This window comes from Caretta caretta, chromosome 2 (genome assembly GCF_965140235.1).
Source record: "Caretta caretta isolate rCarCar2 chromosome 2, rCarCar1.hap1, whole genome shotgun sequence".
In the NCBI taxonomy this organism is placed as follows: Eukaryota; Metazoa; Chordata; order Testudines; family Cheloniidae; genus Caretta; species Caretta caretta.
Window position 1 is genome coordinate 89,485,071 of NC_134207.1, and position 144,179 is coordinate 89,629,249.

Sequence of the window (144,179 nt, forward strand, 5' to 3'; positions counted from 1 at the left end):
CATGATGGTTTGAGCACCGATTGTATCAGTAATAATGAATCTGTTGTGTGTGTTGACTAGATTTAACATGGCCCATTGTTCTAATCTTATGAATATAAACATTTACACTGGTAACCTGTTTTGTAAATTCCTAATGCTAGCTCTAACTGAATACTGCAGAAGGGTGACACTTCTGGGCCACACCTAATTAACTGTTCTTCAAATCCAGCTTAAAACCTTGTGCCCACACCATGAAGTACTTTAGTTGACCGTACCAGCACATGCTTCTGTTGAATTACTCCATTTACAAGCCATTTCAAAATGAACTCTCAAAAGGCCAGCTAAACAGTCTCACACCCCAGTGAGTAAAACTCTTTATAACCAAATTAAATTAATTGTGGGGAGAAAACCAATGTAAAGCAGCAGGTTGTTATGTGCATCTGAAGTGGGAAGTTTTGAAGGCTGTTACCATCCTATTTATTGAAACTGTATCGAGCTATTTTAGACAACTATTTTTAATACAAATTAATCTTTTTCCAATAAAGTGTTTGTACCCTGAGAAGTAGCCGTTTGCAGTGAACTGTTGCCTACATGAAAGTTGCAGTTAGTGGTTTGTCAAATCTAGCAACAAGCAGCTGTTTTTATCAGTTCATGCCCCTGGCAGGACTCTGAAAAATGTCAGCCAGTGCTGACTTCAATCTTTTAGCAATCGCTCTGCAAGACCCAGATACCCCAAGGGCTAGATTACCTAAGAAACTTGTGTGGTGATGCTAAGCTTCACTATGCCTCACTTCTAGGTGCCTAGAAAATTGTTTATCCACAGTGGATAGTGCAAGATTAGGCCAGAGAGAGCACACAAGCATGAGAATAACTGGAGGGTGTGAATACACACAGCTGACTTTTCAAATTATTTATCCACTGTGAGATGGGGGAGGCCCATGTGAGAATAGCTCAGGAGATCGGGCACACTCCTGCAACATAGCAAATCCATTCCCCCACCTCCCCTCAGGTGGAATAGATACGTGAAGTGGGGAAGCTCCCAAATTCCTGTTGAGGTACCCTAAGCCCTGGGCTAAAAGTAAGGAGAATGGTTTCCCCACTGCAGCCATTTTGTGCACATTTGTCTATAGGGGCCTAATCTGGTAGGCGAGGTTGGAGCACACGGAGCAAGTCAGGCCCTGCAGGTGCCTTAAGTACAGGCACACCTAGCATCTCTGTGCATGGCTCTGGGCTTAGACACCAGGATGCCTGGTGTGTGCCAACGGGCCGTATCACAGGTGCAATTGGGAACTCACTGCAAAAGTTAAAGTGCTAAGTGATGTCCACTGCCTACAAGGTGTGGGTCACTGAATTGCAGTGGGGCTGATTCTGAGATTGAGGTGCCTATTGCCATTTTAAGTCCTTTTCTGAATCCAGCCCTGGGGGATGATTTTAAATCACTCCTATGCACAGCTGAAGCTGTTCCTTCATTAACATCACAAAAGTAGTGCATTGTTGGCCCCGTAGCTCAATTTCCATCTCCACTGGAATGACTCTGCAAGTAGAAAGCTGTCTAACTCTTACCCCTGCAACTTCTTCCTGGTCTTCTAACAGTCAAGCTGGCTTCTTTCCACCATCTAAGTCTAATGATGGTACAGGAGCCTCCAGCTATTTGTGCAGGTGCCAAGGGTGTAATTTGTCTTGTGGAATGCTGACTAGGGCTCTTAACTGCCTGCGAGGGAACACACCCAGACTGATCGCAATGGAGGTTGCAGAATCCACCCCAACCGAAGGCACAATCCCTGTATGGGGCAAGGTGGGAGCAGCTAGGATCCCTCTCTACCAATCTGGCTGAGTAAGTGGCCTAAAGAGCTGCCCCAGGGCCCGAAGCAGGGCTCCGGCAGGCCTTGTATAAGGCCAAGCAGCTGTTGTGGCAGAGGAGGAACATTCTCCCACCTGAGAAGCAGAAGTGGCTAAGACCCCACTCCCAAACCTCCCCAGGGATTTTCTTCTGCGGGGGCTGTGAACCAGGGCAACGGGCCCTTGGGCAGAGTTGGATCCCCACCACCACCCTCTGCATGCAGGGCTGGAGGAATGCCTTGAAGAGCCACATTAGAGAAGGAAGAAGCCTCCCCCCAGCTAGGGAAAGGGCAGTAGAACTGAGCTCTCCTTCTCAGCCCTGTGCCTGTTTCAGGATGTTAAAAAGACATTTCGCTTCAATAAATTACAGGCTGCAGTGAGGACACCAGCTCAGCCCATGGAGCATGCTTGGCTGATGACAAGACAGGGGGTCAGTGACTGGCCTTGGCTCTGCAGCCTGAGCCTGTGCGCTGATGTTGGAGGGACAGGCTGCTGTGGTCATGATTGCCTTAGCTCCTGGGGAGAATTTAATAAATAGGTGGGAAAAGGCATCCAGGGTCATAAGCAGCCACACATGGAGGGCAGGGCTTGATAGGATGACCCACCCCTGAGGAATGGCAGGAGGGGAGAAGAGCCTATGGGGCAATTGCTTATCTTGAGTTCTGGCAAAGGAGGGGGAGGCTGGTCTTAGTCTCTCCCTCTTCCCTTAGAAGGGGCAAGTTTGTGCTCCCATGGTGGAGAGGCAATCAGCAGGAGAACGGAGCTTTGCCTGGAAAAAGATAAGGCCCTTCCAGCAAATGATCCAGCTAAATGCTCCAGCACTGGGCAACAACAGCTGCTGCTGCATCCACTTCAGTTACCTGCCAAATGCATCCTCCTTTCTCCAGCCATGAAACAGCAGGGAAGCTCTAGGCCCAGGAAAGCTGCATACCCCCCTGACTAAGGCTGTGTGACTGTCACAGATTCAGTGAGTTTCTGTGACCTCCGCAGCAGTCCCAGGCCACCAGGCTGCCTCCACAGCAGCAGTTTGGGTGTGGAAGGGGGCTCAGGCCTGAGGCTTGGGGGTAGGGCAGCGCTTACCTCAGGAGAAACTCCCTGGAAGTCACCAGCAGCATGTCCCTGCAGCTCATAGGCAAAGGGGCCAAGGGGCTTTGGGTTCCCGGCCAATGGGAGCGGTGGAGCCAGCACGAGTGGCATGGGCAGCACACGGAGCCCCCCTGGCCGGCCCTGCCCTTAGGCGCTGCAGGGATGTACGGGCCACGTCAGGGGAGCTATGGGCAGAGCATGGTAGGGAGCCTGCCAGCCCCACCAACCCTCCGCCCCCAGCACCAGCAGAGGTCCTGGGCCACACACCACCACACTCTTCCCCCCCCTACCTCAGCACCCGCAGCCCTTTGGCCCACGCTTTAGTTAGGGGTACCTAGTAGAAGTCATGGACAGGGCACAGGCTGTGAATTTTTGTTTACTGTCCATGACTTTTACTAAAAATACACAACTCAAATATAGACTTACTCACAACCAGGTTAGAAGGGGAGAGGGAGTTGCACACTCCTGCTTGCTTTAACCCAGTGGTACAGGAACAGGGAGAGTCAGGGGGCCATGGCCCTCCCACTTTTCACCAGGGAAGACCCCCACCCCCCCAGGCCCATAGCTGGTAGAGCCCGAACAGTGGTGGGAGCTGCTTGTCCCTGCCCCACATGCTCTCTACCCAGGGGAGGTGGAGGGCTACATGGCAGCTCCCCCTGGGGGATGGAGAACTCCTGTAGAGAAGACTAACCCTGCCTTATGCAGTCAGCTGCAGATACACTCCTCCGCTGTACATGATGAGGTCTTTCATACAGAATCTGGCCTGAGACCAGCAAGGATATGGCTGAAGCCCAGAATTAAATAGCTCAGGCTAAGCTACCTTCTGTATTGCAGTACGAGAGGTCAGGATCTAAAACAATTGGCTCTTTAACAATCTACTGAAAGCTGAGTTGCGACACAAAGGAAGGGGAAGGAGAACACCATCCTTACTCACCTGGTTGGAAGAAAAGCAATCATTGCCAGATCACCAGTAGCAGAGAAAACTAGGGCAGGTGCTAATCTTTACTACACAAAATGATGAACTGTTGTACTAAGAGCCTTGATCAGCTTATAAATAATCATTGAGATGACAAAGGTTCAGAGAAAATAAACCAAACTTTCTATTATCTGTAGGCTGCAGTAACAAAGAGGACCAAAAAAAGAAGGGCTCAGTTTGCCTCCCGTGACTGTACCTATAATGGGCTGGAGAGGAAGTCCCAATGGGTTTTCTGGGACTTGTATAGCTCATCTTAGGGAATCCACATTTCTGCTTTGCAAATAGGTTATAGCAAAAGGAAATGAGATTTTAGTAGAAACCTCCACTTCTTCATTGAGCAGCCTCTGCCTATTCTCACTTGTGGGACCAAGGTAGCTGCACTGCGAGCCACTGATTCTTCTGATGTGCAGCATCTGTCACCCCGGCTTTAAAAAGGGAGAGTGGCTCCAACCACAGCTCACCTCCCTTCTGATAGCTGAAGCAGGATCGAGTCTGGATTGTATTCAGTATCCTACACCTCAGTCTCACAGGTTTCTCTTTCTTTTCGCCTTTTGGAGGCTATGGTTCTTTAGAGGTAGATTGCCAGACAAAAGGGGAGGAAGCTGCCTGTATGTCATGGGCATCCTCTAGATCAGCAGTTCTCAACTTGTGGCCAGCGAGCTGCATGTGGCCCAATTAGCACACAGCAGCAGCCCAGCTGTGTGCTAAAGGCCACCAGGCCACACGGTGGCGTCCGGGTTCCCAGATGGCCACGTGTGGCAGGGGCTGCTGGCCGGCCCTGTGGAGTCTGGGGGCTGCCACATGGGGTCGAGGTCCGGGGGCAGCTTCAGGGCTGCCGGCCAGCCCCACAGCATTGAGGTCTGGGCTGCTGCATGGCCAGGTTCAGGGTCAGGGCTGCTGGCCAGCCCCACCCAGCGTGGTCTGGGGTCCCTGCCACCCGGCCCCTCACCCAGGGCTCTACTCCTGTGGAGGAGTCTCTGGCCAGAAGGTGCTGGGCATCGAGGTCTGTAGGGAGAAAGGGGGGGGCGCTGTAGTTCTAAACCTGTGGCCCAGGTAACATATTGTAGGCCATATATACGGCTCACAATGATAAAGAGGCTGAGAACCACTGCTCTAGAGCTTCATCTCACTCACCTCTACCGACAGGGGAGTCTTTACAGGTTTGGTTGACTATTAGTCTGGCAATGCGCAAGCCCAGCATCAACTCTGGAGATCAGCCTGCAGGGAAAAACGGTTATGAGAAGGTAACTGTTGTTCTTCGAGATGTGGTGTTCACGCCCATTCCAAGCAGGTGTGTGCACGCTTCATGCACAACAGCTAGATGATTTCCCCCCACGCAGTATCCTTAGGGTCAGTCTGGGTGGCCCCTGGAGCCGCGCATTCATGGGGCTCAACACAGGACCCTGCCAACCCGCCACCCCTCAGTTCTTTCTTGCCTGCTACTCCGACCGAGGAGAAGGAGGGTGGGTATTGAAATGGACATGAGCAACACATCTCAAAGAACAGTTACGAGAAGGTGAGTAACTGTTTTTTCTTCGAGTGCTTTAGGGCAGGGCTACTCAAAGTGGTGGTCCACGGAACCATCGGCTGCCCGTTTGCGTGCACATTGGAAAAAAAATGCCAGTCCACCACATCAGATAGCTTGAGAAGCACTGCTTTAGGGTGTCAAAAATTGGGACGGGAGTGGAGTGTAATAGGTGCCTATATAAGAAAAAGACCCAAAAATCGGGAGTGTTCCTATAAAATTGGGACATCTGGTCACCCTAGAGTGCTTGTTCATGTCAATTCTAATCAGGTGACTCACAAGTCCAAGTTCATCCACTGATTGGAGCACTGCTCGTCCGAAAGTCGCATCGTCTTTGGCCTGCTGGGTGATCGCATAGTGCATGGGGAGAATGTGTATGGAGGACCATGTCGCTGCTCTGCAGATTTCCTTGGTAGGCACCTATGTCAGGAACGCCGTTGAAGAGGCCTGAGCCCTCGTGGAGTGCGCAGTGATCGAAGGAGCAGGCACCTTTGCCAAGTTGTAGCACTCCCGAATGCATGACGAGATACATTGAAAGGAGACAGGAAGACCTTTCATTCTGTCCGCCACGGCCATGAATAACTGGATGGACTTTCAGAATGGTTTCATTCTCTCGATGTAGAAGGCTAGCGCTCTGCGGACATGCAATGAGTGAAGTCTTTGCTCCCTGCCACTCAAGTACAGCTTAGGGTAGAACACAGGGAGGAAGATGTCCTGGTTGATGTGAAACTGGGCGACAACCTTTGGGAGAAAAGCCGGGTGAGTCCTGAGCTGAAGTTTGTCCTTATGGAACACACTGTAAGGGGGCTCTGATGTTTGGGTGTCTGAGCCCGAGGACTGGTGCGGTCTTTTTCTGCTGCTTCTATTCCTCCTCTGAGGAGCATCCTGCCAGTTCTGTGGTTGGTAGAACCGTGAGGAAGGCTGTGGCTCAAAGTGCCTGTGCTGAGTCGCAGGAGTGTGGAGGCCCAAGGACTTGAGGGGCACCCTCGAGTCCTTTAGACTGTGGAGTCCTTTATCCGTTTTGTTGGAAAAGAGGTCCGAACGCTCAAAGGGAAGGTCCTGAATGGTCTTTTGGACCTTGTGGGGAAGACCTGAGACCTGCAACCAGGAACTCCTCCTCATTGCCACCCCTGTGGCCATTGCGCAGGAGGCAGCATCTGCCTTGTCCAATACAGCCTGTAGGGAAGCTCGTGAAATTAGTTTCCCTTCCTCCACCAGTGCAGAGAACTCCACATGGGGAGTCCTGCGTCAGCTGCAAACTTGGCCATCACACCGCAGGTATTATACAAGTATCTGCTCACGATGGCCTGCTGGTTCAATATGCGGAGCTGCAGACCACCGGTGGAGTAGACCTTCCTCACAAACAGGTCTAGTTTTTTTACCATCCCTATTTTTAGCGGAGAGCCCCTGGTAGCCCTGCTGCACACACTGATTAGCTGCATCAATCACCGGGGAATCGGAGGGGTGGGTGGGTATATAAGTGTTCATATGCCCTTGAGGGGACAAAGTACCATCTTTCATTTCTCTTGGACATAGGGGGCAAAGAGGCCGGGGTCTACCAGACCGTCTTTGTGGTCTCAGCACAGTAGGGTCGGCCTCCTCTACCACCACCTCTGCCTGGATCCCCAGGTTCTGGGCCACCCGTCACAGCAGCTGTTGTAGGACCCTGTTGTCTTCCAAGGCCGGGGCTGTCCATGTCCCTGCCATGGTCTCATCTGGGGAGGAAAGTCCTGGCAATGAGCCCTGCTCACTCCCCTCGCATCCATGGGGTCACGAGGCACCCAGTATTGCTGTGCCGCCACATCAGCAGCCTGCGGTGCCAGGGCTGCCGGAACCGAGATCATGGGTGCCGAGGTAGTCAGTGCCGAGGTTGCTGATGCTGGCAGTGCCGAGGTCACCACTGCAGTCGCCGGCACTGCAGGCGAAGGGAGGGGCGTTGGTGGCGCCGCTGCTGGCAGTGCCTGCAGAGGAACGAAGGACGCCGACGATACCAATGCAGATCTGGGCCTCGACCCCTGGTTCTGTCCCTGGCTCCGATGATATGCCCAGGGTGTCCAGAAGGGCCACTAAGTTGGGGGTTGCCACTGCAGTGGCCACGGCGCCGGCAGTCCAGTCATATTCTAATACCCATGAATAGCCATTACATTGGTTGTACCTTGGAAAAAGGACAAAGTGTTGAAATGCAGCAGTGAACTCATAGAATAAGTACAATCTTGTGAGTATCAAGGAAGCTTGATCAGTGCCAATGGTTCCATCAAGGATGAGGTTAAAAGGAGACATGTTTTAACTACATATGCTGCACGGAAGTTAATAACATTATGGACTAAAAAGCATTATGTTTGGTACCAAAGTGAAAATTTAGCAAACGAGTGTACTAACAGTGTGTCTCTACAGTCTGGAAGTAGTTTCACTGAAACAGGTGGCTGGAGACAGTAGGGATGAGCTATTTGGAAGATGGCAGGTGTAAAGTAGAATGATTTTAAGACAAATGATGTTAAAACGAGTAGTGTGAGATATCAGGGTATAGAACTGGCTGCAATCAAAAAAGATTACAATGGTGGAGTACTGTAGAAAACAAAAACAGATGACAGGATGCCAAAGAAAATAATGCAAACGCAACCAAGGTCAGACAGACCTAGAGGCTGACCATCAACTAGATGGCAGGGCATCATATGCAGAGACATAACCAGACTGGGCTTAATGGAGGAACAAGCTGTGGACAGGAATGGATGGCAATACTGTACTGCTCCCCATGTCTGTCAAGATGCTTTGGGAGGAGAAGAAGAAGTGGAATTAAGTTTGCTCATGGCAGCTCGATGAGATATGTTTGTGTGTTTGGTTTTTTATGGGGAGGCTGCTGTTTTGTACTCCAAAACCTAAGATTTGATGTAAAGTCTCCAACCCTGCTTACTGAAGATTACAATCTAATCACAATTTGAAAATTATCTGATATGGATTTCTGCCAGAGTCTGCAGTCTAAAAAAGGTGAAAACTGTATCTATTCATCTCAATGTGATGTTAACCCTGTATCCAAATGCAGTGGTTGTCAACTTGTGGTCCACGGATCCCTGGGTGTCCACAGACCATGCCTAAGATTTTCAAAGGGGTCCATACCTCCATTTGAATTTTTTAGGGGTTCGCAAATGAAAAAAAGATTCAAAACCACTGTCCTAATGGTAATTTAAATGTCACTAAGCTGCGGACAGCAAGCAAGGATTATCATATGAAAATCTGCATAATCTACTTGGTTGCATCTCATTTTTCTCAAGTGGGAGATGTTGGTCTGCGAGCAGAGCTTGGGAGAGTACCTTTCCCCATCGTTCTCCACCAATTTAGTCTCTGTATGTCCCCAGATCACAGCTACAGCCCATCAATGAGGAGCTCATAGTATTTTCAGACAGCTTGGTATCATCCTGTGCAACATCACAAAGTGAATTAAGAGAGATCTGGAACTTGTACAAGACTTCTGCTAGTCTATTCATGAGACAAGATGAACAGAAAATCTGGCTAAAGTGCTAGTGTCTATTCCACAGAGACTCTGAAAATATAAGCAGACTTCTGCTTTAAAATTCCTCATGAATACTTATTCCATTTTCCTCCCAAGGTCATTTTCAGGAGAAACTAGCTTCAAGACAAATGAAAGACGACTTGGTACCTGAAGCTATGCCAGGGTCAATCTTAGGAGCAGACAGCAGGCCTCTTGGGTGTCATAAGCATGTCTACACGGTCGGGGAAGCAGAAGGATTCTAGAATCTGGGAGAGAGCCATGCAGCTAATACTATTTTACTTACAGAAGCCAGAACTGGAAAGATCTTTTCAACAAAAGAATCTCCCAAGATAGGGAGGGATGATGCACATGCTGCTCACAGTGCATTGGAACAATTTTTATAGTGGGGGTGCTGAAAGCCACTGAACAAAAGTGTAAACCCTGTATACGATGGAAACCACTTCAAGCTCCAGCACTCGTAGTTCCTGTACCCCTGCTTTGGGGTTAAATTTTCAAGATATTAGCCATATGATTTATAAGGTACCATAATTCCAGCATTCTGCAGAAACCTTTTAAGAAGCTGCAGTAACTACTTCTATTACATCAGAAGAACAAGCTTCACCCACCTCAGTCTCCACTATGGTGGGTGGGAAGAGAGGAGCTATAAGCAGAAGTCCCATAAAAGACACAAGGGAAGATTTCATCTCCTCAGACACTGAAGTTAGCTTTTTTATGAGGAGAATGAGTAGATATCCAAAGGACAGAGTGGATTTCTTAGTAACCCTAGATACTGTATTCAGCTAGATGAAGGAATTTTGATCAATCTGGTCCCTGAAAATCTGGGTTGAGGTGATAGTCCAAGTTCCCTACAGCTAAGATGTCATTCTGCATTTGGGTGATAGGAGAGCCAATAAGCTCCCAAGAATGAGTAAAGAGATTCTTGATAAAGATTCACTTACGAACTCCTCACCCTATTATTTCACCAATTTTTTTAAAAAGTGTTTCTGTACTTTTGTAAGCTAACTTGACCACTGTATTTTTGTGTTGTGGTATATTTCTTTTCTAAATATAAATCTTAAGTTTTACATTAAAATCCCTCTGGAAAAAGTCATTCAAATATAAATGATATTTACAGAAATCCATGCAAGAACTAGAAAAGGAAGGACACGAAATCATTTCAAAATTGTTCTTTTAATATCTTTAAAAGGTCACAACGTATTCAATCTTATTAATAAATTTTATTTGGACAAGTAGAGAACAACTTGTATCACAACATTTTTAAACAACATGATTAAAGACTGCAGCACTCCCAAGAGTGGTCACAGATATGTACAGTATATGAAGAAAAAGTTGCACCTCAGAGCCGATCATGATCAAGTTAAAAATACCTGACTTAAAGTACATGTGCTAATAAATTTCCTTCAGGTCATGACCAGCATGAAAATAATTAGGACACAGGTACTCAGCAAAGTTTTCTGCTAATGGGTACAGCAATATGCTGCATTTAAAGATTAAAATCAGATTCTAGTTTAGTGTTACCACTGAGCCCTTAAGAGAAATCCAAATTTCTACTGTTCCCCATTTACACACATCAAAACTATTCAGACTTAAGGATGTGCCCAGCTGCACACAATCAGGTTCTTTGCATGGATAAAAACTTTTATAGCTAATACTGGAGGTCTTACATCTGGATATAAATCTGCCTCTCTGGCTATAAGAATTTGAACTATCAGTTGCTAAGGAAAAAACTTGCTAAGTTAACTCCTCAGGAGAAACAACGCAAGTCTCTGGAAATCACATCTCTTCTACAATGAAAATGCTCTGCCAATTCAAGTTTCATTTGTTCAGGAAGACAGACGATTTAAGGCTTCAGTGGCAAATATAATCCTCTGAGCAATGTTTTTCTAAAGTCAAGATGAGATAGGTAACGTTTACTTTTTCTTGACTCTTAACATCCCTGGTATCAGGTTTAGATAACATCCACCCGTAGTTAAGTCCGGCAAGAGATCTCTCCTCCTTTGGAAGAGGTTGTCCTAAATCATCCATTTTAGGAGCATTTGAGGATAGTTTGCGTTTTGTTTGTTTTTTATTAAAATTATAGTACTATTCAGAAACTTCTTTTAATAAGTCGATGAAGCAGTGCTCATGGCATCATCTGCAATTTTGGTACTGGCAGGGTGTATGCTTGCAAAATATTTGACATCATTGTCATCATCCATTTGAAGGGCCATAATTGTCTGTTCCACAACTTCTTGATGAGAATTGGCAGAATTCAGAAAATATTCTGTAAATAATGGAGAATACACGAGATATATAAGAAAAATAAGAGTAACAATATTATATTTTGGTGCAAAACCCAGCTACTATGCTACAGTGTTATATTCAAAAACATGAGCACGCTTCTACATCAAGGGCAAACAGAGGCTTCTGTTTTAATACGGAAAGGCTATCAGTGAGACTGAAATTCTGTATTAACAAATCAAAGTTTTTGGATATTTTAGTTTAATCCTTATGCTGTAGGCAGATACTGATTCATGACATTAAATATTAGGGCAATATCTACTCTAACTACAGTCACACCCAATCCTTGTAAGCAAGCAAATAATGTATTAATTTAAATGTATTCACAAACTAACAAAATACTGGGTGATTAATACATGTGCTGGAGGACTCAAGTATAATATAGTTGTCCTCATGGTATAGGAGTACAAGACCCCTAAAATTCCTTCAGTGTAATAAGTGGCAGACAACATGTGCAAAGGGAAAAACTCCTGCTAAGAACAGGAGTCCCAAAATCAATGTGTTTATATTTCTAAAGGAAGGTAATACAAATAAACTGCCATGCTATTCCATTCTAATGACAGATGCTACCACACAATAAAAATGGTAATATGAATAAACAGCATGCAAGAAACCCCAATATGTGACAGTTTTTTTTAAAATTATATGATACAATTGTATTAAAAAATCTTCCCTTTCCACAGCAGTTTGTGGTTGATTTATTCCCAGAAGTATACCAATTAATATACCTTTTAATTTTATTTTTTAAATCTAAATTGAATAATCTATCCACTGTCTCTCGTTTTATACTTAGATTGTAAGATCTGTGAGATAGGGACTGTTATACATTTGTACAGTGCCTACACAACAGGGCTGGGTCCTCTAGATGCAACCATAATACAAATAAACTATAAATCAGCTATGAATATTATCCACGTAAATGTCTTTTCTGACTAAAGCAAGGCTCTCTGTTACAAGAATTCATGAGTTCCACAGCTTAATTAAGTGTTGCATAAAATTTTCTACTTCTTTTATCATTTTTAAATGTAATGCCCTTCAGTTTATTTGGCTGTCTCCTTGTTCTTGTATTGATAAACGGTAAATAGGAATGCTGAAACGGTCTCCTCTGTATTGTTCATTATTTTACATAATTATCATGTCCTATTTGTCTCCTCTAAACTATTTCTGTTATGTCTTTTTGAAATGAGGGTGACCAGAGCTGAACACAGTATTCCAGATGAGAGAATAACACTGATTTATATAATGGCATAATATTTCCAGTATTATTTTCCACCCCACTCTTAACATCCTAACATTGCTAGCTTTTTCTGGGCACCGCTGTGCACTGGGGATGCTTTCCCTAAGGGAAGTCTACAGTTTGACAATAGCAGTTCCCTTGTTGAAATGTTGGAAAGGTTCTCCCTTCACTCTCAAAAGGAAAACAGAACAGCACTAGCCACCTCTCCTCTCCCAGAGGGACAAGAGACAGGGTTAGCAGTGAAGTCTGTTTTTCTGATCCCCAGCCTTTATTGCATACAGCATCAATTTTTAGACCAAACACAACACATTTGTTCTACGTCACATCAGTGAATCACCAGTATGCAGGCTGAGCAATATCCTTAATTTCCCAAAACTAGCCCATTTAGGGAAAACTGGTCAAGGAAAATGGGCTAAGAGGGGGAAAATGAATCCATCCATTTCTCCAACATTACAGAATAGCTCTAGAAGTTGTGATGTTGTCAACAGGCTTGCAGGTACGATCAGGGCCTCAAAGGTCAGTCCAGGCTAAGCCTTGCCACCCCTGGGGGTAAGGTTCAGGAGAGTACAATGTCATAAGTGGCTTCTCACACTGGTGCTATTTTCTCCACTTGTCTACAGCAAACTAACTAAAAAAGGAGACATGTTAAACATTCAATAGTTATCTTTGACATTCATCATCTATTAAACAAGACATTCTGAACTCCAGTAGCACCAACCTTTCTCTAGAAGGGTTTGCCTTAAAGTTTTTGCAAGTAGTACTCTAACATTTGGAACCCGATCGGATGCCAAGTGTAGTAAATGAGGCAGTAGTTGCACAGCAAATTGGTCCATTGGGAGGCAGTCATCTTCAATGACAGTCTGTCAAACAGAACGAAGCAACTGCATTAGATTTCTCCCCATAAAGAGAGAGCTAAAAACAAATACAGACCACAATGAGCATTCACGGATCCTACCAACTGAATAATAATCAACATATAAGAATATTTAGTATTCATAGAGCACTTTCTATCTACAGATCTCAAGATGCTTTACAGATACAGGGCACTGTACTTCCCAGTAGGAGGCGAGGCCTTATAAAGCAGAATAAATGTTTGAGAAAAACTTAGATAATTTAGAAATTCTTACTGATTTAGACTGCTGTAATTAGATGCAGTGGTAAGTATAGGGTTATGTTATGCTGCAGTTTTCCTTCTAAGTACTGCCCATTTCAAGCACCATAACCCATATTTTAAAGAGCTGTCATAACACACAGCATTATATCTCTGTGTGTATATAATGTCCTCTGCAGTTTCCACGGTATGCATCCGATGAAGTGAGCTGTAGCTCACGGAAGCTCATGCTCAAATAAATTGGTTAGTCTCTAAGGTGCCACAAGTACTCCTTTTCTTTTTTAGACTTATCCATATATGTAATCCTCCCCCTACCAAACAACAAAGCACAAAATTTAGCTGAGTAAACAAAACAGGAGTGAACTAAGAACCAGGTGGGTAGTCTTTGCTGGCAGAATTCACTGGGGAACCAGAGATGGCCCATGAAATTCCATGAGACTTGCCTCACAGAGATCCTGACAAAGTCTCTCCTCAGCTCCGGGGAGGGGAAGGACGGAGCTGAGGAAACAAGGGCACACTACCAATAGCCCTCAGATCCAAATCTCCAGAAGTTTCTTTAAATAAGATCAAACCTCAGGGAGTGGATATCCCTTCTGGGCCATACTCTGGGAACCCTTTCCCACATGGCAGAGCGATTGCTCCTTTGCCATCACTGGCCACCCCAGATGTACCTGGGGTCTACTCCTCCTCCACAGCTCAGACCAGCTTGTTTTCCTTGATGGTATTTCTGTCAGTTTCTGAACAACCTATGCTAGCTGGGTGTGTGGGAAATGACACCTACTTGCCCTTGCTGCCTGAATAGATCATTCAGTAAATGGTAAGCAGCTGCCAGCACTGTATCACTCACCACTAGAGGGTGCTCACTTCATACCGGTCCATGGAACAAGCGGCTGAAGGTTATTCCCAAACTCAGGTATCCTAGGTGTTATTCAGACTAGTTTTTTACTGTCACTTTTTTTGTTGTTGTTGTTTTACATCAACACCATACTTTGATCCTCTGAACATACTGAGGAGAAGACATGAAGTTTGCATACTGAACTTCAGTGGTATGCAACATGGGAATTTAGACGGCAAGAGTGACTGTGGAACTAAGTAATATATCAAACTCTCCTGCGGAGGGAAGAAAGTGCCCCATTTCTACAGCATCTCCTGATGTCTTCTATGGAGCGGTGCTGAGCAAAGAAAGCCATGAATTGTGCCCCCCATCTTCTCCCAACAGAGGAAAGATTCTCTGGCAATGATTTCTACAAACTGTTCAGGAAAATACAGACGAATCCATAAGGAAATTAGCTGCCCACCCTCTCCCAAACAAATACATAAATAAAAGCTCTTACCTGGCAGATAAAGACAAATGTTTGCCGACCGGACCACTTTGGGCATCTGCAGAATTTTTCAACAAGTTCGTTCATGAGGTCTACCATGAAAGTTGATGTTGAAGCCATATGCAGCTTCTTTAACATTTCACTAACCTATAAGAAATGTTAAGTTAGCAGTACATAAATACAAAAACAACAACTTCCAACCATGACTTAGAAGTTTGAGATATTGGATTCACTTAAATTATTTTACATTAAAATTTGTTTCTTAGCTCATACCAGCTTGTAGGAAATCCATCGAACAGAGGAAACCTTATCTGCACAGAGGCTAAGGGCAATAGGGCGCAAATAGTCATAAACATCTCTGGCACTGTATAGGTCTATAAGCAAGATCAGCTGCCTAAAAGAAAGAACAAAGCATAACACAGCAGAACAAATCAAAAATGAAAAAGGTATCCTGAACCTTGAAAATTACAGTTGACACAACATTGCCTACCATTTAACATAACAGAAACCAAACCATCCATATACACTAAGAAAATTTTCCATTCTAAATGTTAATTGTTTTCTCTCATAATATTGAGTAATTCCAGCCCTGTCATCTGCCACTTATTCAGTAAATATGACCCTAATTCTACGTGAGATCAATAAAAGAGTGCAAAAATAATCTGGGATAAGAAAATTAATAGATAAAAAAGTTTGCACTCATTAGATTGTATAACTAATAACAATGTTACAAGGTACATGCAAGCTACAGTGTGACCAAGCTGGTTGCACAGATAACAAGATCAACAGCTTTTCAGATTAAAGTGAGTAGAACAGATTTGATCAAAATAAGTATAAGGCATTCCCCACCCCCACAAGCATAATAAAATAATTACTGGTTGGACAATCTGAGTGGAAGTGCTCAATTAATTTTTTCATTCTACATTAAAGAGGATTTAAAAAATAGTTTATAAGGAGTAAAATTATTAGTAGATATTACTAGTGTGTCACAGACATAAGTAGTATATGTTGTAGAAGTCGTGAGCTCATGTAGATGAGCACATGAAGATGTGTCAAAATGCCACTATAAAATAGTTCGTGAATTTGATTAATTGATCGATGAACTGAAAACATTAAAATCCACATAGCAGAAAAAATATCCAAATCCAAACCAAAACCTCATGAACATACTCTGCCAGCTCATATCGAAAACGCCAATTCCTGCTGTTATCGGTCACTAAGAATTCCTGGAGCTGATAAAGATATTCTCGTCTTTTGTCAAGATGAAGAAGCTGAAACAATAAATATAAATTTAATCAGAGCCGTGCAGATTGAAAGCACTTAATGTGAATGGATGGAATATGAACAAAATGTCTATCATAAAACACCTACTTGGATTAAAAAAGCATCCTTTGATACATACAGTATAATGCTTGTAAAACATTGTGGGTAAAATTTTGCTGTGACTTGCAAGAAAATCAGCAAAGTTAATGGGGTATTCTTAACAACATTTTATGCTGTATATACTTTAATTAATAATAACAAAGAGTAAGTGGTAAATAACTGCTACGTCTTCAACTGGCTCAGAGAAGGAAAAGTATTAGCTTCATACAGCTTTTGCAACACCTTCTCTGGTACCATATAAGCATTTGGCTGGACTACTGTAAGGGATTATACTAGTGAAATCTATGGACACAGGGAAAACAAGTGGATGATAGGCATAATATATTATGGTTCAAAGTGAAATAAACATGAAATGTACCTTTAGAAAATCATGCAAGTGTTTAAGGACACCTATCCTGACTTCATCTAGATCCTTTAAAAATCCATTGAAGACTGGAACCAAGTCTCCAGCTGTGAGTTGATCTCCCAGGATAACTGCAAGCTCATGTATAGAGAATGCTAATGTCCTTCGAACTTTCCACTGCAAAAAAAATACAAATGCATTTATTAATAAATTATCCCCAAACAACAGTTTTAACATTAGGATTAGTTTTCTTATATTGTTCAACATTAATATTGCAATCCTCAGTACAACCACTTAATTCACTCATTTCTTTCAGTAAAACAGAACTCATTTTTTTCAAAAGCGAAAAACAAGACATGAATGGGATTGTTCAAGGATCATTTGTTCCATCTGCATATCCAGGAACTTAACAAGTAACAAAATTATTGTGTTCTTAATTAGCAGAAGCAAAACAAAAATTATGTTGGATATCAACACTTTTGCAGTTCTCTTCTTGCTTCAATTTTTTCTTATGCATATTGAATGTTATAGTTCTTGTTCCTCTCTGGCTTCTGTAATCTGTACTTTACAAAGCAGAAGAAGAAAGAAGGTACTCTGATATACTTTGATTGGAAACTGTAAATCTAAGAGAGTCACATGAGACTTTCCCTCTCAGGGAAGCCAGCATCTGACATCCACACACAGTATCAAATATTTTGTTCCAAGAAACGTCTTGGCACAAGCACTGGTCCAATTAAGAGGTGTTAGGTCCTTTTAGTTTCTATGTGGTCTTTTTTTTTTTTTTTGGGGGGGGGGGGGGGAGGGGGAGAGAAGAGAAGAGGGAGGGAACATGACACATTGTTCAAATGGATAATGTATTTTCAATTATATAAAAAATAAGTATTGTTATTTAACCTTACTTTCCCCCTCTGACCAGCACTTTCCAACTACCAAATGAGATCTTTGCAGACTTAATCCTATTTTAGTGATGCAGTTTTCTCCCACATTATTCTTGTGGCAGACTGTCAAAGTAATTTTAAACAAACTGCAAACTTAGCAATATTTATTTATTTTTTTTTAGTTTCTTTACTGATTACGTGTGCGCTAATTTTTTTTACCTTACTGTAAAGCACTTTGGGAAATGTGACTGATACTATATACAATATTCTCCAGTTTATTAAAAATCCTGTTATCAAAGCTCTGCATTACCTGAATCCCTTCCTTGTCCCCCATTATGAGATACATGAACTATATGCTCTCTGCAGCATGTATCTCATGTTGGGGACAAGGAAGGGATTCAGGTAATGCGATGGTTCGGAAAATAGAGCCCTCTTGATTATCTGAACAATCGGAAAATTGGGAATGTATCGTATAAACAAACAATATAGGTCAGTGAGTTTTTGCTCTGATACATCAGTGAATTAGTTTATCAGGGTGAAGTGGATCAAGAATCACTACTTAAAAAAGGAAGCATGTCTTTGAAAAAGACAGGAAAGAGTGGAAAATTAAAAATAAAACAAAACAAGAACAAAACAAAAACATTAAAACAAAATAAAATGATCCATACACTGAAAACTGCTTCCTTAGCAGCAAACAGGAACAGAGAAGAAAGCAACAGCCATTTCCAATATTTTAACATTTGTTTTTAATACACCAATGATACTGCAATACTGTTAATCATTTATGACTAACTTTCAGGAACTGGCCAGTGCATCAAAGTGGATACCCCTATTCTCATTAAAAGTGCCACAAGAACTGTAGCAACCTGAAGTGATCAAGACGTCTGGTTTCTCATCTACCCACAAGGTGACAGGCTCAGCAACATTTATGCATCTATTCTAGGTATTTATATAGTCCCCATTACCGTAGTATCTGAGCACCTCACATGGTGCCCAAGCATTGTTCTGGGACACTGGTCAAACTATTACTCAGAGGAAGAGCATCACCTACTAAATTACCAACACCAGTGATAGGATATGAAAACCATAAATTCAAAAATGCCCATTATACAGAAACAGTTATAAAAGTGTATATACAATTTGTTTTCAAAGCTGATTGAGTTTAAATGCTTTAACATACCTGCATATCAGATGCTAGTGTCTCATAGGTGTCTTTCAGACAGTGCCAGTTCTGTCTACCTAACGTAAGTGCCACACCTGGCAGGCTATACGCACAATGTTTAGCAATCTCAGTATCAACCGTTTGTGCACGAGAAGGATCAGTCATGGATAAATATTGATCCAACAAGGCTTGAGGTACAACATCCTAGAGAGAGAGCAAGCCTTAGTTTGCCACATTTTCAGGTATTTTCCATACAACCTACTATATGAAACTAGGTTACATATTGAGAGAGAGAATTTTTCTCACCTCATAATAAAGGACAAAAAATGCTTAAAGATTAAGAATGTAAATATAATAATTCATAAAAGTACCATATACAAAAATCAGACTAACTTTAGTTGTTTAAAGTTGATATTTTAAGCAAATGTTAAGGTTACTTAAGCAATATTAATACAGAAACAAAATAACTGAGAAGGTATGATTAGTCCTTGTAAATACCCAGACTGAAGTAACAAGGATGAACAGATGGATCACTTTCACACTACCAAAACACAGTAGGAGCATTGTTTGAAACTTAAGAAACAACCATTTAACTTAGACTTCTATAGCATTGCTCAACACTCTTACAAACATTACAAACTCAATATCCTGTGAGACTGGCAAACTTTATGCCTGTTTAACGAATACATAAAATACATAAAAATAAGTGACTAATGCTTGTCAGTACATGTTTTTCCCCACCTTGCAGAAAATTTTTACCATATGGCAAAAAATGAAGACTAAATTTAAATGTTTCATTTTGGGTCAGTTCAATATTAAACTGTGCCTGCCTGAGCTGCTGAAGTGCCTCATAGGAATGGCATTTGGGTGCCTCATGCCCTGATTCTCCCTATGGGCTGGGCTCCTTGCCTGGAACTACTTCTCCCATGATGCAGCACATTCTCCCCCCTTGCTGAACTGCTGCAGTGCTTCATGGGAGAGACAGAACCCAGCCCATAGAGAAGTATGAACGGATGAGATTCCCACACTACAACTCCCATCAGTGGTTCAGGAAGATATAGTTTAACACCAAATTAAGCCAAAATAATTCATTTGGTATCAAATCTAAATTTGTTTTTTTTCTGCTAAAGTCAAAGTTTTCAATGGACAACACACTTTTTGTGAAAAATTCTGTTCAATTAAAAAAACAGCTTTTCCCTGAAAAACAGTCTTAATGGAAAATTTTCAACTGGCTCTGTGAATAAGTCACTGAAGCTGTACAGCAAGTCAGTGACAGAGGAAAAAATAAAATAAATAGCTTGGGAGTCTTGACTAACAGCTCTTCCGTCAAAGCTACACTACTTCCTTTAAAAAAGACTGGAATGGTCCATTACAGCAGAATAAACTGCCAATATAACCACTGTCACTGCAGCAACTCAAGGCTGGATTATACAGTGACCTACTAATGAGGCTTTCACATCCTCTGAAAATAACTACAGCAAAGTGGGCCATGGACTACATAACTAAAGGTGAACCTTCCATCATCTCCTGTCTATAAAGTTTCAATTTAATCAGAATTACAAGGGGAAAAAAATTCTCATTTACCTGTACTTTGGACTTTCTCTCCTCTTCAGGGCTGAAACTACTATCGGTGCTCAAGTCTGAATCATTATGAATATAGCGGAGAGTGGAATCTATGTTCTGCATATGGGGGGGGGAAAAAGGTCTCTTACAAAATGGGACATTCAAGGATTACACGCACACACTGAATTTAAATACCATGAAAGGTTGCTTCACATTGTGGGTATTTCTTCAAGATTCCAGAGATGTATTTTTATTTTCAGCATATCCTTGCTGTAGCCCAAATTAACAGAAAAATCTTATTGGACAACTTTTATTTATTTAGATTCAAAATAATAAAGATGCTTGAGGGGCTATAATTAAATCATATTCTATTCTACACAGATTCTTACACCTTGCCCACCACCGTATTATCTGGAGTGCCTTCCATTAATGCAATAAGCAATGACTCCTGTCACGTGGTGTTCTCTCAAGAAAGGGGAAGGAACTAAAATAGGGAAAGAAGAGGATAAAGAATATTTACACAAATTAGATGTATTCAAGTAAGCAGGGTCTGATGAAATTCATCCTAGAGTACTTAAGCAACTCAGAACCATTAATAGTTATCTTTGAGAACTCATGAAGGACGGGTACGGTCCCAGAGGACTGTAGAAGGGCAAACACAGTAACTATCTTTAAAAAGGGGAACAAAGAGGACCTGGGGAAGTATAGACCCGTCATCCTAACTTCAATACCTGGAAAGACACTGGAAAAAACTATTAAACAATTTGTAAGCACCTAGACAATAATACAGTTATAAGAAATAGCCAGCATGGATCTGTCAAGAACAAATCATGCCAAACTAACCTAACTTCCTCCTTTGACAAGGTTACTGACCGAGTGGTTGACTTTAGGAAGGCTTTTGACACAGTCCGACATGACATTTTCATAAACAAAAGTATGGAAATATGGTATTTGATGAAATTACTATAAGGTGGGTGAGACACAGAGACCCCTTGGCAAAGAGACTCTTGCTCTTTGCAAACATTGCTCACCTCAGACCTGACAAACTCACTACACCAAACATGTCCTACAGGATATTTATCCATAAAGAATAACATTTAAGGATCTACATAAAGCTTGTAACTTGCAAGATTCATAATCATTGAGAGATGTATATATTTATATTGAAAGTATGGTTTATGGTCTTGGAGTAGACATTAGTCACCAGGAGATTACGCATCTTAGTGATGGTCCATTCAGACAAGGGGTGGTGTCAACCCCAGTCTGTCTGGCCACTGATGCAATGCAAGGCTCACTGGGGTTAGGACAGAGGAACTCCCCTCCTGTCCTAGCTCCACCCATCACTCCCCCTGGGAAGAAGCAGGCAAACCTTCTGAACTTGCCTGCTGGCTCCTGATTGGTTAGTGTCCCCTTCTGCCCAGTTTACACCATTGGAGGATTAAGTTTTCTTGGTACATAGTCCTGAGTGGGTTTTCCCTAGGCAGGGTGTATCAGGGCACCAATACCTCAGGCCAGGGGCAAAGAACACCTGATAGATCCCCCCTTATTTTGACAGAGGTGCCATTTTTACCTAGGTACTTTTCAAAAAGTAACTTCACTTTAAAAAGATACGAACTTCATAATAAAAGAGAGCTTGCAGGGTACATCAATATCTAGGTCATGGTTGTATCGCTAAGATTTTGGAAGGAGGGCAATCTGTGCATCTTCCATCAGACAATCCAAATTTAAAGAGTCAGATTTTACACATATACAAATGTATGTAAGGAGCTTCTTATCAACACAGTGAGCAATGCTGTCAACTGTAGCAGGTTAATGGCAGCAGAGTATAATCTGAAAACTATTTGCAGTGCCAACTGGCAAGCAACAATCCATGAGGGTTGCATCAAGATTTTATTATTCTTCTATAGCACTGGAGTTTCAAAGACCATCACACTTGTGCCTCCAAGTGGAGTGGAGAAGTCACAACATTTTTGCCACAACACATAATGAAGAACAGAAAACCAGTACTAAATGCTTTTGTTTGATTGGATGGGGAAAAAACGGAAAGAAGAGCCACAAGTAAAAACTCAAAATGATATTGAGTGGTAGTACCCACCTTCATTCTCCAGAGACCAGATATTGCCAGAGGCCCATACAACATGGCCTCAAGTCCTGATTGTCTCCTGGTCAGAAAAGTGTGTTGCCTGCTGCAGTAAAATGTTTCCACCATAAACAAAATGTATCTCTCTCTCCAAACAGAAAAAGGAACAGTTAACTTATTTTAAGAAGGGCATTGTTTCCAGTAAGACTATTTTACTGCAGCAAACTATAGTAACACAGTCTGTTGAAAGTGACCATTACTCAGAACTGAAGGTTTAACTTCAAGTCCTCAAATGATTCAGATGTACAAATACAGAACGTTGTGAGGATAAACTTTACTTTATGCAATAGGCAGAGCTGCAAAATTAGCAAACAAAACTTGGCATCATTTCAGCCTAAAGTGGGAACAGTTTAGCTATGATTGCTGCAAGAGTGCAAAATACAGGCCTCTCTCTGACTGTAGCCCTTTATTTCTGAATCAAACTGTTTGTATGCCAAATACAGCCATGTCTCTTACCTCAACAGTGTCGCTAATTAAAGACACAGTATCATCGTGAATTAGTTTATAATTCAGTTGGTCTTTGATGCTCAGTTCATTTTGAGAGTCCATTCCCTTGCCAATGCCTGCTGTTGTCTCTTCCTGAGGGTCCAAACTGGAGGCTCGGAGTGCAGCAGACAACACCTCCACTTGTGCTGTATGCAAAGTGAAACACGTTAATGGAAGTGGAAAGAACGGTTACACAGCAACAACATTGCTGATGGCAACTACCTTTGAAAAATAACTTTTAATTTATGGACTAGCCAAAGAGGGAAGCTGAAAGTTTCCTACTCAGATTATCAATGGTTAGTAAGTCCCGCAATAGAGGAAACCAGCGAGGATGGTAAGTGAGGGAGTCTCATGTTGGCTTCCATTGCCTCAGAAGGCCAAAACAGCACTGGAGCTAAGGGAGTATCTGTGTAGGAGGCAGGAAACCCAAGAACGAGAGGCTGCGGAGGCAACAGTATCTTTATAGAAGTATCTTTTACAAAAATGTGACAAACTACTTATGTTGAGGTTAGGTAAATAAACAGATGTGTGCACATTCTGTAACAGGCAGAACACACACAACAGTTTATTGGCAATTATAGTTAAAAGAATACGAAAAGTAAAGGGTGGGAATAGGTTTGACTTTAGTTTTTAAACTATTATTGACTGATTTAAAAAGTTGTACTTTTAAATTTTATGAGATCAGCGGAACATATTTTTGGGGACTAAATGAATGAGTTGCAAAAGTGCAGTTAGCTGCATCCCTGTAAATCTAAGTGGAGAGCAGGACTGCTAAATCTTCCAACTGAGAATATAACGGTAGGTCTGGGGTCCTGGAAAATACACATTCAGATGCTCCCACGCTGCAAATTGCTAGAAGGTTGACTGGTCCCATTATGCTGAACTAATTCTGAACAAAGCAACTCTTCTGGAAATGCAGACGCAGCATGAGAGAGAGTAGGTTATTCAGTGACAATTGTAAGTCTCAGTCAGGACTTAGAAATTTTTGATCAAGCTCTGAAAACAGATAAAAATGAAATATGAAATTTCACTCCACCTGGCCCTTCTTGCCACTAGTCTCCCCACCACAAATTAATTAATTCTGTCTGTCTGTCTCTCTCTCTCTCTCTCTCATACCTCCCCAATCTTATTGATGAATTCCAGGCTCTACTTCTACTCCAAATGAAGGGAATTACAACTTCTACTCCAAAGAAACTACTGGGCCCTCTATTTCTTTGCACAGACACTCTAGGACTGCAGGACACACAGAAGATGCTTGGCCTCCCAGCAACTCTTCTCCGTATAGTCCACTTGGCTCCTCATTCCCCTTCTCTTGACGTGAAGCCAGTACTATCTGGTGTTTCCCTGCTTCTCTCCTTTCCTTCCTCAAAGAGCAGCAGCACCTGCCTTTCTGCTCTCTGCCTATCACCTTCCCTTCCTGGAAAGGAACAAGCGGCTCAGGGATTGCTCTACTTTGCCTTCCACACCCACTTCTCTGCTCCTGTCAAAGCAGCAGTGATTGGGCTGCTCTCTTCCTCTCCTCTTCCCTCCCTTCCAGGGAAGGAGCAAGTGGCTCTCCAGTCCAAATCAGCACACTTGCTTGAGCTAAAACTCTACTACCCTTTTTTCAAGGCCTCTCCAATACTGTGTACACATTCTGAAATTAAACAATTGCATCTGTTTTTATCATCCGCCTCACTCTACCTCCCATCTTGGAATTTTGTCTCATTTATCCTTGCACATAAATTTACTCACATAAGGCCACCAGAATTTATCAAAAGCCAGATTAATTTGTATGGCACACCTAACCTTTTTTTACAATTATGACGGACTGTTACATAAAGCAGAATTACAACTCAGAACAATATTAAACACTAAATACACAGCTAGACAACTGAGACACACACAATGGTGTGGGACAGGTAAGTAACATCACATGTGAAGGTCAAACATGAACTGTGGTCTTATATCTCTGGGATGGTCTCTAGATGGGGGTAAGAACAGCAGGAGCAAATGAGTAAGGATTTGGTCATTATGTAGCCTAGCCAGTTCTGTAACTGACAAGCATGTAATAAAATACTTGAAAGAAAACAGTTACAGTAGGATTGTAGTAATCCATACTGACAAGGAAGCCCACTACAAATTACTAAGTAAACAAAAAAGTACTAATACTGTACATGAAATGCATCAGGTTCATTAGAAAGTATAATTTAGTTTTAATTAATACCATATTTCATATAACACTATTAAGTTATCTACAGTAAACTTTGTAAAATTAATGAGAATTTGATAATTAGAGACCTCACAGTAGTATTCAGTTGTTTCTTCTTTACTGAGAAGTGAGGGAAAGACCCCCGTTTTTTTTAAATGCACAAACAACAGATATATGGATAAACAAAATGAATGAGTTTCTACTATAAATTAAAAAGGGAAAGCGATTACTAGCTCTTATCAGACTATTTAGGCATGAAATGTTATTCCAGATTTTCAGGAGAGTTAATTCTTGTGAGGCAAAAAAACTGAAGAAATAATTCAACTGAACTTTATCCCAATGCACATTTAAAAGAACTTATCTTTCCTCTCCTCCCCCACAACCAGAACCAACATCAAAATATAGGCCTTTCGTTTTCAGTTAAAATTAAAGGAAGATTAAGGGTCTTTTTCTAAATAGATAATGTATATAGATGCACGACACTTCAAATTTGTGTGTTTACAGAAAAATACATAAATAACTCAGAAGAAAAAAATTCGTCTACATGGCAGCACATCTTCCCTCTTTATTTTCTGCAGTTTCTCTTTTCTGCTTCTCTTGTTTTCACTCTTTTGCTTTCTGTTTCTTTCCTTAGTGTTCACCCATTATTAGCAGACAAAAAAATGCTCCTGTGATTATTTTAAGTGCTATAATGGTGCAGGTACTGTATTAAAAAAAAAGAAAAAAATCTATCCCGAAACACCTATTAGGAATTTCAAATTCTTTTGAGGCTGCTCTAATGATAACACACAAACAAGAGTTTTTTCCCAACTTTAACTGATATTTATTATAGGTGGATCTAGTAGAGACACACATACTTAAGGTTGACAGATATTTTCCATTATAAGCCCCTATGTTCTGTTGCCTGGGGTTTTGCCAAACTATTCATTGGGGGCTGAAATTTTCCATGTCAGGTATCTGCTTCAAACTGAAGTTTTGGGTAAGTTTCAGCTGAAATGATTCCGACATTTCTGAGAATGAGATTATGAGAAAATGTTCTTTTACCCATATTTTAAAAAAATTCTTATAACTATTGTGTTGAGAAACTCTAATTCCTCCATGCTTTGGAGCAGGGACTTGTAATTTGGCAGGGTGACTGGTTTGTTGACAGGTATATGCCTTTTGCTGTCCCCATGAAAATTTGCCCAAATTTAGCCAAGTTATAAGCCTCTGAAAAATTGCAGTTCGCACATGCTCAAAAGAGGCTTGTTTGGCAGCTAAGTTCTCTGAAGATTCTGTTTGCACTGAGCATGCTCATGGCTGCAGGGGTTGAGCAGGACTTCCCTTACAATTGCTCCTCCGGGCTGCTGCGGCACCAAGCACAGGAATTGAGAGCAGGAGATTCTCTCTCCTGTACTACTGATGCTGGCACCCAAGTGTATGGAGAAGGAGGAAGCAATCATACTGGAATGCAAAGGGGCGAAGAAGGGGCGGGAGTGTTTGCAGGACCCAGAGGGGAGGGAGACAAGAGTCAATTGAGAGGGAGTTAGGAGGTACACAGATGCAGAGGGGGACAGTGACAAGCTGGGGGCACAGGAACAGAATGGTCTGTAACCTCTAGACAACATTCCCCTATAGAAACTGGAATTGAAATCAGGTGTCCTGCATTTCTACATTCCTCTGCTATTAGTGAATAGCTGTGAAACCTACTGGCAAAGTGAGTTTCTCATCCCCCTCTCTTGGCTGGTCCAATAGAGGGTAACAGTCTACTACTGCCAGCTACTCTGTGAGGTAGAGTGCTCTAGGACCATGCTGTAGTCCAAAGGTCTGAACCCTGCTGATACTTAAGTTGTGCGTCAATATGGTTCCATGTCTTAGAATTTCTTTTCACTTTTTTCCCCCCCCAATTAGGAAATTTCCTATAAAACTACATTAAAAAACATTAAAGCTGGGTTGCCTGTGAAATCTTAATTTGGCCCCCATGTGTGTATGTGTATGACCAATGGGTCATGTAAAGGTTCTAGATGGGTGACCCCAGGGGTATGGAGGTGGAAGGAGAGCTTAGCCTCCACTTACCCCACACTCACCTCGCAGCAGTGGCTCCCGTCCTGCAGTGCTGGACCTGGCTCCCCACTCCAGAAGTTGGGACCTGGCACCACTCAGGTTTAGTCCAGCCACTGCGAGGTGAGCGCTCTCTCTCCAACTGACCACCCCTCTGGGCCTCTCCTCCACACCAAGCCAGGATAGGGTTGCAGTGCTAGGGTGGAGGGGCTGCTGCAGGTGGTCAGTGTCCCTTCAGAAGGGCAAGGTGGAGGCGACAGCAGCAGAAGAGAAGGATGCTGGCCTATGATTTTGGGGCCCTCCCCATGTTTTGGAGCCTGGGTGGGTCACAAAAAAAAAAAAAAAAAAAAAGGCAAAATGCACTTAGTGGGTCACCTTAATAAGAAGTTTGGGAATCACTGTGTTATTATATAGTCTTTAATTTCCTGAAACATACTGGTTTTCCACATAACCCTTGCCCCTCTCCATGCACAGGAAGACAGTGCTCTGGAACGAATAAGGGCTGGGTAGTTAATAAGGCTGTTGTCTATAAAATCCCTGGCTCATTTGTTGCAGAAGTTGGAAGGTGTCTGATATAGCAGGGGACTGCAGGTCACAATTAAAGAAACTGAATTCCACCTTGGAGTACTGAATTCTATCCCTGTCTCTGGTACAGAGTTCCTGTGTGACGCTGGGCAAGTCACTTAAACCTCACTTTTCATAGGTGGCCACTAAAATAGCATCTTCCTAGTTTTCTGGGTGCCCAAAGTGAAAAACCTCCTTTGCAGATGTGCTGAGCATTGACTCAAATTGGCTGGCGCTGTGCTGTGAACATAGAGAATGCAAAATATTCCGGAAAATCAGGTGTCTCAAATTGGGCATCTGAAATTAGTGGACACTTTTGATAATTTTGGCCTTAATCTCTCTCTGTCTCAATTCCGCATCTGTAAAATGGGGAAAGTAATATTACCCACTCTTACACGCGTGTTGTGAAGATAAATTCATTTGTTTTATTTGTAAAACACTCTTTTAAGATAGTGAAAGTGACTATAAAATTAATGACAGGTTTCAGAGGAACAGCCGTGTTAGTCTGTATTCGCAAAAAGAAAAGGAGTTCTTGTGGCACCTTAGAGACTAACCAATTTATTTGAGCATGAGCTTTCTGATGAAGTGAGCTGTAGCTCACGAAAGCTCATGCTCAAATAAATTGGTTAGTCTCTAAGGTGCCACAAGAACTCCTTTTCTTTTTATAAAATTAATAATTTTGTATTCAGTGCAGGATTTAGATGGCGTGCATTCAATAAGCTCTAAGGCCATACATTTAATGAGGGGAATAAAAAGAAATATTGAGTAACTACCCATCGCCTGATTGAGGCAGGGGAACTGTATGAAAAAAATAGTATGTGATCACATAACTAACGACTGTATCAGAATGCATATGAACAAGGGGGTCAAACTGTTACTGCACAGGCACCCTAGTTCAGGCATTTCCTAACTTCTGAGTATTTGGATTTTGCATCTTTAGATTTCCTTTCATGTAGTTTTCTTGGATCAGACAGACAGACACACACACAGAACTGCACCTGTGAGCTTCTTTACACTGAAACCATCCTAAAGTGCAGCAAGACAATTGCTCTGGAATGAGACCAGCCAACTTCAAAGCACAGATTCAGAAACAATCTTGTAATACCGAGCACCTCTGAGTATACAAATGCATTAGCTAGGTAGATCCTCATGAAACAGTTTAATATACATTTTGTAGCTGTGTAGAACAAGTCTCTAGAGTCAAACCTAAACAGCACTGGCTAATGTGCTTATTAAGAGAGAAGTTTAAATAATGTGCTTCTCACCAGTAACTGAACTAGTACATTTTTCTAGACCCCATCCTTCTCATCCACCCCTTACAGAGCAATGGGCTAGAGTTTTCTCAAAGCAGAACATTTTCATCTGCTGATTTTACAGTAGATTAAACAGGAACAGGCCAAGTCTAATTAAAGTTAGGCTATCAGTGTGTATCCTGTGTAATTAGTGATAGGAGAAAAACCAAAGTTTCAGGAAAGCATCCAAGCATGGCTGCTTATTCTGACAGGCGTTTCCCACCCCTCTTTTCTTCCCTCCTTTAAGAGTGTGCTCTTCTAGCCTACAGGATTCTTTTGATCAAGAATACTCCAATCTCCATGGCCACTTTCCAAGCCACAGTGCCAGATTTGCTGCTGCCCTTTTTGAATTTGGCATGCTTTAAGACTTCTGCATTGCAGCAATCCCAACAAATCTGTGAAGCCACATAAAGGGCAGCAGATTATTAAAAAGAAGGTAGGGGACAGCACATTCATTACACTTCAATCTCACAAGATGTGTGTGCATTTAAGAGTTGGACAGGATTTGGGTCACTTCTAACCTTGCCCTGACCATAATCCTGGCGCAGATCAGCAGGCAATGAAAGTTGCTATAGAAGAGGTTCTGGAAACATGGATACCGTAAGGCTATTTCCTTAAAAAATAAACTTGATTGTTCAGAAGGTGAAAACATTGTTACATTCAGGCCTTGATTTTTCAAAAGGGCCTCAATCTGGCTTCCTATTTTGCACATAACAACTGCATATGCAACACTGAGCACAATGATTCGCAGCACTCAGGTGACAGCCTGATTATATTGACAAATCAAGTAGTTAGATATCCAAGTACTAAGAATTACAGGTGCAATTATTGTACCTGCAGTTATGCACTCGCAATAAACAATGGGAGCAGAACTGCATCTGTACAATCAGAGGCTGCTTTTCAAAAATAAGAATGTTTTGGTTTGTCATCCTTTTTCACAGTTAAATTAAAACAGCTAGAACCAATTTTGTTAAACTCCAAAAGCATTAATTCTTCTGAATTTTTTTAAAAAGCTTCATTCAAAAGGTTAAAAATGAAAACCTCCACAGCAAAACATTAATTATTACACAAAAACATTTCCAGACACTAACTATACACAAATATCTTCACTATACCTTTAACATCTGGATCATCAACATGAGGCTCCAGATTTTCTATCATTTCTTCCAGCTCCTTCCTCGTGGCCATAGTAATGTTTGAAAACACTGGTACCGTCACGTCTTTTGTTCCTTCCCGAATTTCTGGGTTGGACATTATCTGATCAGTTTGCTGAAGCTCTAAATCAATATCTATTTCAGGAAGCGGAGTCCTCCAGAAATGGAAAGAGTTGTACAATTCCTGTTCTGAGAGGGAGGTTTCCTGGGACCTCAACCCAGATTCCTGCAGTGTTGCTATACTACAGAAGTTAGAACTTTGATCATTCTCATCAGCTATTTCCCCACAAGATTCTGAAGACAAAGTGCAACATAAGAATGTCTCAGTCTGGTAATCAGTTTCACTCTGAGAATTACTTGGCACAGGGTTATGGTCTTCCATGGTGTTTTCAAGTTTTATTGTAAAATCACTAAAATCAGCATCTGAAGGCGGCTTCTCTGTCCTGCTATGTACATCCTCTGTTGTGACATCTTCTGTATCCCTGATCTTTTCACTGTTGGGTGTCAAAGAAAATAGGCATAAGTTTTAAAAAAACCCAACATACTGGTTATAAATTTAGACACTTATGAAAGTTTATAGTCACGTTCTTATTTTAGTATTTATAGAATTAGTTTTACTTACTGGATAGCTGACCTAAGTGAAGTACCCTAAATAACTGAACAACAACTTAGCTAAAGAGGGTTCCATTGGCCAATTTTTGGCAAAAGTTCTGGTGTCTTCACTAACAATGTGGGTATCAAATTAAAAGAAAAATTAAAGTCTCCTAAGCAGCAATATCTATATGCAAATGAAAACTACAAAACCAAGAAAATTCATACCTATCTTCCTCTGCAGATCTATGATCCTCTGTGTTCTTACTTTCTTCTTCTTTAAAAAAATGACCACTGCTGGATGGGTTAGCAAAAGTTGATATGAAAGGCCCCAGGGACTGAAAGGCAGCTTGGCGGACCTAGAGTAATGGGTTCCAGAGAAAATAATTTAAATACAGCTGTTGTATAAATACACCACCAGCTGTTAGGAATGGGAAGAGTTGTAAGGGCACTGGGGAAAGTGACAGGAGAGACTTGCATCTGGGAACAGTGCCAACAAGCTGGATATGGGAAAGTGCCAGGCAAAAAGCCTTGAGCAGGGGAAGATTGGGGTGAGACATGAAATAGAGGAGGCAGACAAAGTGGTCAATTCACAGACCATTATATACATCTTCACATTGACTGTGGTTGACAGCATGCTTCACCCTCCCACACTATTTCAATGTTTAAAGTGAGTAAGTCTGAACGCCAACCAAGTGGAGGATCCAAGCGACTGTAAAGCTGGTTTAGTGGAAACACCATATTTTACACTGTCAGGAATTTAAGTTGATTCAATAAGAACCACAGGCTTGAATTCCATTTACTTCTGGTGAGCCTCTCTCACCTCCATTTCTATTACTTCTTTCATTGTACCTGATTATGGCTCACATGCCTTCTCAGAGCCAAAGAGCTGGTGCTCCGGGGCACTAAGGCTTCCTTTTGGCTCTGAGAAGGAGCCCCCTGTTGACAACCCTAACACAGATTTGAAGGATGGATTTTCAAGGGGGGAGAGGAGAGAATGTGAAGTACGGAGAAAAAAATCTCAATATATTCAATTTAATTACATCTGCAATTTTCTGATATTCCTCGTGATAAGCAGACTTTTGGCAACACTGAATAGCAGGGAAGCCTGCAACTCCACATACCTTTTCTCAATGGAAGGGTCCAGTACATTTTACCAGAATAATGTAGAACAGCATTCCTCCAGTCAGCAAAACCACCATTATACATAATTACTTGACAAAATCATGCACATGAAGAAGATATTTATCTCTAAAAAATTAACATGGGGTATCAAAGAAAAAGCGAACAGAAAAATAGTTATTTGATAAATAAAACAAAACTCTTACCCATCGTGACGGGTCACTGATCAGATTGATAAAAAGCGTTGACAGTTTTGTCCGCCGGACCTCCTGGGATGTTGCACATGAAACTGCCATGAAGCATTCTGCACAAGCCTTCCGAACTCCCCAAACATTATCAGAACAGAGCTGGAAAAACCTTGGTAGCTATATAAAACACAGTAAATAAACATTTATGCAAGCTTTAATAGGGGTTACTTGTTCCAATTTATGCTCCTTTACTTCACTACTTCCCTTGTTAAGATTCTTTGTCCTGCTGCTCACAACAGGATCTGTTTATATAGGTTTTGCAAAGCAAAAGGGCATGCCATTTCTACTATCCTCTTAATTAGATCTCCTCAAATTACATCTGAAGGATGGACATCAAAGTTCGCACCTGGATACAAAACACTCTTTTTGACGGCTAAGTATTTCCTTTAATTCTCTCTTACCACTGTCTTTCTCCTATATACAAATAACTCTGTCCATAAACTAAAAAAGCATTTCAAAAGACAAACTCTTCATTATGCAATTCCTTTTGAAAAAGGTAATATTAAAGGGACACAATCACACTTGTGTCTGACAACTTTACCTACTATTGTCAGAAAACATTTAAGATTACTATAGCCATTGGAAAGAGAAGATTCCCAATTAAAAGCAAATGATGAGCTTCTTCAGAAAATGGAGAATCTCTCCTTTATAATGATATAAAACTCCCATTGCTAGCTCTTATAGGTTGTGAACATCAGACTTTAAACCTGTCACTGCCTATCAACAGAACACTGCCCATTCTGGTTCTTCGGTGAAAAATTCCACATTTGGTGCAAGGAAAGGAGAGGTTACTCACCTCATGCAGTAACTGGAGATCTTGGAGATGCGTTCCCCTATGGGTGCTCCACTTCAGCGGCACCTGTGCCTTTGATCAGAGATTTTCAGTAATACTGCCCGTTTGGCCTGCAAATACACTCCAGACACCCTCATGCCCTATACTAAGGATATATGGAGCTGCATGAGCAAACCACTCTCAGTTCCTTCTCTACCACAAGGTCCCCGCGAGACAAAGCTCTGAAGTAGAGGGGAAGGAGGGTGGGTAGTGGAGCACAACTAGAGAGACACCTCTCAAAGAACTCTGATTATTGCACAATGTGAGTAATGACTACTTCTTCGAGTAGTGTCCTTATCGGTAGTATCACTTCAGGCATCCAAGAGTATCCCTTGGAGGAGGAGAGAGCTTTGGAGCTGGATCCAACAATAAAGAAAGGACTATTGTGCCAATAGCAGCTTCTGATCTAGAGGCATATATCAGGATATTGTGTTTGGAAAAAGTGTTCACTGATACCCAGGTTGCCATTTGGCAAATTTCAGCAATTGATACATTTTTAATAGTACTATGGAGCTAGTTTGGGATCTCGTAGAATGGGCTTTTATTCTCAAAGGGGGCTGAACATTAGCAGCCTGGTAACAAACAGGAGCACAACTGGAAACCCACTTTGAAAATCTTTGGGTGGAGATTGTGAATCCTTTAGTTCTGTCTGCAACTGAAAGAGTCTTGTAGACTTTCTAAATGGTCTGATCTGTCCAAATAGAAGGCTACTCCCTTCTAACATCCAAGGTATGCAAGGCAACTTCTTCACTAGTCTAATGTGGCTTTGGGACAAAACACAGAAAGATCAAGAATTTAGTTAATGTGGAAATTGGGGGATATTTTAGAATGTGGGCGTAATGGTACCTTATCCTTGAAAAAAAAAATAAGATGGGATGGAGAGGGATCAGCCATCATTACGCCTAATTTTCTGACTCTGCAAGCAAAAGTGATGGCCACTAATATGCCATTCTCATAGATAAGTTCAGCAGAGAACACAGCTAGTGGCTGAAAAGGAAGTTTCAGAAGACAATTAAGGATCAAGTTCAAATCCCATACGGACACAGGCTCTCTGATATGGGGAAAAAGTTTAAGCAATCACCTCATGAATCTTGCTGTTGTGGGATGAGCAAAGACTGAAAACCCCTGGGGACTAAAAGGCAACAAAAGCTGACAAATGAACTCTGATAGAACTCATCAGAAAGACCTGACTTCTTTAAATCCAATCAGTAATCAAGAACAGTGGAAAGAGAAGAATGAAGAGATCAAGAGTTGCTGGATACACCAATGGTAAAATTTCTTCCATTGTTGAAAGTAATTATCTCTAGTAGAGATCTTTCTGCTGTTCAATAGGACCTGTCAAACAGGAAATCTCTCTCTCTCTGAGAATCAAGCGTTGAGTCAGAGGATGGCCAGGTTGGAATGGAGAGTCCAACCAGCGTTCTGAGACAGCAGATGGGAAGTGGTTGGAAGTTTCAATGCTGGACAGGAGGCAAAGTAAATCAGGTAAGTGTGCCAGACCTGCCTCAGCCAAGTTGGTGAAATTAGAATGACTCCATCTTTGTCTTGTTTAACACCCTCAGAATCAACGATGTTAGAAGAGATAGAGAATACCTCTCCTGCAAGGAATGAGAAAGGTGTTCCCAAGGATTGATAACCCAGTCCTCTCAAGCACAATTTTCTTGCACTTTCTGTTGGCAGGCGTTGCAAAGAGGTCTACTTTCAGAAACCTGGAAAAAAACTGAGAATCCAAGAGTCCAGTTCCCACTCGTAATCTTGGAAGAAACATCTGCTCAGATCATCAGCCATGGTGTTTTGCAATGCCTGGAAGATAAGAGGCTGAAATGAGGGTGTGATTGGCTATAAACCAGTTCCACAGCTTTATTGCTTCAGCACAATCATCCCTCACTGACAATTTATATAGAATGTACAGATTATATTATCTGTCATGACTTTGATGGACTGGCCCCTGATTAAGGAAAGGAAGTGGATACAGATGTTCCAGACTGCTTGTAATTCTAGGAGGTTGATCTGTAGGAGACACTCTTGAGGCAACTATCTGCCTTGGACAGTGTCCCCCCCAGGTGTTTGTCCCTTTGCACAAGTGATGCATCTAAAAGTTATGGTGATAGTAGAAGAGGGTGGGTGAAAGGAACTCCAGTACAGACTCTGAATGGGTTCTTCCACCTACTGAGCAAGTCTAGCGCCTGATGGACAGGCACCAGCTTGATTGGGATACAGACTGTTCTGAGCCACCCCTGGAACCAGTGAAGTTGTTGTGGCATGTTGTGTTACAAAATTACAAGCTGCCATATCACCAACAAGTTGAAGGCAATTTCTTGCCATTGACTGGGGGCTTATTTGTATCTTGACAACAAGGCTTGTCAGTGTAATAAATTTGTGTGCAAGAAGGTAAGCTCTGGACGCTAGGGCATCCAGAGAAGCTCCTATGAAGTTTACCTATTGAACTGGAGTCAAATGGATTTTTTGATGTTGAGTTGAAATCCTTAATTGTAGAATAGGCTCACGGCTGTCTGTACTGCAGAGAAGACTTCAATATATGGTTGGCCCTTGAAGAGCCAATCGTCAAGGTAGGGGAAGACTATTATTCTCCACAGATGAAAGCGAGCAGCTACTACCGCCAGGACTTTGGAGAAAAATCTTGGAGCAGATGACAGTACAAAGGGGAGCACTTGATATTGGATGTGATCCTGGCCAACTCTGAAATGAAAAAACCTCTTGCAAGGGAGTGAATGGAGACATGAAAGTATGCATCCTGAAGGTAGAGGGCCACAAACCAATTCCCAGAACCTGATGATGGAATTACAGCAAAGAGAGTTGCCATCCTGAATTTCTGTGTTTCATGAAGGTATTCAGAACTCTGAAATATAATTTTGGTCTCCGTTCTTTTTTGAACCAACCACTACATTACTTGGAATAAAATCCCTTCCATTTGTGCTGAACTAGAACTGGGTCTATGGCCCCACTAGATAGAATGGAGATGATTTCCTATCTCAGCAAATGTTTGTGAGAAGAGTCCCTGAGTGGATGGGGTGAGGGGTAGGATGCGGATGAAATGGATGGAGTAACCAAATGTTATAACCTCCAAAACTTATTTATCAAATGCAATTTTCTCCCATGCACTTCAAAAATGGGAAAGAGTGTCTCCCAAGGGAAGAGGGTGAGTAGTGTAGTACAGCTGAAGATCCCTGAGGTGGAGGCATTCTGGACCCTCAACCAAACCCTCAAAATTGACATTTCAATGAGGTGGCGGCCTGTGTGGTGGCAGTGGTCGTGGTGGAAGGTCTCCTTCAAGTGGTTTGGCAGGTCTATGAAAGCCAGAGAATTGGACTGGATGGGACCGCTCTGCCATTTCATACCTACTAAATTTTCTTTTACTTGCAGGTTTACATATATCAAGAGACCCGAGTGTGGCCCTGGAATCTTTCAAGGTGTGCAAGGATTCACCAGTGGATACACTGAAAAGTTTCAATCCACGAAAAGAAAGGTCTTCTCTGGTACTTTGGACCTCCCTAGGAAATCCCAACAGTTGCAGCCAAGATTCTTGATGGATGACGATAGCAGCAGAGATGCAACAAACTGCCATGTGTGCTCCATCTAGGGAGGCTTACAATGATATCCTTGCTAAGAACTAACCCTCTGCTCTAATAGTCTGGAACTGTTCCCGATGTTCAGAGAGAAAAAATGGTTACCTACTTCTTCGTAACAGTTGCTCTTCAAGATCTGAACCATGCTCATGTCCATTCCATTCTAGGGGTGCACGCGCCCACGTGCGCGGTCGTCGGAGATTTTTGCCTTAGCAGTATCCGTAGGGTTGGATGTGGTGCCCCCTTGAGTGCTGCGCTCATGCGTCGGTGTATCAGGCACCGCCAGCCCTACGCCCTCTCAGTTCCTTCTTACCGGCAACTCCGACAGAAGGGCAGGAAGGCGGGTAATGGGAATGGACATGAGCAACACATCTCAAAGAACAACAGTTATGAAAAGGTAGGTAACTGTTTTTTCTTCTTTGAGTGCTTGCTCATGTCAATTCCATTCTAGATGACTCACAAGCAGTGTCCATGGTGGTGGACTTGGAGTTCACGGTCATGCCGATTGCAGACTGCTCTGCCAAAGCCAGCATCGTCTCGAGTTTGCTGGGTAAGTGCATAATGAGATGTAAACGTGTGGACAGAAGACCAGGCAGCGGCCCTACAGATCTCCTGGATTGGCACCTGCGCCAGGAAGGCCAATGACAACGCTTGCACCCTTGTCGAGTGTGCTGTCAGGATTCCTGGTGGAGGCACTTCTGCCAGCTCATAGCAGTAGCGGATGCAGGCCGTGATCCAGGACGAAATCCTTTGTGCAGTGTAATAGAGCCGGACTCACCCAACAGCGCCTCCTGCTGGTTGTCCTTGGGAATTAGCTCGTCAGCCTCTGGAGCGCCCTCTGCCGTCTTGATGATCTGCCTTACCGCCGGCCCCAGTCCCTCCCAGGACCTGGTGCTGCCCCTGGGCAGTAAACCCCAACAATCCCTGAGGGTCTCCCCCCCCTTGGGAACTCCCACCCACTACCTCCACCTCGCCTCAGTCTTGGCTACTACCAGTTATCGCTTAGCCCTGCTCCACAGGGCAGACTGCAGTGTATCAGCTACTCATCACAGGCGAGGGGATTTGGACCTGCTGCCTCTGTCTACCCATAGGTTGCCCCTTGCAACCCCAGTACCTAAGAGGCCCAAATCTAGGCCTCGCAGCCTGGGGGTTTCCAGGTCGGAGCTCCCCTGCTCCCCTGGCCTTTCCCACTCAGCCCTGCTCCACTCTAGGTACTCCCTCCGGTCCCTGCAGCCAGGCCCTTCCCTCTCTGAACGCAGAGAGAGACTCTAAGCTTCAGCCTAGCAGCCCCTTTATAGGCCCAGCTGCAGCCTGATTGGGCCATGGCCCAGCTGTGGCCATTTCCCCAATCAGCCTAGCTTCTCTTGCCCTCAGCCCTGGCTCTCCGCCAGGGCTGGCTTTTAAACCCCACCGGGCAGGAGCGAGTAACCACCCCACTACACACAGACATTGGGCGACCTTTCATTCTGTCTGCCATCACAACGAACAACTGCGTTGACTTACGGAACAACCTTGTTCTATCTACGTAGAAGGCCAGCGCCCTTCTGACATCCAGCAAGTGCAGCCTGCGTTCCTCCTCTGATGTATGAGGCTTTGGAAAGAAGACAGGTAAGTGTATGTCCTGGCCAGTATGAAACTAGGAAACAACCTTGGGCAGAAACACTGGGTGCAGCTGCAGCTGCACCTTATCCTTGTAGGAGACCTTGTAGGGCGGTTCTGAAGTAAGCCTCCTGATCTCGAACACCATACAGGCTGATGTTATTGCAACCAGGAACAAAACCATCCGAGAAAGAAGCAGGAGAGAGCAGGAAGCCAGGAGACCCCAGGAACCTTGACAACACGAGATGTCCCAGGGAGGGACAGGATCCCAGACATGCAGGTAGAGACGCTCCAGACCTTTCAAAAACTGGCCCGTCATGTCGTGAGCAAAGATCAACCTGCTTTGGAATGGAGCGTGGAGAGCCAAGATAGCGGCCAGTAGGACCTTGATCAATGACAGAGACAAACCTTGGAGTTTGAGGTGCAGCAAATAATCCAGGGTCTCCTGCAGTGAGGCCTTCTCAGCCCAGGCATGTCATTCCAAGGCCCAGCACGTGAACCTTTTCCACTTGGCCAAGTCAGTCGCTCTGATGGACGGTTTTCTGCTACCCAACCCAGGCCGAGCATTCCCATTCGTCCACATTCAGCTGTCAAGTGCAATGCCGCCAGGTTTGGGTGCAGAAGACTGCCATGGCTCTGGGACAGCAGATCTGGCTAGAGGGGTAGCTGCAGTGGGGCAGCTACCGAAAGATCCAATAGCATGCCGAACCAGTACTGGCGAGGCTATTAGGATAAACTTTGCCCTATCCTGTTTGATCTTCACTAGGACTCTGTGAATCAACGGCACTGGTGGGAAGGTGTACATCAGAGCCCCCGACCACAGGAGGAGAAATGCATCTGACAGGGAACCCCCGTCCATCCCCCAGATTGAACAAAATACGTGGCATTTCCTGTTCTGCCTGGATGCGAACAGATCCACCTAGGGAATCCCCCACTTCCAGAAGATTACACTGACCGCCTCTGGGTGGAGCGACCACTCATGGCAAGATGAGATGGTACTGCTGATGCGATCTGTTAATATGTTCCTGGTCCTGGGTAGGTGAGCGGCTACCAGATGAATGGCATGCCGCACACAAAAGTCCCAAAGGCGGAGAGCTTCTTGGCAAAGGGCCAATGAACCGGCTCCGCTGTGTCAGTTGATGTAATACACTGTAGCCGTATTGTCTGCCAGGACCTGTACCACCTTGCCCTTCAGGTGGGGCAAAAAAGCCTGATAAGCCAAGCAAACCACATTGAACTCCCTAACATTGATATGGAGGACCAGACTGTCCCACAACCAGCAGCCCTGGGTACTGAGCTCGCCCAGGTGGGTTCCCCATCCCAGGTCTGAAGCATCAGAGACCAGGGTCAGTGATGGAGCCATAGCCATGAAGGCACCTTCCTCCAACACCAACCCAGGGTTCAACTACCTACCCAGGGTTCTTGCCGCAGCCGGAGATGGAGCCTGGCATGACTGACCACTTATGTGCATGCAGCCATGTAGCCCAACAACTGCACGCAGGTGAGAGCCGTGGTGAGCGGGTGGTTCTTCATATGGGAGATCAGGTCTGACATGGCCTGAAAACATGCTGCTGGAAGGAAGGCTCTGGCTTGCGTGGAGTTGAGCCATGCCCCTATTATTAACAGACCCACTTCGCAGCAGGTGGAAAGCATCAGATCGAGGCTCCTCTGCACAAGTTCCCGAGACCGGCCCTTGATAAGCCAGTTGTCAAAATACAGGAAGACCTGGACCCCTTGACATCTCAGCTAAGCAACCACTGGCACCATACATTTTGTGAACACCTGTGGGGCCAATGAGAGGCCAAAGGGCAGCGCCGTGAATTGAAAGTGACGTCTGCCCACTATGAAACGGAGGGAATGTCTGACCTTGGAATATGGAAATAAGCATCCTTTAAATTGAGGGTGGTGTACCAGTCTCCCAGTTCCAGGGAGGGGATGATGGAGGCCAGAGAGATCATTCAAAACTGAGAGACGTGTTGAGGCAATGCAGGTCCAGAATGGGTCTGAGACCCCCTTTTGCTTTCGGAATTAGGAAGTACTGGGAATAGAACCCCTTTCCTTTCATGTCTCAAGGGACCTCCTCCACCGCCCCCAGGCGCAGGAGATTCTCGATCTCTTAAACGAGGAGTTGCTGGTGGAAAGGGTCCCAGAAGAGGGATGGGAAAGAGAGGGGATGGGAGGGAACGGCAGGGTCTAGCCCCTGAGATACTATGTCCAGCACCCAGCAGTCCTAGGTGACCCGCGACCAGGCTGAATGATAGGGATGAAGTTGGTCGAGGAAGGAACAAGGTGGATCCAGGGAATTGACTTGGGCATCGCTCTTGCATGCACCTTCAAAATGAGCACTTCTGCCCTACAGGATGCTTTGCTGAACTGGGCTGCACAGAAGAAGGAATGGCAGCAATGATTTAAACTTGTGTCTCTTTCCAGACCCCTGATGAGGCTGCCAAGGCCTTGGGGCAGGGGCGGCTGGAACTGCTTCTTTGGGACGCTACGGCAGATGACTCTGGTACCAAGGTATGCTTGCTACAGAAGGTCTTTAAGGAGCTTGAGGTCTTCAATGAACTCCAGATACTGTGGAAGACTGGCGCCTCAGCATGGGACATGAAGTCTCCAAAATGGTCAATCTTGACAGTGACAGAGGCTTTTTTTTTAAATGTAGGCTCTCTGTGAGGAGAGCCAGAACTCCTCTTCTTAGGAGCTTTACTGGTATCCTCTGTGTTCTTATCTTGCAAAGACCTAGACAAGCAGGGCATGGAGGTTGAAGGGGCACTGTGCTCACTTGGAGGCTGATGTATGTGGGGTATCTGAACCCGGATCTGAGGCAGGTTTTCGGGAGAATTCCATCATGAGGAGCCAAAGTTTAATCTTGTGGTTTTTTCGAGATCTGCTTTTAAAAGCTGAGCAGATCTTGCACTTGTCTGGAAGGCATGCGTCTCCTAGACAGCATTTACACCAGGAATGTCCTTTGCTAACTGGGATAGATTCCTGGCAGGCACAGGAACACCTGAATCCTGGCATACCGGGTCACTGATGACCCCGCAAGGCAAATCCCTCAAAAGGAAAAGGGAGAAAAAGGCGGTATTAAACAGAAAAACCCCAAACTAACTAAAAAGGTATGATTACAAAATAAATAAGGGAACTAACTAAACTAAACCTAGAACTAAGAACTCAAGACTAAGCTACAGCAAAGCTGAAACAGGCACAAAAAAACATGCCAAATCAAGCCCTTGTGTGGTTGGGAAGGCACTGTGGGCAGTTCACTTGAACAGCTCTACATACCCTCAGTATGGGGTACGAGGTTGTCCGGAACGTGTACACGGGCCAAATGGGCACTGCTCCTGAAAAATCTCTGATCAACCGGAAGTGGAGCACCCAGAGGGACACTACTCAAAGACAAAATAGTTTTATGGAAACTGGTTTTATAAAAATTGATGACTGAACTTTCTTAGATCTTTGGAATTTTTGAAGTAATCCCAGCAGAAATGGATTAGTGGGCAAGGTGCAGATGAGGCAATCACAGCATAAAGTTCATCACATGATTATCACTGTCTGTGGTATTGCAGCAAGACCAGCAGTGACTTCTATCAAGATAGCACTACAGTTTTCATCACAACCCTATTTTCAGTTGCTCAAGCAGTCTCCTTTTGTGTTGAAATTTTCCAGACTTTCTGACTAAAAAGTGGTTTGTAAAAAAATAAAATTTCAACAGAAGTCATTCAACTGTTTTTGAAGTACCAGAAGAGTGGAAAACAAACACTCCTTCCATCATGAAAAGAGATTCCTGACTTTTCTTTTTTAAAGCTCAGCAGCTGAAATAGTTGGGAACAAAATCTGAATTGTACCATGAAAAACGTAAGCAGATAGCACAAATTACCAAGGGGCTAAATAGAGCTCCTTCACAATTCGTAAAAGTGCTCAAGATGGAGCCCCACTCTACATTCCTATCAGCCTCTTAGAGGAGACAAGGTAACCCGATGGTGTCTACCCTACTAGTTTCAGATTGTGAGATGCACACATGCTATTTAAATATGTTATGGACTGTTATAAAGAGAACGTGATCAACTGTTCTCCACATCTACTGAAGGTAGGACAAGTAGTAATGGGCTTAATCTGTAGCAACGGAGATTTAGGTTAGATATTAGGAAAAAATTTCTAACTATAAGCATGGTTAAGCTCTGGAATAAGCTTCCAAGGGGTGGTTGTGGAATCCCCATCAATGGAGGTTTTTAAGAACTGGTTGGACCAACACCTGTCAGGAATGGTTTCAATTTACTTGGTTCTGACTCGGTGCAGGGGGTTGGACTTGATGACTTCTCGAGGTCCCTTCCAACCCTACATTTCTATGACTCTATTGCCAATTTTTTAAAAGCTAGAAGAGCTCTCAGTCCTGCAGCGTAAGTTCCTTTCTTGTCCCACCACCTTCTCTCTCCATTTTTATTTATTTTTTTTTAAAAAACCTTACTAAAAACTATATTAAATGTACATGCAAGCTGTGCTAGCACTCAAAATTCAGGAAAAGCCCAAGCTGAGGATATGCAGGCAACCTCAACTCTACACCCATATGCACAGGCCTAACAGCATTTGATCATTTCATGATCACATATTATTTTTCAAACAACTCCATATCTTACACATGTATCCGAGGTTGCAGGGGTGAAAAAAAAAAATTCTGTAGGACCATGTACTTCAGACGGAACTGATGAAAGTCATTTAAATACAAAATGTTCAGAAAATGAGTGATGAAAGAGGCAACGGTTCTGCATAAATAATGTTATGTAATGGTGTAAATGTATTGCAATACACTCTTTAAAAGGACAGAGTTCAGGTGCACGGGCAAACTTAACTTAGTCATTTCCCCACTTTTGAGTTCTCTTAGGTAGTTTATTTGTAAGCCAGGTGTTGAGAGGGTGAGGAGAATATATGTACACCTACAGCCATACCTCAACAACCTGACTTCTGTACAAAAGACTTACAAGCATTTCTTCAGTGGCTTGCTGCCCAACCACACTGCAGATATCTCCAAAATTGGCTGCACATACCTGCAGACAAAAATTAGAGATAAGTAAATTACATTCATTAAAAATAACTGATTTATGATCATTGCAATGTTTCATCATCTGCAAAGGTATTGTAACAGCCAGCACAACCACAATTTTAATATACTCCCCATGATAAAGTCAACCTGAAATCAAGTCAGTTTCAAAAAACGATTACTAGTAGTTTCAGGTACTACACCTTACACCTGCCAATTTGTGTGATTTTAAAAATCACAATTTATTATTTTTTAAAAAAATGTTTTATCTCCCCTTCTTCCATATGAAAGAACCCTACAAAGAATGTGGGACACTAACTAGATACAAAGGAGAAAGTGAAACTTATACACAAAATGTTATCAAATACACACAGTAAAACTAAAAAAAAAAAAAAAAAAAAATTAGAGAAAAATATCTTCTTCTGTAGTATCAGGTACTCTTTGGTACAAAATGGAACCAAATTACATAGCTGCAATGTCTGAATTCCATGGAAGCATTAATTTATTTTAATACCCTGATATTAAGCCAGTGATAGCCCAACAGGGGCCCTAAGCAGCAATATTTCCCGTGCGCGCGCACACACACACACACCCCTAAAACAAGCAAGTTCTTATAATAAAAAAGTGACTAGGGGGCCCTTTGAGCTGCTCAGGGCCCTAAGCAATTGCTTGGTCTGCTTATGCCCAGTGCCAGCTCTGCCTTGATACACCCTTCCTTCCTTCCCAGAGAGCTGTGGATCAGGCAAGCGAAACTGCATCAGTTTACACTTGATTCATGTTTTCAAGGTTATCTCCACACCCATAAGGGCTAGAAGCAAAGTTTCATTTTTAAATAAAAGCCAAGATTCTAGAATACAGTTCTGCAGCAATTTCCACAGCTGCTCAATCACAGAATATGTGGGGTCCTGTATCTTTCATTTATAGTTATCTTCGGTATTTCAGGTAACAACAGAAGATAAAAATAATTTCAGACAAATGTGGTTTTTAGGTTGACTATGTGCCTTTAAATCTAAAGTAAACAGCAGAACCAAACCAGACAGGGAAAAATTCATACCTTACGAACATGAAACATTCTGCAATCACAGCACATCTCACAAAACCTAGGAAGAATGAGTCTCTCTGTGATGTCTTTCCCCACCATGGAGGCCATTTTGCACATTATCTAATGAGAAGGAAAAACACAGATTAGGAATGCCTATACAACAGATAAACTAGTTTCACAAGCATTAAATAATGACCTTTTTGTATTATTAAAGTTGTAACTACAGTCAAGCTAAATCCTGATGCACATGATCCTGAATTTTTCTGATACTTGTAAATCTCATTTTGAAAAGTGTGTGCATTATGTAGGCAGCTCAGTTGATTATTTTCTTTCCCTGTGTCAAACTGCAATAGGGTATGCGAGAAACTGTTCTTCCCAATATAAAGCAACAAAATCAGAAGTTAAGTTATGGAAACAAGTGACTACAAGGCATTCTGGAAAGTTGGTAGGAATGAACTCTTAATATTAATGCGGCTATCTCACAATACTGTGTATTGAACAGTACAGAAATAGCAAATGGATTAGTCTTAAAACAGTCAAATGAGGGACTTCATTTCTCACCTCCACTTATTAAAGCACTTCAACACTTAAAAGCAATTTTCTGACATTTTAAACCAAACGTGCTTGATTTCTTGTTCTTTAATATAAAGTTTAGTATAATAAAATGATTCCCACAACCCTCAAAATATTCCATATTTACAGAGATTTCTAAAATTCTCTTTATTGCTCATTTGTGATGCCCTATGTGTAAGTTACTGAAAAAACTGGGTCATGGAGCAATTAGGCCAAAAAAAGTGACAATTTCTCCTTCTAATTGTTTTTCATTCTAATTTTTACCAAGGTTTTGTTAAGAAAAAAATGGAGGTAACTGAACATAACACTGTGATAAGCCGTGAGATCACTTTTGATGAAATAAACTATCCTTCAAAATCAACTTCCGATAATTTTCAAGTATACTTTGTTAATCTAAAGAAACTCATCTCAAGCATCATCAAAGCTTCCATACCTTCATAACAATGAAAATGGACAGTGTGAAGCAACTCAGTTGTAAATTTTATTCCACCTCACGTATGTTTACTTTTAGACTCTTTGAGGAAGGTACTGTCATTTATTGTATATTTGTATGGTGCCTAATACATTAGGATCCAACGTGGTTGTTGTCTTTTGGCACAAGCCACAATTTTAAATAAAATAAATAATAATATTTAATAAATATTAAGTGTTTTTGTTTCAAAGTGATTTACATAGTCCCAGGCAGACTATGAAGAGCTACAAGAGGATCTCTCAAAACTGGGTGACTGGGCCACAAAATGGCAGATGAAATTCAGTGTTGATAAATGCAAAGTAATGCACATTGGAAAACAATCCCAACTACACAAATAAAATAATGGGGTCTAAATCAGCTGTTACCACTCAAGAAAGAGATCTTGGAGTCATTGTAGATAGTTCTCTGAAAACATCCACCCAATGTGCAGCGGCAGTCAAAAAAAGTGAACAGAATGTTGGGCATCACTAAGAAAGGAATAGATAATAAGACAGAAAATATCATATTGCCCCTATATAAATCCATGGTATGCCCACATCTTGAATACTGCATGCAGATGTGGTTGCCACATCTCAAAAAAATATGTTGGACTTGGAAAAGATTCAGAAAAGGACAAAAAAAAATAAGAGGTATGGAACAGCTGCCATATGAGGAGAGATTAATAAGACAGGGACTTTTCAGTTTGGAAAAGAGACGACTGGGGGGGATATGACTGAAGTCTATAAAATCATGACTGGTGTGGAGAAAGTAAATAAGTGTTATTTACTCCTTCTCATAAGAAGTAGGGGGTCACCAAATTAAATTAATAGACAGCAGGTTTAAAACAAATAAAAGGAAGTATTTTTTCACACAACGCACAGTCAGTCTGTGGAACTCTTTACCAGAGGATTTTGTGAAGGCCAAGACTATAACAGGGCTCAAAAAAAGAACTGGATAAGTTCATGGAGGATAACTCCATTAATGGCTAATAGCCAGGATGGGCAGGGATGGTGTCCCTAGCCTCTGTTTGCCAGAAGCTGGGAATGGGCGACAGGGGATGGATCACTTGATGATTACCTGTTCTGTTCATATCCTCTGGGGCACTTGGGCCACTGTCGGAAGATGGGATACTGGGCTAGGTGGACCTTTGGTCTGACCCAGTATGGCCGATTTATGGTCTTATAGTGTAAAATGAAAATCTAGAACGAATAGAGTGGTTTACAATGCATTTGGCAGAAGGTGAGGATTTTCACGACATTTGTCATTATACTATTATAAATTAACTCATTAAATGGTTTAGTTAAATGATTAATTTTTATTCTTCAAAAACATGTATAATCTATGAGGACTGTTTAATAAATTTGTACCAGTTTAAACCACTGAGTTGCTGAACTTAGTCCATTCATTATTCTAAATTCCATCTGATAAAATTAATTCAAGCCTGTCTGAATGAGCATTATATTCAGAGATGCTGGTGGTGATAAAAGGGAGAACAAGCCCACAAAGTAAAGGTCAACACAATTCATGTACCAAGAATTCTCTACTAAAGAAAGGAACACAGTACAGAAACAATCAACTGCCAATGGCCATAAAAGGAGGCTCCCAAAACAGAAAACACTTTATCAGGTAATACAATTAATCTCCTGAGTTTCTTGTCCAGTTGGGTCTCTCTTCTTTTATGGAATGTACAAGTAATTTATTTCAAACATGACCCTGATTAGGTGCAATACAGTGCAAAGAATGCTAAGAATTAATTTACTGACAGCCATTTCTCTCTGAGGCACCACAATGGTAAGTGCCTTAGAAATACCCAAGTACCTTTATTAAAGCTAATGTTAAAAATTATATAATACACAGGTTAAGGAAAAAGAGTATCTGTACATCTTGGTATAGTGCTTAGATTATCCAAAAGTACAAAATTTGGTTTAAAAGTAATAAAATACATATAGTACATAATCTGAAATAACCCAAATTTAAGTGAATAAATTTAACGATACAGTTTAGATATGAGAATCTAAATACTCAGGTACATCACTCATGAAAAGTTATACATAGAGTTAGTTGTAGAAAGCAAATATATAGGAATGAGTGTATGTTACAACACCAAATGTTCACTCAAACCTTAGACCTTAAAGCTCAGTTTCACTGATTTACTCACAGCCACAGCCTCTGTCTTCACATCATCATTACTGTCTGGCGCAGTCAGTTCTATAAGAACAGGGCATACTTTGGTCTCTACATCATATCTCTCAATAAGTTCTTGTTCCAACAGAACTAGTAATGCTGCCTGACTTGTTTTTCTCACCTATCGTAGGAAAAACAAAGTGGAAACAAGAGTTTACAGGAGACAGTTTTTAGATATACACTGGGAGATATATAGACACGCCCTCATAGCCCCTGTCAAGGTTGAGGGCACATGTTCTTAAATCCTTCTACAAACTATAACATTAAAAAATAAAAAGTCATGTCCAGGAACACTTATATACTGTAATATTGTAATACTACAGATACTGCAAGAGAGTTTCCTGAAAGTCAAAATGGCGATGCGAAATAGGCACAATCATGGGAAAGCTAGTATGGGACACTATCAGTAAACAATTAAAGAAGGAGAGCATCATTAATGCCAATCCAACATAGTTTTATGGAAAGTATTTGTCAAACAAATTCCATTTTTTGAAAGGATTACAAGTTTGGTTGATAAAAATAACTATATTGACATAATGTACTTAGACATCTGTAAGGCATTTGACTTAGTCCTTTATGGCCTTCTGATAAGAAAAATGTAGCACTATTCAAAAATCAAGAAGTACATATTAATAGTGTAAAATGGTTAACTGACAGATTTTAAAAAAATAAATGTAAACAGGGGAGCTTGGTGGGCCGCAGGAAATAACTCCGCGGGCCACGTGTTTGAGACCCCTGGGGTAGTGTGACGTGAAGGTGTGGATAGAATACCATGTTGCCGCCTTGCATATGTCTTGAACAGGGACATGTGCGAGGAAAGCTGCGGATGAAGCCTGAGTTCTTCTGGAGTGCACCATCAACGGTGGGGGCGGAACTTTGGCCAGGTCGTAGCACATTCTAATGCAGGATGTGATCCACAACGAAATGCGCTGGGATGAGATGGGAAGCCCTCTCATCCTTTCGGCGATTGCAATAAAGAGCTGTGGTGACTTATGAAATGGCTTGTGCATTCAATGTAGAAGGCATGGGCACGCCTGACCTCCAGGGAATGGAGTATCTGCTCTCTGCCAGTGGCATGAGGCTTAAGGAAGAATACTGGTAAAAATATGTCCTGATTCACATGAAACCGGGAGACCACCTTGGGTAGAAACACAGGATGAGGACACAGCTGGACCTTGTCTTTGTAAAAGACGGTATGGGGGGCTCAGAGGTAAGCGCTTTGAGCTCAGAGACCCTTCTGGCCAATGTTATAGCCACCCGAAAGGCAACCTTCCAAGAGAGGTAGGAGAGAGGGCAGGTAGCCATGGGCTCAAATGGAAGGCCCATGAGCCTGGACAAGACTAGCTGAGATCCCACTGGGGAACGGGCTGCCGCACATGAGGATAAACCCTGTCCAAGCCCTTGAGGAATTGGCCCACCATGGGGTTTCCGAAGACTGATGTACCTGCTGCCCCTGGGTGGAAGTCCGAGATGGCAGCCAGGTGCACTTTTGTAGATGATATTGCCAGCCCTTGTTGCTTCAGGTCTAGTAAGTAGTCCAAAACAAGGGGAATTGGCGCTTGCTGCAGTGGGATACCCTTCTGCAGGGACCAAATAGAAAACCGCTTCCACTTTGCCAGATATGTGGCTTGGGTGGAAGGTTTGCTAGTTCCCAGGAGAACTTGTCTCACTGAGTCCAAACACTGAAGATCCATCAGGTTCAACCAGGGAGTTTTCACGCCATGAGGTGGAGGGACTTCAGGTTGGGGTGCTGGAGCTTGCCGTGGCCCTGAGTGATGAGGTCTGGGCATAAGGGAAGGGCTACTGGTCTGTCAACCAATGGGCTTAACAGCATGGTGAACCAGTGCTGGTGGAGCCACACCAATGCTATGAGGATCAACGAAGCCCTGTCCTGGCAGACCTTGAGGAGGACTCTGTGTATGAGAGGCAAGGGTGGGAACACATAGAACATGTGACTCGTCCACATGAGGAGAAAAGCGTCCACGATGGAGCCCGGGCTGTGGTTCAGAAAGGAGCAGAATTGCTGGCAATTCCTGTTAGACCTGTTTGTGACATGGAGCATGTGGGGAAAGCCCAACTTCTGAAAAACTAAAAGGGTGACGTTCAGCCTGAGGGACCATTCACGACTGAGGAACGAGTGGCTGGGTGAGTCAGCTAGCTCGTTCTGCGCCCCTGGGAGGTAAGATGCTTGTATATGTATCAAGTTGGCAATGCAAAATTCCCAGAACTCTAGGGCTTCCTGGCACAGGGGAGAGGAGCGAGCACCACCCTGTTTGTTTATATAAAAAAACATCGCCGTGGTGTTGTCTGTGAGCACTGACACACATCTGCTTCAAAGGTGGTTCTGGACGGCTTGGCATGCCAGACAGACCGACCTCAACTCCCACACACTGATGTGCGGTGATAGTTCTGCCTACGACCATAGGCCTTGAGTTCTGATACTGCCTATGTGCACCCCCCCACCCCAGAGCAGAGGTGTCCGTGACCAGCAACATGGTAGGTTGCGGTTTGGCCCAGGGAACTCCCGCACAGACCACTTGTGGCCATAACCACCCAGCGTACAGATTCGAGAATGGGAGGGGGAAAGATAACTATGCTGTCCAGTGAGTCTCGGCTGGGCCTGTACTCTTGGATCAACCATACCTGGAGGGATCTGAAATGTGGTCCGGCATGCCGGACCACATATGTGCACACTGCCATAGGCCCCAGCAGCTTCATACAGTTTCTAGCCATTGTTGTGGGGAACTGGTGGAGGTTCTCAATGATGTCCCTGAGGGCTTGGAAGCGCGGCTCGGGAAGGGATGCCCTGGCTTGCGCAGAGTCCAAGAGAGCCCCTACGAACGCTATTCTCTGTGTAGGGACCAGCGTGGATTTGGGCATGTTTAGTATGAGGCCTACCCTGAGGAACATGGCGCAGGCCAGGGCCACATGCACCTCCGCTTGTGCTTGCAACTTGGCCTTGATGAGCCAGACATCCAGATACAGGAATACTTGCACCTGACGTTTGTGGAGGAAGGCTGCCATGACTGCCATGCACTTCATGAACACCCTGGAGCAGTCAAGAGCCCAAGCAGCGCTGGTAGTTCTGGCTGCTGGCCACAAAGCGAAGAAACCGTCTGTGGGTCGGGATAACGGAGATATGGAAGTAAGTGTCCTGCATGTCGAGGATGGCATACCAGTCCCCCAGATCCAGGGAAGGAATGATAGAGGCTAGGGAGACTATGTGAAACCTGGCTTTCTTGATGAATGCATTGAGGTCTCGCAGATCCAGAATAGGTCGCATTCCACCCTTGGTTTTGGGGATAACGGAATATCAGGAGTAAAATCCCTTGGCCTTGAACTCCTGAGGAACCTCCTGTATCACCGCCAGAGCGAAGAGCAATCACATTTCCTGGAGAAGGAGTTGCTCGTGAGATGGATCTCTGAAGGAGGACAGGGAAGGTGGGCAGGAAGGCGGGAGGGAACAGAACTGGATAGAATATCGCACCCCTACCGTGCTCAGAACCCAGCGATCTGTTGTGATCTGGGACCAAGCATGGTAGAAGTGGGATAGCTGGTTCACAAAGGGAGGGTAAGGATTCAGATTGAGTCTTGGTGCTCCATCCTCAGGCACACCTTCAAAAGTTAGGTTTTGGCCCCGGGGGCTGTTTGGATGAGCCCTGGCCTTGGTGCCTGTGACTGGCACCTCCTATTATTCCTGCCCCTTCTTCTGGCTGAGTCCTGCCTCAGGGGTCCAGAGTAGAAGGGGCAGGGGGGCTGGGGTGTGAAGGGCTTCCTCTGGGATGCGGGAGTGTGGATCCCCAGGGACTTGAATGTCGCACTCGAGTCTTTCAGATTGTGCAAGTGGGAGTCCGTGTTCTCAGCAAACAAGCCCACATGGTCAAAGGGCAGGTCCTGAATGGTGTTCTGGACCTCCGGGGTATACCCGAAACCTGTAACGAGGCACTCTGTCTCATGGTGCTGCTATGGCCACGGTCCGAGCCACAGAGTCAGCTGAATCTCAGGCAGCCTGCAGGGAGGTCCTTGACACCACCTTGCCCTCCTCAAGAAGGGCCACGAACTCTGTGCGTGAGTCTAACAGGAGCAATTGCTGGAACTTAGCTAGCACTCTCCAGGAATTGAAGGCGTAGTGGCTGAGCACCGCTTGCTGATTAGCAACGCAAAGCTGGAGACCCCCAGTCGAGTCGACTTTACGGCCGAAAAAGTCCAGCTTCTTAGCGTCCCGTGACTTTGGGGCAGGACCCGGTTGACCTTGCTGCTCTTTGTGGTTCGCCGCATCTACTACTAATGTTCCAGACTGAGAGTGGGTAAAAAGGTGTCCGTACCCCTTCTGCGGCACAAAATACCTCCTTTCCACCCCTTTGGCCATGGGAGGTATGGAGGCCAGGGTCTGGCATAGCACCTTGGTGGTGTTTTGTATGGTCTTTATAAGGGGCAAGGTTACCTTAGAAGGACCCTCTGGGGCAAGAATGTCCACCATTGGGTCTGAGTCTTCTAGAACCTCCTCAGCCTGGAGGTGAAGTTTTGGGCCACCCTCTTAAGAAGGTCCTGGTGCACCCTATTGTCCATCACAGGGAGCATGATGAGGATGATGAGGCCCGGGGGACCTGGTTTCCTGACCCTCAGGCATGTCTGCCCTATTTGGGGTAGACTGCGGCGCTGGTACCACATAGGGTGCTGGCCCGAGAGTTGCACCTGCTTGCGAAGACACAGGGTCCTCATCATGTGGGGGGGTCTTCAGGTGCTGTGGGAGTATGGCATGGTACCAACATGGCTGAAGGAGGAGCACAGGGCACGGACACCAGAGACGTGGCCCTGGAGCCCTGCCATTGAGCCTGATGGTAGGCCCAAGGAGTCCAAAAGGGCTATTGTACCAGCCCCTGCCATTGTGGAGGCCAGTACAGACTATGTCGGGAGATCGACAACTCATTATCGGAGTCTGACAAATAGCCTGAACCAGACGATGGAGAAGCGGAGCCCGACAGTGCCTGGGAGCGGCACCGCGGTGATGGGGAGCGCCGTAGGAGCATCTTTGGCTTGCCCTGTCAGTACCACAAACTGTGCCGTCACTGGCGCTCGTGCCTGCAGGGCCAGGGACTGTGTCATCATGGCAATAAGGTCCCGTGTGGTCTCAAAAGTATCCAGTGTGGTGGGGAGATCAATCTCGTCCTCCAATTCCTCCCGACCCTGAGAGTCCACAAACACGAGACTTGATGGAGCCTCTGGCAGGTGCCGGGATCTGAGGGCCAGGCCATAGGTGCCCTGACATAGGACACACCCTGCTGGGATTTCTGTGCTGTTTCCTGACAGGGGACCGACCCCGTCTGCCTTTTTCTTCTTATGCGGCACCGGGGACTGAGAGTGGTGCCACATGCTCGAACCTGCTTTGTGAGCCGGGGAGCCGTGTCGATGTTCCCTGGAGTAGTCTTTTTTCGGTGCCAAGGCATCCCGCACTGATGTTGCCAGTGCTGCTACCGGTGCCAGCTCAGAGCGAAGGGCCGCCTCCATTAAAAGGAGCTTGAGCCAATAGTCCCGCTCCCTCTTTGTCCTAGATCTAAAGCTCCTGCAAATGGAGCACTTATCTGTTTGATGGCCCTCACCCCAACATTTAAGGCACAATATGTGCGGTTCGCCCTTGGGCATAGGCTTTCCTCAGTGTTCGCTGGACTTAAACCCCTCAGACCGAGGCATACCCTGGTCAGGGAAGCTAGAGAGGTGGGGGGAAACCTCCCGAAAGAGGCTAACTACAACTTTCAAGAACTATTTACAACTAACTAGACTGTAACTACTAGGTAGGCACTTGCGAAGCAAGAGACTGAAGGAAGCTCCAACGACGGTCACTGGCGGTAAGAAGGAACTTAGGCGGCGTGTCGGCAGTATCCTATATACACCGCCATGAAGGTGCCATTCAAGGGGGCTCCACAGCCGATCTGACGGCTACCGCTAGGGGGAAAACCTTCAGACGGTTGTGCACGCAGCGCATGCACACACCTATTGGAATGGACATGACAAAACAATTGAAGATGAATATCAAGTAATAGGGATGTGATATTACCTCTGTATATGGCTATATGGCATTAGTTAGACTATAACCAGAATATTGTGTCTAGTTCTAGTATTTACACGTCAAAAAGTATGTTGAAAAATGGGAAAGGGCTCAAAAAAGATCTACAAGAATGATTTGAGGTCTGGATAACATGCCTTACAGTGACAGACTATAAGAAACTAGATTGAGCTTCTTGAAAGAAGGTGAAGAGCTGGTTTGATCACAGTGTTCAAGAGCCTACATAGAGAAGAGATTCAGCTCTTTAATCTAACAGAAAAGGGCATAATGAAGTTCAATGATGGGAAGATGACGCTAGATAAATTCAGACTGGAAAAAAGGCCCACATTTAACACTGAGGGTAATTAACCACTGGAAGAACTTATTTAAGAACACGGTGGATGCTTCATCCTTTGAAGTCTTTACATCTAGACCAGACACCTTTCTAAAACTTATGCTAAAACTCAAACAAAAGCTATGGGGTTAAGACAGAAATAACTGGGTGAGGTTCTACAGTCTGTTATGTGGGAAATAAAAGATGACCATAATGGTTCCTTCTGGTCTTAAATTCTATGAATTAAAACTAAAAATGTGTTCTCTTTCTTCCAAGGAATTTATAATATGTAAGCCTATATAAAAGGATAGCGTTTTGTTTTGGTAGTGGTGCTTTAGCACTACATAAGGGAAGCCGCAGATGCCTAAGACCAGCTCAGATCCTATTATAAAAATGTCAAACGCATTTTTTGCATAAGTTCAGACTTCAATTTACTTCTTGTTGCTCTAAACCTTATTTACTTAGTGTAAAATGTTTGCATTATCCTATTTGAGAAAGTGTGTTATCCATTCAATTTTAGAACATAACACTCTGTTTATAAATGACTTACCTGGTTATTCTGGTCTGCGAGGTATCTCACCACAATAGGCAGTAAGTATTTGGAAAAAGCATATGGTATTGAGGGCCTGTTTTCTTGACAAAACACAGCGATATGAGGGACCTGTTCCATCAGTTCTGCTCGCACAGTTGGCTCTGTAAGAATGTCAAAATAATATAAAACAAAAAAGGCATCGTATCTGCAATAATATTAAACTCTTTTTACAATGCTGTCCAGGTGAATCGCATCCTAATGTATTTATGCTAAAAAAACAGTTTGATGAGGTGACCACTACCCTTTTACAACCCAGGGTGCAGATTTTGGTTGCATCACTGAACCTGCTGACAGTCTGGGCCCAGATTTTTACTGCAAGGTGGCAAGAGAAAGAGAAGAAGGAAGCCCCCAAGTGCAAAAGAAGCTGTTTGCTATGGCACAGAAACAAACAGATCAGTTCCAGAACTCAAAATAGGAAGAACAGTTTGGGCACCAAACAAAATTTCAGCAGCTTCTACAGCCTTTGTGGGTGTGGTTAACCAAACAATAAAATCCAGACCAGAGGATTCCATGTGTGAGTGAGAGAAGCCAGTTGACAAGCTCCTAAGGGACCATACTGTGGATGAGTGGGAGAAGAGTGACAAGATACAGTATAACTGGGGCAAATACCTAATTGTTGAAAAAAACTGAAATTGCATTAGCATTTCCAAATAAATCCCACCTGCACACTCACCCCTTTAGAGCTTATATTTTCCTGTTTACTCCAAGAAAAAAATAGAACAGTGAGAAAAGTAGATTAGCAGCATTTCCATCATTCAGAGTATGCACACAGACCATAGAAGTAAATATGCAAAGAGACATTTAAAACTAGGAATGTAGAAATTTCACATTTTCACTCCAATGGATGCCTAATAAGAACTTCCTCAAGTCATCAAGTTATGATTCTCAGGTACACGGTGGCATCAAAATTGCATGCCAGCTAATAACAGCTCTGATCCCAACACGTACTGTTAGCAATATAAAATAGATGCCAAAGCACAGCAGAGTAAGCCATCAACATGCAAAGATGTGACAGGACCCTGATTTCTTGATACCTGGCTTCTCACTTCTTTGGTAATGTGACACTCTGATATACAGTAACTCCTCACTTAAAGTCATCCCGGTTAACATTGTTACGTTGCTGATCAATTAGGGAACATGATCATTTAAAGTTGCAGAGTGCTCCCTTATAATGCTGTTTGGCAGCCACCTGCTTTGTCCACTGCTTGCAGAAAGAGCAGCCCGTTGGAGCTAGCTGGTGGGGGCTTGGAACCAGGGTGGACTGGCAGCCCCCCTATCAGCTCCCCGCTCCCCTAAGTTCCCTGTACAACAGCAGCCCACCCAGCCCAGCAAGCTATCAGTTGCTGGGCCGTTGAGCTTTCCCTCCCTCCATTGCCGTGTGCTGCTTCTGACCTCTACCTTGGAGCTGTTCCCAGGAGCCTCCTGCTTGCTGTGCAAGGGCAGGGCAGGGAAGAGGGGTGCTAATGTCAGGGTGTCCCCCTCCCCCCTGCTCCTTTACCTCATCTCCACAGAGCATGGCGGGGGACACAACAGGGCTCAGGACAGAGGGAGCTTGCTGGCAGCAGTTGCTGTCTCAACTTGCTGATCTACTTACAAATGCAATGTACTTAGAGTGGGGTCAGTGTATTTAAAGGGGCAATGCACATCTCTCTTTCTCTCACACACACACACACACACACACACAGTGTGTGTCTCTGTCTCTCTCTGCCATGCTGTCTCCCCTACCTCCATTCGTGCTGCTTGTAGAGTGAAAGGCTAAATTAACAACGCGTTAACCCTTGAGGGCTCAGCCGAATGCTACTTCATCATTTAGCAGAAAGGCATTCCCTAGGAAATATCCCACCCTCTGACTTCAGCACCTCAACCAAGCTTCACAATCATCATTGCTGTGTACAGTATTAAAACGTTTGTTTTAAACTTATACTGTGCATAATGTGTGTGTATATTTATAAAATATAGTCTTTTGTCTGGCGAAAAAAGGTCCCTGGAACCTAACCCCCCTATTTACATTAATTCTTATGGGGAAATTGGATTCGCCTAACATCGTTTCACTTAAAGTAGCATTTTTCAGGAACATAACTACAATGATAAGCGAGGAGTTACTGTATTGTCTCTGTGCATGTGCGCTTTATAAGGACATTATAGTGGATGGTGGTTTTTCTGTTATGTCAAAAATCCAAAGATGGCAGCTATTCAAGTTCCACCTTTGAAGTTTTATGGAATTACCAGTCACTTCTTTCCTTTGAAGAAGGCACCTCTGCTCAAGCTACCAAGACAGCTAGGTTGTAGTGAAGTTTGATGGTGGGAGCTGAGGAATGGGAAGGGAAAATATATAGTCCTTCCTTCTCCATTAGTAAGAGGCTTTTTCAAATATAGTATGTGAGCTGAAATAGGATAGAGATATTTCACCTCCTCAAAGCAAGTGACAGAACACATCTTATGGAAAGGTGACTCCTCTCCACATCAAGGCAAAAACCAGAGCACTGTAAAAGATTCACATTTACACTGTCACTCTTGCTTCACACATTCATTTGATTAGTAATGTCAAAATATTGGTGCATGAACCCCTTCAATTCCATGATACTGGTGGGATAGGGAGGACTTGTCTTGGGGGAAAGAGGACAAAACTCATACGGCGACTCACCCGCCACCAAGATGACTCATTCAAGTTATTTGGTAGAGAAAAGAAAACCTGATTGGCTGTGAATTTAAGATATCTCAGATGAGACCCTGCTCAACAGAGCATCTAGTAGTGATCACACGATCACAGCAGCTCCTTTTGGAATTTTAATTTTTGCAATATTTAGAAATATTTTTTCTAAAATTCTGTTAGTGTTTAATAGTTATTCATTCTATTTTTCATTTATGTATATTTACATCATTTTTGTGGAGGAAGTGGGACACTTATTGAGTTGATCTGAATATCTTCATATACTGGATTCACATCTCTCTGAAGATATATGGATCAAATTCAAATTGGGTATTTTGTACATCCTCAGTTTTAATAGACAGTGGGACATTACTGAATCCCAATACTCCATCTGCCTAGAAAACAACCTATTTCAGACTTAACCACTGGCTAAATCTGCCTCTCCAGAGTTTTTCAATCCCTGTAGCTGCTGTTAGAGAACAGATTTGTTAAAACCATACATAATGAAAAGACAATACCTTCAAATTACAGTAATTTTGATGATTACAAATCTGTGTGTAATATTCTTTCATAGGTGTACAGTCGACATTTGTTCCTTCTTGGAAATTCACACATGAACTGTTCAGGTAAAGCCTATATGGCACTAACTTTTCTCATTTTGTTGAACACATTCACTGTAAATCTTATTATATAACATATAGCAATCATCAAAATAGAGTGGTCGTATAAAGCAGTCCTTATTCTAAGAGGGAGGATATTACTTATATTTAGTACTGACTAATTGCATGCTGCAATTAAACCTGAGTGAGCAAGACAAATTTTGCTATTTGCACTACTATATCCAGTGGTGGATAGAGCAAATCTAATGCTGCATAGTGTCTAGATTAGAAGCAAAGGTTCTGAGTGGTAAAATAATAAAATTTCTGCCTAGCAGTTCCATTTCTTCGTACTACACATTTAAAATGTATTTAGAAGTTAGAAAATACTTTTGTGCATTCTTCCTAAGAGATCATTTTTTGGACTTAAGAAAGTCCCAACATAATCAAGTTGGTTGGCTGTTCTGACTATTGGACTGTGAAGAATACAAGTGCAAATGAACAGTTTTGGGCTGCTTAGTTTCTCTTCATATGACATTACTAAGCCCTTGTATAAGAGAAACAAAATGTCTTTAAAAAGAAGATTCTCTGGACACACGTACAAATCAAAAAACTATACAATCAAACAAATGCCTAAAAATAAGACCCTAAAAATCCTTTCGATGTATTAAATCTGAACTTTCATCAGAACTGATTTAGTGAACATTAACAGATTAAAAAAAAAGCTCAGACTTCAGTTTACTGATTGAGTGCACATTTTTGGCAGTACAAACAATGTCAGTGAGCCAAGCAGCCATTAAGGAGGAAGAGAAACTGAGCAGCCAAAGAGACTATGCATTTCAATACATTATATAAGCACAACAAAATGTTTAAATAATTTAAAATTTATAATTAAAAAAATTCAGTATATGCAAATTGTAAAGTTTACAGAGTAGCATTATAGTCACAGCTGACAGCACCAGCTACTATTGATGTTGCCTGATACTTCTCAATAATGAGATCTTGTTTTTTTCAGTTGCTTATAAAACTTTGCCAAACTTGAACTCATTGGGATGAAATTATTCACTTTGATTGTCTGCCTCAGGGTGCATCTGAAGAAGTGCATTTTTTACCCACGAAAGCTTATGCCCAAATAAATCTGTTAGTCTTTAAAGTGCCACCAGACTCCCTGTTTCCTCAGGGTGAATATTTTTGGAAAATTTTAGTCAAAACTGTTCAGCTGTTTCCAAGAAAGAAGTTTGGGGAAAATATGTTGTTAGTACTCATGTTAAAAATTCTGGCCCCTCTTCTTTGAAAAGCTCTTGCTTCCCTATGCTTCGGGGGCAGGGACTTCACATTTGGCAGGGAAGGGGCCTTTGTACTAGTAGTGTGCCTTTTGCCATCCCTGTGAAAATCCATGCTAAATTATGAGCCTTTGAGAAATCTCAGTTTGCACATGCTCAGTACAGACATCTGAGATTTTTAGCTGCTAAAAATCAAAGATTACATGTTCACTAAGCATGCTTAGTGCCTCTCAGAGCTCCGAGCACTGACCAGACTGTGACTGAACATGTTCCAACCTACTGCTGATCAGATCGTGCTTGCACAATTCCCACAGAGCAACTGATCATGCTCCTGCCCAGGACTACAGGGGAGTAGTCACACTTTCCCTATAATAGCTACTCTGAGCCAGAATGGAGCCAGCCACCGGAACGGAGAGCAAGGAGCCTGCCCTTCCTGTGCTCTCACTGGTCACCCTACTGGCATCCATGCAGCATGGAAGACGCTGATTCAAATGCAGGACAAAAGCCAGAATAGTAGGAAGGGAAAGGGCTAAAACGGGACAAAGACTCTGCTGAAACTGGGATTCAGGAGGTGTGAGGGGGAAACTGTGCCTACGAGTTGGAAGGGTGGGACTGGCTGGTCAAGGAGGCTGGGAACTCGGTGGAGATGGGGAGGCTAGGACTGGAAGCTGGTGATGGAAATAAGAGATGACGAGTGGGAGATGGACACAGATTTGGATGAAAAGCGTACGTGGAGATAAGGAGGGATATTGGGACTGGCTAGACAAAGCGAATTGGAACAGGAACCAGTCGGGGGGATCATGGGGGCAGGAGAGACGATGGAGACGGAAATATTTTTTTTTCACAGGACCACAACCTCATTCAGTGCACAGGAAGGTACTGCTCTGGAGAAGAATCAGAGCTGTGTAGTAAAGAAGACTTGTCTGTCGGATCCATGCCTCATTTGTTGCAGAAGATGGAAAGCATGTAGTGAATACAGCAGATCGCAGGCAGAGAAAGTATGATCTCATGGTTAAGGCAGTTGAATGACATCTTGGAAAACTGGTTTCTTTCCTGCCTCTGCTACAGAATTTCTATGTGATGCTATGCAAGTCACTTAAACCAAAATATCCGCAGCTTGCCACTAACTGAGTGTTCTTCATTTTGTGGGTGCCCAGCTCAAGATCCTGGGTCCAGATCTGCAGAACTGCTGAACACTCACAGCAGCAACTGAAGTCAATGGGAGCTACGTTTTCAATATATAAAGTGCTATATAATGCTAATTATTCTGGAAAACATGGTCCTATTGGCCACCAAAAATGTTTGGATACTTAATCTCTTCAGGCCTCAGCACCCCATCTGTAAAATGGGACTTGATACTATGCCCTAACCTCCCAGGGTATTGTGAAAATAAATTTGTTAATATTTGTGAAGCACTCAGAGATTATAGTTATAAGAGTCATAGATAAACCCATGATAAAACTAAAAATTCTGTATTCAGAGCAGGGTTTCAATAGTCACACATGATAAAGCAAAATACTGAAAATCTTCTCATTAAGTTAGCACCACTTTATTCCGTGCTCTGAATGAGGCAAGGATCCTGTAGAAAATATAGTATGTGATCATGTAATTAAACACTGTATCAAAATGTCCATGCACGAGGGGGACAAAATAAGGTTGTTCAGGCAGCCTTAATTCTGGCATTTCCTAATTTTGGAGAGCTTGACTTTACAACCTTAATAATGCTCTTTTAATGTAGTTTTGCATGTAATTAAGTGTAATCATTTAACAGCATAGTTAATAATTAAATATACATCATATATGCAATACTATTTCTATGCGAGAACCTTAAACTTCTAAGTTCCCTGACACTCATGTTTAAGGTCTCAATTCTACAAAGCACTTAAGCACATGTTTAAGTGCCTTGCTGAAAATGGACCTAGATGCACAATCTCAATCTTACATTAGTACAGCTTTTTGCATTATAGTTCCTAAAACTGTACTAACAAAAACAATACCAAAGATGAAAAGACAAAAATATCCACCCCTCCCTCATTCTCTCCACTTTCACTTCTCCGCCTCCTCCTCCTACTTAACTTTGTCCTATGGCAGCCTAAAGATAGATTTCTTTATATCACAGTAAACTGCAATGGCTGTTATTACTATTTCTATAAAATACAAACTGTAACGAAACAGAAACAAATAGTTTAGTCATCATCACAAATTACAGATTATGGAGGCACTGGCTAAAGTTATTACTCAGTTAGACTGCAAGGTCTTCAGGACAAGAACCATATCTGTGTTTTATGTTTGCACAGGGCTTAGTTCAACGGGCCCAGTCTGCTAGGTGCTAACACAATACAAATAAATAATAAAGTTGGGCTGAGATTTTTATTTCAATCAGCATTAAAAATTTCTACTTCAAACTTTAATGATTGCATTTAGACTCCAAACAACACAATAAACCTGCAGAGGATGATTACACTTTCCATAACATTTGTTTAGAAAAATAATTCTCTACCTTTGTCAGGGGAAACATTTTAAAATGCTCCTTTTTTAAATTTTGTCACCTGAAAGTATATCTTTATGAAGTGGGTTTTTTACCCATGAAAGCTTATGCCCAAATAAATCTGTTAGTCTCTAAGGGGCCACTAGACTCCTTGTTATGCTTTATCCTAATATCTCATAGATTGGCTACTTTTCAAGCTTTACACTTAAGTCTTTTATATTTATTTTTCTCATTTATCAAAACTCAATTTAGCTCCACCAAGCTCTCATGTGTTCTGCAGCTGTTTAGTCATGGAACTGTACTCCAGAATTTAAATTTTTTAAGTTGTTTCTAATTTTCCTGGATGTGAACTTGACAAGATGATTCAAGTGTAAACTGATATAGTTTTGTCCTCCCCAGTTTGCAAACCGCCTTCTACAATTACAGTAGAACCTCAAAGTTACAAACAGACCAGTCAACCACACAACACACCTCATTTGGAACTGCAAGGGTGCAATCAGGTAGCAGAGGACCTCCCCCCCCCAAAAGCAAATAAAATACAGTACTGAGTTAAACATAAATATTAAAAAAATAAGGGAGAGCAGCATTTTTCTTCTGCATAGTAAAGTTTCAAAGCTGTATTAAGTCAATGTTCAGCTATAAACCTTTGAAAGAACAACCATGTTTTGTTCAGAGATACAAACATTTCAGAGTTACGAACAATCTCCATTCCAAAGGTGTTTGTAACTCTGAGGTTCTACTGTACTCTGCAAAGTGTGAATTGCCCCAATCATCTCAAATGAGTTGGGAATGTTGACACTGCAATATCCTGGGAACCACACTACACTGCATAGAACACTGTAATTCTCATTTTTAAATCTGAATTAACTATTTCACCATTGATCATTTTAAACAGAAACATTAATCTAAAGTGCTTATCCCAAAAGCCAGAAGTGACTTTCACATCTCCTTATGACAGGTTTCAGAGTAACAGCCGTGTTAGTCTGTATTCGCAAAAAGAAAAGGAGTACTTGTGGCACCTTAGAGACTAACCAATTTATTTGAGCATAAGCTTTCGTGAGCTACAGCTCACTTCATCGGATGTGCCTCAACTGGTCCCTCCTACTGAGCAGCCAAAAAGCTCCAGTGTTCCCTGACAACTTTTACAATGGAGTTGGGTATTAACATGTTAAATCAATGCACATGCCCAGTGACCCGATACTTGTTCACACAGACTTTAACATTACACATATGCCAACAGGAAACATATCTTAACCTAGCTGAGGGTTAGGTTCTGATTGCATTGTGGTTATGAGGCACTGAATGTGTGCACTATAGTTATTTATATGTTGCACTGAAATGGAGTTGTGGACCAGAGGAGTCTTACGGTTTGTCTACAAGGGGAAACTGACTGGCGTAGCTATTCTGGAATAACTCCCCATGTGGATGTTATTGTGAAAAAAACAGTAACTTCGTTCTGGAATAGCGTCCACATGAAGAGCTTTTTCACAATATCTATACCGGTCAATATCTCCCATATAGGTAGATGCGGCGTGAGTGTATTTGGTTATCACGAGGTTTGGGTGGTAATAATGTATGAGAACTGAAGTTATTGTAGGTGTTAATGCTGCCACAACTGGTGATTTCCTTCATCTCTGTTGAAGAAACTCATTTGAAAACTCTTAACTCCATGTAATTAAGTTTTTTGCACAGGATATACTTATTGATTTGCATAAAAGCTTCTGTTCTTAATTAGATACCATCTTCTGATGAAACACACTTATCAAACAATGCTGGTTTGTGTGTGTTATGTATTCGAAGGCTGGCTAGGCAGTGTGGGGAGAAAGACGACACCTCTTGAAAGTACCTCTCCCTGCACAACCACCACCGATGTACTGAGCTTCACATTAAGATGTATAAAATTTCCAGCACTGCGAATCACAATGGCCACTTGTCAAGAGCCTGAGGGCAGAATCTAATTTGCATATATATTTATATCGTTTACATGAACTGTGTCAGTTTGTATTGTGTCATGATACAGTTAGACTAGTTTAAACAGTAATAAATTTAATCAAATCTTAAAGCTTTATTCCCTACTCTCCTTCAATCTGGTATACACTCTCTTTCATATACCATTTTCCTCCTCTTTCTTTCCAATACTCTCTCTCCTCTTCCTTCCAACTCTCTCCCATTATACTTCTTAATCCCCACCCTGCCTCAATCTCTCACTCACTTCCCCCTCCCTTTCATCTGTCCCTCTATCCCACACAGACTTTGCTAGGGCTGTGTTCAACAAAAAAAAATGGACTAGGTGAAAGTCTATCGCAGCCTGAAGACAGAGCTTGCTCCTTTCTTTTCAGGTATGCCATCAACACAGACAAGACCTCAGTCTGCTCCTTCAGGCTGCCAGCTGTGATGCTTTGCTCTTTCCACATGCCTTGCTAACCAGCCAGGAGTGGACCAAACTAGGGACTACCAGTTCAAGGAGAGAATTTTTGCTAGTAACTACCAAGTGAGAGGGACTTTTGGCAGGGGAAGGAGATGCTGAAGCAATTAGGGAAGGAAGAGGACTTTCTGACAAGTTGAAGATGGAGTGTAAGGGTGTGGAACTGCTGGCAGCTGGGATGGGGACACATAAGCACTTCAGTTATTCCAAAATCTTAAGGACAATGTGAGCTGCAGACTAAAAGAAACATTACTAAGCTGTCAGCAGGCTATGAGTCAGTATCTCAACTGTTACTTAAAGTGGGCTTTTCAACATTACTTTTGACATCCATACATGTTTTCAGAAATATTTAGTGTCATCCCATAAATCTGCTTAAGAAAAAACTCTGACAGTCATTTCTGAGTATAGCAATTATATGCACAGTATGCACAAATCTGGAATGATGGCAGACAAGTTATTTATATTCGGCTTACTATATGTTACTTGATTAATTATGGTTAAAAGAATTCTAGGCTTGATTACAGCCTCAAAATTAGTCTCATGATAAGTTTTTGGAAAACGTTAAGTTTATCAAGTAAGTTGTATTTGAGACAGATGTATGTAGAAAACTAACTAGTTCATCATTCTGGTGACAGTGTTCTAACAATCTCTGTGTTTGGTGAAATATATAATATCTTTCCAGCAGGAGACTTTCATCTCCAACCTGCCATTTCCCCCCATAGCCCTTTAAAAAGGTTTATTACATTAGTAGTTTTTATAGTACCCTAAATATACATGGTACTTTCCAAAAATAGATGAAGATACAGTCCCTGTCTTATAGATGTTACAACTGAAAGGGGCCCAGTGCTACAGGCATTCTGCAACATTCACAACAACTTCAATGGGAATTGAAACGTTAACTTCAAAAGGGAGTTAATGGCACTCCAAGGACACTGGACCTGCAGCATCAGGCTCCATGTTTGATAAACGAAACATAAGATGTTACAAAAATAACAGAGGTAGGGACAGTATCATGATTATTGATGAGGTAGAGAAGTACAATTATCCCCATTTTACAAAATGGCAAAAGGAGGCACAAGTGACTTGTCCATGCCCACAACGGAGACGGTGGCAAAGCTGGGATGTTACCCCTGAATCCCAGTCCAGTGGCTTCACTGCAATACTAACTTTCACAAGGGTGAATACATTACACTTTACAAGAGTGTTGGGAGGATAAATCAATTAATGGTTGTAAGGCATTCAGATGCTATGGTGATGGGCTTCACATAAGTGCATATGTATACACAAGGCAGATTCATGTTTCCACATTAACTGCTATTCGCGCTTTTTATTTAAGAACTAGGGGAACAAAAGCTGAAAAGTAGCAAATTCGGAAGAGGAAATACGTTTACCACACAAAGTATAATTAGTCTGTGGAACTCTTTACCACAAGTTGTCAGCGAGGTCAAGAGCTTAGCAGGATACACAAAACAAATTAAATGTTTGTGTGTGTAACAATATCTTCTGCCCGACACACACACCCTCCCCACAATTATGGTAGTAAATATTAAAAAAAACAAAAAAGAACTTTGGAAGGAATAGAAACCCTCAAACTTTGGGACGGACACCAAACTCTAAACTACTGGGGGTTAGGAGGAAACCTTCCTTGGGGCAGATTAATACACATCTGCCTACTACCCGGTTTCCTCCTCTAAAGCAGATGTTACTAGCCGTTGGAGACAGGATATTGGACAAGACAGATCACTGGTCTGATCTCGTATGGCAATTTCTGTGTCCTTAGAGTAAGAATTTTTATAATAAAAATCACATTTTTACTCATTATTCTTGTACTCAAATGCAGGCACACAGCTGAACCATTTTGGTTCAAACTTTAAAAAAAGCTAGAGACCATGACTAGAAAATTTCAGCCCAATAGCGGACTTAACATTAGAAGTATCTAAAGATATGGGTTTGTAATGGAAGTTATTAGACAACCTTAGTATAGGTCAGTAGTTCTTTTGTACTGGTGACCCCTTTCACATAGGAAGCCTCTAAGTACGAGCCCCCTTATCAATTAAAAACAGCTTTTTATATATTTAACACCATTATAAATGCTGGAGGCAAAGTGGGGTTTGTGGTGAAGACTGACAGCTCGCGACCCCCCCCATGTAATACCCTCGCAACCCCCTGACGTGTCCCGACCCCCAGTTTGAGAACCCCTGGTATAGATGTTTCTAGCACTCCAGCTGTAATACCTATATATTGATTACCAATAGCTAAGGCTACGTTTTAGTCACGGGTATTTTTAGTAAAAGTCATGGACTGGTCATGGGCAGTAAACAAAAATTCACAGCCCGTGACTTGTCCAAGATTGTCCTATTTACCCCTAACTAAGCTTGGGCTGGGGGACCGCAAGTGCTCTCGGGAGGACGGTCTGGGGGTGCTGCAGGTGATGCAGAGGGGGAAGCGACTGGTGGGTTGGCCCAGAACCCCTGCTGGTGGGGAGGCAGGCGGCAGTGCGCGGCCAGGGATCCCCCACTGATCCTTGGGGGAGAAGAGGGTTGGCGGGGCTGGCAGATTCCCTACCTGACTTTGCTCATCTCCCCAAAAGTGGATGGGATGTCCCTGCAGCTCCTAAGAGGAGGGAAGGCTGGGGGCCTCAGCTCACTGCCTCCGCCCCAAAGGGGCGCAGTGGCCTAAGAATGCCCCAGCAGTGGCCGGTGTGGTTGGCCCAGGGGCTATCTGATCTGCTCGGGCAGCCCTGAAGCTAGCCACACTGGCCGCTACAGAGGTCACCGAAAGCCACGAAAATCCTCCGTGATAGAGACACAGCCTTACGAATAGCACTGGTGGGGGACTCTCACTCAACTATGCAACATTCAATGCAAGTCCCTGTTTCTGCCTTCAAACTTAATTATACAATATACACACAATAAAAAGAACTGCCTCAGTTTCTCATTTGAGCCAGCTGACAGATGGTAAAAATCAGAAGAAAACCAATCATCATGGTTCAAGTGTGACAGTGATGGAAATCAGCTGTCAAAAAATGAGAAGTTGTCTACATTAGTTTAGTCTAATCTCACAGCAGTTCACGTGCTAATGGGCTTTTCTTGATACTTAGGCTTGGTTCTGGTATAATTCTAACAATGAAGCCAGAGTACCACCAGATAAGAGATTTGAGTCAAACTAAGCAAGTCCAAAGCACAAATAAATTAAAATTTTCAATTGTTTATAAGTTTTACAAAGCAAGTTTAGAAAATAACTTAAGTCACAAAAATACCACTTCTACCATACAAAATTAGTAATTTTATTTAATGCTGCAGTGTAGATTGAAAAGATACAAGTATTTATACTCTCTTTTACCAGCTTCATCAAGACAGATCTATTTCCGTTTGTAACTAGTTTTGTTTTAAGATGCACAATGAATGTTCAAATTGACTGTCTTAAAGAAACAGGTTACAGCCTGATATTACAGCTGTACCATGCATGAAACTCACAATGAAGTTAATGGCAGTATTATTCACGGAGCAGCTGCAGAATCAGGCCTACAGTATGACAAAACTAGTAGCACTGGAAACTGAAATTTTACAGTGCACAAAAAGCTTGAAATGCTGCTTTTGCTAACTAGCCAAATACCAGTCCAGACCAAAAATACACTACTCTTGCTATAGGAAACAAAGCAGATTTGAGCTCAGGTCTCAGTACTCCATCTTTCTTCTACAAACGGATATGTCAAATTGACAGTTATGCATGAAAGCTTTAGGCTGAAAACTTGCTCATCACTATAGCAATAAAGACTGCTGATATTACTGCACAAAATGTACATAGCTCTTCATGAAGCTATTTTCCCCCAGACACATCTGTCCTATTTTCAGATATGCTGAGAACCCAAAATTAACCTGAGGGCTTAGGAGATGCTAGTGCTCAGCACAGTTGGAAAAACAAAAATAGGCAAACTGCTGCTACAGATACACAGATTTCAAAAGCAAAACCAAATCGGAAAGTGTCCAAGAAACAATGGTTTACCACTATTTTGTATATATTGAAATATATATATATTTTAAAATAGCACGATCATCTTATTTTTACTCCGAATGGCTACTTATCTGTCAATAACATTTGCTCATATAAACATCAAAAACATGCATTATAAATTAACATGGTAGCCCTTGGTAGAACTATTTGCCTTGAAAAGCATGTGTTCTGTGATTCTGGAAGAAAGAAAAGGAGTAAGGGAGATGAAGACCAAAAGCAATTTTCTCCTCATGTTAGATCTACACAGGTTTCTCAAACTCCCACAGCATTCCTGCTGTAAAGTATAAATAATGTTTGTGCCTCCTGTGATGTCAGGCCTCTCTTGCTGCTGAAATCATCCTCCTCTCTTGTTACTTCAACCGCAGCATCACCTCTCCAGATGTGAATATCTCCATAACTTTCTGTTTCTTACCACATCAATTTCAATATACACATCCTCACTTAGAAAGCCTTACATATATTTTACTGCACCTACTTCCCTGCTCTCATTTTCCCTTATTCAACCCCATCCCCTACTCTCTTCCCACTCCTTTTGCCTCACTATTCCATTTTCTTCCTTCTATGCTTGACTTCACATCTCAAACATCCAAAAGTATCAATATGCTCCATCAGCAAAGCCCTCTCCCCACCTTCAAATTCCTCCTAAAGCCCCTACTACTACAAGAAAAAAAAATCCTTCCTTCCACATCAATTCTCATGTCCTCCTTTACCTCAGCAGTTTGTGGTATAATGTGATTGATTTGACCAACATAGGGCCTGAACCTGCAAGACCTCTGCCTGTGAAACTCCTATTGAAGCCTATGGGAGTTTTGCACAGAAGGTTTACAGGATTAGGCTCCCTTCAATTGTCAGCTCTTCAGGGCAGAGAATGTATCTTCATCTACAAATTGCAAAGTACCATGTAAATTTGGGATACCTGATTACATAATATAAACTTTTGTTGAGATCTACTAATGAAAAGCACTATAGATGAGTTACGAATTATTAGCTGTTTTTGTAAAGTGCTACTGAAACAAGCAGCAGGGGAGGGGAAGAAAGACTCCTGAGGAAAAAAAAAATAAAAAAAAAAATCACAAAATACATTATGGAATTCTGAAGGCCTATTTTAAATATGGAAGGGGAAGAAAAACACACTGATCTAATGTTAAAAGCTTTGATCTTCCTCCATTAGCCCATTAGGATCTTTCATACTACATACCTGAATCATCAGCTAATCTGCTGATTCTCTCCAGCACAGCAATACAATCTCTCTCATCATCGCTGACTTCCTTCAAAGTGTCCAGCAAACTTCGAGCCACCATTTGCCTAGTTCATAAGAGAATAAATATCATACAATTTTTGGAAGCAGTAACTTAACATTTTTGATTACTCAATATTTCTTAGGGGTGAACAAGTTTTCTAACCAGACCATAAAAACGGATCTAAATAATTTTAAATTAATAACTTTAGTTAAAATAATCTTAAAAATACCCTAAGGATTTTTAGAGCTATGATAAATATCTGAACTATTAACATTAAATGTAAAAAGCTGAATTAATGTTAATATCTTCAATTTACAAGGACAAGGGAAATCAAAGGGGACGTCAACAACCTGGGATTATGCCCCATCCTCCAGGTGCGGGGGGGGGGGGGGGTGTTGACAGAGTCAGATTTTTGTCCTCAACTCTGAATTCCCTACTTGGCTGAGGCAAGGTGAGGCGAGACTCTTGCTTTTCAACAGTTTTTGATACAACTCCAGGTTTTATTTCCACTAATGAAAGTATGAGAACTCAGTAAAGACTAACTATAGCCAAATTAAAGATAACCAACGCTGCATTTTGTACCAAGTTATATACATGCACCATGAAAATAAAAACGGAACACATGTACAGCTCTGTTTATGCTTGAATAAGAGATATGAAGCATTCATGTAAATCAGAACCACCTTATCCACTACTTTTAACTCATGACATTTTTATACTGAACCCAAAACATCTCAATATTGACACTACAGACTAGACTAGAAATGTAAAGGACAAGATCCAAGTTTTAACTAAAATTGTAATTTGTTAGTGACATGGATGGCTCTAAATGGGATGTGTTCAGACAACATGGTTAAAGACTGGTTAGTAATTGTAGCCACTACCAACTTTCCTCCTTGTAAGCAGCCTACTCTGGCATATGATTTTCTTTCTGAAACCAGTTTCACACTTTTTGGCGGTATAGATGGGATATACACAACTATCACAAGTTTGGATGGTCCTCTATCTCTCTATATAGTAAGAAAACCCGGACAAGAGTGCATTGCCCCCACAGGCTGCTTGTTCTTTGTGCCTGTCCTTCAAGCTACCTATCCCATTCCTGACACAGTAAGGGATAACCACCTAGATATTCCCATAATGGACTGGTACAAACATAGTGATGTAGGTGTGGACAGAAAGTTTGTTGACAAATGGGAGGGCCAGGAAAAAATTCAGCTGTGCAGACAAATCAACCACATAATTAAAACTAGATCACATAAGTGTGTCACACACTGGTTGTATTTCTCACATACACAGGGCCTTAGGAACTTTGCAATTCATTTAACTGGAGCCAGGAAAATACAGACCATTTCCATGAATGTAAAGCCTCAACATTAACAATCATTTAAAACTTTCTAGAATTAAAAGTGGTAAACTTTTCCACAATATCAAAAGTAATCCATCCACATTACACACTAACCATCTGCAAAACTGTTTTAAATGAAAAAGAATCTTTTAAGAAACTATTTTCTTGTATATTTTCTTTAAAAATACAACAAACTGTTTTAACTAAACTCTTCACTTTTTCCAAGTCTGCTCTTGAAATGAGATCACCCATGCCAAGTTTCAACCTGGAAAAAGTGTTATACATCTCTAAATAGAGAAACAGCTAATAAAAATATGCTCATTGACTATAATGGAACAAAAATATTCCAGCTTGATCAGGATTCATGGTTCGTTCAAATTTTTTATAATCAAATGACCAGAAGTATCTATGTAGTGCTCATAAAAGGGTAAATTTACCCTAAAAACTCAGCTTTTGCTTAAGAAACTCTGTGAGGGATATAAATGACCTCCCTTCCTTTAACTAGCAGGCAAGCAACAGGCTTCACCTGCCATCGCCCAGCCCTACCACTGCCACTCTGTATCCTTTCCCCAAGGTTTCATTGACCACTGGAACCCTGGACAGAGAATCATAGGGAAAGAATGATTACTTTCCCTGCAGTGCATGGTTCTTCAATATATTGTACTCAGTGTGGATCCTACTGTAGAATGGACATGCACCTCATGCACAAGAGATTAATATCTTCTAAATAGCTCGGTCCTTTGACACCATTTATGCACCATATGCCTCCCTGTGGTCCCACACAAGGGCATAAAGGGAAGGACAGCCAAGACCCTCCCTCAATTCAAAACCCATAGGGTATGTCTACACTACGGAATAAGGTCGAATTTATAGAAGTCGGTTTTTTAGAAATCGGTTTTATATATTCGAGTGTGTGTGTCCCCACAGAAAATGCTCTAAGTGCATTAAGTGCATTAACTCAGCGGAGCGCTTCCACAGTACCGAGGCTAGAGTCGACTTCCGGAGTGTTGCACTGTGGGTAGCTATCCCACAGTTCCCGCAGTCTCCGCTGCCCATTGGAATTCTGGGTTGAGATCCCAATGCCTGATGGGGCTAAAACATTGTCGCGGGTGGTTCTGGGTACATATCATCAGGCCCCCGTTCCCTCCCTCCCTCCCTCCCTCCGTGAAAGCAAGGGCAGACAATCATTTCGCGCCTTTTTTCCTGAGTTACCTGTGCAGACGCCATACCACTGCAAGCATGGAGCCCGCTCAGGTAACCGTCACCCTATGTCTCCTGGGTGCTGGCAGACGCGGTACGGCATTGCTACACAGTAGCAGCAACCCCTTGCCTTGTGGCAGCAGACGGTACAGTACGACTGGTAGCCGTCATCGTCATGTCCGAGGTGCTCCTGGCCACGTCGGCTGGGAGCGCCTGGGCAGACATGGGTGCAGGGAATAAATTTGGAGTGACTTGACCAGGTCATTCTCTTTAGTCCTGCCGTCAGTCCTATTGAACCGTCTTATGGTGAGCGGGCAGGCGATACGGACTGCTAGCAGTCGTACTGTACCATCTTCTGCCGAGCAGCCATGAGATGTGGATGGCATGCAGTCCTTCTGCACCGTCTGCTGCCAGCCAAAGATGTAAAAGATAGATGGAGTGAATCAAAACAAGAAATAGACCAGATTTGTTTTGTACTCATTTGCCTCCCCCCCTCCCCTGTCTAGGGGACTCATTCTTCTAGATCACACTGCAGTCACTCACAGAGAAGGTGCAGCGAGGTAAATCTAACCATGTATCAATCAGAGGCCAGGCTAACCTCCTTGTTCCAATAAGAACGATAACTTAGGTGCACCATTTCTTATTGGAACCCTCCGTGCAGTCCTGCCTGAAATACTCCTTGATGTACAGGCACCCCCTTTGTTGATTTTAGCTCCCTGAAGCCAACCCTGTAAGCCGTGTCGTCAGTCGCCCCTCCCTCCGTCAGAGCAACGGCAGACAATCGTTCCGCGCCTTTTTTCTGTGCGGACGCCATACCACGGCAAGCATGGAGGCTGCTCAGCTCACTTTGGCAATTAGGAGCACATTAAACACCACACGCATTATCCAGCAGTATATGCAGCACCAGAACCTGGCAAAGCGATACCGGGCGAGGAGGCGACGTCAGCGCGGTCACGTGAGTGATCAGGACATGGACACAGATTTCTCTGCAAGCATGGGCCCTGCCAATGCATGCATCATGGTGCTAATGGGGCAGGTTCATGCTGTGGAACGCAGATTCTGGGCTCGGGAAACAAGCACAGACTGGTGGGACCGCATAGTGTTGCAGGTCTGGGACGATTCCCAGTGGCTGCGAAACTTTCGCATGCGTAAGGGCACTTTCATGGAACTTTGTGACTTGCTTTCCCCTGCCCTGAGGCGCATGAATACCAAGATGAGAGCAGCCCTCACAGTTGAGAAGCGAGTGGCGATAGCCCTGTGGAAGCTTGCAACGCCAGACAGCTACCGGTCAGTTGGGAGTGGGCAAATCTACTGTGGGGGCTGCTGTGATGCAAGTAGCCCACGCAATCAAAGATCTGCTGATATCAAGGGTAGTGACCCTGGGAAATGTGCAGGTCATAGTGGATGGCTTTGCTGCAATGGGATTCCTTAACTGTGGTGGGGCTATAGACGGAACCCATATCCCTATCTTGGCACCGGAGCACCAAGCCGCCGAGTACATAAACCGCAAGGGGTACTTTTCGATAGTGCTGCAAGCTCTGGTGGATCACAAGGGACATTTCACCAACATCAACGTGGGATGGCCGGGAAAGGTGCATGATGCTCGCATCTTCAGGAACTCTGGTCTGTTTCAAAAGCTGCAGGAAGGGACTTTATTCCCAGACCAGAAAATAACTGTTGGGGATGTTGAAATGCCTATATGTATCCTTGGGGACCCAGCCTACCCCTTAATGCCATGGCTCATGAAGCCGTACACAGGCAGCCTGGACAGTAGTCAGGAGCTGTTCAACTACAGGCTGAGCAAGTGCAGAATGGTGGTAGAATGTGCATTTGGACGTTTAAAGGCGCGCTGGCGCAGTTTACTGACTCGCTTAGACCTCAGCGAAACCAATATTCCCACTGTTATTACTGCTTGCTGTGTGCTCCACAATATCTGTGAGAGTAAGGGGGAGACGTTTATGGCGGGGTGGGAGGTTGAGGCAAATCGCCTGGCTGCTGGTTACGCGCAGCCAGACACCAGGGCGGTTAGAAGAGCACAGGAGGGCGCGGTACGCATCAGAGAAGCTTTGAAAACCAGTTTCATGACTGGCCAGGCTACGGTGTGAAAGTTCTGTTTGTTTCTCCTTGATGAAACCCCCCGCCCCTTGGTTCACTCTACTTCCCTGAAAGCTAACCACCCGCCCCTCCTCCCTTCAATCACCGCTTGCAGAGGCAATAAAGTCATTGTTGCTTCACATTCATGCATTCTTTGTTCATTCATCACACAAATAGGGGGATGACTACCAAGGTAGCCCAGGAGGGGTGGTGGAGGAGGGAAGGAAAATGCCACACAGCACTTTAAAAGTTTACAACTTTAAAATTTATTGAATGGCAGCCTTCTTTTTTTTGGGCAATCCTCTGTGGCGGAGTGGCTGGTTGGCCGGAGGCCCCCCCACCGCGTTCTTGGGCGTCTGGGTGTGGAGGCTATGGAACTTGGGGAGGAGGGCGGTTGGTTACAGAGGGGCTGCAGTGGCAGTCTGTGCTCCAGCTGCCTTTGCTGCAGCTCAACCATACACTGGAGCATACTGGTTTGGTCCTGCAGCAGCCTCAGCATTGAATCCTGCCTCCTCTCATCACGCTGCCGCCACATTTGAGCTTCAGCCCTGTCTTCAGCCCGCCACTTACTCTCTTCAGCCCGCCACCTCTCCTCCCAGTCATTTTGTGCTTTCCTGCACTCTGACATTATTTGCCTCCATGCATTCGTCTGTGCTCTGTCAGTGTGGGAGGACAGCATGAGCTCGGAGAACATTTCATCGCGAGTGCGTTTTTTTTTTCTTTCTAAGCTTCACTAGCCTCTGGGAAGGAGAAGATCCTGTGATCATTGAAACACATGCAGCTGGTGGAGAAAAAAAAAAAGGGACAGCGGTATTTAAAAAGACACATTTTATAAAACAGTGGCTACACTCTTTCAGGGTAAACCTTGCTGTTAACATTACATACATAGCACATGTGCTTTCGTTACAAGGTCGCATTTTGCCTCCTCCCACCGCGTGACTACCCCCTCAACCTTCCCCCCTCCCTGTGGCTAACAGCGGGGAACATTTCTGTTTAGCCACAGGCAAACAGCCCAGCAGGAATGGGCTCCTCTGAGTGTCCCCTGAAGAAAAGCACTCTATTTCAACCAGGTGACCATGAATTATATCTCACTCTCCTGAGGATAACACAGAGAGATAAAGAACGGATGTTGTTTGAATGCCAGCAAACATACACTGCAATGCTGTGTTCTACAATGTTTCCCGAGTACGTGTTACTGGCCTGGAGTGGTAAAGTGTCCTACCATGAAGGACGCAATAAGGCTGCCCTCCCCAGAAACCTTTTGCAAAGGCTTTAGGACTACATCTAGGAGAACCGCAAATGCCAGGGCAAAGTAATCCTTTCACATGCTTGCTTTTAAACCATGTATAGTATTTTAAAAGGTACACTCACCAGAGGTCCCTTCTCCGCCTGCTGGGTCCAGGAGGCAGCCTTGGGTGGGTTCGGGGGGTACTGGCTCCAGGTCTAGGGTGAGAAACAGTTCCTGGCTGTCGGGAAAACCGGTTTCTCCGCTTGCTTGCTGTGAGCTATCTACAACCTCATCATCATCATCATCATCTTCGTCCCCAAAACCTGCTTCCGTATTGCCTCCATCTCCATTGAAGGAGTCAAACAACACGGCTGGGGTAGTGGTGGCTGAACCCCCTAAAATGGCATGCAGCTCATCATAGAAGCGGCACGTTTGGGGCTCTGACCCAGAGCGGCTGTTCGCCTCTCTGGTTTTCTGGTAGGCTTGCCTCAGCTCCTTCAGTTTCACGCGGCACTGCTTCGGGTCCCTGTTATGGCCTCTGTCCTTCATGCCCTGGGAGATTTTCACAAAGGTTTTGGCATTTCGAAAACTGGAACGGAGTTCTGATAGCACGGATTCCTCTCCCCAAACAGCGATCAGATCCCATACCTCCCGTTTGGTCCATGCTGGAGCTCTTTTGCGATTCTGGGACTCCATCATGGTCACCTGTGCTGATGAGCTCTGCATGGTCACCTGCAGCTTGCCACGCTGGCCAAACAGGAAATGAGATTCAAAAGTTCGCGGTTCTTTTCCTGTCTACCTGGCCAGTGCATCTGAGTTGAGAGTGCTGTCCAGAGCGGTCATAATGGAGCACTCTGGGATAGCTCCCGGAGGCCAATACCATCGAATTGTGTCCACAGTACCCCAAATTCGAGCCGGCAACATCGATTTAAGCGCTTATCCACTTGTCAGGGGTGGAGTAAGGAAATCGATTTTAAGAGCCCTTTAAGTCGAAATAAAGGGCTTCATTGTGTGGACGGGTGCAGGTTTACATCGATTTAACGCTGCTAAATTCGACCTAAAGTCCTAGTGTAGACCAGGGCATAGTTGCTTAGGACTCCCTAAAGTGGGTATTGAGGATGGGTCACGAGAGCCACGCTGACTACACCTTGGGAGTGGGATGGAATCACAGTCACCGTAGGTAAGTAACTGTTCATTCTTCTTCAATTATGTGTAACTGGTGACTGGAAAGCAGTGGCCTCACTGGATGGTGGGAACGAGGAATTTCAGCTATATTACTCAAAATAATGATTGAAGTGCTGCTCTCCCAAACTCAGCATCTGACCTAGTTGCTAAGTCAAGGATGTAATGTTTGACAAAGGTCAGGGAGTTGCCCAATGTTGCTACCTTGCAGATCTCAACACATTCCTGAAGCAGGCAGAAGAGAATGCCTGTATCATGGTGGAGTGAGCCTTGACATTTGGAAGAGAGGGTGGCCAGAAATCTGATAAAAAAAGATGGAAATACTGCGCATGATCCATAGAGATTCTCTATGATGAGATGGCCTGGCTTTTCAAAGGGATGGACGTAACCAGAAAGAGGCAAGGGGATAGGCTTAAAAGGCTTGGCCCTGTCAATATAATAGAGTATGGCTCTGGAAATGTTCATAGTACTTAGCTTCTTTTATCCTGTATCCAGTCAGATTTTGGGCAGACTGATTGATTGAATAGTTTAGGTGGAATTCTGAGACCAATTTAGGAATGAACCTGGGATGCAGATATAGCACACTTTGTCCCTGTGAAAGAACATATAGGCAGGTCCAAAGTCGGATCTCTAACCAGTGGTTAAGCATGCAGAAGACTTTTGAGAAACTTGGATACAGTTGGGGGTACAATGGAGCATGACTGAACCACAGAGTGATGTACTGATATTCTTGCGAGGTGAACCATGAGAGCAGGCCAGCATGCTTTAAGTGTGGCATGTAGTTGACAATCTTAGGTATCGGGGCTTCTATCAGGTCCAGACTGCATTGGACTGTCCATATGGAGAACTTCTTCCATTTCAAAGAGCACCTCTTTCCTGTATATGACTTTCCTGAATTGCTGGAAGCAGTCTTTGTCATCAGTGGTCCATCAGCCGATATTCTAGTCATCAGGTACAATGACAGTAGGCGTGGGTGCAGAATCTGACCATGATTCTGTGATATTATGCCTGGGCAGCCTGGGAGATGGATGGAGTGCCAAATGGACACCTGCAATACGTCTGAAAGCCAAAACTGCTTCAGCCAGTAAAGCATTCTGAGGATGAATGTGGCCTTGCTCCTTCTGACCTTGGCTATCAACCTGGGGATCAGGGGGAAAATTGGCAGAAGTAGATTCAGGACTTGAGTCTATTGTTGCAGGAAGCAGTCTGGCAATGAAACAGGGCATTTTATTCCTCTGGAGCAAAAAGTTTGGGTATTTGGCACTGTTCTTGGTGGTGAAAACATCAACGGTAGAAATCTCAAATTGACCAAATAGCAGCTCTGTGATGGATTTCCACAGCAACCACCCATTGTTGGCTACTGCAGGTCTGCTCAAGAAGTCTGTTAGGTTGTTGCTGATTTCTGGAAGAGAATGAGCCAATGGAGTTATCCCATTTGGGCAGCATGTCACGGCTTGATGGCTTCCTATCAAAGGGGTAATGAACCAGCTCCTCCCTGCGTATTTATATAGTGTATTGAGCATCAAGATCTGTACCACTGAGTTCCATAGGAGAGTAGAAAATGCCATACAAGCCAGTCTATGGGCATGAGCTCCAGGATGTTTATGTTTCAAGTCATCTTGGGACCAGGTTCCCTGGACCTACAAATGGTTTAGATGGGCTCCCTATCCTGTTCCTAGTGTGTCTGTAATGAGTATCATTGTCAAAGGGGGCAGAGTATTGAACATCCTTTCGTTTGTTCTTGGGGTTTAACCACCAACTGCGCTCTCTCAAAACTTGGAGTAAGACTGTGACCCTCTTGCTCATGTGTGTTTGGACAAAAAGTACTATCCCCTCAGCCAACGTTGTAGAGACCAAAGGTGAAGTTTGGAAAGTGGTGTCATTTATGTGCACACCAACGAGTGGCCTAGTAGACCTCAGCAAGTCTACACTGTCATAACTGGACTTGACTTTAGGTTATTATTGATCAGAAAGAGTGGAACCTGTCCTTTGGAGATAGGCTTTCACCACTGGAGAGTTGATTGTAGCTCGTATGAACTCTATCATTTGTGATGGAATGAGACAAAAATTAGACTCCTGCCTCTGATCAGCCAGTCGTCTAGGTACAGGTAAACATGAATGTCCTCTCTCCTTATGTGTACTGCTGCTAATACCATTAGGCAATTTGTCAAGATCATCGATCCCATGGAAAGTTCAAATGGCAGTGCCTTGTACTGGTAATGGCTGGGGCCCACTGTGCATCATAGGTACTTCCTATGGATGGCTACATGGAAGTATATGTCCTGTAAGTTGAGCCGCTAATCAGTTTTGAGCTTGAAGAGATGGAATGAGGAAGGTAAGTTTTAACATCCTGAACCTGAGGTAACGTATGTATTTGTGGCGTCTCCACAGATCTACCACAGGACAAAGAGTCACTCTCTTCAGAAGAAAGAGGAAGCACAGAAAAAGAAGCCTCTTCCCCTGATTTGAGTTGCACCTCCTTTGGCTCTTAGACAAAGCAATTAAACCACTTCTGCCTGCAATAGGTTCTTGTGAGAGAAGTCCCTGAAGAGGGAGAGGGAAATGGGATGGAGGCAGGCTAAGGAATGAAATTTGATAGAAACCATCACCAACAACTAACCTAAAACCCTTCTTTCTGGTGGCAGACCACGGCTGGTGCAGGAGCAAGGTGGTTTCCAAAGGTTACGTTCACTAAAGTTGCTCTGATGTGGCTCCCAACAGTCCTGTCAAATATGCTGATGTGCCACTGGTGCAGAATGTGTCACTGAGAAGAAGTAGACTGACACCTCCTGATGTATCTGGGCTATTTCCTGGGTGGATAACTGGGCTCTCTAATGCGATAGGACAGGCTCTTCAGTCTCATCTGAGGTGTGTAACAGTATGGTTTTTGATAAAAAGACAGTGCATAGATTCCAAAGGGACGCACGGTAGCCTTCAAAGAATTCAGATTAATTGTCTGTGTGACCGCTGAGCAACTCCATCCCTTCACAGGATAGGTCCTCTATGGTGGCTTGCACTTCCTTTGGAATTCTTGACGCCTGAAGCCCTGAGGTCCTTCTTATAGTGACTGCCACAGCTGCTCCGATGAACACGGCTATTCACAAGACTCCTATCTTGTGCACACAAGGCAAGTACGCACCTACAGTTGGATCCACAGTTATATACTCAAAGAACCTTAGATAACTTTACTCGGGCATGCCAAACTCCTCTTAACCGCTTGCCAATTTGGAACCAGCACCAAGACTTCTCCACAGAGCACAGGTGATGCAGAGACTTCCTATGCACAGCCATTTTATCCCTTTCTTCCCCTAATTTCCATCACAGGGTATAAGTGGTGCAAGATTCTTTTACCAGAGCTTTGCATAAGAAATGAATGTCATCCTACAAGTACACATTTAGAAAAAATAAAGGAAGGTTAGAAAAAAGTTGCCATTTGCTTTCTGCAGGCATTCTAAATCACGATTTGGAAGATTTTTCAAGTTTACAAAAAAATAGGACTTGAAACGAGCAAATTTACTACTAGTAATTAAAATATTTGTCAAACAAAGAAACAAACCTAAAAGAGTTTCTGCATCAATTCCCAATTTTACACTGAACTTCAGTGTACCACTACGAATGGAAAGATTAATACCCACACACACACACCCCATCCCTTGGCAAATATCAGAAGTGATTATAAAGTAGATTAAGACCCCTAACACTGGCTTGAGAACAATGGTAAATCTATAACTCCAACTTCGTTGACATCATTTCAACACACCTTTCTAATCTAAACTCTGAGTCTATGTTTTGAAAATAAAGTATACTTTAGCAGTCTTTCCTTAGAAATGGAATAATTTTCATTTGAAATGTATACACTTAAATACATTTTCTTATAACTGTAATTTAATGTTATCAACCTATAATGGGGTCACAGGGATGAGAGAGAAATAAACCCATCATGCATGTGTAGGGAAGAAGGCAGTTTGAAGGGAAACAAAGAAAGAAAAGATTACTTTATTTTATTAAGTGGAGGTGAAAACCTCCTGAGAATGCATGTGGGGGGAAAGTTAAGAATTATTCCTGTTAAGTTTGAACCTCATAGTCTTGACATTTACAAAAGTTTTGTTTTCCTCACTAACTATTTTTTTTACATATCACAATAAAGTACGATAGGCCTTAGAAAGTTTATTTAAAAAACTACTACTTTGGTGATCTGCTGATTCAACCCTCAATTGCAAAACTGTGAGGAAACATTGGGTGTCAGGGATTTCTCCACAGAAGTAAACCTAAACACCACGAACTATTAAATGCAAGACACTTGAAGAGGAAGAAAATTTTTCACAGTTATAACAAGCTAAACCTTACCAAATTAGAACATTTAAAAACTTTAGTTCAGTCTGAAAAATGAAGGCCCAGTCTGGTAAATTGGGGGCATGTCACTTTTAGGGACTATTCACATGCTTAATATTAAGCACGTGTAAATCTTTAAAGGACAGGGCCCTAAATACCAAAATTAACAGTCTAATCTGCAATGTGACTGAAAAGTATATCAAAAGCAAGCTTAAAAATTAAGAACTGCACATAAACACGTTATTAAAGGTAGTTTAGGTTTAAAATATAATCTTTATTACAATAAAACACCAAAAAACACTTTTACAGTAACTTATATTAATATAAAAATGTTCATGATCTTTTAAAATTCCAACAAAAAGAGGTTTTGGTTTGGACTCAAACATTCCCTTGCAGCATGTGAAACCCAAACACTAGAGCATACATAATACTATTTCACAAAAACCAGAACATGAAATAACTAGTCCACTTGCCTTATCATCAAACACACAGTGGGAAAAATAAACCAAGCGCACAAAAGGGGGAAAAGTAAATTAGATTTTAAAAATGTTTTCAGTTTTAATACCCTAAAGAAACAGTTCCCAAACTGTGGTCTGTGGATTACCAGTGGCCCACAGGATACTTGATTGTCTGCTGAGAGCTGACAGGTCACAAGACACTGGCGCTCCTTGTTTGCAGCTGCTATGTTTCATTAAATAAATAAATATTTTCCTAGTATACCTTTTCCACATAAATTATGACAGCCTTGTGGCAACTACTGCTATGTGATTGTTAATGGGAGGTGAAGTATCCACAGGAACCTATTAGGATATGGTCCACTTTATGAAAAACTTTGAGAATCTCTGAGAATTAAGGTTACTTAACAGGTAAAAAACAAAACAGGTTTTGGTTTTGTGCGGGGAGGGAGGGTGAAGAGATTTGTATGTGGAGGGGGGATTAACGTATAAATTTTAACCTGACACTGTACTTCTAAAAGAAATTTTTAAAACATTTACATGTCACACAGATGAACTCTAATCAGATATCTAAATCAGATTAGTATACAATATGCACCTTGTTCTTTAAACAGAAACAGGACATTTAAAAAGCATACCTGTTAAATATGTTCTCACTTGCAGCGTACTTGTCCAGTCTTCCCAAAGGCGTCAACATTTCATCTTGTGAGACAAAGTCCAGGGCTGAAGGTATAATAATCACATCAGACTCTGAGCTGTAGTCATCCACACCAACTATCAGAGACATCAGAAATATTCCTTATAATCACAATACTTTAACACTAAAATGATGCCCTTGTCTGAGGACAAGCAAGTCTAGGCAAGAATCTCTGTCTCAGATAAATATATACTGAACCACATTTTAAAAATACTCTCATTTTCCTTTACAGTCATTTTCCTTCTATGAAGCCCTCTTTGAATAGGTCAGCGTTTAATCTCAAAACCTATTTGCTTCAACTTGCATGCCATTGCTCCAACTTCCCAAGTCTGAAATGTCACAAAAAGTTTAAAGCTGCAGTAGTTACACAATATTCCTATTTGCATACATCAAATGACTGTTGACTAATCCTCTGACTCTTCAGTCAACTCAACTTTTTAAATACATCTAGGATTAAATATTTCAGTTAAAATCTATAACTATTGAAAGGTGTAGTTTTTGCAGACAGACAGTGTACATCTGGACTAAGAAGCAATTAAATATTAATGCAATTAAAAATAAGATCTACTAAGCACAAAACATAAATGCACAAAAATGAAAGTTGAGCACAAAAATGAACTTCAAATATTTGCTGTAACATTATAGTCTGATATAAAATCTAGAAAATATTTCCCAATGCGTCTACTTCTCTACAGAAAAATATACATCTGAAACATTAACTGCACATACACGCACACTTCAATCTGACAAGCAGCTTTATGCAGGTACATACTTGCATCCACATGCAGCCTCAGTAAAGTTACTGGGGCTGTGCATGGGAAGTTCTGCATGGAGCTGAGTGAAGGATGTGGCTTAAGCTAAATCTCTGAATGTGTGTAACTCTTCTTAGGGTATGTCTACACTATCCACCGAATCAGCAGGCAGCGACTGATCCAGCGGGGATCAATTTATCACATCTAGTCTAAAAGTGATAAATCGATCCCCAAGCGCTCTCCCGTCGACTCCCGTACTCCACCACTGCGAGAGGTGCAGGAAGTCGAAGGGGGAGCGGCAGCAGTCGACTCACCGTAATGAAGACACCGCAGTGAGTAGATCCAAGTACGTCGACTTCAGCCACATTATTCATGTAGCTGAAGTTACGCAACTTAGATCGATTCCCCCTCCACCCCAGCATAGACCAGGGCTAAGTTAACTGAAGATTCAGTATAACAGACCAAGGACCCAATCCTGTAATCTTTACTTATGTGAGTACTCCCACTGAGCTCAAATGAGACTACTCTTATACCAAAAAACTGCAGGAACCCCAGGTCAAAAGTGTTACCACTGCAGGTCTGACATCACAGCACTGTATAACTACTTCCCAGTCTGTCTGGCTATTTAAGTTCTGCCATATAAAATGTTCAAGGCTAAAAACTTGGTATATCAGTTTAGGACTATATTTTTTAAAAGCAAAATCAGAAAAATAAACACACTCCTCTACTCACCTTTAATAAAATCATACTCTGGGTATGTCTACACTGCAATTACAAACCTCCAGCTAGCCAGTGACAGCTGACTCGGGCTCATGGGCTCAGGCTAAGGGCCTGTTTAATTGCAGTGTAGACATTCGGACTCAGGATGGATCCTGCACTGTAGGACCTTTCGAGGTGGGAGCATCCCAGAGCTCAGGCTGCAACCCAAGCCTGAATGTCTACACCACAATTAAACAGCTCCTTAGCCTGAGCCTCACAAACCCAAGTCAGCTGGGGCAGGTCAGCCGCAGGAGTTTAATTGCAGTGCAGACACACCCTAAGAGTTCTGAAAGTTAGCATTTCAGGCATATAATTTCTTTTCAATATTCCAAATGCATGTATCCGTAATTTTCTGAATTGATTCCTTACACATTTTAGTTTTCAAAATGTACCTTCCTTAAATACCACACTAGAATATATTATTTTAACCTAAGGGAGTGATATTTTAGAACCTAATGATATTTACATATGAAGAAACATTGTTAAGTCATGTACCCATTCCCTACCTGGGTAATAAACTGCCATTCTGTAATTGCTACAGAAGGTGATGATGAGGAAATATACATGAAAGTTAATGGATGGATGAGCAGCAAATATCCTGAAAAAAAAGCAAAGTGGCCAAATTCTACTGTAGCTGGGAGTCAAATGTATGGGTTTCTTAAGGGAAATCAGGGAGAAAGGAAGAAAATAAGGTTTTGGTAGGGAGGCAGCTGGCAACCAACTTACTAGGAGATCTAGTGCAGTAGCAGCGGAGGAAGCATGGAGGGAAAGGTGGTGATAGAGTTGCAGTTAGAGGATAAGAGAAGACAGACACTCTGCAAACATGAAGTCAGACTGGGTGGAGTGATACTGAACTACTCAAGAGAGCGGCTCAGGAAAAGATCAGCTGTGTAATCAAATGATTGCAGCACAAAGGGAAAACACTTAGCAACCTGTTGCTTACACAACTAAACAGGCACTTGGGGAGGGCAGAGGTGGTTGAGATTTAGGATGTGTCTTCACTACCAATGTTAAAACACGTGCTTTAACGTGGCTGTGCAGTCCCCGCACCAGTGCTGGGAGAGAGCTTTTAAAAAAGAAAAAAAAAGAACCACCCCCATGAAGGGAGTAGCTCCCACCACTGGTGTAGTCTACACCTCCACTTTACAGCGCTGAATCTTGCATCACTCAAGGGTGTGTTTTTTCATATCCCTGAGCAAGAAAGTTTCAGCGCTGTAAAGTGGTGGTGTAGACAGGCCACAGGGTTTCTTTTGGGAATAGGTCTTTTTCTTCACTGGGGGATAGGAGAGGAAGAGAAAGTGTACATGAGTTAACCCAAGGTAACCTTCAACTTGGCCTGCTAACTCAGGTGAAAACTACAAACTACCTTGTCTTTAAAAAGAAAAGGAGTACTTGTGGCACCTTAGAGACTAACCAATTTATTTGAGCATGAGCTTTCGTGAGCTACAGCTCACTTCATCGGATGCATGCCGTGGAAACTGCAGCAGACTTTATTTATACACAGAGAATATGAAAAAATACCTCCTCCCACCCCACTGTCCTGCTGGTAATAGCTTATCTAAAGTGATCATCAGGTGGGCCATTTCCAGCACAAATCCAGGTTCTCTCACCCTCCACCCCCCCATACAAATTCACTCTCCTGCTGGTGATAGCCCATCCAAATCCAGGTTCTGGATTTGTGCAGGAAATGGCCCAACTTTATTATCATGCACATTGTGTAAAGAGTTGTCACTTTGGATGGGCTATCACCAGCAGGAGAGTGAATTTGTGTGGGGGGGTGGAGGGTGAGAAAACCTGGATTTGTGCTGGAAATGGCCCACCTGATGATCACTTTAGATAAGCTATTACCAGCAGGACAGTGGGGTGGGAGGAGGTATTTTTTCATATTCTCTGTGTATAAATAAAGTCTGCTGCAGTTTCCACGGCATGCATCCGATGAAGTGAGCTGTAGCTCACGAAAGCTCATGCTCAAATAAATTGGTTAGTCTCTAAGGTGCCACAAGTACTCCTTTTCTTTTTGCGAATACAGACTAACACGGCTGTTACTCTAATACCTTGTCTTTGTCATGATTTTCCTCACCTTAGTTTATTCAAGTTAAGACTACACCTTTTTTTCATAGTGAAGATAAGGCCTGTGAGATTTGGTTTTCTAAGGATTGCCCAACTCATAGTTTTTATTCCAATTTAATTATATTGGTTTAGACCTAGACACCCAAGAAATAAGACATACCAGAATAAGCCCCTTTATACCATTATAACTATGTCCACATTACTGGCTGCATCAATTCAATTATATTTGTCTCTAAACTAATACAGTTAAATCAGTACAAAAGCTATGGGTAGACAAGCTCTTACTGACTGTTTAAGTTGGGAGGCATTTGTTTCTCTTTTCATGCTATGCATTATATTTTTAACAGATGCTTGGATGCCTAGATCCTGGGATACGGGGTATTACGTCTAAACTGAAATTAAAAAAACTACTAGAATGCTCCATTAATATGGCAAGTCATAGCTGAAGCGATTAAGTGTGAATTCTTGTGAATCTGAGTAGTCAGTGCATTTGTATGTTGCACTTCATACACAAAAACCATTATAAATGCCAAGAATTATGGAGGCATGGTAGCAATAACAAAGTTAAGACTGTGAAATTTTCCCTTTGACAGATTTTAAAACCTTTTCTGTAGCTCAGTGTATTTGCTCTCTCCATAAAAATTAAAAAGGGGATGCAGTCTTTGAAGTTACCTTGGATTTTTAAAGGTACAAATGAGCACTGACAAGTGATCCTGGGACAAGTAATAGCCCACAGAAAGTCTCTGTGACAGGGCAATTTTCTGCAATATCCTTGAAAAACCTTAGTGAACTAAGCTTAGCAATCTTCAGAATCCATTGTATTAACTTCAAAGGTTATATATTATTGTGTGTCTCAATAATCAAAGGACTATATTGAACAATGTCACAGACAAGAATGGTCTTTTGCGACAATATGTGTGAAGTGGGTTTCCTGGGAAATATGTAAGAGAAGGTGAATGCATATTCCCCATCTCCAGTTATGCAAAAACCCAGCCTTTCATAGCTATGCCCTGAGGAGTCGGCCTTAGTCTCCTGATCACCTGCTACAGGAGGCCAGGATCAAAGGCCCAAGCTGTATAAAGAAAAGACTGAATGACTCAGGGTTGTGCTAGTTCTGAGCTAAGGCTGTTTTGAATTTGTAATCAAACCCCACAAAGCTGTTTTCTTGTGAAGGACTGACGCCTATCAGACTCCTGGTAAGCTTATTAGAATGCATGTACATATTTTTTATTGTTTTAATAAGTTTTATCTGTAATGCTTTCACCTTAAGAATAAATGTTCTTCCTTCTAAAAAGAGTTGTGTGGTAACTTGGGACTGCTGGCAATTAGTTATCACAGCCTTTGAAAAGAAATCAGAGAGCAGATGCTGGCTGCTTGAGGCAGTCTGTCTTGCTGGGGATATCACAGTGTAGGCTGGGAACTGTGCAATCTGGAAAAAAACCAGGTCAGGAGGGAGGGAGACGTGTCTCTCTGTCCAAGAGAGTTAATGGCTGAGGAGACAGAAGTCTAGAGTGGGTACCCTTTGTTGATCATGGAGGGGAATATAGGTGCCGGTACCCTGAACTGTGACATCCTCCCTTTTCTGAAGCGTAGGTCTCCATGCTCTCTAATTTTGAACAACCACAGTCTTTGTAATTCCCAAACTGCCCCAAACACATGCTGGTCTCCTCTATTCTACAGTGTAGAAGACATTTCTATATACAATATTTTTGACTTTTGGTTTTGGTTTTTAATTTGCCTAATTTGCAACAGATACTGGGAACCTTGCCAAGAGAGGTTGGCTGATTTTACCAATTGCAATACCTATTTCCAGCTGTCCACAAACTAAGGCATCAGTTGCTTGGATAAGTTCCTACTCCTTTGTCCTGTTTGGAGGAAGCAAAAGGATGATCTACACATACGCTGCAGCACGTCTGGTGAAAACGCTCCATGCTGATGGGAGAGAGCTTCTCCTGTTGGCATAATAAAACCATTTCTGTGAGAGGCAGTAGGTATGTCAGCAGGAGAAGCGTTCCTGGGGACACAGCACTGTCCACATTGACGCTTATGGCGATGTAACTTACCTCACTCAGGGGGGTAGTTTATTCACACCCCTGAGCAACATAAGTTATGCCAACCTAAGCTGTAGTGTAGACATAGCCAAAGAGGTACCCTTTGGAAGGGAGTATTTGTACCTGAAGTTGTCTTAAGTATAGAGGTTTCCACTAGAGCTGGCCAAATCACAGGATTTTCAGTTCACAGGAAATCTTCTGTTTTTTAAAACAAGGTTTCACTACGATTCAGAACAAAACCACATTTTTCTAAATTTGCCACAAACAAGGAATTGTGAAAAAATTTCAGTTTGAAAACATCAAAACATCTGCTCCCTAGGATCCCCTCACAGTTGTTTAGTGAAATTGATAGTCTTGCCAGTTTCCCTGTTACAGCAGCATTGAAAATCAACAAGAATGTCAATTTCACTCAGCAGCTACTAGGGGCTCTGAGGCGCCAGGTGGTGCCAGCTGGCAGAAGAGTCTGGAAGCCCTGGGGTCCCTGGTCTGAGGAAGTCCACGCGGCGGAGCTAGCCAGGAGCTGCAGACCCTGGGAGCCCATCCCAGGATTTCCAGGCTCATGCTCCTGTGGCAGCAGGCCTGGAAGTCCCGGAAGGGTAGGGTTGCCCTGAAAATACAAACCCTGGACGACTGGAGTCCCGGGCCTCAGGCAGCCCAACACATGGGATCTTGCTGTCTCTCCGGCTCCTCTGGAGCTGGGGGGAAGGCAGCAGGGAGGCAGAGTGCCCTGGGCTCTCCTCCGGGCAACCATCTAGGCAAGTTTTTTGTCAATTTCACTGATAGAAGATGAAATTGACAAGAGCTATCATTTCAATCCTCCCCCATCCCCCCCCCCCCCCCCCCAAAAAACAAAACAAAGCTCTTTGGTAAGACTAAAATTTTCTTGTGGAAAAATTTGGTTTTGCAAAAAGGGCATTTTTCATAAGAAAATCATTCTGAGGGAAAATGTTCAACCAACTCTAGCTCCCAGCTCTGCTCCTAAGATACGTTTGTTAGCCAACAAGTCATTTATGGTTTTACCAGCTAGTAGTGTTAGCCCAGTGAGGGCTTATCAGACCAGCACAACAGGCACTGCTGCAAAGGAGTCTTCATTTGTACCCACTACTTCTAGAAGGGCTTTATGGTGGGGACAACAAAGGAGGACCACCCCTGGCCACTATATGTCCACTTATTCCACACACACCCAACTCCGAGTGCCTCCCCACTCACCCATCATCCCTGCTCTCTACATATTCCAATCTCAAAAACAACCTAGCCCTACCAGCCGCGCTCCTGATAAAAGTCCATCTCGTTAACACTATCCTCAAGTGCTGCATAGAACCAACTTACCAGTGGAAAAAGATGTGCACCACTACTACGGTAATAGCTCCAACTTTTGAGGGCTCTGGCTCTCCACAGGTACTGCTAGAAAAAAACCCATCATTCTGTTGTCTGAATGCCTTTCAAGAACTGCAGCAACAATCATTTTTATCAATTAAAGAGCAAGAGCCAAGCATTCATCCTGGCCTCCATTTTGAGAAAAATACTTAAGAAATGGCACTGGCATCCAAGGACTTATGGGTCTCTTCTTGCCACAAATTTTCTAGTCACTGCTTATCAGTGAGTTGTGCCAAAAAACAACAAGATTAGTTTGGGGTCACTGCAGCTCCAATGGTGCAGTACAGAACCATGGATACAGCAAAAATTCAAATATAGCAGCAGTGTACATACTGCACTGTTGGTACTTAAACCAATGCCACTCCACCAACTGAGTAACCAATGGTGCAATTATGGTCATTTATTGCTAACGTGGATGGGACAACATAACTCTAAGGCCAGGTCTACACTCAAAATCTGAGTCCACCCAGCTGTCACTCACGGGTGTGACAAATCCACCTAACAAGCACAGTAGATAGTGCTAGGTCGACAGAAGAATACTTCCATCAATGCAGCTACTGCCTCTCAGGGAGGTGGATTAAATACACCCATGGAAGAACCCCTCCCGTTGCTATGAGTGTCTACACTGAAGCGCTGCAGCTGTGCTGCTGTAGCATTTCAAATGTAGACAAGCCCTACCTATGCTAAGGAATAGTGTTTTAGCCTAGCCCAGGTGAAAAGATGCAGCAGGGTTCTTCCAGCTGATAGGAGCTGTCATGCCATCTTTGACTACATTTAGGAAATCAAAGCACTACTGGAAATGGCTTTCAGAAAAGGTTCACTCAAACAGCTAATGAAAACAGTTTAAATACTAATACACTAGACAAACAGCTTAATGCCTTTACAGAAAGCATGTTTGAACCAGGATGGAAACTTGGGTGAAACATGGTTAAAGGTGACCTTCAAAAGAAGAAAAAATGTTTTAGCTTGTGATCTTTGCTTCTTGATGATGTATAAAGACAGAAGAGTGTTTTTTCTTTGAAATGAAGAGTGTTTTTTCTTTTTTTTGAGGGAGGAGGGGGCAAAGCGGGATTCCTCCCCCTCTCTCCTTTAAGGGTAGTATGAAACTGAGGAAAAGGTTCTGCCTGTTTGTTACCAAGGCTTTGTCTACCCCCATAAGACTCTATGCCAATTACAGTACTCACGAAGTTATGACAAGACAGAGACAAACCTCAACAATTAAGATAGGGAAAGAAATTTTAGTCAGAGCTTGTCTACACTTGAATTGCTGCAGCTGCACCACTGTAGCGCTTCAGGGTAGACACTACCTATGCCTACAGGAGTGGTTCTCCCATCAACATAGGTAATTCACCTCTCTGAGAGGCAGTAGCTAGATCAACAGATCCGATGAAGTGAGCTGTAGCTCATGGAAGCTTAAATAAATTGGTTAGTCTCTAAGGTGCCACTAGTACTCCTTTTCTTTTTTCTTAGATCAACAGAAGAATTCTTCCCTTAACCTAGCACTGTCTAACAGGGACTTAGATCACCTTAATTACACTACTTAGGGGCATGGATTTTTCACACGTCTGAGCAATATAGTTATGGTGACCTATTTTCTTGTGCAGAACTGGCCTTACTGTTCCAAACTCCAAAATACCCAATTAATTTGCACCCCTGTACATCCACATCACACTTAAATTACAAAGTTACCAAAAAAGTGAGACATTTGCCCAAAGGCTTGACATCAATTGAGTGTTTCTTGGAACGGTCAATAATATTAGCATTTAAATGATTTCAAACAACAGCTAATCAAGGTGAATGGTGAGAGCCAGAAGGTATGAGAAAATAATGGTTTCCAAGAAGCAGTTATGGTCTATCATGTCAAAAATCTAAATCCTTAGCAATACCTAAAAGAGAAGGTAGTTTGAGCCACTTTGTCAATTCACAGACTAAATTGTCAAGAACTAGCATACTAAGAAGAACCTGTCATAACTGCCAATTTAAAAAGAACCAAGAAAAGTACTGAGCTCAAGAGTTTCAAACTCATTCTGCACTGAGGGCTAAATTATGGTCCATCAGCCAGGTTAGAGATTCAGAATTACATAATATACTCAATTTATGGCACAACTCCCACTTTACAGTTATTTATTATTTGATAAGGAGATCTTACTGATACATTCAGCATCACTAACACAAAAATATGCTCAGGAAAATATGCTTAGCATTAGTATTACCACTGCTCAACCTTAATTTCCATTCCTTCCTGATCCTCCTTTCTATGTGTGTGTATACGCACATGCACGAACATTCCTTTTTTTCCCCCTTTGCATTCCTTTTGTTGCAGTGACTGCCAATTCCTACTATCTGTGGATAGGTCTTCAAAGCAAATGAAGATGCGATTGTAATGCAGAAAGGCATACCCATGCTAGCTTTAATCTAGTTAGCTCAGATAACATTGGTAGTGAAAAGAAAAGGAGTACTTGTGGCACCTTAGAGACTAACCAATTTATTTGAGCATGAGCTTTCGTGAGCTACAGCTCACTTCATCGGATGCAAGTTAAGATGTTGCTTCCTGGGCTTCAGTGGGGTAAGCACCCTAGTATAAGCCCGCCAAGGAACCTGGGTACAGACTCAGGTAGCTAGCCTGAGCCAAAGCATCTTCACTCCTTACTACCTGCACGGGCTAGATTAAAACTACAGCAGGTATGCCTACCCACACTACAGTCAAACCTTCATTTGCTGCGTATATGTACCTATGGAAGGCAGTGGAATTGACTTTCATCATTAAAATGATAAGCAATGACACGGTAATGTGTCACCGTTAGGCTTTAGAGCCAGCACCCCCATTAATCTCACTGGGGGATAAGGGAATTCAGAGCTGCCAGGGTTATTGTTTCAGATTATCTACAGACTCAGGAACGCAACGCTGCTTCACACTTGGTGCATATTTGGAAGTTTATCTTTGCAACTACGAGGGCAATAAATTTTAAGTAAACAAATAAATAAATAAATAAATAAATAAATAAAATAAAAGCTGAGATACTGCAGAATTTGATTATGCCATGTAGGCCACATACATATCCCAAAGCAGGCTTGGTTCAGCACTTCTCGAACTGGGGGTCCCACCCAAAAGGGGTGGGGGGTCACAAGGCTATTGTAGTGGGGTCACAAGATCAAAAAAATATTGCCGGGGGAAGAAGAGCTGGAGGGAAGGGGGTATAGCAGCTGCCGCTCTCAGGTCACCTAGCTCTGAAGGCAGCACCACCACCAACAGCAGCGCAGAAGTAAGGGTGGCAATGCTCCTATTAGTATGTACATTAATTTGCTATCACTTTTTTAAGGGGGAGTGTCATCACAGCCTAAAATATTTTTAAAGGGGAACTCAGCAAAAAAAGTGTGATAACCCATGTCTTAGGTGGACCATTCCATTTTCAGTATGGAAGAAAAGAGTTATATTTACTTAATCCAAAATCAGCTACCTGTAATTAATCTGTATTTTTAATCAACTTTTCAGATTTATCTCACACTGAGATTACTAATTTACTTTCCTGACAAAATATTTTTGTGGGAGGGCAAACGCTAATCTTTTGTCATATTAAACTGTTCACTTTCCTGGTTTTTGCTCTCAGACATATTCAAGAGTTCTATGAAGTACTGAAACTTTTCTGCCTCACAGTTCCTGTGCCAGATGAACAGTAATGGAACTGACAGAGGAATCTAACACGATGTGATTTTGCATCTTTAAGAGTGAAAAAGGACAACAGAGAACACATCTGTTGATCCAGAATAAAATGGGACTACTTAGGGCTTATTTACACAGGAAAATTTACCAGAATCGCTATTGCTAAATAAGCTTTTCTGCAATAAGCTTCTGTTATTCCAGAACTAAGTATTCACAAAGAAAGCTATCTGCAAATATTATTCTAGTCAGTTTCCCCATGTAGACAAGCCCTTTATAAGACACAAATGTATTACTATATAAAGAATCTGGTACACCATCCCCTACTTCTAGTCCAATTTCCCTTGGCAACAAGCTGAATGAGGTTCTTAAGGCAAGAGTCTACCAAACATAGTATTTTTAAAAAAGAGGGGGGGGGTGCCCAAAAAGGAGTCAAGGCAAAAGCAGAAGATAGCTTGAACATCACAAAAGTGCATGAATATATAATCAGAAATTTTTTTAAAAAAATCCAGATATTTAGCATCTGTTTATCGTCACCACCATGTTAACATACAAATGTTCTTATACATTTAACATAAAGAGCAGAATTATCAGAGACATAGATGAACACGATTTGTTGGGGAAGAGTCAACATGGTTTTTGTAAAGGGAAATTATGCCTCACCAATCTACTAGAATTCTTTGAGGGGATCAACAAGCATGTGGACAAGGGTGATCCAGTGGATATAGCATACTTTGATTTTCAGAAAATCTTTGACAAGGTCCCTCACCAAAGGCTCTTAAGCAAAGTAAGCTGTCCTGGGTTAAGAGGGAAGGTCTCTCCTGGATCGCTAACTGGTTAAAAGATAGGAAACAAAGATTAGGAATGGAGAGAGGTAAATAGTAGTGTCCCCCAGGGGTCTTTACTGGGACCAGTGCTGTTCAACATATTCATAAATGGTCTGAAAAAGGGGGTAAACTTGAGGTGGCAACATTTGTAGGTGATACAAAACTACTCAAGATAGTTAAGTCCAAAGCAGATTGCCAAGAGTTACAAAGGGATCTTACAAAACTGGCTGACTGGGCAACAAAATGGCAGATGAAATTCAATGTTGATACATGCAAAGTAATGCACATTGGAAAATATCATATAAAATCATGGAATCTAAATTAGCTGTTACCACTCAAGAAAGAGAACTTGGAGTCACCGTGGACAGTTCTCTGAAAACAGTCATTTAATGTGCAGCAGCAGTCAAAAAAGTGAACAGAATGTTGGGAATCATTAGGAAAGGGACAGATGATAAAAAGAAAATATTATATTGCCTCTATATAAATCCATGGTATGCCCACATCTTGAATACTGCATGCAGAAACCAAGCACCACTTATAGAAGTTGTAACAGAACATTGCATCCACAATAGCTGTCCTGTTTCAGGTGTATACCAAGCACCATGTCCACACATAACACATCCTAAGCCATTGCAAAAGAACTGTGTTGTGGTGGTCCCTGCACAGTTCCCCATCTTCTCCCTGTGCTATTTTTTTCCTGAAAGATGTAAGTGCTTACATTTGACAAGTGAAACAAGAAGGGCTAAGGAAAACTGAAATCTCAATGAAACATCATATACCCAGAGTGCAGAATTTCCTCTGAGTAGTGGGAGAGGTATTGTGGGACAGTACTGGGAGGGATACCTCCAATGCCAGCACTTTCTGTCCACATTAGTACTACAACCATCCAAAATGACCAAATGCCTTGCTTTGAAGAGCAAATTAAAACTATGCTGACATCACCTGAGCACCACTGGAGAGACAACAGGATTTAGTAGGCAGAGCTGGATTAGGAGTCAGCCAGGAACAGAAACCAGATCTCCTCTGTCACTGACCTGTTGTGTGACCTTAGCCAAGTTACTTCACCTCTCTACCTGTTTCCCTCCACTATTTGTCTGTTTTGTCTCTTTTACTTATATTATAAACTCTTCAGGAGCAGGATCTCTCTCTATATATATCTCTGTACAGCACCTAAAGGAATGCTGGGATTCTCTTTAAAATGTCCCGTATATCCATGTCCTACAACAAGGACTTAACACTGTTAGCAGCCATAGTTATTAACTAATCTTTAACCATGCTATGTGTTGAAACAAACTACATTTAGAGACAACCAGTTATCTAACTGGTTATAAACTTGAGGTTAAAAAGCTGGACTATGGATAGTATGCAGTGTAGTTGTGGCCGTGTTAGTCCCAGGATATTAGAGACACAAGGTGGGTTAGATAGTATCTTCTATCTTTTAAGTTGGTCCAGTAAAAGACATAACCTCATCTACATTGCCTCTGTACTATAGATAGGACAGAAGGCCATGTAACCGTTAAAAACATAAAAATAAATAACTCACCATAACCAACGATCAGAAGTTACTTAATTTTTCAACTCACTCCTATCTCTTACTATCTTGATTTGAAAATGACTTTCAAAAAACATTTTGACCATATCTGGGCATAAGACCATGTTTGCCAAACCCACTCTGACTGCTCACCGCCACATTTTTTTGAGATACACAAAAATGGCTCTACTACAGTAGACTTTTTTGTAGCACAGACACAACTAAATTTAATTTATCCACACCTGTTATGTACTCCACCTTACAAAATAGCTTCTCATGAAGATTCAGAGAGCACATTGTATAGTGGTAACTCAGGAACCAGAAGGCAGGTGTTCCAGGGTGTGCAATGTCTTTCTAATTTCCAAAGCTATGCAACATACAACAGTAAAGTATATCAGGACTTCTGACAATGTTATTTGAAACTAACCTTTACATCTGTCATTTTCCATTCTGTATCCCAATAGCATTCTCTTGGTCTACCGTGCCCTTACAAATTAACTGATCATCATATTTAAATAATAGGGAGATCTTGTTTGTTAAGTAGACTGTTGTTGTTATGATATATAAAGATAGAAAGATAGACAGATAGCTATACATACAATATATATTTATAGCTATCTCACATAATACACCGAAGAGACCAATTTCACCTCCTGGCCAGTCTGATCCAGATGCCTTTCATTGTTTTAGATACTGGTCGCATTACCAAAATGGGCAAGAAGATTTTCTAGGGAACACATGAATTTTCCACCAAATTAGACTACAGTAGAGCCAAATGAAAGGCAAATGCAACCTCAACACCTGTTGTTGATGTTAATATTGGCAGTAAGTTGCTAAGAATAAGATTGTGATTGCTTTGTAATTTTACTAAGCAAAATTACAAAATAAAAGGGAGCATAAAAGGGACCACTTATAAACAATCTTGAATAAATTCCAAACCACAGTAATCCATGCATTCCTGGTCTCTATACCTAGGAACAGAGCCACATCCTATAAAATACAGCTGCCGATCTGCTTTGCAACACAAATGACTATGAAAGTATCACCTCAATGCTCCTGATGCCCCAAATAATCAAGTTCAAAATCTTTTTCCTGATATCCAAAGTCCTTCAAGGGACCGGCTCTAGCTAGTTTGAAGATCACTCCTTCTTGCACTCATAACGTCCTATATTCTGTTCAAAGAGTAAGGGCTTATCTGCACTTGAAATGCTACAGCACTGCAGATCCAGCATTGGAGCTGTGTTGCTGTAGTGCTTTAGTGTAGACACTACCTACAGCAATAGGAAGAATCTCCCACCAGCATAGGTAATCCACTTCTCTGAGAGAATGCAGCTAGGTCAACAAAGGAATTCTTCCATTGTCCTAGCGCTGTCTACACTGGGGGTTAGGTTGTCTTAACTATCTCACTCAGGGGTTTGGAATTTTCATACCCCTGAGCAACGCAGCTGGGCCAACCTAAGTTTAGCGTAGACTAGGCCTAAACTCTGACCAATAGGACGAGACTTGTGAATGCATGAACTGCCACTTAAGATGAATTTAGCCTACAGTATTCACTCTTACAAAAGACAGAAGTGGTCAAGGCCATCACCACTTTCAGAATTAAATGCAGAACTCAATTATTTGATTTACCTCTACCTTAATAAGGTTTCCCCTGTAACCCTCTTCCCTCACACACACACACACACAAACTAAAGAAGTTACCTATCCTAGAGCCTGGAGAGGAAGCAAATATTGTTATTTCTATTTTTAACTATATGGGAGATGTTTGCATACTATAGTGACAGGGACCACAAAAGCACCTAAATGGATACATTTACCAGGGGAGGACAGTCACGTCACCCAATAATTTCTATTCTCAAACAATCTGGAATAACTTCCATATAGAAATTAATTGCGTTAATGGTGACATTGTTTTGGTATCTGACCTTACCATATCTGCTAAGCCTGAGGGTCCAGAAATCTGGAGGTTTTATGCAAATTATAGTATGCCTTAACTGAGTAGTAATGAATATATATCACTCCACTTGCTTTTATTTATAAAGAAAAAAACATTTACCACTTCTCTCAGCCCTCACCACAATATTAGCTGTTCTGCTGCAGAGACAGGCATGCTATAAAAGTCAGTAAAAAAAATGTATAAGATATTTTGGTGCCTGTTTTGGCCTAGTGAAATTGAAGCAAAAGATGAATTTACACACTTGAGCTTAAGGCACCATGGTCATGAGGGAAAATGCACTGTCCAGTGTTCCCTCTAAGCTACGCAGATGCATGGCCACCCAAGAGTCAATCAAGTGCAGCACACTTGATTAGTAGAGCCGCGCACATCCAGTGACTTATGTTCAGGTGCCCCCCGCTGCTCTGCAGCCGCATTACTCCTGCCCTCTGCCTTGTAGCACCTGGCTAGTTGCTCCCGGGACCGTCCTGCTCGCTGTGCAGAGCCAAGGGGAGTGCTGATATCAGGGTGTCCCCCTGCCCGCTGCCCACGTATTCCATCTCCACAGAGCAGGGGAGGGCAGACAGGGCTCAAGAGCAGGACGGAGCAACTGAAGGAGTCTTCAGACTGGTGAGTGCCTCTCTGCTTAAAGAGACATGGCAGTCTCATACACTTTCCCAGCAGCCAGTACACACATACAGTTCCCAACACACACTTCTTGGTACTTCCTGCAATGTACATATATTCTCCGTAATTTTATTCTTTCAAAATGCTGTTATTTTAGTTTTTTGACTGGTCTATGCATTTCATAATTTCTCTCTTTATGCTTAAATTTTATTCTTTGAATAGTGAATTGTAAACTGCCTTCCCTGTCCTGGCTGGAGTAGTTATCCCTATGGTCATTTTCTTTTAATACGCACACACACATCAATCTCTCTCTCTCTCTATTTTATGTTTTTTGTTTCTACTAGTGGCGCACATCACCTTGATATTGATGCACATAACAATATTCATTCCGCACATGGATGGAAAAAACTTTGAGGGAATATTGACACTGTCCCACCCAAACCAAGTTAAAAAAACCATGTTAACTCCATTCATGTTACACACCCCAAAGTAGCAGAAACCGGATACTCCTGGTTCCTTTAGGGTGACACACTCTCTCTGGGAGCTGTGAGTCACAAGGCCCTGCTGTGTCACTAGCCATACGTTGCTCCTCCCAACAGCTCGTACAAAGTCCCCACTGCACACAGAGGAAGTCAGGTATCCTATCCCCGCATCCTGTAGTCTCTACTTTTGCCTACTGACAAAGTGGAGGTGAAACATTCTAGCCACACATGCTCACCAGTTCCCTTCTGACAAGTCTCCCCTCACCCTTATCTGCCTCTTTGTCTCTCTTTCCCGCACTTCTCCTTTTGAGCATTTTCCCTTGGAAGGAAAGTACCTGTTTCCCATAACCAAGGGGTGATCAGCAGCAGCAGGAAACAAGAGAAGGGAGAGAGAAGGAGCCAGTGCCCTCAACTCAGGGGTACTCAGGAGAGGCAAGGTGTGTGTAGCAGTAAAAGAAGCAGATTTGCTTAATGCTGTGGGGCTTGGCATCAGCAGCAGGGAAGGGGTGGAGGCTGGAAAATAATCTCCTCTTTGACCCCCCCTGGTGGGGGGGTTGTGGCATCTGTGTGAAGGACCAAGAAGGGACCTCATTTGCCTGTGTCATACCAAGTACGAGCTATCCCTCTCCCCACAGCTCCTCCTTAATATGGGTCTCAGCCCTGGACTGGAGCAACTCAGTTGAGATCATAAAGACTAGAAGTGTATGAGAAAGGCGCACCTCAGCCTCATTTGCTGGTGATCTTCCCACTTCTCAGAACATTCAGGCGTGCATTCAGGAGCCCAAGAGATGGCAGCCAAAAATCAGAAGACCAAGCAGGTCTGGTCCAAGGAAAACTGGAGACTTAACAAGTATGCCTTTGAGCACTAAAAACCAAATATATTACCAAATGAGCATGACAGTCCTACAAAGCAGTAGCTAAAATTACAGCAGCATTGTGATACTAACTCCGAGTACTACCTTTAGACAGCAACAATGCTAGTACAAACGCTAGCAACATGTTCAAAACATGTACTACTGTCATGCTACCAGAATTACTAGCGACTTAACCTCTGCCTGGCACTCTGTTATTCTCACCTTGCGGGCTGAGTTAGCAGGAACTCTGGTGGCATCAGTGGTTAGTGCTGTAACCACTAGTTAGTGCTACATGTCTAGTGGCAGGTAAAGAGCTTGAGTCCTACCTGTAGTGAAATTAAACTTTAAAAAAAAAAAAATTAATTTCCTAACTCCCTGCACACAAACAGCTGCTAAAAGCACCACAGAACTCAAGGACTCCTAGTTAACTCTTCCCCTGTAATGAAACTAATATGGAAGAACCAAGAGGCCTCAGTGCAAGCAGGTCCTACTGATACCATGTGTACCAGAGGGAGTAGCTAAGGGTGAACTCCAATGACTTACCCACATTTAGTGCTTGTATCATGCCAGTTTATAGTGCATATGTGGCATCAGTGTGACAGCAGTGATAGAAATGTGACAGAAAGCTGATATCACATTGTTATTATGATTTCACACTCAGGATTCTAATTATGCATCTTTTCAGAACACACACAAACATCATGGGCATAGCAATGAACAAACTAGAAAAAGTTGGCATCATGACAATTTTGATTACAGCTTCTTGTACTGACATGTGAAGCCTTGGATGTGTGCACTGGAAAAAAACTGCTTAAGGATGATCTTACAGCAGTGGTGGGCAACCTGCGGCCCACAGCCCACGCTGCTTCCCGTAGCTCCCATTGGCTGGGAACAGCAAACCGCAGCCACTGGTAGCTGCAGGCCATGCAAATGTAAATAAACTGTGTGGCGGCCTGCCAGCCGATTACCCGGATGGGCCACAGGTTGCTCACCACTGTCTTACAGGCTTTTTAGCTACTGGGAGGAGTATTTAAATTTATTTCAATTTACTTCTTATCATTTATGCTATTTGCTTGCTTTTCAGTACTCTGATTAGTGCCATTGTCCAAGCTAGTCTATCTGAATTTCCAAAACACAAAGCAAACATTAATTTAAATAAAAGTCATTATTTCCACTGAATTGTGTTTTCCATGATTGTGCCAGATGCTGGCTTGAAAACCAAAGAGATGGCAGTATTCCACTTATCTAATAGACACACGCAATACAAGTTGCACCAGTGCGAACAAGCCCTTCCAACAGATCACCAACCTGATCTGAAGTGAAAACTACTATTCAGTCTCCATACGCACAGTTGCCAAGTGGCCCAAAGACATCAGTTAGTCCAAGCTGTGATGTGGATACCCATCTACTTGAAACAAAACTAGAAGTACTAACTTAGGGAATGTCTACACTTAAACCATCACTGCGGCACAGTTACAGCTGTGCTGCTGTAGCATTTCAGCATAGACACTACCTACTCCAACAAGAGGAGTTCTCCCATCGGAATAAATAATCCAACTCCCCAAGAAGCAGTAGGTAGGTCAATGGAAGAATCATTTCACTGACCTAGCACTGTCTACACATGGGTTAGGTCAGCACAGCTACTGAAGTCAAGTGTGGATGTTTCACACCCTTGACACACAGCTATGTCAATGTAAGTCCCACAGCGAAGACCAAACCTTATTTTATATAATAGCCACATGGTAAAACTTTCAGGTCACTACTAACAGAGGCTGGATTCAAACTGGGAACTCAGGGGTGAAAAACTCCATTATTGCATTACTAGTATTTTGAGACACTTCCCTTTCATTTAATTACTTTTTTAAAAAATAGACATGCAAACATTAGACTCACATTACTTTTTTTGAATGTAATCTCCCCATGGCCATTCGCCACACTCTAAGCCAGTGTTTCTCAATGACTGGTCCCCGAGATTTCCCTGACACAATATAGAAAGGCAGCAAGCCAGTCCTTGGTATCAAAGAGGTTAAGAAACACTGCTCTAAACCTACAATTTAGGCCTCATCTATTTGTCTGTATATTTTTAATGAAGTGTGCTCTTACAAGAATAGCAGTTTTCATCTTTGAGCTTTTGAAGAAGATTCTATAGTCTGGGGCCTTATTCTATGTGTACCCATTGTATTTTTCCCCATGTCTATATAGCAACCAGCACTACACCAAAAGTAATCCAAAAGTAGTTTTGCTAGTCTCATTTAAAAGTACTAGAAACATTTCCTTTGACTTATATGTCCATCAATGAATGCCTGGCAGCAGCAAATTTTCCCAGTGTCACCTGCTGTTAAAGACATACTGTCAAGTCTGAGAAATCAAAAACAGAATACTTTTAAAATCGTATATTTAATAGGAATATTATCTGATGTGCAGGTATGATGACATAGGGAAGACATAAACTGCCTAGTGACATGCAAGACCTTGATTAAGTGGACATTTTAAAATTAATTCTGGAGGGACTATAGTATATATCCTCTACAAAATTATTAAAGATATTCTATATCTGACAGTGTCTTAACACTGTGGAATTTAATTTACCACTAACCCCCAAGCTTTCTCCTGCTGTTTTGTAACAGGACTAATAAGTACTATTTGTTACTCACCTTAAATATATCTACTTTTAATTCCATAATCAACTTATCTATCCATATTCAGTGCAAAGTTATAGTACTTTTTCTTAAAAAAAAAAAAAAAAACTTCCCAGCTTGGAATCATAACATTTCATGCTTGCTGAACATTTTTCTTCCAGTTCACTGAAAGGGCAAAATTGGACCCACTAATAAGCTGTGATATTTAACTAGTCACCTCCTAATTCACACATGTTCCATCAACACATACTTTCATGTCTCTGAAATCCAACTGAGCTCTTTATATACTCAAGTACTCTTCATCACTCCTTTTTTTTCTGATCACATACTTGCCAGCTTTTATAGACAAAGTTTTTTTTAATTGGTCTAATATCAAAGATTTTCAAAAAGTCTAGGTAGTTTTGTTTCCCAGACACCCAGTTAGTTGAGCTCATTTCAAACATACAGACATTTATTAGATTGCCATATCCTTTTATGAAAAAACTGTGTTGACCTATAAATTATACCATAGTTTACAACAGGGATAATAATATATTAACATTTGTCTTCCTTATCCTTGGAACAATTCAGCATATCCAAAACAAGACTGTTTTTAACAGAATTATATGGATGCATTCACATAACAAGCTTTTTATGACCAAGACTGCATGAGTGCATTCTGGGACTTCTGAAACATGTCCTAGAACCAGTTCTCAGCTTGTTGCTGGAAAGAGGGGCCTTGGGATAATTTAAAAATGAGAGCCACTGCACTGTATGATGGTGTTAACACAACTGTCTGAACTGGGTCAGCTGTTACAATCATGGCTTTCTGTCTTTTCTTGTATAAGCCTTTGTAGATTCCAGTTCACTCACACCTGAGCGTAAAACCCCATCCCAAGTGTTGCAATTAATTCATAAAATTAAGTTTGTAAATTGACTGGAACAGCTGTTGCTTGTGGCTACAAAGCAACACTAGTTCAAAGAATTCCAATCCATGGTTATCTACAATGCCTTTTAACCAATGTATAGCGCAGAGAGCCTGTGTGTTCCCAGTATGCCTCTGGTTCACATCAAGGATAATCCCACTACTGAAGTCAACGTTACAACTACTGAAACCTACAGAAGTTAGAATTGTAAAAGACCTTTAAAATAATCTAATCTAGTCCCCTTGACAATACAGAATTGTTTCCTACGTTATGCCGTGTAATCTGGTTTCATCCAGTTTCTTGGTTCTTCTCTAAAAATAATTATCCACTCCTCTCTGATACATCAGAACCACCCTCTTTCCCAGTAAGGTCTTGAATATTTTTATTAGCTGTCTGAATACTTCCTTCAGAATTCTAGGACAGCTCTTGTCTGATCTTTGATTCTTATATCCCCAAGAGTTCTGACACTGTTATTTCTTCTTTTTTAAGGCAAGTCCATGATTTTTTTATCTCCCTTTGGAAACAACAGAGCAAAGATTCAAAGTGTGTGTGGTGTGTGAAAGTATATCAATATTCTCCTCTAGCTACCTCGTAAAAGACCTACAATCTCTTTTATCCAACTTTTGTCTTTTGCAGTCAAGAAAGTTGCATTTTTAAAGGGAAAAGTAATACGTCAAATCATTTTAAAAATTCCTTAACTATTCACAGAAATATCCCACACAGATTAAAGGCACATCAATCCGATATCTAGGAATGTTAAATTTAAAAAAAAATAGTTTGTAACAGTTTTTAAGCCTTACAAGAGAGGCTCTCTCTTGAAAAGTAGTTTACTATGAAAAAGCAGAAAGAACACAGGACAAAACGCTGATATATTGTGTTACACAAATATTACCCTGCAGCGACTGTAACACTGAAATTCTGCTTGACTGTTGAAAAAATAATTTAATAGAAACATTTCCACTGTTTTAAATTTCTTAAACGCTTATTTTCACCGACCTAGGTACCCCATCCTGAAAGCTGCTCCTTCTGGGCAGGCTCCTGTGCCTGTACGGACTTTACTGAAGTCAATGGGTTTGCCCACAAAGCAGGTTGCAGGATTGAGGCCTAAATCTGAAGGATTTGTTAACCATATAACATGCTAAGTATTCGTTCGTCCCTACCTTAGAGTTAACTTGGTTTTAATGTTTCCAGCTCTACACTTTAAACAGAGTTTTCTAATAGTCACGTCCCAATAGTACTTTCTTACTGTAGATTACTTTTTACATTCTCAAAAACAAAAGGAGTACTTGTGGCACCTTAGAGACTAACACATTTATGCTCAAATAAATTTGTTAGTCTCTAAGGTGCCACAAGTCCTCCTTTTCTTTTTGTGAATACAGACTAACACAGCTGCTACTCTGAAACCTTTTTACATTCTATAGTTCACATATGCTGAAGACACAGCTATTATCATAAACTTCACATCACCGCATTTATTATTGTTTTAAACAAAAACGAAGCATACGTCCCGTTACTAATGATGAATTGCATATTGAGGCTTCTTTTATAGTACTACAACACAAGATTAATTATTTTTCAAACACTAAGATCTTTCCCATCCCTTCCAGAGGAAGAGGATTCAAGAAAGAAATGCATATAAGTTAGTTCATTTTCCATGTCTCATATGCAACATCACCACCAAAACAAACCTTTCTAACACTGCCTTTTACGTGTCTGTTAGGCCTCTTACAGAAAGGCCCTCAGTTTCAACACAGCATCAGTCCTCAGAAATCCCGTTTCTACAGAGCTACAGCCCATCACATAAAGGTACACTCAAACTCTCACTAAGATATGTACCGTACTGAACACAAAAGCCTAAAAAGCTTAAAATTTGTATGACACATCCAATCAACTGTATGATAGCCCGGTACATAGCATGCCAAGCAACCTTAAAACAAGGGGAAAACACAACCTGCCTGCAAGTATTTTTTTAAAATAATCTGCCTTTGAGTTTATAGTACAACATGCCAAGAAATCTTAGGCAGCAGCACCTGCCAACTACTGCATTCCCCACAACCCATCAGCGCAGCAGCTCCTGCCTGTCCCAGGTCCCCCCTTCCCTACCTCTACGCAGACATTATTAGAGGAAAACTTTGGCCGCCCAGCCGGCCGGCCACACACACGTGTAGGGAGGCAGCACGAGCAGCTGAGCATGGCCACCTCCTCCTTCTCCCACAATGCAACGTGGGCTTTCACATTTTAAGCTATTTCCTCACAGGATCAAAGGCAAGAAGCCAAAAACCCACCGCAAAAAAAGCTCCCCGCACCCCAGTACGCGGTGCCAGCCCCCGGGGCAGACACTCGCTCCCTACCCGCCCCTGCAGCCCCGTTTCATCCAAGGCCCCGACATGCCCGGAGCTTCCGGCGGCGGCGCGTGTGATGGAGCCGCCCCTGGGCTCACCGCCCCTCCGCCCTGCCCCACCGCCCGCCCGCCCGGCCGGCCGGGGCGGCGCAGCCCCTGTGTGGGGCCAGGGAGCCGGCGATACTCACACGCGTCGATCTCCTCCGGCAGGTCCTCCTGGAGCAGCGACAGATCTAGGGGAAAGACACAATGAGACGCCCCCGCCGCCTCGACGCGCCCCCCCCCGGCCCCCTCCCGCCTCCATGCGCGGGGGGGGGCCGCGCGTCGCCCCGCAGCCGCCCGCTCCCCGCACACACAAGGGCCGCTCCCGGCAGCAGGCGGAGCTGAGGGGGCGCTGCCCGTGCCCGGGCACAGCCGGGGATGTGGGGCGGTGCCAGGGCCTCCCCGGCGCGCGGGAGGGCGGTTGGTACCTACCCGCCATCTTGCCGTAGGCCCCCCCGCCCGGTGCTACATGGAAGCCGCCGCGGCAGGAGGAGGGGAGGCGCCGTACGGTCCGGGCCCGCCGGCGGCGTCTCCGAGCGTCCCCGAGAGAGACTCGCAGGCAGCGAGCGAGGGAGGGGTCTGAGCCGGACACGCCGCTCCCGCCTCCGCCAGGGAGGGTCACACAAGCGCGGCCCTCCCCGCCCCTCGCTCCTGACTGACTCACGGAGCCGCCTCCAGGGCAGCGGCCGGGGACCCGCCCGGCCCGACAGGGGGCAGCCAGGGCACGCACCCAGCCCCGGCACTGCCCCCCGCCCGCGGGCACTATCTCACACTCGGCCCTGGCTCTGCACTTCTTCTCCAGCCCCACGGCCGCCTGGCCCGGGCACTGCCCCCCACCCCCTGCAACCCCGCCCGCTGGGCCCTGGCACCGGGCCTCCTCCTGCCAACCCCCCACACTGCGCCCCTGGCACTCCCCCCCCCCACCCCCTGCAACCCCGCCCGCTGGGCCCTGGCACCGGGCCTCCTTCTGCCAACCCCCCACACTGCGCCCCTGGCACTGCCCCCCACCCCCTGCAACCCCGCCCGCTGGGCCCTGGCACCGGGCCTCCTTCTGCCAACCCCCCACACTGCGCCCCTGGCACTGCCCCCCACCCCCTGCAACCCCGCCCGCTGGGCCCTGGCACCGGGCCTCCTTCTGCCAACCCCCCACACTGCGCCCCTGGCACTGCCCCCCACCCCCTGCAACCCCGCCCGCTGGGCCCTGGCACCGGGCCTCCTTCTGCCAACCCCCCACACTGCGCCCCTGGCACTGCCCCCCACCCCCTGCAACCCCGCCCGCTGGGCCCTGGCACCGGGCCTCCTTCTGCCAACCCCCCACACTGCGCCCCTGGCACTGCCCCCCACCCCCTGCAACCCCGCCCGCTGGGCCCTGGCACCGGGCCTCCTTCTGCCAACCCCCCACACTGCGCCCCTGGCACTGCCCCCCACCCCCTGCAACCCCGCCCGCTGGGCCCTGGCACCGTGCCTCCTTCTGCCAACCCCACACACTGCGCCCCTGGCGCTCCCTTCCCCCCACCCCCTGCAACCCCACACGCTGGGCCCTGGCACCGGGCCTCCTCCTGCCAACCCCACACACTGCGCCCCTGGCACTGCCCCCCACCCCCTGCAACCCCGCCCGCTGGGCCCTGGCACCGGGCCTCCTCCTGCCAACCCCACACACTGCGCCCCTGGCACTGCCCCCCACCCCCTGCAACCCCGCCCGCTGGGCCCTGGCACCGGGCCTCCTCCTGCCAACCCCACACACTGCGCCCCTGGCACTCCCCCCCCCACCCCCTGCAACCCCGCCCGCTGGGCCCTGGCACCGTGCCTCCTGCCAACCCCACACACTGCGCCCCTGGCGCTCCCTTCCCCCCACCCCCTGCAACCCCACACGCTGGGCCCTGGCACCGTGCCTCCTCCTGCCAACCCCCCACACTGCGCCCCTGGCACTGCCCCCCACCCCCTGCAACCCCGCCCGCTGGGCCCTGGCACCGGGCCTCCTCCTGCCAACCCCACACACTGCGCCCCTGGCACTGCCCCCCACCCCCTGCAACCCCGCCCGCTGGGCCCTGGCACCGGGCCTCCTCCTGCCAACCCCACACACTGCGCCCCTGGCACTGCCCCCCACCCCCTGCAACCCCGCCCGCTGGGCCCTGGCACCGGGCCTCCTCCTGCCAACCCCCCACACTGCGCCCCTGGCACTCCCCCCCCCCTGCAACCCCGCCCGCTGGGCCCTGGCACCGTGCCTCCTTCTGCCAACCCCACACACTGCGCCCCTGGCACTGCCCCCCACCCCCTGCAACCCCGCCCGCTGGGCCCTGGCACCGTGCCTCCTGCCAACCCCACACACTGCGCCCCTGGCGCTCCCTTCCCCCCACCCCCTGCAACCCCACACGCTGGGCCCTGGCACCGGGCCTCCTCCTGCCAACCCCACACACTGCGCCCCTGGCACTGCCCCCCACCCCCTGCAACCCCGCCCGCTGGGCCCTGGCACCGGGCCTCCTCCTGCCAACCCCACACACTGCGCCCCTGGCACTGCCCCCCACCCCCTGCAACCCCGCCCGCTGGGCCCTGGCACCGGGCCTCCTCCTGCCAACCCCACACACTGCGCCCCTGGCACTCCCCCCCCCACCCCCTGCAACCCCGCCCGCTGGGCCCTGGCACCGTGCCTCCTGCCAACCCCACACACTGCGCCCCTGGCGCTCCCTTCCCCCCACCCCCTGCAACCCCACACGCTGGGCCCTGGCACCGTGCCTCCTCCTGCCAACCCCCCACACTGCGCCCCTGGCACTGCCCCCCACCCCCTGCAACCCCGCCCGCTGGGCCCTGGCACCGGGCCTCCTCCTGCCAACCCCACACACTGCGCCCCTGGCACTGCCCCCCACCCCCTGCAACCCCGCCCGCTGGGCCCTGGCACCGGGCCTCCTCCTGCCAACCCCACACACTGCGCCCCTGGCACTGCCCCCCACCCCCTGCAACCCCGCCCGCTGGGCCCTGGCACCGGGCCTCCTCCTGCCAACCCCCCACACTGCGCCCCTGGCACTCCCCCCCCCACCCCCTGCAACCCCGCCCGCTGGGCCCTGGCACCGGGCCTCCTTCTGCCAACCCCCCACACTGCGCCCCTGGCACTCCCCCCCCACCCCCTGCAACCCCGCCCGCTGGGCCCTGGCACCGTGCCTCCTGCCAACCCCACACACTGCGCCCCTGGCGCTCCCTTCCCCCCACCCCCTGCAACCCCACACGCTGGGCCCTGGCACCGGGCCTCCTCCTGCCAACCCCACACACTGCGCCCCTGGCACTGCCCCCCACCCCCTGCAACCCCGCCCGCTGGGCCCTGGCACCGGGCCTCCTCCTGCCAACCCCACACACTGCGCCCCTGGCACTGCCCCCCACCCCCTGCAACCCCGCCCGCTGGGCCCTGGCACCGGGCCTCCTCCTGCCAACCCCACACACTGCGCCCCTGGCACTGCCCCCCACCCCCTGCAACCCCGCCCGCTGGGCCCTGGCACCGTGCCTCCTCCTGCCAACCCCACACACTGCGCCCCTGGCACTGCCCCCCACCCCCTGCAACCCCGCCCGCTGGGCCCTGGCACCGTGCCTCCTCCTGCCAACCCCACACACTGCGCCCCTGGCACTCCCCCCCCCCTGCAACCCCGCCCGCTGGGCCCTGGCACCGTGCCTCCTTCTGCCAACCCCACACACTGCGCCCCTGGCACTGCCCCCCACCCCCTGCAACCCCGCCCGCTGGGCCCTGGCACCGTACCTCCTCCTGCCAACCCCACACACTGCGCCCCTGGCACTGCCCCCCACCCCCTGCAACCCCGCCCGCTGGGCCCTGGCACCGGGCCTCCTTCTGCCAACCCCCCACACTGCGCCCCTGGCACTCCCCCCCCACCCCCTGCAACCCCGCCCGCTGGGCCCTGGCACCGTGCCTCCTGCCAACCCCACACACTGCGCCCCTGGCGCTCCCTTCGCCCCACCCCCTGCAACCCCACACGCTGGGCCCTGGCACCGTGCCTCCTCCTGCCAACCCCACACACTGCGCCCCTGGCACTGCCCCCCACCCCCTGCAACCCCGCCCGCTGGGCCCTGGCACCGGGCCTCCTCCTGCCAACCCCACACACTGCGCCCCTGGCACTGCCCCCCACCCCCTGCAACCCCGCCCGCTGGGCCCTGGCACCGGGCCTCCTCCTGCCAACCCCACACACTGCGCCCCTGGCACTGCCCCCCACCCCCTGCAACCCCGCCCGCTGGGCCCTGGCACCGTGCCTCCTCCTGCCAACCCCACACACTGCGCCCCTGGCACTGCCCCCCACCCCCTGCAACCCCGCCCGCTGGGCCCTGGCACCGTGCCTCCTCCTGCCAACCCCACACACTGCGCCCCTGGCACTCCCCCCCCCCTGCAACCCCGCCCGCTGGGCCCTGGCACCGTGCCTCCTTCTGCCAACCCCACACACTGCGCCCCTGGCACTGCCCCCCACCCCCTGCAACCCCGCCCGCTGGGCCCTGGCACCGTACCTCCTCCTGCCAACCCCACACACTGCGCCCCTGGCACTGCCCCCCACCCCCTGCAACCCCGCCCGCTGGGCCCTGGCACCGTGCCTCCTCCTGCCAACCCCACACACTGCGCCCCTGGCACTCCCCCCCCCCTGCAACCCCGCCCGCTGGGCCCTGGCACCGTGCCTCCTTCTGCCAACCCCACACACTGCGCCCCTGGCACTGCCCCCCACCCCCTGCAACCCCGCCCGGTGGGCCCTGGCACCGGGCCTCCTCCTGCCAACCCCACACACTGCGCCCCTGGCACTCCCCCCCCACCCCCTGCAACCCCGCCCGCTGGGCCCTGGCACCGGGCCTCCTCCTGCCAACCCCACACACTGCGCCCCTGGCACTGCCCCCCACCCCCTGCAACCCCGCCCGCTGGGCCCTGGCACCGTGCCTCCTCCTGCCAACCCCACACACTGCGCCCCTGGCACTGCCCCCCACCCCCTGCAACCCCGCCCGCTGGGCCCTGGCACCGTGCCTCCTCCTGCCAACCCCACACACTGCGCCCCTGGCACTCCCCCCCCCCTGCAACCCCGCCCGCTGGGCCCTGGCACCGGGCCTCCTCCTGCCAACCCCACACACTGCGCCCCTGGCGCTCCCTTCCCCCCACCCCCTGCAACCCCGCCCGCTGGGCCCTGGCACCGGGCCTCCTCCTGCCAACCCCCCACACTGCGCCCCTGGCACTGCCCCCCACCCCCTGCAACCCCGCCCGCTGGGCCCTGGCACCGGGCCTCCTCCTGCCAACCCCCCACACTGCGCCCCTGGCACTGCCCCCCACCCCCTGCAACCCCGCCCGCTGGGCCCTGGCACCGGGCCTCCTTCTGCCAACCCCCCACACTGCGCCCCTGGCACTGCCCCCCACCCCCTGCAACCCCGCCCGCTGGGCCCTGGCACCGGGCCTCCTCCTGCCAACCCCACACACTGCGCCCCTGGCACTCCCCCCCCACCCCCTGCAACCCCGCCCGCTGGGCCCTGGCACCGGGCCTCCTCCTGCCAACCCCACACACTGCGCCCCTGGCACTCCCCCCCCCACCCCCTGCAACCCCGCCCGCTGGGCCCTGGCACCGGGCCTCCTTCTGCCAACCCCACACACTGCGCCCCTGGCACTGCCCCCCACCCCCTGCAACCCCGCCCGCTGGGCCCTGGCACCGGGCCTCCTCCTGCCAACCCCACACACTGCGCGCCCTGGCACTTCCCCCCCCACCCCCTGCAACCCCGCCCGCTGGGCCCTGGCACCGGGCCTCCTCCTGCCAACCCCACACACTGCGCGCCCTGGCACTGCCCCCCAGCCCCTGCAACCCCGCCCGCTGGGCCCTGGCACCGGGCCTCCTTCTGCCAACCCCACACACTGCGCGCCCTGGCACTCCCCCCCCCACCCCCTGCAACCCCGCCCGCTGGGCCCTGGCACCGGGCCTCCTCCTGCCAACCCCACACACTGCGCCCCTGGCACTCCCCCCCCCACCCCCTGCAACCCCGCCCGCTGGGCCCTGGCACCGGGCCTCCTTCTGCCAACCCCACACACTGCGCGCCCTGGCACTGCCCCCCACCCCCTGCAACCCCGCCCGCTGGGCCCTGGCACCGGGCCTCCTCCTGCCAACCCCACACACTGCGCCCCTGGCACTGCCCCCCACCCCCTGCAACCCCGCCCGCTGGGCCCTGGCACCGGGCCTCCTCCTGCCAACCCCACACACTGCGCCCCTGGCACTGCCCCCCACCCCCTGCAACCCCGCCCGCTGGGCCCTGGCACCGGGCCTCCTTCTGCCAACCCCACACACTGCGCGCCCTGGCACTGCCCCCCACCCCCTGCAACCCCGCCCGCTGGGCCCTGGCACCGTGCCTCCTCCTGCCAACCCCACACACTGCGCCCCTGGCACTGCCCCCCACCCCCTGCAACCCCGCCCGCTGGGCCCTGGCACCGGGCCTCCTCCTGCCAACCCCACACACTGCGCCCCTGGCACTGCCCCCCACCCCCTGCAACCCCGCCCGCTGGGCCCTGGCACCGGGCCTCCTCCTGCCAACCCCACACACTGCGCCCCTGGCACTGCCCCCCACCCCCTGCAACCCCGCCCGCTGGGCCCTGGCACCGTGCCTCCTCCTGCCAACCCCACACACTGCGCCCCTGGCACTGCCCCCCACCCCCTGCAACCCCGCCCGCTGGGCCCTGGCACCGTGCCTCCTCCTGCCAACCCCACACACTGCGCCCCTGGCACTCCCCCCCCCCTGCAACCCCGCCCGCTGGGCCCTGGCACCGTGCCTCCTTCTGCCAACCCCACACACTGCGCCCCTGGCACTGCCCCCCACCCCCTGCAACCCCGCCCGCTGGGCCCTGGCACCGTACCTCCTCCTGCCAACCCCACACACTGCGCCCCTGGCACTGCCCCCCACCCCCTGCAACCCCGCCCGCTGGGCCCTGGCACCGGGCCTCCTTCTGCCAACCCCCCACACTGCGCCCCTGGCACTCCCCCCCCACCCCCTGCAACCCCGCCCGCTGGGCCCTGGCACCGTGCCTCCTGCCAACCCCACACACTGCGCCCCTGGCGCTCCCTTCGCCCCACCCCCTGCAACCCCACACGCTGGGCCCTGGCACCGTGCCTCCTCCTGCCAACCCCACACACTGCGCCCCTGGCACTGCCCCCCACCCCCTGCAACCCCGCCCGCTGGGCCCTGGCACCGGGCCTCCTCCTGCCAACCCCACACACTGCGCCCCTGGCACTGCCCCCCACCCCCTGCAACCCCGCCCGCTGGGCCCTGGCACCGGGCCTCCTCCTGCCAACCCCACACACTGCGCCCCTGGCACTGCCCCCCACCCCCTGCAACCCCGCCCGCTGGGCCCTGGCACCGTGCCTCCTCCTGCCAACCCCACACACTGCGCCCCTGGCACTGCCCCCCACCCCCTGCAACCCTGCCCGCTGGGCCCTGGCACCGTGCCTCCTCCTGCCAACCCCACACACTGCGCCCCTGGCACTCCCCCCCCCCTGCAACCCCGCCCGCTGGGCCCTGGCACCGTGCCTCCTTCTGCCAACCCCACACACTGCGCCCCTGGCACTGCCCCCCACCCCCTGCAACCCCGCCCGCTGGGCCCTGGCACCGTACCTCCTCCTGCCAACCCCACACACTGCGCCCCTGGCACTGCCCCCCACCCCCTGCAACCCCGCCCGCTGGGCCCTGGCACCGTGCCTCCTCCTGCCAACCCCACACACTGCGCCCCTGGCACTGCCCCCCACCCCCTGCAACCCCGCCCGCTGGGCCCTGGCACCGTGCCTCCTCCTGCCAACCCCACACACTGCGCCCCTGGCACTCCCCCCCCCCTGCAACCCCGCCCGCTGGGCCCTGGCACCGTGCCTCCTTCTGCCAACCCCACACACTGCGCCCCTGGCACTGCCCCCCACCCCCTGCAACCCCACCCGCTGGGCCCTGGCACCGGGCCTCCTCCTGCCAACCCCACACACTGCGCCCCTGGCACTCCCCCCCCACCCCCTGCAACCCCGCCCGCTGGGCCCTGGCACCGGGCCTCCTCCTGCCAACCCCACACACTGCGCCCCTGGCACTGCCCCCCACCCCCTGCAACCCCGCCCGCTGGGCCCTGGCACCGGGCCTCCTTCTGCCAACCCCCCACACTGCGCCCCTGGCACTGCCCCCCACCCCCTGCAACCCCGCCCGCTGGGCCCTGGCACCGGGCCTCCTTCTGCCAACCCCCCACACTGCGCCCCTGGCACTGCCCCCCACCCCCTGCAACCCCGCCCGCTGGGCCCTGGCACCGGGCCTCCTTCTGCCAACCCCCCACACTGCGCCCCTGGCACTGCCCCCCACCCCCTGCAACCCCGCCCGCTGGGCCCTGGCACCGTGCCTCCTTCTGCCAACCCCACACACTGCGCCCCTGGCGCTCCCTTCCCCCCACCCCCTGCAACCCCACACGCTGGGCCCTGGCACCGGGCCTCCTCCTGCCAACCCCACACACTGCGCCCCTGGCACTGCCCCCCACCCCCTGCAACCCCGCCCGCTGCGCCCTGGCACCGGGCCTCCTCCTGCCAACCCCACACACTGCGCCCCTGGCACTGCCCCCCCACCCCCTGCAACCCCGCCCGCTGGGCCCTGGCACCGGGCCTCCTTCTGCCAACCCCCCACACTGCGCCCCTGGCACTGCCCCCCACCCCCTGCAACCCCGCCCGCTGGGCCCTGGCACCGGGCCTCCTCCTGCCAACCCCACACACTGCGCCCCTGGCGCTCCCTTCCCCCCACCCCCTGCAACCCCGCCCGCTGGGCCCTGGCACCGGGCCTCCTTCTGCGAACCCCCCACACTGCGCCCCTGGCACTGCCCCCCACCCCCTGCAACCCCGCCCGCTGGGCCCTGGCACCGGGCCTCCTTCTGCCAACCCCCCACACTGCGCCCCTGGCACTGCCCCCCACCCCCTGCAACCCCGCCCGCTGGGCCCTGGCACCGGGCCTCCTTCTGCCAACCCCCCACACTGCGCCCCTGGCACTGCCCCCCACCCCCTGCAACCCCGCCCGCTGGGCCCTGGCACCGGGCCTCCTTCTGCCAACCCCCCACACTGCGCCCCTGGCACTGCCCCCCACCCCCTGCAACCCCGCCCGCTGGGCCCTGGCACCGTGCCTCCTTCTGCCAACCCCACACACTGCGCCCCTGGCGCTCCCTTCCCCCCACCCCCTGCAACCCCACACGCTGGGCCCTGGCACCGGGCCTCCTCCTGCCAACCCCACACACTGCGCCCCTGGCACTGCCCCCCACCCCCTGCAACCCCGCCCGCTGGGCCCTGGCACCGGGCCTCCTCCTGCCAACCCCACACACTGCGCCCCTGGCACTGCCCCCCACCCCCTGCAACCCCGCCCGCTGGGCCCTGGCACCGGGCCTCCTCCTGCCAACCCCACACACTGCGCCCCTGGCACTCCCCCCCCCACCCCCTGCAACCCCGCCCGCTGGGCCCTGGCACCGTGCCTCCTGCCAACCCCACACACTGCGCCCCTGGCGCTCCCTTCCCCCCACCCCCTGCAACCCCACACGCTGGGCCCTGGCACCGTGCCTCCTCCTGCCAACCCCCCACACTGCGCCCCTGGCACTGCCCCCCACCCCCTGCAACCCCGCCCGCTGGGCCCTGGCACCGGGCCTCCTCCTGCCAACCCCACACACTGCGCCCCTGGCACTGCCCCCCACCCCCTGCAACCCCGCCCGCTGGGCCCTGGCACCGGGCCTCCTCCTGCCAACCCCACACACTGCGCCCCTGGCACTGCCCCCCACCCCCTGCAACCCCGCCCGCTGGGCCCTGGCACCGGGCCTCCTCCTGCCAACCCCCCACACTGCGCCCCTGGCACTCCCCCCCCCCTGCAACCCCGCCCGCTGGGCCCTGGCACCGTGCCTCCTTCTGCCAACCCCACACACTGCGCCCCTGGCACTGCCCCCCACCCCCTGCAACCCCGCCCGCTGGGCCCTGGCACCGTGCCTCCTGCCAACCCCACACACTGCGCCCCTGGCGCTCCCTTCCCCCCACCCCCTGCAACCCCACACGCTGGGCCCTGGCACCGGGCCTCCTCCTGCCAACCCCACACACTGCGCCCCTGGCACTGCCCCCCACCCCCTGCAACCCCGCCCGCTGGGCCCTGGCACCGGGCCTCCTCCTGCCAACCCCACACACTGCGCCCCTGGCACTGCCCCCCACCCCCTGCAACCCCGCCCGCTGGGCCCTGGCACCGGGCCTCCTCCTGCCAACCCCACACACTGCGCCCCTGGCACTCCCCCCCTCACCCCCTGCAACCCCGCCCGCTGGGCCCTGGCACCGTGCCTCCTGCCAACCCCACACACTGCGCCCCTGGCGCTCCCTTCCCCCCACCCCCTGCAACCCCACACGCTGGGCCCTGGCACCGTGCCTCCTCCTGCCAACCCCCCACACTGCGCCCCTGGCACTGCCCCCCACCCCCTGCAACCCCGCCCGCTGGGCCCTGGCACCGGGCCTCCTCCTGCCAACCCCACACACTGCGCCCCTGGCACTGCCCCCCACCCCCTGCAACCCCGCCCGCTGGGCCCTGGCACCGGGCCTCCTCCTGCCAACCCCACACACTGCGCCCCTGGCACTGCCCCCCACCCCCTGCAACCCCGCCCGCTGGGCCCTGGCACCGGGCCTCCTCCTGCCAACCCCCCACACTGCGCCCCTGGCACTCCCCCCCCCACCCCCTGCAACCCCGCCCGCTGGGCCCTGGCACCGGGCCTCCTTCTGCCAACCCCCCACACTGCGCCCCTGGCACTCCCCCCCCACCCCCTGCAACCCCGCCCGCTGGGCCCTGGCACCGTGCCTCCTGCCAACCCCACACACTGCGCCCCTGGCGCTCCCTTCCCCCCACCCCCTGCAACCCCACACGCTGGGCCCTGGCACCGGGCCTCCTCCTGCCAACCCCACACACTGCGCCCCTGGCACTGCCCCCCACCCCCTGCAACCCCGCCCGCTGGGCCCTGGCACCGGGCCTCCTCCTGCCAACCCCACACACTGCGCCCCTGGCACTGCCCCCCACCCCCTGCAACCCCGCCCGCTGGGCCCTGGCACCGGGCCTCCTCCTGCCAACCCCACACACTGCGCCCCTGGCACTGCCCCCCACCCCCTGCAACCCCGCCCGCTGGGCCCTGGCACCGTGCCTCCTCCTGCCAACCCCACACACTGCGCCCCTGGCACTGCCCCCCACCCCCTGCAACCCCGCCCGCTGGGCCCTGGCACCGTGCCTCCTCCTGCCAACCCCACACACTGCGCCCCTGGCACTCCCCCCCCCCTGCAACCCCGCCCGCTGGGCCCTGGCACCGTGCCTCCTTCTGCCAACCCCACACACTGCGCCCCTGGCACTGCCCCCCACCCCCTGCAACCCCGCCCGCTGGGCCCTGGCACCGTACCTCCTCCTGCCAACCCCACACACTGCGCCCCTGGCACTGCCCCCCACCCCCTGCAACCCCGCCCGCTGGGCCCTGGCACCGGGCCTCCTTCTGCCAACCCCCCACACTGCGCCCCTGGCACTCCCCCCCCACCCCCTGCAACCCCGCCCGCTGGGCCCTGGCACCGTGCCTCCTGCCAACCCCACACACTGCGCCCCTGGCGCTCCCTTCGCCCCACCCCCTGCAACCCCACACGCTGGGCCCTGGCACCGTGCCTCCTCCTGCCAACCCCACACACTGCGCCCCTGGCACTGCCCCCCACCCCCTGCAACCCCGCCCGCTGGGCCCTGGCACCGGGCCTCCTCCTGCCAACCCCACACACTGCGCCCCTGGCACTGCCCCCCACCCCCTGCAACCCCGCCCGCTGGGCCCTGGCACCGGGCCTCCTCCTGCCAACCCCACACACTGCGCCCCTGGCACTGCCCCCCACCCCCTGCAACCCCGCCCGCTGGGCCCTGGCACCGTGCCTCCTCCTGCCAACCCCACACACTGCGCCCCTGGCACTGCCCCCCACCCCCTGCAACCCCGCCCGCTGGGCCCTGGCACCGTGCCTCCTCCTGCCAACCCCACACACTGCGCCCCTGGCACTCCCCCCCCCCCTGCAACCCCGCCCGCTGGGCCCTGGCACCGTGCCTCCTTCTGCCAACCCCACACACTGCGCCCCTGGCACTGCCCCCCACCCCCTGCAACCCCGCCCGCTGGGCCCTGGCACCGTACCTCCTCCTGCCAACCCCACACACTGCGCCCCTGGCACTGCCCCCCACCCCCTGCAACCCCGCCCGCTGGGCCCTGGCACCGTGCCTCCTCCTGCCAACCCCACACACTGCGCCCCTGGCACTCCCCCCCCCCTGCAACCCCGCCCGCTGGGCCCTGGCACCGTGCCTCCTTCTGCCAACCCCACACACTGCGCCCCTGGCACTGCCCCCCACCCCCTGCAACCCCGCCCGGTGGGCCCTGGCACCGGGCCTCCTCCTGCCAACCCCACACACTGCGCCCCTGGCACTCCCCCCCCACCCCCTGCAACCCCGCCCGCTGGGCCCTGGCACCGGGCCTCCTCCTGCCAACCCCACACACTGCGCCCCTGGCACTGCCCCCCACCCCCTGCAACCCCGCCCGCTGGGCCCTGGCACCGTGCCTCCTCCTGCCAACCCCACACACTGCGCCCCTGGCACTGCCCCCCACCCCCTGCAACCCCGCCCGCTGGGCCCTGGCACCGTGCCTCCTCCTGCCAACCCCACACACTGCGCCCCTGGCACTCCCCCCCCCCTGCAACCCCGCCCGCTGGGCCCTGGCACCGGGCCTCCTCCTGCCAACCCCACACACTGCGCCCCTGGCGCTCCCTTCCCCCCACCCCCTGCAACCCCGCCCGCTGGGCCCTGGCACCGGGCCTCCTCCTGCCAACCCCCCACACTGCGCCCCTGGCACTGCCCCCCACCCCCTGCAACCCCGCCCGCTGGGCCCTGGCACCGGGCCTCCTCCTGCCAACCCCCCACACTGCGCCCCTGGCACTGCCCCCCACCCCCTGCAACCCCGCCCGCTGGGCCCTGGCACCGGGCCTCCTTCTGCCAACCCCCCACACTGCGCCCCTGGCACTGCCCCCCACCCCCTGCAACCCCGCCCGCTGGGCCCTGGCACCGGGCCTCCTCCTGCCAACCCCACACACTGCGCCCCTGGCACTCCCCCCCCACCCCCTGCAACCCCGCCCGCTGGGCCCTGGCACCGGGCCTCCTCCTGCCAACCCCACACACTGCGCCCCTGGCACTCCCCCCCCCACCCCCTGCAACCCCGCCCGCTGGGCCCTGGCACCGGGCCTCCTTCTGCCAACCCCACACACTGCGCCCCTGGCACTGCCCCCCACCCCCTGCAACCCCGCCCGCTGGGCCCTGGCACCGGGCCTCCTCCTGCCAACCCCACACACTGCGCGCCCTGGCACTTCCCCCCCCACCCCCTGCAACCCCGCCCGCTGGGCCCTGGCACCGGGCCTCCTCCTGCCAACCCCACACACTGCGCGCCCTGGCACTGCCCCCCAGCCCCTGCAACCCCGCCCGCTGGGCCCTGGCACCGGGCCTCCTTCTGCCAACCCCACACACTGCGCGCCCTGGCACTCCCCCCCCCACCCCCTGCAACCCCGCCCGCTGGGCCCTGGCACCGGGCCTCCTCCTGCCAACCCCACACACTGCGCCCCTGGCACTCCCCCCCCCACCCCCTGCAACCCCGCCCGCTGGGCCCTGGCACCGGGCCTCCTTCTGCCAACCCCACACACTGCGCGCCCTGGCACTGCCCCCCACCCCCTGCAACCCCGCCCGCTGGGCCCTGGCACCGGGCCTCCTCCTGCCAACCCCACACACTGCGCCCCTGGCACTGCCCCCCACCCCCTGCAACCCCGCCCGCTGGGCCCTGGCACCGGGCCTCCTCCTGCCAACCCCACACACTGCGCCCCTGGCACTGCCCCCCACCCCCTGCAACCCCGCCCGCTGGGCCCTGGCACCGGGCCTCCTTCTGCCAACCCCACACACTGCGCGCCCTGGCACTGCCCCCCACCCCCTGCAACCCCGCCCGCTGGGCCCTGGCACCGTGCCTCCTCCTGCCAACCCCACACACTGCGCCCCTGGCACTGCCCCCCACCCCCTGCAACCCCGCCCGCTGGGCCCTGGCACCGGGCCTCCTCCTGCCAACCCCACACACTGCGCCCCTGGCACTGCCCCCCACCCCCTGCAACCCCGCCCGCTGGGCCCTGGCACCGGGCCTCCTCCTGCCAACCCCACACACTGCGCCCCTGGCACTGCCCCCCACCCCCTGCAACCCCGCCCGCTGGGCCCTGGCACCGTGCCTCCTCCTGCCAACCCCACACACTGCGCCCCTGGCACTGCCCCCCACCCCCTGCAACCCCGCCCGCTGGGCCCTGGCACCGTGCCTCCTCCTGCCAACCCCACACACTGCGCCCCTGGCACTCCCCCCCCCCTGCAACCCCGCCCGCTGGGCCCTGGCACCGTGCCTCCTTCTGCCAACCCCACACACTGCGCCCCTGGCACTGCCCCCCACCCCCTGCAACCCCGCCCGCTGGGCCCTGGCACCGTACCTCCTCCTGCCAACCCCACACACTGCGCCCCTGGCACTGCCCCCCACCCCCTGCAACCCCGCCCGCTGGGCCCTGGCACCGGGCCTCCTTCTGCCAACCCCCCACACTGCGCCCCTGGCACTCCCCCCCCACCCCCTGCAACCCCGCCCGCTGGGCCCTGGCACCGTGCCTCCTGCCAACCCCACACACTGCGCCCCTGGCGCTCCCTTCGCCCCACCCCCTGCAACCCCACACGCTGGGCCCTGGCACCGTGCCTCCTCCTGCCAACCCCACACACTGCGCCCCTGGCACTGCCCCCCACCCCCTGCAACCCCGCCCGCTGGGCCCTGGCACCGGGCCTCCTCCTGCCAACCCCACACACTGCGCCCCTGGCACTGCCCCCCACCCCCTGCAACCCCGCCCGCTGGGCCCTGGCACCGGGCCTCCTCCTGCCAACCCCACACACTGCGCCCCTGGCACTGCCCCCCACCCCCTGCAACCCCGCCCGCTGGGCCCTGGCACCGTGCCTCCTCCTGCCAACCCCACACACTGCGCCCCTGGCACTGCCCCCCACCCCCTGCAACCCTGCCCGCTGGGCCCTGGCACCGTGCCTCCTCCTGCCAACCCCACACACTGCGCCCCTGGCACTCCCCCCCCCCTGCAACCCCGCCCGCTGGGCCCTGGCACCGTGCCTCCTTCTGCCAACCCCACACACTGCGCCCCTGGCACTGCCCCCCACCCCCTGCAACCCCGCCCGCTGGGCCCTGGCACCGTACCTCCTCCTGCCAACCCCACACACTGCGCCCCTGGCACTGCCCCCCACCCCCTGCAACCCCGCCCGCTGGGCCCTGGCACCGTGCCTCCTCCTGCCAACCCCACACACTGCGCCCCTGGCACTGCCCCCCACCCCCTGCAACCCCGCCCGCTGGGCCCTGGCACCGTGCCTCCTCCTGCCAACCCCACACACTGCGCCCCTGGCACTCCCCCCCCCCTGCAACCCCGCCCGCTGGGCCCTGGCACCGTGCCTCCTTCTGCCAACCCCACACACTGCGCCCCTGGCACTGCCCCCCACCCCCTGCAACCCCACCCGCTGGGCCCTGGCACCGGGCCTCCTCCTGCCAACCCCACACACTGCGCCCCTGGCACTCCCCCCCCACCCCCTGCAACCCCGCCCGCTGGGCCCTGGCACCGGGCCTCCTCCTGCCAACCCCACACACTGCGCCCCTGGCACTGCCCCCCACCCCCTGCAACCCCGCCCGCTGGGCCCTGGCACCGTGCCTCCTCCTGCCAACCCCACACACTGCGCCCCTGGCACTGCCCCCCACCCCCTGCAACCCCGCCCGCTGGGCCCTGGCACCGTGCCTCCTCCTGCCAACCCCACACACTGCGCCCCTGGCACTCCCCCCCCCCTGCAACCCCGCCCGCTGGGCCCTGGCACCGTGCCTCCTTCTGCCAACCCCACACACTGCGCCCCTGGCACTGCCCCCCACCCCCTGCAACCCCACCCGCTGGGCCCTGGCACCGGGCCTCCTCCTGCCAACCCCACACACTGCGCCCCTGGCACTCCCCCCCCACCCCCTGCAACCCCGCCCGCTGGGCCCTGGCACCGGGCCTCCTTCTGCCAACCCCACACACTGCGCCCCTGGCACTGCCCCCCACCCCCTGCAACCCCGCCCGCTGGGCCCTGGCACCGGGCCTCCTCCTGCCAACCCCACACACTGCGCCCCTGGCGCTCCCTTCCCCCCACCCCCTGCAACCCCGCCCGCTGGGCCCTGGCACCGGGCCTCCTCCTGCCAACCCCCCACACTGCGCCCCTGGCACTGCCCCCCACCCCCTGCAACCCCGCCCGCTGGGCCCTGGCACCGGGCCTCCTCCTGCCAACCCCCCACACTGCGCCCCTGGCACTGCCCCCCACCCCCTGCAACCCCGCCCGCTGGGCCCTGGCACCGGGCCTCCTTCTGCCAACCCCCCACACTGCGCCCCTGGCACTGCCCCCCACCCCCTGCAACCCCGCCCGCTGGGCCCTGGCACCGGGCCTCCTCCTGCCAACCCCACACACTGCGCCCCTGGCACTCCCCCCCCACCCCCTGCAACCCCGCCCGCTGGGCCCTGGCACCGGGCCTCCTCCTGCCAACCCCACACACTGCGCCCCTGGCACTCCCCCCCCCACCCCCTGCAACCCCGCCCGCTGGGCCCTGGCACCGGGCCTCCTTCTGCCAACCCCACACACTGCGCCCCTGGCACTGCCCCCCACCCCCTGCAACCCCGCCCGCTGGGCCCTGGCACCGGGCCTCCTCCTGCCAACCCCACACACTGCGCGCCCTGGCACTTCCCCCCCCACCCCCTGCAACCCCGCCCGCTGGGCCCTGGCACCGGGCCTCCTCCTGCCAACCCCACACACTGCGCGCCCTGGCACTGCCCCCCAGCCCCTGCAACCCCGCCCGCTGGGCCCTGGCACCGGGCCTCCTTCTGCCAACCCCACACACTGCGCGCCCTGGCACTCCCCCCCCCACCCCCTGCAACCCCGCCCGCTGGGCCCTGGCACCGGGCCTCCTCCTGCCAACCCCACACACTGCGCCCCTGGCACTCCCCCCCCCACCCCCTGCAACCCCGCCCGCTGGGCCCTGGCACCGGGCCTCCTTCTGCCAACCCCACACACTGCGCGCCCTGGCACTGCCCCCCACCCCCTGCAACCCCGCCCGCTGGGCCCTGGCACCGGGCCTCCTCCTGCCAACCCCACACACTGCGCGCCCTGGCACTGCCCCCCACCCCCTGCAACCCCGCCCGCTGGGCCCTGGCACCGTGCCTCCTCCTGCCAACCCCACACACTGCGCCCCTGGCACTCCCCCCCCCACCCCCTGCAACCCCGCCCGCTGGGCCCTGGCACCGGGCCTCCTTCTGCCAACCCCCCACACTGCGCCCCTGGCACTGCCCCCCACCCCCTGCAACCCCGCCCGCTGGGCCCTGGCACCGGGCCTCCTCCTGCCAACCCCACACACTGCGCCCCTGGCACTCCCCCCCCACCCCCTGCAACCCCGCCCGCTGGGCCCTGGCACCGGGCCTCCTCCTGCCAACCCCACACACTGCGCCCCTGGCACTCCCCCCCCCACCCCCTGCAACCCCGCCCGCTGGGCCCTGGCACCGTGCCTCCTCCTGCCAACCCCACACACTGCGCGCCCTGGCACTGCCCCCCACCCCCTGCAACCCCGCCCGCTGGGCCCTGGCACCGGGCCTCCTCCTGCCAACCCCACACACTGCGCGCCCTGGCACTGCCCCCCACCCCCTGCAACCCCGCCCGCTGGGCCCTGGCACCGTACCTCCTCCTGCCAACCCCACACACTGCGCGCCCTGGCACTCCCTTCCCCCACCCCCTGCAACCCCGCCCGCTGGGCCCTGGCACCGTACCTCCTCCTGCCAACCCCACACACTGCGCCCCTGGCACTCCCCCCCCACCCCCTGCAGCCCCGCCCGCTGCGCCCTGGCACCGTACCTCCTCCTGCCAACCCCACACACTGCGCCCCTGGCACTCCCCCCCCACCCCCTGCAACCCCGCCCGCTGGGCCCTGGCACCGGGCCTCCTTCTGCCAACCCCACACACTGCGCGCCCTGGCACTGCCCCCCACCCCCTGCAACCCCGCCCGCTGGGCCCTGGCACCGTACCTCCTCCTGCCAACCCCACACACTGCGCCCCTGGCACTCCCCCCCCACCCCCTGCAACCCCGCCCGCTGCGCCCTGGCACCGGGCCTCCTTCTGCCAACCCCACACACTGCGCGCCCTGGCACTGCCCCCCACCCCCTGCAACCCCGCCCGCTGCGCCCTGGCACCGGGCCTCCTCCTGCCAACCCCACACACTGCGCCCCTGGCGCTCCCTTCCCCCCACCCCCTGCAACCCCGCCCGCTGGGCCCTGGCACCGTGCCTCCTCCTGCCAACCCCACACACTGCGCCCCTGGCACTCCCCCCCCACCCCCTGCAACCCCGCCCGCTGGGCCCTGGCACCGTGCCTCCTCCTGCCAACCCCACACACTGCGCGCCCTGGCACTGCCCCCCACCCCCTGCAACCCCGCCCGCTGGGCCCTGGCACCGTGCCTCCTCCTGCCAACCCCACACACTGCGCCCCTGGCACTCCCCCCCCCCCACCCCCTGCAACCCCGCCCGCTGGGCCCTGGCACCGGGCCTCCTTCTGCCAACCCCACACACTGCGCCCCTGGCACTCCCCCCCCACCCCCTGCAACCCCGCCCGCTGGGCCCTGGCACCGTGCCTCCTCCTGCCAACCCCACACACTGCGCGCCCTGGCACTGCCCCCCACCCCCTGCAACCCCGCCCGCTGGGCCCTGGCACCGTGCCTCCTCCTGCCAACCCCACACACTGCGCGCCCTGGCACTGCCCCCCACCCCCTGCAACCCCGCCCGCTGGGCCCTGGCACCGGGCCTCCTTCTGCCAACCCCACACACTGCGCGCCCTGGCACTGCCCCCCACCCCCTGCAACCCCGCCCGCTGGGCCCTGGCACCGTGCCTCCTCCTGCCAACCCCACACACTGCGCCCCTGGCACTCCCCCCCCCACCCCCTGCAACCCCGCCCGCTGGGCCCTGGCACCGGGCCTCCTCCTGCCAACCCCACACACTGCGCGCCCTGGCACTGCCCCCCACCCCCTGCAACCCCGCCCGCTGGGCCCTGGCACCGTACCTCCTCCTGCCAACCCCACACACTGCGCGCCCTGGCACTCCCTTCCCCCACCCCCTGCAACCCCGCCCGTTGGGCCCTGGCACCGTACCTCCTCCTGCCAACCCCACACACTGCGCCCCTGGCACTCCCCCCCCACCCCCTGCAACCCCGCCCGCTGCGCCCTGGCACCGTACCTCCTCCTGCCAACCCCACACACTGCGCCCCTGGCACTCCCCCCCCACCCCCTGCAACCCCGCCCGCTGGGCCCTGGCACCGTGCCTCCTCCTGCCAACCCCACACACTGCGCGCCCTGGCACTGCCCCCCACCCCCTGCAACCCCGCCCGCTGGGCCCTGGCACCGTGCCTCCTCCTGCCAACCCCACACACTGCGCCCCTGGCACTCCCCCCCCACACCCCCTGCAACCCCGCCCGCTGGGCCCTGGCACCGGGCCTCCTTCTGCCAACCCCACACACTGCGCCCCTGGCACTCCCCCCCCACCCCCTGCAACCCCGCCCGCTGGGCCCTGGCACCGTGCCTCCTCCTGCCAACCCCACACACTGCGCGCCCTGGCACTGCCCCCCACCCCCTGCAACCCCGCCCGCTGGGCCCTGGCACCGTGCCTCCTCCTGCCAACCCCACACACTGCGCGCCCTGGCACTGCCCCCCACCCCCTGCAACCCCGCCCGCTGGGCCCTGGCACCGGGCCTCCTTCTGCCAACCCCACACACTGCGCGCCCTGGCACTGCCCCCCACCCCCTGCAACCCCGCCCGCTGGGCCCTGGCACCGTGCCTCCTCCTGCCAACCCCACACACTGCGCCCCTGGCACTCCCCCCCCCACCCCCTGCAACCCCGCCCGCTGGGCCCTGGCACCGGGCCTCCTTCTGCCAACCCCACACACTGCGCGCCCTGGCACTGCCCCCCACCCCCTGCAACCCCGCCCGCTGGGCCCTGGCACCGGGCCTCCTCCTGCCAACCCCACACACTGCGCGCCCTGGCACTGCCCCCCACCCCCTGCAACCCCGCCCGCTGGGCCCTGGCACCGTACCTCCTCCTGCCAACCCCACACACTGCGCGCCCTGGCACTCCCTTCCCCCACCCCCTGCAACCCCGCCCGCTGGGCCCTGGCACCGTACCTCCTCCTGCCAACCCCACACACTGCGCCCCTGGCACTCCCCCCCCACCCCCTGCAACCCCGCCCGCTGCGCCCTGGCACCGTACCTCCTCCTGCCAACCCCACACACTGCGCCCCTGGCACTCCCCCCCCACCCCCTGCAACCCCGCCCGCTGGGCCCTGGCACCGGGCCTCCTTCTGCCAACCCCACACACTGCGCGCCCTGGCACTGCCCCCCACCCCCTGCAACCCCGCCCGCTGGGCCCTGGCACCGTACCTCCTCCTGCCAACCCCACACACTGCGCCCCTGGCACTCCCCCCCCACCCCCTGCAACCCCGCCCGCTGGGCCCTGGCACCGGGCCTCCTTCTGCCAACCCCACACACTGCGCGCCCTGGCACTGCCCCCCACCCCCTGCAACCCTGCCCGCTGGGCCCTGGCACCGGGCCTCCTTCTGCCAACCCCACACACTGCGCGCCCTGGCACTCCCCCCCACCCCCTGCAACCCTGCCCGCTGGGACCTGGCACCGTGCCTCCTTCTGCCAACCCCACACACTGCGCGCCCTGGCACTGCCCCCCACCCCCTGCAACCCCGCCCGCTGGGCCCTGGCACCGTGCCTCCTTCTGCCAACCCCACACACTGCACGCCCTGGCACTCCCTTCCCCCCGCCCCACACGCTGGGCCCTGGCACCGTGCCTCCTTCTGTGAACCCCACACAGGGCGAGCCCTGGCATTCCCTTCCCCCCGCCCCGCCCGCTGGGCCCTGGCACCGTGCCTCCTTCTGCCAACCCCACACACTGCGCGCCCTGGCACTGCCCCCACCCCCTGCAACTCCACCCGCTGGGCCCTGGCACCGTGCCTCCTGCCAACCCCACACACTGCGCGCCCTGACACTCCCTTGCCCCTACCCCCTGCAACCCCACCCGCTGGGCCCTGGCACCGTGCCTCCTTCTGCCAACCCCACACACTGCGCGCCCTGGCACTCCCTTCCCCCACCCCACACGCTGGGCCCTGGCACCGTGCCTCCTTCTGCCAACCCCACACACTGTGCACCCTGGTGCTCCCTTCCCCCACCCCGCACGCTGGGCCCTGGCACCGTGCCTCCTTCTGCCAACCCCACACACTGTGCACCCTGGTGCTTCCTTCCCCCACCCCGCACGCTGGGCCCTGGCAGTGTGCCTCCTTCTGCCAACCCCACACACTGCGCGCCCTGGCACTCCCTTCCCTCACCCCACACGCTGGGCCCTGGCAGTGTGCCTCCTTCTGCCAACCCCACACACTGCGCGCCCTGGCACTCCCTTCCCCCCGCCCCGCCCACTGGGCCCTGGCACCGTGCCTCCTTCTGCCAACCCCACACACTGCACGCCCTGGCACTCCCTTCCCCCCGCCCCGCCCACTGGGCCCTGGCACTGTGCCTCCTTCGGCCAACCCCACACACTGCGCGCCCTGGCACTCCCTTCCCGCACCCCACACGCTGGGCCCCGGCACTGTGCCTCCTTCTACCAACCCCACACACTGCGCGCCCTGGCACTCCCTTCCCCCCGCCCCGCCCGCTGGGCCCTGGCACCGTGCCTCCTTCTGCCAACCCCACACACTGCGCACCCTGGTGCTCCCTTCCCCCCGCCCCGCCCGCTGGGCCCTGGCACCGTGCCTCCTTCTGCCAACCCCACACACTGCGCGCCCTGGCACTCCCTTCCCCCTGCCCCGCCCACTGGGCCCTGTCACCGTTCCTCCTTCTGCCAACCCCACACACTGCGCGCCCTGGCACTCCCTTCCCCCCTCCCCACACGCTGGGCCCTGGCACCGTGCCTCCTTCTGCCAACCCCACACACTGCGCGCCCTGGCATTCCCTTCCTCCCGCCCTGCCCGCTGGGCCCTGGCACCGTTCCTCCTTCTGCCAACCCCACACACTGCGCGCCCTGGCACTCCCTTCCCGCACCCCACACGCTGGGCCCCGGCACTGTGCCTCCTTCTGCCAACCCCATACACTGCGCGCCCTGGCACTCCCTTCCCCCCGCCCCGCCCGCTGGCCCCTGGCACCGTGCCTCCTTCTGCCAACCCCACACACTGCGCACCCTGGTGCTCCCTTCCTCCCGCCCCGCCCGCTGGGCCCTGGCACCGTGCCTCCTTCTGCCAACCCCCCACACTGCGCACCCTGGCGCTCCCTTCCCCCCGCCCCGCCAGCTGGGCCCTGGCACCGTGCCTCCTTCTGCCAACCCCACACACTGCGCGCCCTGGAGCTCCCTTCCCCCCGCCCCGCCCGCTGGGCCCTGGCACCGTGCCTCCTTCTGCCAACCCCACACACTGCGCGCCCTGGCGCTCCCTTCCCCCAGCCCCGCCCGCTGGGCCCTGGCACCGTGCCTCCTTCTGCCAACCCCACACACTGCGCGCCCTGGCACTCCCTTCCCCCACCCCACGCGCTGGGCCCTGGCACCGTGCCTCCTTCTGCCAACCCCACACACTGTGCACCCTGGTGCTCCCTTCCCCCACCCCGCACGCTGGGCCCTGGCACCGTGCCTCCTTCTGCCAACCCCACACACTGTGCACCCTGGTGCTTCCTTCCCCCCGCCCCGCCCGCTGGGCCCTGGCAGTGTGCCTCCTTCTGCCAACCCCACACACTGCGCGCCCTGGCACTCCCTTCCCCCCGCCCCACACGCTGGGCCCTGGCACCGTGCCTCCTTCTGCCAACCCCACAGACTGCGCGCCCTGGCATTCCCTTCCTCCCGCCCCGCCCGCTGGGCCCTGGCACCGTTCCTCCTTCTGCCAACCCCACACACTGCGCGCCCCGGCACTCCCTTCCCGCACCCCACGCGCTGGGCCCCGGCACTGTGCCTCCTTCTGCCAACCCCATACACTGCGCGCCCTGGCACTCCCTTCCCCCCGCCCCGCCCGCTGGCCCCTGGCACCGTGCCTCCTTCTGCCAACCCCACACACTGCGCACCCTGGTGCTCCCTTCCCCCCGCCCCGCCTGCTGGGACCTGGCACCGTGCCTCCTTCTGCCAACCCCACACACTGCGCACCCTGGCACTCCCTTCCCCCCGCCGCGCCCGCTGGCCCCTGGCACCGTGCCTCCTTCTGCCAACCCCACACACTGCGCGACCTGGCACTCCCTTCCCCCACCCCACACGCTGGGCCCTGGCACCGTGCCTTCTTCTGCCAACCGCACACACTGCGCGCCCTGGCACTTCCTTCCCCCTGCCCCGCCCGCTGGGCCCTGGCACCGTGCCTCCTTCTGCCAACCCCACACACTGCGCGCCCTGGCACTCCCTTCCCCCCTCGCCGCACGCTGGACCCTGGCACCGTGCCTCCTTCTGCCAACGCCACACACTGCGCGCCCTGGCACTCCCTTCCCCCCGCCCCGCCCGCTGGGCCCTGGCACCGTGCCTCCTTCTGCCAACCCCACACACTGCGTGCCCTGGCACTGCCCCCCCACCCCCTACAACCCTGCGCGCTGGGCCCTGGCACCGTGCCTCCTTCTGCCAACCCCACACAGGGCGCGCCCTGGCACTCCCTTCCCCCCGCCCCGCCCGCTGGGCCCTGGCACCGTGCCTCCTTCTGCCAACCCCACACACTGCGCGCCCTGGCACTGCCCCCCACCCCCTGCAACCCTGCCCGCTGGGCCCTGGCACCGTGCCTCCTTCTGCCAACCCCACCCACTGCACGCCCTGGCACTCCCTTCCCCCCGCCCCGCCCGCTGGGCCCTGGCACCGTGCCTCCTTCTGCCAACCCCACACAGGCCGCGCCCTGGCACTCCCTTCCCCCCGCCCCGCCCGCTGGACCCTGGCACGGTGCCTCCTTCTGCCAACCCCACACAGGGCGCGCCCTGGCACTCCCATCCCCCCGCCCCGCCCGCTGGGCCCTGGCACCGTGCCTCCTGCCAACCCCACACACTGCGCGCCCTGGCACTGCCCCCCACCCCCTGCAACCCTGCCCGCTGGGCCCTGGCACCGTGCCTCCTTCTGCCAACCCCACACACTGCGCGCCCTGGCACTACCCCCCACCCCCTGCAACCCCGCCCGCTGGGCCCTGGCACCGTGCCTCCTTCTGCCAACCCCACACACTGCGCGCCCTGGCACTCCCTTCCCCCCGCCCCACACGCTGGGCCCTGGCACCGTGCCTCCTTCTGTGAACCCCACACAGGGCAAGCCCTGGCATTCCCTTCCCCCCGCCCCGCCCGCTGGGCCATGGCACCGTGCCTCCTTCTGCCAACCCCACACACTGCGCGCCCTGGCACTGCCCCCCACCCCCTGCAACTCCGCCCGCTGGGCCCTGGCACCGTGCCTCCTGCCAACCCCACACACTGCGCGCCCTGACACTCCCTTGCCCCTACCCCCTGCAACCCCACCCGCTGGGCCCTGGCACCGTGCCTCCTTCTGCCAACCCCACACACTGCGCGCCCTGGCACTCCCTTCCCCCACCCCACACGCTGGGCCCTGGCACCGTGCCTACTTCTGCCAACCCCACACACTGCGCGCCCTAGCACTCCCTTCCCTCACCCCACACGCTGGGCCCTGGCACTGTGCCTCCTTCTGCCAACCCCACACACTGCGCGCCCTGGCACTCCCTTCCCCCCGCCCCGCCCACTGGGCCCTGGCACCGTGCCTCCTTCTGCCAACCCCACACACTGCGCGCCCTGGCACTCCCTTCCCCCCGCCCCGCCCACTGGGCCCTGGCACTGTGCCTCCTTCTGCCAACCCCACACACTGCGCGCCCTGGCACTCCCTTCCCCCCGCCCCACACGCTGGGCCCTGGCACCGTGCCTCCTTCTGCCAACCCCACACACTGCGCGCCCTGGCATTCCCTTCCTCCCGCCCCGCCCGCTGGGCCCTGGCACCGTTCCTCCTTCTGCCAACCCCACACACTGCGCGCCCTGGCACTCCCTTCCCGCACCCCACGCGCTGGGCCCCGGCACTGTGCCTCCTTCTGCCAACCCCATACACTGCGCGCCCTGGCACTCCCTTCCCCCCGCCCCGCCCGCTGGCCCCTGGCACCGTGCCTCCTTCTGCCAACCCCACACACTGCGCACCCTGGTGCTCCCTTCCCCCCGCCCCGCCTGCTGGGACCTGGCACCGTGCCTCCTTCTTCCAACCCCACACACTGCGCACCCTGGCACTCCCTTCCCCCCGCCGCGCCCGCTGGCCCCTGGCACCGTGCCTCCTTCTGCCAACCCCACACACTGCGCGACCTGGCACTCCCTTCCCCCACCCCACACGCTGGGCCCTGGCACCGTGCCTTCTTCTGCCAACCGCACACACTGCGCGCCCTGGCACTTCCTTCCCCCTGCCCCGCCCGCTGGGCCCTGGCACCGTGCCTCCTTCTGCCAACCCCACACACTGCGCGCCCTGGCACTCCCTTCCCCCCTCGCCGCACGCTGGACCCTGGCACCGTGCCTCCTTCTGCCAACGCCACACACTGCGCGCCCTGGCACTCCCTTCCCCCCGCCCCGCCCGCTGGGCCCTGGCACCGTGCCTCCTTCTGCCAACCCCACACACTGCGTGCCCTGGCACTGCCCCCCCACCCCCTACAACCCTGCGCGCTGGGCCCTGGCACCGTGCCTCCTTCTGCCAACCCCACACAGGGCGCGCCCTGGCACTCCCTTCCCCCCGCCCCGCCCGCTGGGCCCTGGCACCGTGCCTCCTTCTGCCAACCCCACACACTGCGCGCCCTGGCACTGCCCCCCACCCCCTGCAACCCTGCCCGCTGGGCCCTGGCACCGTGCCTCCTTCTGCCAACCCCACCCACTGCACGCCCTGGCACTCCCTTCCCCCCGCCCCGCCCGCTGGGCCCTGGCACCGTGCCTCCTTCTGCCAACCCCACACAGGCCGCGCCCTGGCACTCCCTTCCCCCCGCCCCGCCCGCTGGACCCTGGCACGGTGCCTCCTTCTGCCAACCCCACACAGGGCGCGCCCTGGCACTCCCATCCCCCCGCCCCGCCCGCTGGGCCCTGGCACCGTGCCTCCTGCCAACCCCACACACTGCGCGCCCTGGCACTGCCCCCCACCCCCTGCAACCCTGCCCGCTGGGCCCTGGCACCGTGCCTCCTTCTGCCAACCCCACACACTGCGCGCCCTGGCACTACCCCCCACCCCCTGCAACCCCGCCCGCTGGGCCCTGGCACCGTGCCTCCTTCTGCCAACGCCACACACTGCGCGCCCTGGCACTCCCTTCCCCCCGCCCCGCCCGCTGGGCCCTGGCACCGTGCCTCCTTCTGCCAACCCCACACACTGCGTGCCCTGGCACTGCCCCCCCACCCCCTACAACCCTGCGCGCTGGGCCCTGGCACCGTGCCTCCTTCTGCCAACCCCACACAGGGCGCGCCCTGGCACTCCCTTCCCCCCGCCCCGCCCGCTGGGCCCTGGCACCGTGCCTCCTTCAGCCAACCCCACACACTGCGCGCCCTGGCACTGCCCCCCACCCCCTGCAACCCCGCCCGCTGGGCCCTGGCACCGTGCCTCCTTCTGCCAACCCCACCCACTGCACGCCCTGGCACTCCCTTCCCCCCGCCCCGCCCGCTGGGCCCTGGCACCGTGCCTCCTTCTGCCAACCCCACCCACTGCGCGCCCTGGCACTCCCTTCCCCCCGCCCCGCCCGCTGGGCCCTGGCACCGTGCCTCCTTCTGCCAACCCCACACAGGCCGCGCCCTGGCACTCCCTTCCCCCCGCCCCGCCCGCTGGGCCCTGGCACGGTGCCTCCTTCTGCCAACCCCACACAGGGCGCGCCCTGGCACTCCCTTCCCCCCGCCCCGCCCACTGAGCCCTGGCACCGTGCCTCCTTCTGCCAACCCCACACACTGCGTGCCCTGGCACTGCCCCCCACCCCCTGCAACCCCGCCCGCTGGGCCTTGGCACCGTGCCTCCTGCCAACCCCACACACTGCGCGCCCTGACACTCCCTTCCCCCACCCCACACGCTGGGCCCTGGCACTGTGCCTACTTCTGCCAACCGCACACACTGCGCACCCTGGCACTCCCTTCCCCCACCCCACACGCTGGGCCCTGGCACTGTGCCTCCTTCTGCCAACCCCACACACTGCGCGCCCTGGCACTCCCTTCCCTCACCCCACACGCTGGGCCCTGGCACCGTGCCTCCTTCTGCCAACCCCACACACTGCGCGCCCTAGCACTCCCTTCCCCCCGCCCCGCATCCTGGGCCCTGGCACCGTGCCTCCTCCTGCCAACCCCACACACTGCGCGCCCTGGCACTCCCTTCCCCCCGCCCCGCCCGCTGGGCCCTGTCACCGTGCCTCCTCCTGCCAACCCCACACACTGCGTGCCCTGGCGCTCCCTTCCCCCACCCCGCACGCTGGGCCCTGGCACCGTGCCTCCTCCTGCCAACCCCACACACTGCGTGCCCTGGCGCTCCCTTCCCCCACCCCGCACGCTGGGCCCTGGCACCGTGCCTCCTTCTGCCAACCCCACACACTGCGCGCCCTGGCACTCCCTTCCCTCACCCCACACGCTGGGCCCTGGCACTGTGCCTCCTTCCGCCAACCCCACACAGTGCGCGTCCTGGCACTCCCTTCCCCCCGCCCCGCACGCTGGGCCCCGGCACCGTGCCTCCTTCTGCCAACCCCACACACTGCGCGCCCTGGCATTCCCTTCCCCCCGCCCCGCCCGCTGGGCCCCGGCACCGTGCCTCCTTCTGCCAACCCCACACACTGCGCGCCCTGGCACTCCCTTCCCCCCGCCCCGCCCGCTGGGCCCCGGCACCGTGCCTCCTTCTGCCAACCCCACACACTGCGCGCCCTGGCGCTCCCTTCCCCCCGCCCCGCCCGCTGGGCCCTGGCACCGTGCCTCCTTCTGCCAACCCCACACACTGCGCGCCCTGGCGCTCCCTTCCCCCCGCCCCGCCCGCTGGGCCCTGGCACCGTGCCTCCTTCTGCCAACCCCACACACTGCGCACCCTGGTGCTCCCTTCCCCCCGCCCCGCCCGCTGGGCCCTGGCACCGTGCCTCCTTCTGCCAACCCCACACACTGCGCACCCTGGCTCTCCCTTCCCCCTACCCCCTGCAACCCCACACGCTGGGCCCTGGCACCGTGCCTCCTTCTGCCAACCCCACACACTGCGCGCCCTGGCACTCCCTTCCCCCACCCCACACGCTGGGACCTGGCACCGTGCCTCCTTCTGCCAACCCCACACACTGCGCGCCCTGGCACTCCCTTCCCCCACCCCACACGCTGGGCCCTGGCACCCTGCCTACTTCTGCCAACCCCACACACTGTGCACCCTGGTGCTTCCTTCCCCCACCCCGCACGCTGGGCCCTGGCAGTGTGCCTCCTTCTGCCAACCCCACACACTGCGCGCCCTAGCACTCCCTTCCCTCACCCCACACGCTGGGCCCTGGCACCGTGCCTCCTTCTGCCAACTCCACCCACTGCGCGCCCTGGCACTCCCTTCCCCCCGCCCCGCCCGCTGGGCCCTGGCACCGTGCCTCCTTCTGCCAACCCCACACAGGCCGCGCCCTGGCACTCCCTTCCCCCCGCCCCGCCCGCTGGGCCCTGGCACGGTGCCTCCTTCTGCCAACCCCACACAGGGCGCGCCCTGGCACTCCCTTCCCCCCGCCCCGCCCACTGAGCCCTGGCACCGTGCCTCCTTCTGCCAACCCCACACACTGCGTGCCCTGGCACTGCCCCCCACCCCCTGCAACCCCGCCCGCTGGGCCTTGGCACCGTGCCTCCTGCCAACCCCACACACTGCGCGCCCTGACACTCCCTTCCCCCACCCCACACGCTGGGCCCTGGCACTGTGCCTACTTCTGCCAACCGCACACACTGCGCACCCTGGCACTCCCTTCCCCCACCCCACACGCTGGGCCCTGGCACTGTGCCTCCTTCTGCCAACCCCACACACTGCGCGCCCTGGCACTCCCTTCCCTCACCCCACACGCTGGGCCCTGGCACCGTGCCTCCTTCTGCCAACCCCACACACTGCGCGCCCTAGCACTCCCTTCCCCCCGCCCCGCATCCTGGGCCCTGGCACCGTGCCTCCTCCTGCCAACCCCACACACTGCGCGCCCTGGCACTCCCTTCCCCCCGCCCCGCCCGCTGGGCCCTGTCACCGTGCCTCCTCCTGCCAACCCCACACACTGCGTGCCCTGGCGCTCCCTTCCCCCACCCCGCACGCTGGGCCCTGGCACCGTGCCTCCTCCTGCCAACCCCACACACTGCGTGCCCTGGCGCTCCCTTCCCCCACCCCGCACGCTGGGCCCTGGCACCGTGCCTCCTTCTGCCAACCCCACACACTGCGCGCCCTGGCACTCCCTTCCCTCACCCCACACGCTGGGCCCTGGCACTGTGCCTCCTTCCGCCAACCCCACACAGTGCGCGTCCTGGCACTCCCTTCCCCCCGCCCCGCACGCTGGGCCCCGGCACCGTGCCTCCTTCTGCCAACCCCACACACTGCGCGCCCTGGCATTCCCTTCCCCCCGCCCCGCCCGCTGGGCCCCGGCACCGTGCCTCCTTCTGCCAACCCCACACACTGCGCGCCCTGGCACTCCCTTCCCCCCGCCCCGCCCGCTGGGCCCCGGCACCGTGCCTCCTTCTGCCAACCCCACACACTGCGCGCCCTGGCGCTCCCTTCCCCCCGCCCCGCCCGCTGGGCCCTGGCACCGTGCCTCCTTCTGCCAACCCCACACACTGCGCGCCCTGGCGCTCCCTTCCCCCCGCCCCGCCCGCTGGGCCCTGGCACCGTGCCTCCTTCTGCCAACCCCACACACTGCGCACCCTGGTGCTCCCTTCCCCCCGCCCCGCCCGCTGGGCCCTGGCACCGTGCCTCCTTCTGCCAACCCCACACACTGCGCACCCTGGCTCTCCCTTCCCCCTACCCCCTGCAACCCCACACGCTGGGCCCTGGCACCGTGCCTCCTTCTGCCAACCCCACACACTGCGCGCCCTGGCACTCCCTTCCCCCACCCCACACGCTGGGACCTGGCACCGTGCCTCCTTCTGCCAACCCCACACACTGCGCGCCCTGGCACTCCCTTCCCCCACCCCACACGCTGGGCCCTGGCACCCTGCCTACTTCTGCCAACCCCACACACTGTGCACCCTGGTGCTTCCTTCCCCCACCCCGCACGCTGGGCCCTGGCAGTGTGCCTCCTTCTGCCAACCCCACACACTGCGCGCCCTAGCACTCCCTTCCCTCACCCCACACGCTGGGCCCTGGCACTGTGCCTCCTTCTGCCAACCCCACACACTGCGCGCCCTGGCACTCCCTTCCCCCCGCCCCGGCCACTGGGCCCTGGCACCGTGCCTCCTTCTGCCAACCCCACACACTGCGCGCCCTGGCACTCCCTTCCCCCCGCCCCGCCCACTGGGCCCTGGCACTGTGCCTCCTTCTGCCAACCCCACACACTGCGCGCCCTGGCACTCCCTTCCCCCCGCCCCACACGCTGGGCCCTGGCACCGTGCCTCCTTCTGCCAACCCCACACACTGCGCGCCCTGGCATTCCCTTCCTCCCGCCCCGCCCGCTGGGCCCTGGCACCGTTCCTCCTTCTGCCAACCCCACACACTGCGCGCCCTGGCACTCCCTTCCCGCACCCCACGCGCTGGGCCCCGGCACTGTGCCTCCTTCTGCCAACCCCATACACTGCGCGCCCTGGCACTCCCTTCCCCCCGCCCCGCCCGCTGGCCCCTGGCACCGTGCCTCCTTCTGCCAACCCCACACACTGCGCACCCTGGTGCTCCCTTCCCCCCGCCCCGCCTGCTGGGACCTGGCACCGTGCCTCCTTCTTCCAACCCCACACACTGCGCACCCTGGCACTCCCTTCCCCCCGCCGCGCCCGCTGGCCCCTGGCACCGTGCCTCCTTCTGCCAACCCCACACACTGCGCGACCTGGCACTCCCTTCCCCCACCCCACACGCTGGGCCCTGGCACCGTGCCTTCTTCTGCCAACCGCACACACTGCGCGCCCTGGCACTTCCTTCCCCCTGCCCCGCCCGCTGGGCCCTGGCACCGTGCCTCCTTCTGCCAACCCCACACACTGCGCGCCCTGGCACTCCCTTCCCCCCTCGCCGCACGCTGGACCCTGGCACCGTGCCTCCTTCTGCCAACGCCACACACTGCGCGCCCTGGCACTCCCTTCCCCCCGCCCCGCCCGCTGGGCCCTGGCACCGTGCCTCCTTCTGCCAACCCCACACACTGCGTGCCCTGGCACTGCCCCCCCACCCCCTACAACCCTGCGCGCTGGGCCCTGGCACCGTGCCTCCTTCTGCCAACCCCACACAGGGCGCGCCCTGGCACTCCCTTCCCCCCGCCCCGCCCGCTGGGCCCTGGCACCGTGCCTCCTTCAGCCAACCCCACACACTGCGCGCCCTGGCACTGCCCCCCACCCCCTGCAACCCCGCCCGCTGGGCCCTGGCACCGTGCCTCCTTCTGCCAACCCCACCCACTGCACGCCCTGGCACTCCCTTCCCCCCGCCCCGCCCGCTGGGCCCTGGCACCGTGCCTCCTTCTGCCAACCCCACCCACTGCGCGCCCTGGCACTCCCTTCCCCCCGCCCCGCCCGCTGGGCCCTGGCACCGTGCCTCCTTCTGCCAACCCCACACAGGCCGCGCCCTGGCACTCCCTTCCCCCCGCCCCGCCCGCTGGGCCCTGGCACGGTGCCTCCTTCTGCCAACCCCACACAGGGCGCGCCCTGGCACTCCCTTCCCCCCGCCCCGCCCACTGAGCCCTGGCACCGTGCCTCCTTCTGCCAACCCCACACACTGCGTGCCCTGGCACTGCCCCCCACCCCCTGCAACCCCGCCCGCTGGGCCTTGGCACCGTGCCTCCTGCCAACCCCACACACTGCGCGCCCTGACACTCCCTTCCCCCACCCCACACGCTGGGCCCTGGCACTGTGCCTACTTCTGCCAACCGCACACACTGCGCACCCTGGCACTCCCTTCCCCCACCCCACACGCTGGGCCCTGGCACTGTGCCTCCTTCTGCCAACCCCACACACTGCGCGCCCTGGCACTCCCTTCCCTCACCCCACACGCTGGGCCCTGGCACCGTGCCTCCTTCTGCCAACCCCACACACTGCGCGCCCTAGCACTCCCTTCCCCCCGCCCCGCATCCTGGGCCCTGGCACCGTGCCTCCTCCTGCCAACCCCACACACTGCGCGCCCTGGCACTCCCTTCCCCCCGCCCCGCCCGCTGGGCCCTGTCACCGTGCCTCCTCCTGCCAACCCCACACACTGCGTGCCCTGGCGCTCCCTTCCCCCACCCCGCACGCTGGGCCCTGGCACCGTGCCTCCTCCTGCCAACCCCACACACTGCGTGCCCTGGCGCTCCCTTCCCCCACCCCGCACGCTGGGCCCTGGCACCGTGCCTCCTTCTGCCAACCCCACACACTGCGCGCCCTGGCACTCCCTTCCCTCACCCCACACGCTGGGCCCTGGCACTGTGCCTCCTTCCGCCAACCCCACACAGTGCGCGTCCTGGCACTCCCTTCCCCCCGCCCCGCACGCTGGGCCCTGGCACCGTGCCTCCTTCTGCCAACCCCACACACTGCGCGCCCTGGCATTCCCTTCCCCCCGCCCCGCCCGCTGGGCCCTGGCACCGTGCCTCCTTCTGCCAACCCCACACACTGCGCGCCCTGGCACTCCCTTCCCCCCGCCCCGCCCGCTGGGCCCCGGCACCGTGCCTCCTTCTGCCAACCCCACACACTGCGCGCCCTGGCGCTCCCTTCCCCCCGCCCCGCCCGCTGGGCCCTGGCACCGTGCCTCCTTCTGCCAACCCCACACACTGCGCGCCCTGGCGCTCCCTTCCCCCCGCCCCGCCCGCTGGGCCCTGGCACCGTGCCTCCTTCTGCCAACCCCACACACTGCGCACCCTGGTGCTCCCTTCCCCCCGCCCCGCCCGCTGGGCCCTGGCACCGTGCCTCCTTCTGCCAACCCCACACACTGCGCACCCTGGCTCTCCCTTCCCCCTACCCCCTGCAACCCCACACGCTGGGCCCTGGCACCGTGCCTCCTTCTGCCAACCCCACACACTGCGCGCCCTGGCACTCCCTTCCCCCACCCCACACGCTGGGCCCTGGCACCGTGCCTCCTTCTGCCAACCCCACACACTGTACACCCTGGTGCTCCCTTCCCCCACCCCGCACGCTGGGCCCTGGCACTGTGCCTCCTTCTGCCAACTCCACACACTGCGCGCCCTGGCACTCCCTTCCCCCCGCCCCGCCCACTAGGCCCTGGCACCGTGCCTCCTTCTGCCTACCCCACACACTGCGCGCCCTGCACTCCCTTCCACCCGCCCCGCCCGCCTGGCCCTGGCACCGTGCCTCCTTCTGCCAACCCCACACAGGGCGAGCCCTGGCATTCCCTTCCCCCCACCCCGCCCGCTGGGCCCTGGCACCGTGCCTCCTTCTGCCAACCCCACACACTGCGCGCCCTGGCACTGCCCCCCACCCCCTGCAACCCTGCCCGCTGGGCCCTGGCACCAGGCCTCCTTCTGCCAACCCCACACACTGCGCGCCCTGGCACTCCCCCCCACCCTCTGCAACCCTGCCCGCTGGGCCCTGGCACCGTGCCTCCTTCTGCCAACCCCACACACTGCGTGCCCTGGCACTGCCCCCCACCCCCTGCAACCCCGCCCGCTGGGCCCTGGCACCGTGCCTCCTTCTGCCAACCCCACACACTGCGCGCCCTGGCACTCCCTTCCCCCCGCCCCACACGCTGGGCCCTGGCACCGTGCCTCCTTCTGTGAACCCCACACAGGGCGAGCCCTGGCATTCCCTTCCCCCCGCCCCGCCCGCTGGGCCCTGGCACCGTGCCTCCTTCTGCCAACCCCACACACTGCGCGCCCTGGCACTGCCCCCCACCCCCTGCAACTCCGCCCGCTGGGCCCTGGTACCGTGCCTCCTGCCAACCCCACACACTGCGCGCCCTGGCACTCCCTTCCCGCACCCCACACGCTGGGCCCCGGCACTGTGCCTCCTTCTGCCAACCCCACACACTGCGCGCCCTGACACTGCCCCCCACCCCCTGCAACCCTGCCCGCTGGGCCCTGGCACCGTGCCTCCTTCTGCCAACCCCACACACTGCGCGCCCTGACACTCCCTTCCCCCTACCCCCTGCAACCCCGCCCGCTGGGCCCTGGCACCGTGCCTCCTTCTGCCAACCCCACACACTGCGCGCCTTGACACTCCCTTCCCCCTACCCCCTGCAACCCCGCCCGCTGGGCCCTGGCACCGTGCCTCCTTCTGCCAACCCCACACACTGTGCACCCTGGTGCTCCCTTCCCCCACCCTGCACGCTGGGCCCTGGCACCGTGCCTCCTTCTGCCAACTCCACACACTGCGCGCCCTGGCACTCCCTTCCCCCACCCCACATGCAGGGCCCTGGCACTGTGCCTCCTTCTGCCAACCCCACACACTGCGCGCCCTGGCACTCCCTTCCCCCCGCCCCGCCCGCTGGGCCCTGTCACCGTGCCTCCTTCTGCCAACCCCACACATTGCGCACCCTGGCACTCCCTTCCCCCCGCCCCGCCCGCTGGACCCTGGCACTGTGCCTCCTTCTGCCAACCCCACACACTGCGCGCCCTGGCACTCCCTTCCACCACCCCACACGCTGGGCCCTGGCTCTGTGCCTCCTTCTTCCAACCCCACACACTGCGCGCCCTGGCACTCCCTTCCCCCCGCCCCGCCCGCTGGGCCCTGGCACCGTTCCTCCTTCTGCCAACCCCACACACTGCGCGCCCTGGCACTCCCTTCCCGCACCCTGCACGCTGGGCCCTGGCACCGTGCCTCCTCCTGCCAACCCCACACACTGCACGCCCTGGCACTTCCTTCCGCCCGCCCCGCCCGCTGGGCCCTGGCACTGTGCCTCCTTCTGCTAACCGCACACACTGCGCGCCCTGGCACTGCCTTCCCCCCGCCCCGCCCGTTGGGCCCTGGCACCGTGCCTCCTTCTGCCAACCCCACACACTGCGCGCCCTGGCACTCCCTTCCCCCACCCCACACGCTGGGCCCTGGCACTGTGCCTCCTTCTGCCAACCCCACACACTGCGCGCCCTGGCACTCCCTTCCCCCACCCCGCACGCTGGGCCCTGGCACCGTGCCTCCTTCTGCCAACCCCACAGACTGCGCGCCCTGGCACTCCCTTCCCCCACCCCGCAAGCTGGGCCCTGGCACCGTGCCTCCTTCTGCAAACCCCACACACTGCGCGCCCCGGCACTTCCTTCCCCCCATCCCGCCCGCTGGGCCTTCGCACCGTGCCTCCTTCTGCTAACCGCACACACTGCACACCCTGGCACTCCCTTCCCCCCGCCCCCCTGCTGGGCCCTGGCACCGTGCCTCCTTCTGCCAACCCCACACACTGCGCACCCTGGCACTCCCTTCCCCCCGCCCCGCATGCTGGGCCCTGGCACCTTGCCTCCGTCTGCCAACCCCACACACTGCGCGCCCTGGCACTCCCTTTCCCCAACCGCGCACGCTGTTTGGCACCGTGCCTCCTTCTGCCAACCCCACACACTGTGCACCCTGGCGATACACCATACTCACTTCCTTCCCCCAACCCTGCACGCTCGGCCCTGGCACTTTGCCTCTTTCTGCCAACCCCACATACCGCATCCTGGCACTTCCTTCCCCCAACCCCCCCACGCTGATCCCTGGATCTTCCCCACCCCTGCACCCTGTGCCTCTTTCTGCCAACCCCACACACTGCCCCCTGGCACTTCCTTCCCCCAACCCCGCACATTGGGCCCTGGCACCGTGCCTCCTTCTGCCAACCGAACATGCTGGGCTCTGGCACTTCCCTAGCCCGACACACTGTGCCTCCCTCCTCCAACCCCCCACGCTGCCCCCTGCTCTGGCACTTCCTTCCCCCAGCCCTGTGCCCTGGCACTTCCCCCAAACCCCACACACTAGGCCCTGACACTTCCCCAACCCTGCACACTGCCCTAGCGCTGTGCCTCCTTTCCCTCCTCCCCACAACCTGCACCCGGGCACTTCCTTCCCCCAACTCTGCACACTGAGCCCTGGCACTGTCTCCTTGTCCCCCACCCCACACGCTGGGCCCTGGCACTTCCCCAGCCCCACACACTGTGCCTCCTTCCCCCAACCCCACACACTGCCCCCTGTTCTGGCATTTCCTTCCCCCAGCCCTGGCACTTCCCCCAAACCCCACACACTAGGCCCTGACACTTCCCCAACCCTGCACACTGCCCTGGCACTGCACCTCCTTCCCTCCCCACGAGCTGCACCCTGGCACTTCCTTCCCCCAACTATACACGCTGAGCCCTGGCGCTGTGTCTCCTTGTCCCCGACCCCACACGCTGTGCCCTGGCACTTCCTTCCCCCAAGCCCCGCACACTGTGCCCTGGCGCTGTTGGCTGGCATTTCCAACCCCCATGCTGGACCCTGGCACTTCCTTATCCCAACCCCACATGCTGGGCCCTGGCGTGGTGCCCCTTTCCTTCAACCCTGCACCTTTGGCCTGGTGCTGCACCTCCTTCCCTCAACCCTGCACACTGGGATTTGGCAGTGCACCCACTCACCCAATCCTGCACGCTGGGCCCTGGCACTGCACTTTTACCCCAGACCAACACACACTTGGGACTACTTCCTGTTACTTGGCTCTGACATGAATTTCCCCTAAGCTGGTACTGCAGTGTTGCTCCCTCCCCACATACTTGGTGCTGACATCCTTTCCCCTTTGCTTGATACTATTGCTGCCCCCTTCACCACCCACACACTTATTTGGCACTGGATTTATTTCCCTGTTGTTTAGCTTTGATACTATTGCCCATCAGCACTGCCACTATTGTCTTGGCATTCTGTACTTATATGGAAGCCTCTTCCCTATCCTTCCAATCACTTTTCTGGACCTTCACTCTGTCTGCCAATGTCATAGTGGTTTTAAAAAAAAAGAAAAAGAAGAAGTGGGTAACCTAAACTCCATGTTCCCCAAATGAGCAGTGGGTAAACTGTATACCCTCAGTTACACTACTCGTGCCTGCAGAGTGCTGTTTGAGTGGAGATAACCAAAACCAAATTCACTGTTCGAGGTTAGGTTGCATCATAGGTTTTTAGAATACTACAGCATGCTCCAGAGGGTGACACAAAAATGCCAGAATTGGACTTTGTGATGTCATTCCACAAAGAGGGATCTTCCAGAGGTGTCACAGTGCAGCAAGGAGGAGATTTCCTGACTCATTCATACTTTAATCCAGGGTTTCTCAAATGCTGCCACTGTGGCTGTACGGGGCCACCAGGGGCTTTTCTTGTGGCCACACCTTCCTGGGTGATGATGGGGGGAGGGGGAACAAAGCAGCTGCACCTCCCCCAGGGCTATCACCAGGGGTGGGTCCAGGCCCCCTTCTGGAGCCACAAACACTGTAGGGGCAGGTAGGGTGACCAGACAGCAAGTGTAAAAAATCGGGACAGGAGCCTATATAAGAAAAAGACCCCAAAATCAGGACTGTCCCTATAAAATCAGGACATCTGGTCACCCTAGGGGCAGACAACCAGTACGAGTTCCCCACCTTCCCCAGGAAGGTGGGGACTGGGCTTCAGCCATGAGGTGGTGGCAGGCTCTGGCCATGTGGCAGCGGGCTCTAGCCTCAGGGCTTCAGGCTCCAGCCCTAGGGCTCACTCCCACCCCCCATTGCCGCTAGCCCTCTCCGCCTTCCTCCCCACCTCCTCATCTAAGGCTTAATTTGTCTCCCAGCTTGCCAGGACTGAGTAAATCTGCTGTGAAAAGTGATATTTGTATATTTATTAATATCACTTTTCACAGTAGCAGATTCACTAGCTAGCAAGTCTAAAAAAAAACAAAAAAACACCAACAACAACCAAAAAAAGCAAAACATAAAACACCTTATTTGTGTTTCTGTATAGGTCCCATAAAGAATAGAGACGACTGTATGTTATTTTTATTATTGAGTGTGCAAAAAAACCTATGTAAATAAATTACAATGATTTGGACATAATTAACTTTAGGAAAAAAGTATATGGCAAAATACCTTGTTTGCCTCAGTAGGCTCAGTCCTTTTTAGCCTTGGAGACTCAGGTTTGGGGAAAGGCGAATCCTTATAGGTGGCACAGGGTCCTGCTACTCCTCTCCTCAGTCAGTCCCTTGTGCTTATGTAACCCTTCTGCCCGTCAGAGTTGGCAGCAACAAGGGCCGGGTTCAATATCTAGGGGATCGAGCCCCCACCCAGTGACCTGGGACAAATATATACCACCCCCACTGGGCACCTCCAAGAGGCAATACTTCCCCTCTCGCAAACAAATAGTCTGAGTTTAGCAAAAAGCCTTTTAATAACAGAGAGAAACAATGTGGCATTATGTTGGGGAAACACCACCAACAGGATTCATAACACAATCCATGAGCAAAAAACCCACCCCAAGCAAATTGGGGCATGCCCTTTCCTTTTTTGTTCTTGAGTCCAGAAACCCCAAATCACCCAAAGTCCCAAAAGTCCAACGTCTCATGGAGAAAGTTGTGGGAGACATTTCTGGGGGCTCATCCGGGATCCCTGGGTCAGTACCCCTTGCAAGCACCTGTTGAGTGATCCACTACATTGGGAAGCAATTTATATTTTGTTTGTTTGTGCTTATATTTTGAGGAAATTACTGTTTGTATAATGGCTAATATGTCAGGTTTGTTGGGCCCTGGCTTAGCAGCTTCTAGCTCAGAGGCTACAGCCTCGGCTGATGATTGGACAAAAGCTCTGGGGCAAACATTGGAAAAGGTTGTGCTGTCCCATGCTGCGTCAAACTCTTGTCGTAAGTTAAGATTATTTGCTGGGGAGGAGGAGTTTGAACCCTGGTTAGAGCATACCACTGAAATGCTGCAAGAGTGGGCCGTACCACTTCGCAGAAAAGTGAAGATGCCTCGTAGAGAACCTTGGCGGCCCAGCATTAGATGTGATTCGCACCCTGAAGCTCATTGACCCGGGGTCAGTGTGAAGGACTGCCTAGAGGCCCTCGAACACACCTTTGGGAGCGTAGAGGGCCCTGAAGACAGCTACTGTAAGTTCCTTAATTCCCGACAACAAAAGGGCGAGAAGGCTTCAGCCTACATACAGAGACTGGAGAGACTGCTTCAGAGAGCTGTCATGAGGGAAGCAGTGACTGCTGAGCAGATGCATCAGACCAGACTGGCTCAAATTGTAAGAGGAACTCAGTATCAGAACCCGATTCTACTTCATCTCCAGCTAAGAGAACGACAGGAACATCCCCCAAGTTACTCCCAGCTGATAAAAGAGGTCAGAGAGGAGGAAGAAAGGCAGGCTACCAGTGAGTTTTGGGAAGCCCAAACATCGGATCCAGCCAGCACAACACCACTGCAAACGGCCAGTGTACTGATGGTGAGCACCAGAGAGGAACTTGCCCAACAAATGCAGGTCCTGATGGAATGGATAGCTGAGCTGCAAAGTACCGTTGACCGAGTTAAGACTTCCAGGAATAAGAAGCCTCAAACTGTGGCGATTGAGAAGCTCGCGCTTAGAGCCACCATCTCACCCAGGCGAAGGGGGAAAGGTCAATTCTTCTGCTACCGATGTGGTCAGGATGGACACAGTGCTGCCAAGTG

General features: G+C 50.9%; 1 protein-coding gene across 4 annotated transcripts; it reads right to left on the reverse strand.

Moving 5' to 3' along the window:
• Positions 1 to 10,064: 10,064 nt before the first annotated feature.
• On the reverse strand, positions 10,065 to 105,202 carry PPP4R1 (protein phosphatase 4 regulatory subunit 1). 4 transcript variants are annotated; one of them, XM_048840254.2, is made up of 20 exons: positions 104,803 to 105,202; positions 104,517 to 104,561; positions 81,464 to 81,548; positions 68,947 to 69,053; positions 54,251 to 54,393; positions 47,298 to 47,444; positions 44,128 to 44,235; positions 43,015 to 43,080; positions 31,979 to 32,137; positions 30,879 to 31,009; positions 30,021 to 30,553; positions 22,789 to 22,964; positions 20,214 to 20,309; positions 18,648 to 18,833; positions 16,605 to 16,766; positions 16,034 to 16,134; positions 15,137 to 15,257; positions 14,876 to 15,010; positions 13,149 to 13,290; positions 10,065 to 11,176 (listed from the first exon to the last, which is right to left on the reverse strand). In XM_048840254.2, exons 1-20 carry the CDS (start codon positions 104,807 to 104,809, stop codon positions 11,013 to 11,015), a joined length of 2,814 nt encoding a protein of 937 aa, XP_048696211.2. In that variant the 5' UTR covers positions 104,810 to 105,202; the 3' UTR covers positions 10,065 to 11,012. The 4 variants fall into 4 exon arrangements, with proteins under 4 accessions (XP_048696211.2, XP_048696210.2, XP_074981415.1 ...); XM_048840253.2 differs by having other exon boundaries at positions 81,464 to 81,599; XM_048840257.2 differs by lacking the exon at positions 10,065 to 11,176 and adding an exon at positions 11,230 to 13,058 and having other exon boundaries at positions 81,464 to 81,599.
• Positions 105,203 to 144,179: the final 38,977 nt, after the last annotated feature.

Excerpts from the sequence above, each read along its gene's own strand:
- PPP4R1 (XM_048840253.2), bottom strand. Across the intron at positions 32,138-43,014 it reads AAGCCACTGAAGAAATGCTT|CTACCAAGGTTTTTCCAGCT; the intron begins GTAAGTCTTTTG and ends TGTTTTATATAG. Across the intron at positions 30,554-30,878 it reads AGATCTGCAGAGGAAGATAG|TGAAAAGATCAGGGATACAG; the intron begins GTATGAATTTTC and ends GACACCCAACAG.